General features: G+C 38.5%; 14 protein-coding genes and 1 long non-coding RNA gene across 24 annotated transcripts; 9 read left to right on the top strand and 6 right to left on the bottom strand.

Moving 5' to 3' along the window:
• Nucleotides 1–707: 707 nt before the first annotated feature.
• On the top strand, nt 708–5,043 carry LOC143468579 (receptor-interacting serine/threonine-protein kinase 1-like). The gene is made up of 9 exons (XM_076965889.1): nt 708–1,356; nt 1,635–1,738; nt 1,879–1,966; nt 2,094–2,241; nt 2,458–2,565; nt 2,664–2,714; nt 2,850–2,891; nt 3,022–3,194; nt 3,281–5,043. The coding sequence occupies exons 1-9, from the start codon at nt 1,298–1,300 to the stop codon at nt 4,161–4,163; spliced, it is 1,656 nt and encodes a 551-aa protein (XP_076822004.1). The 5' UTR covers nt 708–1,297; the 3' UTR covers nt 4,164–5,043.
• Nucleotides 5,044–6,618: 1,575 nt separating this feature from the next.
• On the bottom strand, nt 6,619–12,691 carry LOC143468583 (receptor-interacting serine/threonine-protein kinase 1-like). 2 transcript variants are annotated; one of them, XM_076965896.1, is made up of 10 exons: nt 11,646–12,691; nt 10,937–11,068; nt 9,506–9,612; nt 9,311–9,398; nt 9,044–9,191; nt 8,776–8,883; nt 8,621–8,671; nt 8,422–8,463; nt 8,119–8,291; nt 6,619–8,032 (listed from the first exon to the last, which is right to left on the bottom strand). In XM_076965896.1, exons 2-10 carry the CDS (start codon nt 10,993–10,995, stop codon nt 7,150–7,152), a joined length of 1,659 nt encoding a protein of 552 aa, XP_076822011.1. In that variant the 5' UTR covers nt 10,996–11,068; nt 11,646–12,691; the 3' UTR covers nt 6,619–7,149. The 2 variants fall into 2 exon arrangements, with proteins under 2 accessions (XP_076822011.1, XP_076822012.1); XM_076965897.1 differs by lacking the exons at nt 10,937–11,068; nt 11,646–12,691 and having other exon boundaries at nt 9,300–9,398; nt 9,506–9,554.
• A 48-nt stretch (nt 12,692–12,739) lies between these two features.
• On the bottom strand, nt 12,740–22,734 carry LOC143468582 (uncharacterized). 4 transcript variants are annotated; one of them, XR_013119006.1, is made up of 17 exons: nt 22,381–22,734; nt 20,847–20,941; nt 20,654–20,750; nt 19,932–20,085; nt 19,597–19,707; nt 19,397–19,474; nt 19,190–19,273; nt 18,748–18,834; nt 17,927–18,010; nt 17,760–17,813; nt 17,310–17,485; nt 15,330–17,174; nt 14,975–15,077; nt 14,422–14,481; nt 14,211–14,319; nt 13,157–13,836; nt 12,740–12,840 (listed from the first exon to the last, which is right to left on the bottom strand). XR_013119006.1 is itself a non-coding variant. In XM_076965895.1 (12 exons), exons 1-12 carry the CDS (start codon nt 22,434–22,436, stop codon nt 16,289–16,291), a joined length of 1,962 nt encoding a protein of 653 aa, XP_076822010.1. In that variant the 5' UTR covers nt 22,437–22,734; the 3' UTR covers nt 14,827–16,288. The 4 variants fall into 4 exon arrangements, 1 of the variants encoding a protein (XP_076822010.1); XR_013119004.1 differs by having other exon boundaries at nt 14,975–17,174; XR_013119005.1 differs by lacking the exons at nt 12,740–12,840; nt 13,157–13,836; nt 14,211–14,319; nt 14,422–14,481 and having other exon boundaries at nt 14,827–15,077.
• Nucleotides 22,735–23,469: 735 nt separating this feature from the next.
• LOC143469532 (adenylate kinase isoenzyme 1-like) lies at nt 23,470–28,168 on the bottom strand. The gene is made up of 9 exons (XM_076967267.1): nt 27,430–28,168; nt 27,021–27,201; nt 26,694–26,749; nt 25,506–25,545; nt 25,234–25,269; nt 24,951–25,114; nt 24,550–24,663; nt 24,214–24,405; nt 23,470–23,842 (listed from the first exon to the last, which is right to left on the bottom strand). The coding sequence occupies exons 1-9, from the start codon at nt 27,493–27,495 to the stop codon at nt 23,774–23,776; spliced, it is 918 nt and encodes a 305-aa protein (XP_076823382.1). The 5' UTR covers nt 27,496–28,168; the 3' UTR covers nt 23,470–23,773.
• A 3,755-nt stretch (nt 28,169–31,923) lies between these two features.
• LOC143469327 (uncharacterized) lies at nt 31,924–33,898 on the top strand. 2 transcript variants are annotated; one of them, XM_076966981.1, is made up of 4 exons: nt 31,924–32,034; nt 32,311–32,424; nt 33,615–33,733; nt 33,821–33,898. In XM_076966981.1, exons 1-4 carry the CDS (start codon nt 31,965–31,967, stop codon nt 33,875–33,877), a joined length of 360 nt encoding a protein of 119 aa, XP_076823096.1. In that variant the 5' UTR covers nt 31,924–31,964; the 3' UTR covers nt 33,878–33,898. The 2 variants fall into 2 exon arrangements, with proteins under 2 accessions (XP_076823096.1, XP_076823098.1); XM_076966983.1 differs by having other exon boundaries at nt 33,618–33,733.
• An 868-nt stretch (nt 33,899–34,766) lies between these two features.
• LOC143469081 (uncharacterized) lies at nt 34,767–38,104 on the top strand. The gene is made up of 4 exons (XM_076966641.1): nt 34,767–34,863; nt 37,148–37,230; nt 37,306–37,629; nt 37,708–38,104. The coding sequence occupies exons 1-4, from the start codon at nt 34,788–34,790 to the stop codon at nt 37,762–37,764; spliced, it is 540 nt and encodes a 179-aa protein (XP_076822756.1). The 5' UTR covers nt 34,767–34,787; the 3' UTR covers nt 37,765–38,104.
• A 1,684-nt stretch (nt 38,105–39,788) lies between these two features.
• On the top strand, nt 39,789–41,251 carry LOC143469036 (uncharacterized). Its single transcript, XM_076966570.1, has 4 exons — nt 39,789–39,927; nt 40,233–40,315; nt 40,389–40,748; nt 40,822–41,251. Exons 1-4 carry the CDS (start codon nt 39,852–39,854, stop codon nt 40,900–40,902), a joined length of 600 nt encoding a protein of 199 aa, XP_076822685.1. The 5' UTR covers nt 39,789–39,851; the 3' UTR covers nt 40,903–41,251.
• Nucleotides 41,252–44,139: 2,888 nt separating this feature from the next.
• On the top strand, nt 44,140–47,956 carry LOC143469704 (uncharacterized). The gene has a single exon (XM_076967491.1). It carries the CDS (start codon nt 44,196–44,198, stop codon nt 47,595–47,597), a length of 3,402 nt encoding a protein of 1,133 aa, XP_076823606.1. The 5' UTR covers nt 44,140–44,195; the 3' UTR covers nt 47,598–47,956.
• A 1,171-nt stretch (nt 47,957–49,127) lies between these two features.
• Nucleotides 49,128–53,863, top strand: LOC143468667 (uncharacterized). The gene is made up of 3 exons (XM_076966000.1): nt 49,128–52,142; nt 52,711–52,915; nt 53,006–53,863. Exons 1-3 carry the CDS (start codon nt 51,787–51,789, stop codon nt 53,660–53,662), a joined length of 1,218 nt encoding a protein of 405 aa, XP_076822115.1. The 5' UTR covers nt 49,128–51,786; the 3' UTR covers nt 53,663–53,863.
• Nucleotides 53,854–84,574, bottom strand: LOC143468666 (retinoic acid receptor alpha-A-like). 2 transcript variants are annotated; one of them, XM_076965998.1, is made up of 14 exons: nt 84,419–84,574; nt 84,092–84,233; nt 83,671–83,980; nt 83,291–83,494; nt 79,817–79,948; nt 70,675–70,770; nt 57,933–58,129; nt 56,303–56,444; nt 56,030–56,220; nt 55,219–55,404; nt 55,033–55,149; nt 54,879–54,966; nt 54,647–54,805; nt 53,854–54,579 (listed from the first exon to the last, which is right to left on the bottom strand). In XM_076965998.1, exons 1-14 carry the CDS (start codon nt 84,448–84,450, stop codon nt 54,485–54,487), a joined length of 2,091 nt encoding a protein of 696 aa, XP_076822113.1. In that variant the 5' UTR covers nt 84,451–84,574; the 3' UTR covers nt 53,854–54,484. The 2 variants fall into 2 exon arrangements, with proteins under 2 accessions (XP_076822113.1, XP_076822114.1); XM_076965999.1 differs by lacking the exons at nt 79,817–79,948; nt 83,291–83,494; nt 83,671–83,980; nt 84,092–84,233; nt 84,419–84,574 and adding an exon at nt 71,164–71,971.
• LOC143468669 (uncharacterized) lies at nt 69,858–84,148 on the top strand. The gene is made up of 3 exons (XR_013119014.1): nt 69,858–69,980; nt 76,948–77,300; nt 84,067–84,148. It is a non-coding gene; the product is annotated as an uncharacterized LOC143468669 (long non-coding RNA).
• A 1-nt stretch (nt 84,575) lies between the features above and the next one.
• Nucleotides 84,576–89,464, bottom strand: LOC143468668 (snurportin-1-like). Its single transcript, XM_076966001.1, has one exon. The coding sequence runs from the start codon at nt 85,905–85,907 to the stop codon at nt 84,987–84,989; it is 921 nt and encodes a 306-aa protein (XP_076822116.1). The 5' UTR covers nt 85,908–89,464; the 3' UTR covers nt 84,576–84,986.
• Nucleotides 89,465–92,920: 3,456 nt separating this feature from the next.
• LOC143469146 (H(+)/Cl(-) exchange transporter 7-like) lies at nt 92,921–101,273 on the bottom strand. Of its 2 annotated transcripts, XM_076966725.1 has the most exons (19): nt 100,951–101,273; nt 100,737–100,763; nt 100,407–100,442; nt 99,738–99,803; nt 99,452–99,584; nt 98,836–98,945; nt 98,611–98,754; nt 98,400–98,535; nt 98,185–98,291; nt 97,914–98,076; nt 97,575–97,771; nt 97,292–97,385; nt 95,234–95,310; nt 94,862–95,009; nt 94,548–94,761; nt 94,112–94,286; nt 93,780–93,947; nt 93,613–93,693; nt 92,921–93,536 (listed from the first exon to the last, which is right to left on the bottom strand). In XM_076966725.1, the coding sequence occupies exons 1-19, from the start codon at nt 101,134–101,136 to the stop codon at nt 93,477–93,479; spliced, it is 2,322 nt and encodes a 773-aa protein (XP_076822840.1). In that variant the 5' UTR covers nt 101,137–101,273; the 3' UTR covers nt 92,921–93,476. The 2 variants fall into 2 exon arrangements, with proteins under 2 accessions (XP_076822840.1, XP_076822841.1); XM_076966726.1 differs by lacking the exon at nt 100,737–100,763.
• A 1,338-nt stretch (nt 101,274–102,611) lies between these two features.
• On the top strand, nt 102,612–107,019 carry LOC143469461 (serine/threonine kinase-like domain-containing protein STKLD1). Its single transcript, XM_076967153.1, has one exon. The coding sequence runs from the start codon at nt 103,888–103,890 to the stop codon at nt 105,829–105,831; it is 1,944 nt and encodes a 647-aa protein (XP_076823268.1). The 5' UTR covers nt 102,612–103,887; the 3' UTR covers nt 105,832–107,019.
• A 2,610-nt stretch (nt 107,020–109,629) lies between these two features.
• On the top strand, nt 109,630–121,999 carry LOC143469334 (uncharacterized). 3 transcript variants are annotated; one of them, XM_076966990.1, is made up of 20 exons: nt 109,630–109,835; nt 112,754–112,840; nt 113,037–113,229; nt 113,485–113,582; nt 114,356–114,416; nt 114,538–114,633; nt 114,704–114,874; nt 115,060–115,185; nt 115,380–115,493; nt 116,107–116,213; nt 116,322–116,517; nt 117,382–117,534; nt 118,030–118,138; nt 118,204–118,298; nt 118,790–118,994; nt 119,096–119,238; nt 119,312–119,504; nt 121,197–121,258; nt 121,325–121,441; nt 121,656–121,999. In XM_076966990.1, exons 2-20 carry the CDS (start codon nt 112,764–112,766, stop codon nt 121,704–121,706), a joined length of 2,367 nt encoding a protein of 788 aa, XP_076823105.1. In that variant the 5' UTR covers nt 109,630–109,835; nt 112,754–112,763; the 3' UTR covers nt 121,707–121,999. The 3 variants fall into 3 exon arrangements, with proteins under 3 accessions (XP_076823105.1, XP_076823107.1, XP_076823106.1); XM_076966991.1 differs by lacking the exon at nt 109,630–109,835 and adding an exon at nt 112,490–112,631; XM_076966992.1 differs by lacking the exon at nt 117,382–117,534 and having other exon boundaries at nt 109,634–109,835.
• The last annotated feature ends 1,653 nt before the right edge of the window (nt 122,000–123,652 follow it).

Consider the following 123,652-nt stretch of genomic DNA (forward strand, 5'->3'; position numbering starts at 1 on the left):
AAATTTTTTCTTGAAGTTTGTTGTCTTGGCTGGAGCTTTTGAAAGTTACTCCATTGTTAGATGAACATTTAAACCTTTGAGCAATATTGTTGTATCTTTTCTCTCCCAACTCGCTTTTGTGTCCACTTTAGTTTTTTATGTCAATGAATAGTCTCCGATTTCAGTTTTAAATAATTCGGGAAGTCGAATCAGGTTATTATTATTCTGCCTACCCCAGTGTCATGACCTGCTCAGCCTTCTTTGCAGTGTTATCCATATCCCGGCTTTAACTTGATTTGGTAAGCTACAGAAAATGGTTGAGTACAAACTAATGTGAAAGAAGTGTATCATACAAACACACTCACACCAGTATTTGATAATATTTGATTAACCTTGGTTTTGTGATGTTATTCTAACCACCCAGGTTGGAAAAAGTTTTCTAAGATTTAAATTGCTTGACCTCGTTTCTGGCTGCTTTCAAATGCATTCATTGTAACAACATGTTTTTTTTCAAAACACCCCTTTTGTAAATTTGTGTACTCGTGTGGTCGATAAAGATAAAAAAACATCTTCTATTTTTGGAACAATAGTAGCTCATATCCATATTAACGAGCTAGTGCCATATCAGTTTACAGTTCTGTCTGGCTTGTGTATTGAGTGTGTTAAAGTTGCTCGTATAAAACATGCTCTCTTGGTTTGTTCGCTTTCAATCGGTTTCTTGGTTCGATTCTTGATGGTTATGTAGTTCAACAGAGTAAAGAAAGATCTATTTTTGTCAAACTACTGACAATGTTTTGCTTTTGTACTTCAACAAATTTTAACCAGTGTTGTAATGACCTAATTCGCTGACTTGAAGTAATTGTTTGAAATGAAGTTACTTGATTTAACTCGAGTCGACTTGGACAACTTCTACTATTATAGTCAAAGATTAGTGCTTTATGTTAAAATATTCGTTAAAATTATATATTTAATAACAGAAACAAATCATAAACCGAGTTGAGATGGAGCTGATGAATAAACTGGATGCAATTTCTGAAGTGATGTCAGCAAATGTTTTGAAATAAATTGCATTTGGCTTATTAAGACTACCATCAAATTTCAGGTTGACATGAGCCAAAGAATTATTTGACTCAATGATTCAAGTCTGAAATATTTGAGTTGGTTACAATTTTGCTGTAACACACGATTATGCAAAAAGCAATGAAAACAATTTGTAAAACGTCTATGCTAAAAGCTATAAAAATTTCCATTTGCAATTAGAATTAATCACAACCCCCCAGTATGTTTGTAAAACTTTTCACGTCGGAGAATAAGTGATATGGCAATGCCCAAAAGGTTCAGGAGCAATAGTATTCAAGTTGAGGGAAACCACCTCAGGTACTTCTATTGCTGTGATGTTTATTGAAATATGTCGTTTATGCAACAATTTTACACAAAATTTTGTTTAATGTTTATTAAACCGATTAAGACAGTTTTCAAATAATTTTCTCTTAGTATGTTGCAAACTCTTTAATAAAATCTGTCATGTCCTTGCACCACACTAATTATAATTGGGATTAAAAACCATTTGTTTTATGTTTGAACCATCATTTATGATAGTTTTCTGTTAAATTTAAAATTTGGTGACTATTAATTTCTTTTTATTTCTATTTCAGGTTTAATGGTGATTTATATGGTGGGTTTTGCATGACTTCATCATTGACATTTGAGAAAAATTACTTTGAAGTTAAATTTCTGGCTATTGGAATCCCTGCTTGGTGTAGGTTATATTTATTTTAAAGGAATATTTTGTAATTGTTGTAGTGTCAGTGAGTGCAGTGTATTAGCTTTATATTGTCTATGTCTTATCTATTCATATGTTTGACATTAATTGTATCATATTTGTGAAATGAAATGCAGGCACGATTGGTCTAGCACCTGAAAATTATGATCTGAACAATCAACTTGGCTGGTTTCCTGGATCGATTGGATTCAGAGATAAAGGATGGTAATTTTATGACGCAGATATGGTCAATATAGATGGTTAAATGGTCATAGTTTGAAAACAGCAGCACAATTACAATGAATCCAAGGCATTTAGCTAATTGATATCAATTAATGAGATAACATTTCAGTTTCAGAGTCTGGCGCAACAACAGGAGTGAAGAAATATCACAAGAAAATTTAAAATACCATAGAAATGACATAATAGGATGCGGGATTAAGAGGACTCCAAATGAGTCAAGATGTACAGAAGTCTATTTCACAAAAAACGGAGAGCAGGTAACACTGAATATGTGGTAAAAATATTTGATGGGTTGTCGTTAAAAGTTAACCCCTGGGGTTTTGTGTTCAATCATACTCTCTGCTTTTTATTTTCTAAGTATATGATATGATAACTGACCTGTACAAATGTAACTTTTTGAATTAAGCAAAATCAATCATTGTTAATTTATTTTCCTGGATAATGGACTGAAGCCTTAACATTTGATTTTGCAGATTTACAGAACTACCGTAAATAACTCAGAATACGAGTCTGGCTTTTATCCAGCTGTGGGATTGGGATTGCACGCTGAAGCTCAAATCTTGATTTGGCCAGATGATGATGTGAGTTCAGGAATGATGAACCATTTATAGGACCAGTCAGCCAACATATTATTATTACTTACATGTATTGAAATGCATTTGTTCTCATTATTTTCCAGTTGTTTGAAAAATATCTTGAAAGAATGAGTGAGATAAGAAATCTTGAACAGGTATTGCAGGTTTTGCTACCAGTGCTGCTGTGCACAGGTGTGGTCATGTGTTTATAACATTGTTGATTTATTAAACTAACTTGTACTCAGTGCCCACTTTATCCCAAGCATCTACCAGCTTAATTTATTTCACAGATTTGTGATCAAATTTCAGAAACCCATGCACAAAATGCTCCGGTAAGTTTCGTTTGCGTAAATGCATCAAAAAAACATATAAATCATGTCAGCTTGTCTGCCTCTCAGTAAACTTGTCGCAATAACCATTTAATGTGATCGCTGCAAGTTGCTGGATCTAGTTATTCCTTAGATCAAGTATTATCCGTCTGCTGACGTCGAAGCAGTACAAGGCAACGAAGGATTTCTAGGCAGGGGTGGTTTTGGTTGTGTCCGTATGGCTTTTACAAAGTCCCTGGGTGTTGTGGCAGTGAAATGCTTTTCAGTATTTGGTGGACGTGATGATGTTCAACAGAGGGAAGAAAGGTGAGTACGCTCAACTTTGTTGATTGGTCATGGTTAAAAAATACCAACAATAAGTTTTAATGCTTAACCTGACGGCATTTTCATAGGTTGACAATAGAGCTTGGGCTGATTGCCAGTTCCAGTCATGTCAATATCATGAGAGTTGAAGGATTTACAACCTGGCCTGGGGCGATGGGAATCCTGTTAGAATACATGCCGGGAGATTTGTGCACTTTCTTGCTTTACAAAATCGACGATAGCTTTCGTATACCAAGAATCCCAGCTTTGATTAAGCTTCGCATCTGCACTGATGTTGCCAGTGGGATAACATTTCTTCATCACGGCTTTGCTGCTGATCAACGGATAACTCACGGTGACATCAAACCAGAAAATATTCTCTTGACTGCTGATCTTCGATGCAAAATTGGTGATTTCGGAGCTGCTGAGTTGGCCACTGTTACAGGAAGCACAATGTCCACGGTTGAGCAACGATGTCGCGAGCAAACTTTGGTTTACTCCGCCCCAGAGCGCTTGCAGAATCCTCAACTTCAAACAAAAAAAGCAATGGATGTTTTCAGCTTCTCCATGACCATGAGGGCAACTCTGGTCCGGAAGAATCCAAATATGAATGCTCAAGGTGAAATGAGAGTCGAAGACTATGTTGAACTCATTCGAGAGAGACAGTACCGTCCACCTCTTGATGATGTTGAAGATCTCGAGGCAAGTTTGACTGATGATGCGGATGTTGCCATCATTGATCTTCTCAAGGATAAAATGGTGAAATGCTGGGAGCACAATCCTGATGAGAGGCCTTCCATGATGGATGTTCGTGATCGTCTCCTGCAGTGTCTTTCTACCAAGGATCAATCTGTCATTGCTCAGCATGTGGCGGATATCACCAAGCACATGGACATAAAACTACCATGTCGTCAGCAATATGCTTGTGCTCCGATTCAATGTTTTGTCGCTCCTCATTTTGATTCTTTGTAATTTTACATTTTCATGAATTTAATTTAGAAACTTAGAATTAGAAATTTAAAAACAAGTATTAAGCTTGTTGTAAGTTTTAACTGTTTTTTTGCAATCATTGTATTATACACATTTGTGATAGGTTATATTACATGGGCTTTATGAATAGCATTGAGCTATAGAACATTGTTAGAATTATTGAACCAGTAGTGACCAAGAAGGCCAGTTGTGTTTCTGTGATTTTATGTTCTCCGCTTGAAATAACTTTCACAGCAAGACAGGTTTTGTTCGATAAGTTGTTGACATGCTTGGTTGGTTGATGACATGGGTTGTGTTATTTTTCAAACTACTTTAGTGTTGGCATATCTTTTAATTTGCTTAATTTAAGATTGCTGGAATGTCAGTGAATCTATATCTTAGCATGAAGTGACACATCATTGGTGTAATCCAGTTTTGTGATAAGCCGAGATCTTGTAATGTTTATAACAAAGTGATATGAAAGTGCTTTATGCAACGTTGGTGCTGCCCAGTGTTTAGTTTGTTGCAATCTAGTCCGATTCGCCTTGCTCTAATGCAAAACTCGTGATGTGTACTTGCAATCATGGCTCTGTTTTATTTGTGCATAGGAAAGGAAATGTTATTACAATGATTTCAATTCTATGATAGTTTCATTATTTGATGTTCCTGCAGCAGCAATGATCTATTCCGTAAAGTTCTGTATTTCTAACATTTTGTAACACTTACCGCTGCGACCATGAACGGTCGCACAAACGATGAAAGCAGTTGCTTGCTTGTTAGTAAACTATATGAGATCCGTATTTAATTTGGCTGCCCAGCTACTAGTTTAGTTGTGTTTTCTGTCGATTGGGTTTTGGATTTTATAATAAAAAATTAGTGTAAATGGCTGTGTGCAATATATCCTGGAGCATCTGAAATGTCATTAAATACAGAACTTTATTTCCTATGTTTACCTTAATTTTATAATAAACAGTTGCAAGTTTTCCTCAAACAAATTTAACTTGTTTCTGGAGATCATGGGATGTTTGGCTGAGTTGTGTAATTGGATACTCAGTAATAATCGCAATTATCTCGTTTGGGTTTTTACAAAGTCATCACGAATTTGAAGAGGTAATTTTACTGCAATTAAATATTCAATTTTGAATAAACTTTTAAACGATCAATTGGATCAGCTTTACAGTGGTCGGTAAAAGACATGCGATCATAGGGACGTGCGAATTGCAGAAACCATAAGAAGTGATGGATTAAAGCCAGACATTACCAGGCCTACCTAACTTCTTGGCAAACTGTGAAAATAGCGAAACTCCTATGGGGAATTCTTGACAATCGAATTGATTTCTCGACAAGCTCTAAAATTAGGGAAAGAACCTACTTTCTTGACAAGTCTCAAAGATAGGGAAAGCACCTAATTTATGGAAAAGTCCTAAAGATAGGGAAAACACCTAATTTATAGAAAAGTTCTAAAAATAGGGAAAGCACCTATTTTCTAGACAAGTCCCAAAGATAGGGAAAGCACCTAATTTACAGAAAAATCCTTAAGATAGGGAAAGCACCTATTTTATGGAAAAGTCCTAAAGATAGGGAAAGCACCTACTTTCTTGACAAGTCCCAAAGATAGGGAAAGCACCTAATTTACAGAAAAATCCTTAAGATAAGGAAAACACCTAATTTATGAAAAAGTTCTAAAAATAGGGAAAGCACCTATTTTCTAGACAAGTCCCAAAGATAGGGAAAGCACCTAATTTACAGAAAAATCCTTAAGATAGGGAAAGCACCTATTTTATGGAAAAGTCCTAAAGATAGGGAAAGCACCTACTTTCTTGACAAGTCCCAAAGATAGGGAAAGCAACTAATTTACAGAAAAATCCTTAAGATAAGGAAAACACCTAATTTATGAAAAAGTTCTAAAAATAGGGAAAGCACCTATTTTCTAGACAAGTCCCAAAGATAGGGAAAGCACCTAATTTACAGAAAAATCCTTAAGATAGGGAAAGCACCTATTTTATGGAAAAGTCCTAAAGATAGGGAAAGCACCTACTTTCTTGACAAGTCCCAAAGATAGGGAAAGCAACTAATTTACAGAAAAATCCTGAAGATAGGGAAAGCACTTAATTTGTGGACAGGCCTAATTTGTAGAAATTGGAAAGCTTCTGTGGGGAATGATCACGTAACAGCAGTAAGAATTATGCTTGGGAAAAAGCCTACCATGATATTTATTTAAGTACAGAGCTATAAAGTCACGCTCAGGTGCAGATATATAATATAAGTAAGTCATATAAGCTAACCTTCGTGCGGGTTCACAGCGGCCCATGGCCGAGGGATAGGACTTAGAACGGCTTAAGGCCTTGTTTTGTTTTAGAGTGCCTTTTGGCCTTAGATTGGGTAAGAATGGCTTACCATCTGAGAATAATCTAAATCAGCTTATGGCCGTAAATGAAGCTAAAGCACACATTGAAAGAATGGGAGACATTTTTTACTAATCATTTAACTATATCACATATAAAACTATTTACAAAGTGCTCATTATGTCACGATATCAATATTATATTTGTTAATATCAATTTGTTATATCTTCATAGTATTGTTGATAATACAGAATTAATGCTATACAAATATAACAGAGCAATGAACCAAACGAAACGGTTGCAACAAACCAAACACGGGACAACACGTACAAAACCTACGTTGTAAAAGCACTTTCAAGACAATGAGATACAAGAGCTACTGATTGAAGCTTGCTGAAAAATAAACAGCTAAAAACTAAGACATAACTTTGAATTAACTTAAACTAAAACTAGTAATACAACTTATAGCAGAGTGTATAGCATTTACGGTCAATGAAAAACTTCAAAGCAAAAAATGCAATTCAATATCTACAAATGGCCCAAGAAAGTAATCTTAAGCCAACAATTAAAAAAAATATATAAGTAGGTTAAGTAAAAATTTACCAAAATACGCAATGTCTAAATTAATTGATGAAAATGTAAAATTAAAAAGAATCAAAATGAGGAGCGACAAAACATTGAATCGGAGCACAAGCATATTGCTGACGACATGGTAGTTTGATGTCCATGTGCTTGGTGATATCCGCCACATGCTGAGCAATGACAGATTGATCCTTGGTAGAAAGACACTGCAGGAGAAGATCACGAACATCCATCATGGAAGGCCTCTCATCAGGATTGTGCTCCCAGCATTTTACCATTTCATCCTTGAGAAGATCAATGATAGCAACATCCGCATCATCAGTCAAGCTTGCCTTGATATCGTCAACATCATCAAGAGGTGGACGGTATTGTCTCTCTCGAATGAGTCCAACATAGTCTTCGACTCTCATTTCACCTTGAGCATTCATATTTGGATGCTTCCGGACCAGAGTTGCCCTCATGGTCATGGAGAAGCTGAAAACATCCATTGCTCTTTTTGTTTGAAGTTGAGGATCCTGCAAGCGCTCTGGGGCGGAGTAAACCAACGTTTGCTCGCGAAAACGTTGCTCAACCGTGGACATTGTGCTTCCTGTAACAGTGGCCAACTCAGCTGCTCCGAAATCACCGACTTTGCATCGAAGATCAGCAGTCAAGAGAATATTTTCTGGTTTGATGTCACCATGAGTTATCCGTTGATCAGCAGCAAAGCCGTGATGAAGAAATGTTATCCCACTGGCAACATCAGTGCAGATGCGAAGCTTAATCAAAGCTGGGATTCTTGGTATGCGAAACCGATCGTCGATTTTATAAAGCAAGAATGTGCACAAATCTCCCGGCATGTATTCTAACAGGATTCCCATCGCCCCAGGCCAGGACGTGAATCCTTCAACTCTCATGACGTTGACATGACTGGAACTGACAATCAGTTCAAGCTCTTTCTTAAACCTATGAAAATGCCGTCAGGTTAAGCATTAAAACTTATTGTTGGTATTTTTTAACCATGACCAATCAACAAAGTTGAACGTACTCACCTTTCTTCCTTCTGTTGAACATCATCACGTCCACCAAATACTGAAAAGCATTTCACTGCCACAACACCCAGGGACTTTGTAAAAGCCATGCGGACGCAACCAAAACCACCCCTGCCTAGAAATCCTTCGTTGCCCGGTACTGCTTCGATGTCAGCGGATGGATAATACTTGATCTAAGCAATAACTGGATCCAGCAACTTGCAGAGATCACATTAAATGGTTATTGCAACCAGTTTACTGAGAGGCAGACAAGCTGACACGATTTAAATGTTTTTTTGGTGCATTTACGCAAATGAAACTTACCAGAACCTTTTGCGCATGATTCCCTGAAATCTGCTCACATCTCTGTGAAATAGATTATGATTAGGCGTATACGATTTCTGGTAGATGTTTCGGCAAATCTTTGCACTGAGCACAAGCTTGTTTAATAAATCAACTTCATTATACACAAACATATAACCATAGCTATTTAAGGCAGAATTAGTAGGAACATTTTTAACACCTGTTCAAGATTTCTAATCTTACTCATTCTTTCAAGATACTTTTCAAAAAACTGGAAAATAAGAACAGCAATTACGTTTCAATACATGTAAGTAACAATAATATGTTGGCCGATTTATCCTATAAATATAAACGGTTCACCATTCCTGAACTCACATCATCATCTGGCCAAATCAAAATTTTAGCTTCAGCTTTCAATCCCAATCCCACAGCTGGATAAAAGCCAGACTCGTATTCTGAGTTATTTATGGTAGTTCTGTAAATCTGCAAAATTAAATGCCCATCACCCAGCAAAATAAATTAACAATGATCTGTTACCATTCACTTAGAAAATAAAAGCAGAGAGAATGATTGAACACAAAACCCCAAGGGTTAACTTTTAACGACAACCCATCAAATATTTTTACCACATATTCAGTGTTACCTGCTTTCCGTTTTTTGTGAAATAGACTTCTGTACATCTTGGCTCATTTGGAGTCCTCTTAATCCCGCATCCTATTATGTCATTTCTATTGTATTTTAAATTTTCTTGTGATATTTCTTCACTCCTGTTGTTGCGCCAGACTCTCAGACTAAAATGTTATTATTCCCAGTTTGTTTGAAAGCCTATTTATTTATGATTTTCTAAGATTTATGCAATTTATTTATTATACCTTTATGCTTGTGATAAAATTCTATACCATAACATTACTTTCCCTTGTCTCTAAGCCCAATGGATTTAGCAAACCAGCCCAGTTCGTCATTCAGATTATAATCGTCAGGGACCAGACCAATGGTACCTGCGTTTCATTACAACAAGATATTTATATCTAACAATAAAAGGTCTTTAATATTGTAATAACAAAACTTGTACAATGTATTCTCTTGACGACTATCTATAACCTACACCAAGGATGTGGATTTCCAACGTTTAGAAATTTGACTTCAAAGTAACTTTTCTCAAGTGTCAGTGGTGACGTCATGCTAAATCCGCCATATAAATCACCAGCAAACCTGATGTGTATAAAAATCGTTTGCTATTGTTATATAAGCTTTATTGCTTGCCACGGTTTAGCTCTATTTCTATTCTTCGTTTAACTTGCTGTGAATGCTTTAAACCAGGGATGTCCAACCTGCGGCCCACCTGAGATTTTTGTGCGGCCCCCTAGTCATTTTCACTACAAAACTACACTTTCACTACACTACTTCATGTACCCATTTTTCTTGAAATTTAATAGGTTTTGCGGCCCATTCAATTATTTCAATTGACAATGCGGCCCACTATAATAAAAGGTTGGACATCCCTGCTTTAAACTGTCGTATTCCAAGATCATACAAATGGTAATTTTGTTATTGGCGCAAGACTAATAAGCCTAAAAGTATAAGGGTGCTCAACAACATTATGACATCGTATTATGTATACACAAAAGTGAAGGGATTCGCACAACGTGGTGACTTTGCTTTGCTTTGGAAATATTGTTGAACAACGACACTATACTGTTTGGGAGAAAACGACAATGGAGCGATACATAAACAGGCAAATTGATAAATTAAGGAAAAGACAGTGGCCTGGAAAAAAAGAGCTGTGCGTAGGTTGGGAGAAGTGTCACGTGAAAGAGGAAGTCAACCAACTGAAACGACTTCAAGGCTAAAACCGAAGCGTTCTTGGCGCGAAATTAAGCTGCTAAGGTATGACGCAATACTTGTTGCACATGCGCTTAGAACTGTTGGTCGTTGGCAACATGGAAGAGAGTAATATTAGAAAACATGGTGATGCAGACTACAATGAAAATCAAAAGTGTCTACTACGGCTATGTTGTTGCTTGAAACCTGATTATCTTGGAACCTCTGAAATTCACGCAAGCAAATGGTCTTAGAGAATCAAACGGGGGAGCCTTAGCAGAAAGAACGCAGAAAAAAGTTTTGTAAGCAATTTACAATTTTACAAAGCTTTAAATTTTTTACAAAAATAAAACATTAAAAGTTAAAATTAAAAATTACAAAGAATATTACAAAGTATAAAAGTTCGTGAAAGCATCCAACGAATTTGCTAAAAGTGATTGTCAGAATCCAAAAAATGTTACGTAACAGCAGGGATTCGTAACAGACGAAGTACAGGATATTAAAGAAACAAAGCCGGCCGGGAGATCCTCTTTTCTGCTTTTTATACCGTGCTTGCACCGTGAAAAAAGTTTCATATTTAAAAACTTTCAGAAAATATTTTGACCCGAAAAATTATGGTAGGCTGCTTAATTTACACATTTATCTGTCATTACAAAGAAATAGTTTAAGAAAATCTATCGTTATCTCAACGAAATACAAAAAAGCGAATCCATACCTAAGATTATTCCCGTCAACTTGAATGGAGTTACTTCTGTACGATCTCTGCATTGCCATATAGTATTTCTTTATTCTTCAAAAATAGATATAACCGTACAACAAATCATGTAATAGCCACAGCGATGTGTCTCTGCACAAAAATGAAAATGCATTGATTGTTGATGCAGTCATTTAATAGTTATAAGTTGTTGTGAAAACACGAAGTTTGCATAATTTGAAGAGCTTGCTTAAAGAAATTGAATTCCTCTGTTAAACGCCGATTTCAGAGGGTGCTAGCACATGCGGAAACAGCCAATTAAAATGAGGTACTTATATAGACTTGTATTTAACGTCGAAGGAATGCTTAGAAAAGTTATATGCAACCTTGGTATTCTAACTTCTGCTATTATAGCCTCTTTTTAACAATAGTAATAAAGTAAAACAACGACTATTCTGCTATCTAACTGGTCCAAACAGTCTTAATTTTTGGCGTTTGACTTATTAAAGCGAAGCATCCTGATAAGCTTGCGAGTGTGAGTCACTTGAAATGCTTATTTACCGAATCACCGGGAAACTTGCAATGTTTATTCGCATCTTTATAACATCTTATACCATTTATATATTTATCCCTTATTTTTGTTGTTTCGTTACAAAACGTTGTACAAATAAGTTTAACCTGCCATACATGTGACATCAGGCGTCATCATCTACGCAGCGAAAGAACTCACCTACAGCGAAGCAACCAACCACCCAACTTCCGCTTTTTTCGCTTGTAGATTGAATCCTGCTTACGTAAACGGAAGCTGATAAATCAGTTGACAGAAACGTACGGTTCGACCTTAGTTTCATTTGGTCAGATTCATAAAACAAAATTTTGTGTAATCGATCTGGCCTGAACGCGAATCGTTTTAACTAAATATTATTTGAACAGGTTCTCGTATTTGGCTTGGTGTTTGGTGAAAATGCTTGGCTGGCCTGAATGTATATAGTTTTTACGATTGTTTGCAGTTGGGGTTTGGTGTTCTCGTTCTGAGCCCTGAACGCAAATTCTTTTTTACAACATCTTTAATAGAGCTCTCGGAACAGTTTGCGATCTTTCGCCAGCCCTTATAGTTCGGCTAAATTTTTAACCAGGCCCTGTCAGTAATGTAATTGTACCACCTGGTTCTTAAACATGACTTGGTTTGCAAGTCTTTCCTGAGGTATTCTGGTGACATGATCAAACCATCGTAGTTAGGACCTTTTAATTTGAAGAAGTAAGGGCTCAAAATTTAAAGGATTACGGGTTTCGGTGCTGCGAGCTTGATCTAGTAACCTTACACTAAGATTCTAAAACTTGTCATCATATATCACCGTTTGGTGTAAACGTCCCAGCTTGAATGTAAATCGTTTTTGTCGATTTCATTGATCTGGTCGAATTTAATGAGGTCATAAAATTTGATATGAATTTTCCAATCTTAGCGCAATTTGTTTTTACGATTTGTTAAAAAACGACCTTAATATGCCAGCAACGATTGTAGGGCTGAGCATTTTTCTGAACCGAAACCGAACCTGAAAAATGAACGATAAGAAGCAAAATCCAAAACAGAAATCGAACTGTTTTAAGCAGCAACCACTTGTAAGCGTAACATTAAAAAATTCAAACTATAATATATTTGTTTATTTTGCCAGCAAGTTTTTTATTCTTGTCCCAGACAACACGCACCATGTAGGGCCGCACAAAACAAACTGATGGTCAGCAGTGTGGGCCGCAATTCACAAATTATCTCATAGTTGGCAATCAACGTGTTACACTGAATTTAAAATATAGAAAATGCTTTACCTTTCGATAATTTGTTGCTTTATTAAAACTTCGTCGACTTTTGACAGTCGAATAGCCGGATAAAAAGATACACCTCTGCCCATCGTACGTTTTGACTAGACCTAAGAAATTGAGAACATTAGGGGAAGCCTAATATCTTTCATACTTATTTGGCTTGGTTAGGCTACATCACAAGTGAAATGCTCTCGTACAATTAACAATACTTCAGTTCATTGCATTTATGTAAAATGTACCAAATCCAGGCACGAGATAATATAAAATCTAAATAAACACAATGATAAAATTAATAAGTTTTGTTTAATGATAAGACAAGTCCAACATCTAAATATAGCAAAAAGTGTAAAAACAAATATGTTTCTTAAAAGGGCATTTTCAGAAAAATATCGATAATACATGAACAAAATAAACATAACACGCCTCTATGCCATTTTTTGTGACAAAAGTATTTTGCTCTGTTGGTGAATCATAGTTTATGCCGACCACAACACAATCTCCAGAGGAAAATTTGTCTGATGATTCAACTGTATCTTCACCATCCTGTCTGATGCTATAATAGATTTTTACATGCCATGCAAACTATGCTTAGTCGATGTGCAGGTTTTGTAGAAGTTGCTAACAATTTAGATAATTGTAAATGATAAAAAGCTGGAATCTTCTGTTCGAAGAAAGAGAAGTGTTTTCAGAAAAAGCAACACGGTATCAAAATATAATAACCTCAAACTGAAGAAAGTCTTTGCACAACTTAAACTTGGCGATAATTTTGCAGCTCAGACTCCATGTGTCGAGTTCGTCTGAAATCTGAATGCATTAGTAATAATAGTAATAATAATGGTATTTGTTTATTTGATTTTTCTGGTTTTGCTTAAGATTTGAAATGTTCACCAGGTCCACTAAACAAGAGCAAGTGTCGTTACTGTCTTGCCCAAGTGCATTATAATGATAAAATTTCGTGGCATTGAGCATCAACCTGCATACATAGCTGGACATCTAGTTCTCCGGCCACTGCATAGACTACCGATAGACTTTACACTGAGTGTAAAAAAGATCCAAGTAGGCTCTTCAAATCATGACTTTGGGAACAAGACCAACTGACACATCTGCAAATACAAAAGCATCTTGGGAAAAATTAAAACAATGTTGACAGGTGTATAGTGCACCATCGGTATCTGGTATTATTGCCTTTGATGTTGTGTTGCTATGACACCAGTCAATGACTTGAGTCATATTTTTTTGAATGGCTGGACCGGAGTCAGTTTGTTGAAATGAGTCAAAACAAGTTAAAGTTGGCATGAAAACAGATTTCAAAGCTTTTATTTTTATAAATTATTATTTGATGTTTCAAAAAGAAGTGAGCTTGCTGTGAGGTGACCCCGGCAAACAGTTTAAATCCACTTCACTTGAACTAATACACTGCATTGCTGTAATAAGTATGAAGATTTCCAAAAACAATAAAAAGTAATTTGCAAACTACCTGAGTAGCACATGAGCGTTTGCCTACATGTTTCACTTCAAAACACTTGTTTTCCTCTTACGGCAAGGTTGACATGAAATAGCTCCATAGCTTAGTTGCATTGGCGTGTCTGTTAAAAATAATGTAAAGAAATATGCAACAGTTTTTCAATATTTGCTCATTTCTTTAGATGCATTAATTTAAATTCTTACTTGACTGAATTTCTACTCACTTTGATGGTTTTGTCTGTCCGACAACTTTTGTTTTCCATTATAGTTTGAATGGAATAGTTCTATTGAAGTTAAAAATAGCTTGGTCCAGAATGAAAATTTTTCTAAATATTACATCCACACTCCTTGAATCAGAAAAGTTATTCAACTTTCACTGAAAAGTCTTTGGATGATTTATTTTGTCAAACTCCTTTGCTTTTATTATGAAGAAAAGTCATTTCAGTTCACTTTATTGCTTTTGTTGGATTTACTGCTTTACATCACATGTCCATAGATTTGCGTACAACTAAAATTTATCTACCCAGTTCAAAATTTACAGGATTTCCTTTGGGCTATGTCAGTGAAAGGTAGATGTACTCAAAAAGAATGGGCAAGGTTTATATAATCAGCCAAAACAAGTCTGGGTGCAAGCGGTAACTCTGCTTTATTCCGCAACTCCATTTAAGGCAATGTTTGATTAACAACCGTGTTTGATGGTGAAACTGCAATCATTCATCATTTCAAGAAAGAAATTGTGCAATTATATAATGAACACACGGTGCAAATTGCATTTACCTTGAACAGTCCCAAATCCTGTTTGTACATTCAGAATCCTCATCGATTTTGTCCGATAAGGGTTAATTGTTACAGGGTCAGATAAGCAAACACAAAAGTGTAGCTGAGACCACAATAAAAATATAGTAAATTTTGGACCAAAAAAATTACAATTCATCAACACAGAAAAAAACTGAGTTAACAAATGTTTATCCTTACACTAACCTTGTATGAATATGACCACAGCAAGATGTTGAAATGTTAAATGAGCCAATGAAAGTTATCTTTGTAAGATTTTAAAGTCCCGATTATTTTCTCCTACTTTTGCATTAAGTGCAATTAAAAACAAGTTGAAAGAAAAATATAACATCATTACCTTTGCTTTTTTCCAATAAATTTTAGCATCCAACACAAGTGCAATTAGGTATTTTGGCCAGAAACGAAAACTGCTGGAAATTGTACAGGCAAAGCATGATCACAGGTATTTTCTATTTCAGCTCCTGATTGGTGGATTGGTGGGTAAAACGTGTTAGAGTTAAGGATTTGTACAAGGACATAATGCCATAAAGTTAGACTATACTCGCTCAGTTATCAGTCCAAGGTTTGTGTACAACACAGCATTAATGAGCTGATACAGCATTTCTTTACACGCACATATGAAACACATGGCACTTGAATCTAACAAATATCTTGCAGGACTACAATAAAAATACATTCATGTAAATTTGCACGAAAGTTGGCCCTGAAATATTCACAGCGGCATGATCAGTACGTAGCAGAAAATCTAGAGCCACAAAAAACTGTCAAACATCTGCACAATTATTACTTGCATTTGAATATCAAGAGTAAAGCCAATAACAAATCAATTTACCAACTTAAAAATACGCTTTTGAACTAGCAGCAATGAATAAGTTATGACTGATACATCAATATTTTTAAAATAATGGACAAAGCAGTCCTCTTTCTAGCTTCTAAAAAGCAGCAAAATTGTGTGAGGTTAGCTGGTGAGTTCGATTGATATAAAAAATAGCAACGATGCCGTGCAAACAGGTAAAATTACTTTGAAAGCCGAAAACTGATGTTTGTTGTAAAATGATAAAACGTGCAAAATTTTTCTTTTCACTCAAGGACTTCTTAAGATAAATGGCAAGACATAAAAACTTCACACTACATAGTCCTAATAATTGCCAACACAAGCAGGTTTTTATTTCTTTTCATGACGATGTATGTGTGCATGCAACTAAACTAAAGCAAGTTATTAAAAGCTTAATCTCAGGTGAATTAAACAAGTATTTAACGTCCAAAATTCACAACAAATGTGACGAAACAATGCAACTAATTACTTTTCCACTCAAACTTAGGTGCAGGAAATTGATCAATCTTGGCACAATCATACTGATGTTGACATGGCAATTTGATGTCCATGTGCTTGGTGATATCCGCCACATGCTGAGCAATGACAGATTGATCCTTGGTAGAAAGACACTGCAGGAGACGATCACGAACATCCATCATGGAAGGCCTCTCATCGGGATTGTGCTCCCAGCATTTCACCATTTCAACCTTGAGAAGATCAATGATGGCAACATCCACTTCATCAGTCAAACTTGCCGTGAGATCCTCAACATCATCAAGAGGAGGACGCCAAGCGTCGCAAGCAAGATCAACAAACTTTTGTGTGGGTAATGTTTCATCTCCGTAACTGTTTGGATGTTTTCGGATCAGGGTGGCACGCACAGTCATACCGAAGCTGTACACATCCATGGCCTTACTCACACGAACTTGCCTATTTTTCAAGAGTTCAGGAGCTGCGTAGATCTTGGTCATTGCATGTTTTGTGTCATTTTTCAAGTGTGATTCACTTTCAGTACAGGTTGCAAAGTCGGCTTCACCTAAATCGCTGATTTTGCATCGAAGATCTGAGGTCAATAACACATTGTGAGGTTTAAGATCTCCGTGTGTGATGCGTTGGTCGTTAAATCCATGATGTAGAAAAGTGATACCGCTTGCAACGTCAGTGCAGATTCGAAGCTTAATCACAGGGGGAATGCAGGGAACATGAAATCGGTCGAGACATTTGCCCAAAATGAGATCTCTCAAGCTCTGACCTGGCAGGTATTCCATGATTAAACCTGCAGCTCCGTGCCAGTCCGTGAAGCCTTCGAGCCGCACCACGTTGACGTGACTCGATAACTTCAGGTTTTCAATCTCCCTCATGTGCCTGCAAACAATAAACACAACATATTGATGTACCCTTGAACTTTGCGTCCCTGATTAACCAATTTGTAATTTACAACAAAATAATTAAAAAATGTTTAAACATCACGCATAGCAAAGACACTATACTATACAATACTTTTCACGAGATTCTTTAATTTCCTGCTTGGAACCAGACAAGGGCAGACACTTGATGGCGATGGCACCCAGCGCGGAGGTGAAGCCAAGTCTGACGCACCCAAACCCTCCCTTCCCTAGAAATCCTTCCTCGCTCTTCACAGCAAGGACATCCTTGGGTTGGAAGTGAGTAGCATGCTGGGATACGGAAGAAGAGAAATCATTTCATTGAAAATGCCGGCGAATGAACAAGCTTAATATTTCTTAAACAGAGTTAGAATTAGTTTTAGGAAGGTGCATGAAAGAATTCCCGCAATTGAACACAGAATTTTAATCTATGTCAAAGTAAGCAGTCTTTTGTTGAAAATCTACTTGAGCAAGTTTCGTATGTGGTCAAGCATGCTCTGACAAGCATTGTACTCAGTTGCACTCCACTGTTCCATAATTGCAACGTAAAGCTTAAAAATCTTACCATCGTTTTGGCGATTTGACCTTTTTCAAATTCATTATAGCGCTTTTTGTTGACCTAACCATACAAGATTGCTTCATTAGCAATGCACAATAATATAAGCTGACAATTTGCAAAATGATTTCCATGAAGTTTTCTGTAAAAATAAAGGTTGTAACCATTGCTCCTACCTCATCCAATGCAGTGATTTTACTCTGACACTTTTTCAACTTGTTTTCCAAATCAACCACTTTCTCCTTGTAAAGTTTTATTTCCTGAAATTCATGAGGTATGTCTAAGTTGGCTATGATGGTTGTTGCACTCAATGGTCATAATATCTGTTTGTCACAGCACAAAATACAGAATTTGTATTCATTAAAGCAGTGATGACCAGTAGAGAGCATGTGTGCCCAATGCAGCAAACCACAGGTTGTGAAATGGGACCACACAGGACGATTTGAATTGGAAATAAACTTGAAACTTCTTAGTTGTTTGTAGTCGTTTTCTCAATGTTAATTATAGCTAATTTTGTTTCACACTATTTTGCCCAAACGTTAAATCATAGACCACCCCCAGCAAGTGTGTTAATTTAATGCACAAAACAACTAAAGGTTAATATCTGAAATTTTTTATTTAGAAGTCACATAACATTTCTGCAATCAGACATGAATGGTATATTTTAAGCGAATGCAAAAAGATACATAAAGTTTTGTTTTCTTGTGATAAAAGATTTGTTATAGCGTTGTGCTTCTGCTGTAACTTGGCAGAGTCGTTGGCAAGGAGCTCCCACATTAGAAAGCCATACTAAATTTATTTATTTATGAAAGTTTGGGCAAGATATGATCATGTAAGCGCAACAATAACACGTTGTTTAAAGCATCCAAAAATATTTATACTTCATGGCAAGTAAGTAGTATTAGACGTTAGAATGCTATTGCATTTGTGCTGGACAGCTCTGCAGAAAAATCTTGTTATTAAGGCAAGTGACATCACATCACAGAATAATACCAACCTCTTCTTTTTCTCTGACGAAGCGTTGCAAGTTTTGTATTTCCTGCTTTGTCTTATTCAGTTCACTCTGAATATTGGGGATTCTCACCTTTTTAAATCATAACATGTCACCAATTTTTAGACTAAAAACACAACAGCAATTATAATTATTCACACTTGAGGTTTAAAAGCTCGCCTTCTTCATACAGCAAATTTTTACCACCTTAGCTCATTCTTAAGTTTACAGAAATTCTAGGGATGAGCTCTGGACACAACAAACTATAACTCATGATTGATAACAATTAATTAATAATTACAAGTACCGAAGATATTAAGACTTGAGATATTAAGAAATGATACCATGGAGCTATAATGATACAAAACCCTTAACAATAAATACCATTAACATATCATAAGTAACCTAAATAAAAGTAGAATTCATTAAAAGAAACTGTAGAGCTTACATTTTCCAATTTGGCTACTTTTTCTCTAAAATTCTGAGCTTCCTGTCCATTGTCATCTGCCTTGCGTTTATATTTGTTGATTTCCTTAACAAACAGAGCACGGTGCAGATTGTTACAAAATTACAGCAATTTGCACAGAAGTGTAACTAAACTTTGCAGACTTCAAAGTAATACCAAAGCCTCATACACAGTTATAACAAGTAAAACCTTTTCTTTTTCTGTGTTTTCTTGTTCAAGCAGGATAAGTTTATCATTGTTTATGTGGTTTGCAGTGAAGTTGGAATTCTATGATATAGATATATAAAAGCATTAGACGCATTTACAAGTAGCATAGCGGGATGTGGCTTGCCTAAACCATGGCAATGTCTGCAAACAAATGAGCTCAATGTCTGAATTAAAAACACAACCTCGGCTTTAGAAGTCCATTTCAAAAGTTGAACTCTGGCACCACACAAGAGTCGTATTGCTGGATACAACCCAGACGAGTTTGATGGAATATCGATAGTTGTTGAATAAAACTTCAAAAACAGTTGATGAATATCATTTAAGATTGTTGCAAACATCACATAGATTCAATGTTGCAACAGATCGCACAAAACATCAAACAAAATTACACAAAACACTTGCAACAATCAGTAGATGTGATTCTTAAAAATGCAGTAAATTGGCTAAATTGCTTTTTTTGCACGACTGCAGGTCCGTATGAAATCCTACCGACTATCACCATTTAGTTTGCTTTCACCTTTTCTCCATTTTTTGTAAAATAAACTTTGTTGGTTTTCTTTTTGAAGTGACCACACTGAGTAATCTCAATTCCACAACCGATTACATCGCCAGTCTCGCAAGTTCCAGTTGAGACTACGGCTCCATTTTTCCCACTACCATCATGGAATTTTCTACAATAAATGTTTAAATAATTAATTTATTTACCTTACACAACGTACAACTTACTATTGCATATATCCGCAAATTGTTAAAGAATTCATAAGTCTGCTAACCCCACAGGTCCCCACCCCCAACAGCTCCACCAACAGATAATAATAAACCTGATCAGGGTAATTCCCAGGGATTTTTAATTTTTATCAGGCAGGAGTCAAAGGCTCGTAAGTTAGTGAACTATGGTTGTACCAATTAACCAGAAGATAAATGCTTATCAGCCATCTTGCTGGGTGATCTGTGACTTTTTCTTGGCCCCTTATCCAGTTGTAATTATTAATTATCAGCCATAACTTATAAAATTGCCGCAGCATAAACAAATTAATGTAAATTTATAAGTTTTTACAACTGTATACAAATGTGATTTCCAGTAATTATCACATTGCCGCTTTGGAATGAAATGCATTATCTTAATATAGTTAACACAGATACCACTTGAGACACTTGCAGACTGGCCAACACATGGCTATTTTCAACATCTAAGTGATATTCAAATGAGAATTCAGCACCCACCCACCATGCACCTACCCACTGTAGCAGCAATAACCAATGGAATGAGGAACATAGCCGGGAGGTTCATCAAGTTGATAGCTATCTGACACAAGGCCAACCACAAGCACGGCACCTATAGTAGATGACAACATCAACATCAATTAAAACAAACATGAATATGACTTGAGTATCTACTGAAGTGTTCGTCAAATAGAAAAAAATTACTGACCTGTTAGCTTTAGAATTTTCACTTCAAAGTAGTTGATTCTTTCTGCCAGGGGGATCACACTCGCAAAATATCCAGCCACTTTGTAATCGCTCGCCCTAGAAAATAAACCAATTGCACTTAAAAATGGTTACTCACAGTAAACACAGGCGATCATTTTTTAAAGTGATAATTTTGCTGTTACTCAAACCACCGTCACGAACTTGTAGTTTTTAATGATAAAATGAAGTGAACAGAAGAATATCTAGCAACTATTTGAGTCAACAATTTAATTCAGCAAAAGAGTGAAGAGATACAGCGAAAAAAGCTTTTCTTTTCTTCACTTTGATATCTTTGATATGACAATAACATACTGACTAACATAATAAATAGTTACAATGGTTGTTGCATATCCGTAAGCATGAAACAAAACATTCAGTCAAACTTAAAAGAGAAACAAAGTGCTAATGACAAATATATACCAAAGAACAAACAGAAAAGACAAAATTGACTTTAATAGAGAAAGCAAGAACCACACAGAATTGAACACTACAGGGTGGCACGATTAAAACTTTGCACATTCTCTCTTCTCTGCATTGTAGAGCAAGGCTCTAAATGATACTACGCGTCACTTGAAAAATATATTTTATAAATAGGATGCCTAAATGCATGAACTCAAAACAAAATTTGTAAAGATGAATAATAAAAAGTGATCAAGTTTAATAGGAAAATCTTTTTTGCAGCTGCTAATTTTTGAGAGAAAATGCGAAAAATGTGCTGAACAAAAACAATGGAGAAAGTAGAAACAGAAGCTAAATTTATATATATAGCCAATTCCTCATTAACTAACAAGCATACAAAGCAACAGATCAACGCATGAAATTGATGTGGAAATCTCTTAATACAAAGTGGAAAGTTTGGGAGATCAAAAACTGATGAATCAAAGAAAATATGCAGATAAATAGCTATGAAATGTGCAATATTCGCACTGTTTCACAATTAAAATTATAAAGTTTGGTTGTGTTCTGAAATGTGCAACATTCTTAACTCCAGGTATCAAATATAGGTTAACAGCACATGGCGATATCGTTACACCCCATCAACGGTGACAATGTGCGTTAGTCCAATGTCAATATGCAGTATGTTTGCAATATTACCATTTTCTGTTTGATAATCTCTAGGGCAGAAAATTTTGTTAGCTTGTTTAACTCAACATAAATACAAGGCATTTACATAATACAGTGCATAAATGGGAGGTTGTGCCCCCTTCAACCTTTAAGGTGGTCATATGGGGAATGGGGATAAACAAACCCTACAGTCCTATTGCAGCAGACGTGGGTCTTAACCAGATTATACGTCTTGTAGTCTCGTCTCGTCACGTCATTACCTTCTACAACGCTAAACGTATGAAGTTGATGAGTTATAGCTAGGCCTGCTTACTAAGCGGTCATATGCTAGGCCTGCTTATGAGTATGACCTAAAACTGTCACAGTGTAGCCTAAGTGTTAGGCCTAATAGGATACTGTAGGCTACCATAGGCCTATAGGCTAATACTCACCGTAAAATGTCTCCTTCAACATCAACACCATTATGTTGCGACCATAGTCCCAGCATCTTTCCATAATCTAAAAGTTCCTACAATGTCAGCAAAATCTTTCATTCTCTCTCATTCTCTAGCTTTGGCGCAAAGTTGTTTTCCAACGAAACGTTGTTTACATGCTTGAATGGGTCTTGTTTTGCCGCCGATATCTTTCTCACACACGCTAGGGTTGTTAAGAGTTTGGAAGTAGAGCCTCTACCCCACCATTTAGAAGGCGAAAGAGAAAAGAACTCTCGGGTCAGCCAGTGATTTTGAATTGAATTAAAATAACAGCCAAGCACAGATTTTTGATTTTTCCACAATTCCGAAGAAGAGATTCTTTTTCGCTTTTTGAATGGATTGGTAAAAACGTAAAAAGTTTTACCGGGTTGGAAGGCGGCATGGTTGCCCCACAAAAATTTCGAAAGCTGTGCAACGACTCGTGAAAACGTTCCAAAGCGTAAAAAGCTCACAATCCATGTACACATTATACTTTGAATTTTAGCCGCATACAACTCGATTATCTAGTTATTATTGAATTAAACAACCGTTTTTAATAAACTCAGTAGCGAAGTTTTGGGAGTCATTGTAGCGACCATTGAGGATTTAGTAATTTGTCGCTGGTGGACGCCCTTAAGCCATTTGGCAATTTGTATAAAATTGTTGTACTTCGATCAGTGCATGTACAGAACGTTTGTTATTCAGCTTGACGACCAAATTAAAGAGCCTCGCCATATTACAACTCATACGTAGAACAAATACAACAACCAAAACAGCACATAATATTTTATTAATCATTCATTTCGGTCGACACAACAATCATTTTCTCAGTCAATTTGTTTTTCATACTGCAGATACCTCGCCTTATTATTGATTCTCTAATTAGTCTAGTACATCGAGAATGGTTGATAAATCCACCGAAACGTTTGACTAACATAACATTTTTTATTGTGTTGGCTCGTGTATGCGTTCCAAGTGTGCTTTTAATAAATTTTGTGCTTGCGCTTGCGCTTGCTAAAAATCTCTTACAGGAAAGATGTTGGACATCCAACCGAAAAGTCACATTTCAAAAAAAAACTTAAATTTTATTTCAAACTAATTACTTTAAAAATAAAGTACTGTGCGTGCAAAATGGCAACAAACGCAAACAGAGTATAAAGTGAAATCTTCTACTAAACGTCAATAACAAAGCAAGATTAAAGAAATACTGTAAATCGCACATCTAACAATGAATCATAAAGCTGCATTTTCAGACAAATTTAATAACTTTTCTACATTAGGCAATCATATATTTTACTGCATCACATCGCACTGCGTTATTGAACATATTTTAGATGAAAATGGTCGAAAGGGGCAAGCATGAGTTTATCTTCTACTGCAAATTATCGAAAATCTTTTCCACGTCTGCAAATACTGTTTCTACGTCTCGTTCGGAATCAACCTGAAACGAAAAAAAAAAAAAGAAATTAATATTACGGGATTATCACAAAACACGTGGTCGGCAGAGCAGTTTAAATCGTATTGTTTTGCCGTCGAATTATTAGATGGTAATATTCTCGTGCCGGGAAGTATTATATGAAAATATCAAATAAAATTTGCGACAAACGGAACTTACACACAGGCTAGCTGGCAAATTGGGGCTCGAACGATGAACAATCATCGCCGGGTTTAAGTCGTGCAAAGACTTTCGTCAGTACGAGGATAAACATAAATTATATTATCCTACAACTATCAAACTAAGCCACCAATAACAATCCATATTCGCATGTCAATTTGGTCAACTCTGGTCTTAATTGTATGAAGATAACTTACTCGCTTCACTTTGTTTTGTTCCTCGTAATATTTAATGACGGGTTCAGTTGAATCAACAAAAGTTTTCAAACGTTTTCTGATCGTTTCTTCGTTGTCGTCGACCCTGCCACTGGTTTCACCTCGTTTCAGGAGACGTTTCACCATCGTGTCTTGAGAAACGTCGACCCACAGAACAAATGTGCAAGTTCCAACCTAAAGGCCACATAAATAACTCAAAGCAATATGATATCTGTAGTATATACAGCTAGAATTTATGGATACGAGGTACACAGTATGTGCAGGCAAGGCACTAGTAAGTAAAGGCGCTATTTTTCAAGCGTTGCATCTTTGACTTACTACTTTCTCAAACTCAATTCCTTGTTGAACTTCACGGGGATAACCATCGATCAAGAATTCTTTGCTGTCAGGTTGCGCGGCAATGTTGTCTTTAATAAGCTTCAGGATTGTCTCCTGAATGACAGAGCTGCTTAGTAAATATTTACAAAGTTCAAGCACAAAAAGGGCTAATGCACAATACGCCATAATATGGGTGTGATAAATCAACTGCAATACATGAAATATCAATTTGACTTTAGCACAAGTAGAAAAAACAAACAGGGCTTTACACATTGCAAAAGTTTTATAAAATCTCTGTAATTGCAAACAACATCCTTCTAATAACTACTTGAAACTTTGTAAGAGGTAACACAAATTATATCATTTCTATGGAGCGAGGAAAACTCCGGACAACAACTTACAAGAGGTACAAGGTCGCCTCTTTCCATCATCGCCTTCAACTCCTCGCCTCTTGGTGACCCTGACGCGACCTCTGCCCTCAGAAGGTCACCAGACGAAAAGTGAGTGAAACCATATTTTTTAACAATCCTCTCACATTGCGTGCCCTTTCCTGAGCCGGGGCCACCTTTAAATAATGAATAATGATTCATAGAACTGAAAATAACTCGATGTTTGTATCTCGACGTGAAGAACACAAATTAAGACAGATACTCAAGATATGAATAAGTCAAATAGAAAACATACCAATGACAAAAACTATCGTTTTGCTTCCCATAGCACCTGCAACAAATACAGTAAAAATATCATCAAACTGTTAGTTGTGTATTTGTTGTTGTTGTAGAACTATCGCTAATTGTAATCAGTTCATTGCTATTGATCAAGCATGCCAAATCTTAATCAATTTAGTCTTAAACAAACATATAATTCACAATTTGTTATAAACACATTTCAGCCATATTCGTTACTGAAGACAAATAACATAGTATTTAGGGCTTATAATGTGACCACACACTTACCACTGGTCGTCTTTTCTCTGCTTCCTTCCTGCTCAATGTGCTGAAATCAGTCAATATAGCTCTAAGCTTATAAGTTATAACCTTACATATACAGCTAAGCATAAGCAATATGAGAGAATTATAAAGAGCTGATGACTAAATTATTAATGATTGATGTGGCAGCTGTGCCCCAGTACTCCCCAGCATATAGTAATGGAAAAGCACACCAAGCAAACTGGTCAAAGTCACAAACTGACATTAAATACCAGGCTATTCCACTTGAGTACACACAAATAGCAACAAGGGAAATGACGTCATGGGTTGTAAATTACTAGACATGAATAAGACCAGGCAGTGTGTTTGTTTGACTTAGCACACAGCATATGTTCTGAGATTGTGTTACAAAACTGAAGCGTTAAAAGGAACAGATAGCAATGTAAATGTAAACTTATGGTAATGCGTTTTTATTATTAACATTAGATCATTGTATTAAATATTAATAGTATTAACTGAACATTAAAGGTGCTGTCTTTTTATGTATTTGAATCATAAGATGTTAACACATATCTGCAATAAAAATTTAAGTTGTTAGAAACCAAATAAATTTAGTTTGGAAAATATGGCCATGTTATGAAAAAGTGAATATATACGTATATTGCAACATTATGAATATGAGTGCTTCCTGTATAACATGGCCAAAGCAAGCAATCTGGTAAGCCCAGTGTAAGAGTCACTTTCAAGATTGCAACGGAATAATCCTATCACAATCAAATATAAGCAGTTTGTGACACAGGAGAATACAATAGAATCCGGCAAAGAATGATTGATTAATACACAATGGATGTACATGTGGGCCACAATTATCAAACTGACTGGTTTAAAAATGTCTGTGTAACTGGCATTATTTACAACCTCAGGGTTATAAATGCAAAAACATTGAACGCATTTGATGTAGTAACATGAGTGTGATATGATTTCTATCGCATGAGGTTAAAATTTTAAAATACTTGCAAAAAAGCTCACAAACCTAAAAAGGTATTTCCATGGTAACAACCTTTAGAAAAGTTAAAAAAAATAATTGGTGTAAACCGGGGTTATACTGAACAACATCAATAATAATTGGTACGCGTTTACTAAGTAAATACTGGTGTAAACTCAAGCAGTACGTGATTCAATATTAGTTATATTATTCAATATTACAACTAATACCTCGTGATCGGTTGTGGATAATTGTCCGAATTCTTGATAGGTCATTTGTGGAATTTCTTAAACAGAACAAACGAGTGAAAGCAGTTGTTTATAAAAACACATATAGTAATGATGATATAATTAACTGACGATGGGTGTGATGTATCTACATGCAATGGTATGGCATATACTATAGAGATAATCATCTGTTAAGTCCTTTATTTTCAACCGATTAAAATTTGTGATTTACCTTTTCAATAATATATATCTATGTTTTGAAAGGATATGATAAATTGCTATCCTGATAGTAACTTAGCACAAACTACAAAGATGTAATGTCCTGCCAACCTGTCTTAAAAATATCAGGTCCCAGAATGCTGGGAAAAATCGATGAAACCGGAGATGAGGGAACGAAGGAATCCCATTTCACATGCTTGGTCCCTCCGATCCTTTTTGTGTCCTCGATGCAGGATTGCATGAAGGTGAGTGGATCTTCAGGACGTTCGTGGAGGAGTCCGATCATGATGCTCTACAGCAACATCCAATCAGGATAGAAGATTGACATGATACAATAATTACACTCGAATGTTTAACGAAACAAATTTTTGACTAGGAATAACTTTGAGACAAAAACTATGAAAAACAAATGCAATAATTGATGTGCAACTTGAGGAGAATTTTTTACCAGTATTACAAATTATTTACCACAGCAAATGATTGGTACAAACATTTGGCAGAGTTAATGTCATGAACGTACCTCAATAACCTGTGGGATGCCATGCTCTGTGAGGTAATCCTGGCCTTGCTGCGGTGTCAAAGTCATTGTCCTTATTTCTTCATATTACCAAAACTAACAAATGACCTTTTTCAAGCTGAGTTATTAAACTAATATTTACTGGAAATTTTATTTTAAAATCTAAATCATTTTAGCCAAAAAAATTTGAAATTTCAAAAATTCTTGTAGCTTCTACTTGGTAAATAAAATAAAATTTTTAAAAAGAGGTTAAGTAATAATTCATAATTTTCATTCAAGTGATTACATTGGTTCACATTTGACCAGCAAGAACCCATCGATTTTAAGTTTACATTTTAACCATCCACAGCTTACACTGGTGTATACTGTGCACCGGCTTCATAGTGTACCGGCTACTGACCGTATGCGATTGGTAGAAACTGTGTTGCTGGTCAAGGGAGCTTATGAGTGCATTTTACTCTACAGACAGTGTCACACTCTTAATTATGTCGGTGCTTTGAACGACTACTACATGTGGTGGGCAACGACCTGGGACAGCAACTGGGCAACTACGTGTACACGAAATGGTTACGATTGTTGGGTTAGTTCCAAGTGGCTGGTCATCCACACAGAGTATTCAAATAATTTGACAGGGCTTTAAATCTATAAATGAACTAAAATTTGAAAAGTTTTGATTAGAATTTTTTCTTGTTTCATTGCAGCCCGTACAAATTAAATTTTCAAAAGCTGTTCAAATACACTCTGTGGTTGGATAGAGAAGTATTCAAGGCAAATTTAGTCAGCCATTGTAGTACAGTGGTCAGATAAACTGAAATGAAGAGTGGAAACAAAGGGTAGCAGTGCCCATGTACAGTAACATATCCCACGACTGGCATTATACAATTTCCTGACACTTAAGCCACGAGTTGTCAATACAGGTGCTCAAACCAGCCGGATAGTTTCCAAACAGATCTTATATCAATCATACGTACATCTATCAAATATAGACCAGTTTTGTAAATATTTTTGATACACAAAAGCACAAGAACATTGCTGTGTAGCTTGTCTGAATAGTATAGCAGTTTTCGCAAGGTGTTGTCCCCTTAGATAGAAATTGGGGAAAAAGCCCAGACCAAGTGTTTCCCGATTTTCTTTTTCATTGTTTGAGACATCGTATTTAAGCAATAATTGTACAGTACAAATCAGATCAGAAATTGGTGTCTCTTTTTTATTTAGACACTGGTTTCTCCGGGCATGCAGCACTGTTTTGGACAAAAAATCTAGGGTGTGCTCTTGCCATTCTCTACAGTCTTGCTGTGGAATACCGGCGCAACAGAACACTGCTAGGTGCTAATCATTAAATTTTGGGCCAACTATTTTTCGACAATCAATCGTTGAAAGCATGAATAATAAAGTATGACAAATGTCAGCCTGATGCTGACAAATAGTAAGCAGAGCGATGCGAGAAAAATTATTAAAGTTTACACAAAGATGATTATTATGTAGGTCGACAAGAACAAATAATGAAGTGGTAAAGTTTTATCAAGTGTGCAAGGACTTTACTTGGGCCACACACAGCGATAGAATCGCCCTTGATTCTCTGTGCACGCCTGAATGCATCCACCATCCACATCCAGCCTAAACGTTTGCAATTAAATTTGCTCGAAGAGAAATAGAGCAGTTTGGCATTTTAATTGGCTATGCAATTTCTGCACAGGTCAACTACATCCTATGGGGGCCTAATATAACGATAAGACCTTTTGTCACCCCAAGCCAAGAAACTGTCAGACTGCTAATTTTTATTAGACTGGGTCATTTATTTATCTGAATAGCGAAAAATAAATTTTTTCCTTCTCTCTAATATTTATCGTTGTTGTTAGTTGTTACATTTGCAACAAGCGGTGTCAGCACAATTTTTCTCCCGTACAATAATGGCAAAAATAACCAGAATGAATAAATAAAAATATTAAGAAAAACAAACCTACAAATTATACAATTAAGTAAATGACCTACGGTACCAACAGAGTCCATTCAGCCTTTCACTAATTTATGAGCCGAATAAGAAGGAAACTCCTACACTACAAACCTTTGTATGGATATATCTGCAAAATATATCTGCAATGATGACTTCTTCAGAATCTGAAAGCCAAAATTAGTAGGCTTCTGACGGGGATATCCCGAAGTGCACCGTTGCCCTGACGACTGTACCCACCTCAGGTTCAAGTCATAGACAACAAAGTATTTGGCAAGTCGAATAGACAAAATAAAGAAAGATAGAAAATAATGAAACGGAATTTCCCAACCAAGACCGTAAGAGATTTGATTTTAAGCTTCTTTCTCATTACTTCTGTGATAATTATATCAATTAATGTAATATAAAATTGTGTAAAACATAGAATTCTCGTCTATCGAATCAGCGAAGCATAACACTGCGTGACGTAATCGATTGCTTCGTACTTACTGTGTGTGCATTTTGATTTATTCAGTCCCTTTGGCTATTACGTTCAACGCTGCAACATGTCTTTATGCTGTTGCTGTCACAATGTTCTATCTTGATTTATTCGTTCAAAGAAGCTTTAATATAATCAGAATATACAGTTGTCGAGGTGTGCAATTATTTCTAAGATTAAGAAAAGCGAAACAACGACCTGAAACTCATTTACTTCGAGGACATTAAACAATTCAACAGAGAAACATTGTAATTGAAGTGATCGTCCTTACAGGCTAAGGAACGATAAAAAATCATTTCATTACACTTCTATTTTGCTAAATTTTCTTTGTTATTGTCTATTTCATTAAATCTCTTTTTTGGTTATACAAGAAATCAGCAAATAAGCATTCTATCACTTAATTCGTCATAGATATTAGTGATCTCCCTTTCATGCAGTTTTTTTGCGATTTCCTTGTTGGAATTCCTAGTGTTGTGTAATTGTGTAACGCTCAACGTAATACGGTTTCGGCAGATTTAATTCCTGGCTGACTACTTACGTAAGCAACTTCTGCATATAAAGTTTAAAGCTGCGCAGATATAAAAAAACGTAGAACGCATACCATGGTAGTAAATGAAAAGTACGAAATGTTTAGAATGTAAAGTACAGTAAGTCGTGTAAGTTTACCACATGATGACGCTACAACCACAATATTCTGTACTAAATTTTCAGAGCGCCTGGCTTTTGAGTAAAAATGAGTTGAACATTTTTGCAGCACACGGATTTGCGCAACGATCGCTCTGGTGTTATTTTGAAGATATACATCAAAGGCACTGTCATCTTTACAAAAGTGGAGATAAAAAGTAGAACTGAAAATCCTTAAAATGATTTACAATCATTGCTTTGCCTTTAAGTTGTTTCCAACGAAGTATTGTGCCAGTTTACAGTCAAACTCATAAATTTTAACGTTGCATGAAATTTATCAGTAAACATCTAGAGAAAAACGTATAATATCTTACAACTTATTTAGATTTGTAAATAAACTTTGCCTTCTTGTTCGGCGTGTGATAGACAAATACTGACGTAGCAATTGCTGTTTTTTACTCTTTCTTGGCCAATGCGAAAGCGCAAGCTTGTTGTCAGCAGTGTAACACGGTTGCTAAGTTGCAGTATTCCGAGTAACGTTAAAATGCTACAACATGTCATAAGCCTACTATGCACCAGTAAACTGTCATTGAAGTCTTCAGTTTGATAAGCACAAACATATAGGATAATGAAGATTTAAGTTTCTGGCAAAACGCAAGTTACTTGAACTGCAGTGAACATGAAATAAAACACCATCAACATTTTAAGAATAAACACTTTTCAATTTTTCATATCATAAATAAAACAAAGTGGCCACCACAAACGTAATTTTCTATTCAAATAAAACTGATAAAACGAAAGTATAGCATACAAGCTAAATGTGACATAAGGTTCGTTGAGTTGTCACCTACAAAAAATCAATGCTTAATATATTGCTATACAGGTAGACAGCTGTAAACAAACAAAACGAAACGTGAGGACAAACATTTCACATTTGCTGTTGTATAGTAGTATATGTAAATAGTGTATAGTAGCCTATATAGTATATATATTGTATAGTATATATGGTTCACTGTAATTGTTTTCGTTTACATTTACCTCGCCGAAGCTAACTTTTGGTGTAGATAAAACGAAAAATATGTTTGTCGTCTTCTACATCAAAAGAGATTTATTTTCTGGCTGTATATTTGCTAAATAAGAACAAAAGCAGACGTAGGTTATCGAGAACAGCAGCCCTTGGTCTTGCTTTTGATAGAAATGTGGTAATCAGCTTAACATTTAGCAGTCAATTTGGAAACTCGCATAGTGCACATTAGCAGGATTGTTGTTGTTGTTTTAATCAAAACAAAAAATACAAAGACCACAGCATTGAGATTCAGTCCAGAGAGGGCGAGTTAATTAACGAAATAATCAAACAATTTGTTGATTTATTCTAAATCCTGTGTCTAATTGAGAAAATCCCATTTGATTAATTTAACTTATTTTATTATGTATAGACCGATAAGTTTATAGTATTAGGTTAAAACTTTTCAAAAGATCAATATAATGTGGCTGTCCGAGCTAAAAATAATCGCTTTTATCCTTGTCTGTGTCCTATCAAAAGCTCCATCAGCAGGTAATGCAAAGTGTGAGTTGCTTTATTGTGCGCTGTAACACCAACAATTAAAGTATGACGTAAAGCAAATAAAATCGATGATTTATTTTCGAAATACTACCGTAGGCTAATAACCTATAGTTAACGTAGGTGATTATGTTGTGCGTATTCAACTAGAGGTTTAAGTTTAAATCCAATAATTGCTCAATCTTAAATACTAAAGATAAATAATGTAAATTAGCAAATCTTATGTCGTTGATTACATTTTTCTTGTGCTTCTAATATTCCCTTTGTTAGATACAAGTACAACAGACAGAACTGATTCCTTCTCGGGCGATGACAGCCCGACCTCAACAATGGACTCGGTTACAAACGATACGGATGTCGAAGCGGCCATCACGACACCAACACGTATGCATGCAATGTGACATCATAATAGCAAAATATTACCTATAACGCAAAGAGCGATTGCAAAAATAATTTAATCTTAAATCGACACAAAATTGTTGGAATGCATCTCGGACATCCTAAGTTTCACCACGTGTGCAGTGCTGCCCAGTTGCTCCAAGAGCGGTGCTTCCACTGTTTAATCAAAATGAGTGGTGCTCGTTTCACCAAATCAAAACCCAATTTGCATTTTTGGTGCACTTTTTAAAATTGCTTTTGTATGTTATGGTGCAAAACTTATTTCCAACTCGAATTGTACATAGAATCGTAATATTTATCATCATTACTTATAAAAGTTATAAGATTTCATTTTAATAATTATGAAGTTCATTATGGCCGAGAGAAGTTGATTCATTAACCTTTCAATCTATAAATGCTCACTTTCATGAAGTTGTTAATCTTAAAATATGATGTACATCAGTATATTAGGTCGGCCTATCGACCAATGAAGTCATGAAAACTGCAACTTGCCTGAAGCAGTGTTCTGGTGGAAGTGAGCTGTCAAATTAACATTACGTTCATCAGCGTCTTGTCGGGGTTGCTTTTGGTTTAATAGTTTTCTGTGCAATTGACACGCAAGTCATGTTAACAATATTTTTTTTCTATATGCGTTTTTAATTTTTACTACCCGCTGGTAAATTCTTCTTCGCAGCGATATTAACACGTAGCTGAAAAACGAAGTGTTTAGTTTCCAGTTTGGTTGCTAATTCTAACAAATGCGCTCCTCTATCATAAAAAAGAGCGCATTTGTCCCCAGCTTTGCATGTAGGCTACGGCCGGTTGTTTGGTAAGGGCATAGTGTTATGTAGATGACGTGAGTGAGAAAAAAACATTAGGTTGGGTATTTATTGCGAGTCTCCATGCAGCAGCCATCGTTAATCATTAACAAAATTTGAACAACGAAAAACAAACGCATAGCACCATCAGGTAACTACAGATCAACGAAAAACTGTAGCCAGAGTGCTCACCTCCGTTTACTTGCTTGAAGCTTGAAACATGAAAAAACGTGTCGTTTACATCTGACATGCACTGAGCCTAGCTACATCCAATATCACCCAATGCTCGAATTTTCAGGCCAAAGTCGGAAGTATACGTAACTTGCTAGTCCAAAAGCAGTCTGGATAACACTTAAGGTCGTCTTCCGTTTGTTGCAGCAGCGTCACATTTGACTGAAGCTGAAATTGCTGGGATCGTCCTTGGAAGTTGCGCGGGAGTGGCGCTGATTGGTGGAGCCGGTTTCTATGGTTACAAGCACAAAAGCAAAAAGAACAAAGTACAGGTTTATTTTGATTTGATCAACCCGTCAAAGCGTGAAAAAAATTCATATATAGTGAAAATTATTGCTGACTTTGTAACTTAGGTCCTGCAAAATGAACCAATACTTAGGAACAACGCTTTTGACGAGGAGCAAGAATAATGGATTGACCCACTGTAAAAATGATAAATTTAACTGTATCGTCCGACCGTGGCAGTGACAGAAGTTACCTGCTAATGAAACCCACTCCTGCCCAATCTGTGTATAGCAACTACGCCAGTGCTACATCCTTTGTACCATGTGTTTCGGTCGGTCGGTTAAACCGGTCGTTTAATAAATCTGATAAACATGTTTTGACTAAAGAGTCATCAATGCATTTACTCTCTATACCACTATACCGGGGTTTCAACATCACGTTGGCAGTAGTCAGAAGTTCAGAACCCCATTGTCCTGATGACGTCATATCGCAATATATCTATTTCTTGAAGATATAAAGGAGAAAGCGTTTCTGCAATGCATCAAGCTAGCCAGTTTCCATCGATAAAAAACACTTAAAGTGTCGATATAACGTCAACAAAACAAAAATGTGATCTAATCGTTACAATGTCTTGTTGAAACAGGTTTTTTACCCAAGTCACAGGCATATCAACAACACAAAGATATTCCACTAACAAAAGCGCAGATCAGGTAAAAGAGTAAAACGCAAGCTCATGTTTGGTGGATGTCGGTTTGGTTAATCAAATAAAAAAAAATTTTTGGCAATTAGGAGCGAAATTATTAAAATATTACTGTAACTAAATAGCTATTTACAGAAACAAATCCGATATTTAAAGACAAGTGAAAATCCAACCGCCAACTCAATCTCTACAGGTTGTGATGACAAACAAACCGTTTACGCGTAACTTGTTGCTATGCATCTGGTTCCCTGCGCAGATTATTTGCTACTTAACTGCTTATCAGTGAATAAATTTTGTAACCAATAGCAACAAGAAAACGGCGGCTACCAGCAAAAAAACAGTCTCCACTATTTTGCACTAACTTTCCACGAGCAAGGAAGACGCAGTTCAAAAAGATGTTTAGATATTTTTTAGTGAAAGTTGCGGTTTTTCTACTCTTCCTTGAACAAAGCAAATGTTTATATATCGGAGGTAAGAACAGTAGGTTTTTGAATGAATTACATTAAGTAAGAGAAATTTATCTTCTGAAAAACATACATGAAACTATTAACGAAACTGATAGGAGTATACTGTATACTAAGGTTATAGGACAAGGCAATTATCTCACTGACTGTTATGGTGTTTTATCCGAAGATTTTCAAACTTATCCACATACTTTAGCTTCACAATGTTTATGGTTTCCTGGAAATTGTTTATTTTAACAATCTGGCTAATATAGACAATTTTATAAAATTGATCCAATCCAATCTACAAAATAGAAGCAGCGTTTCAAGACATATAATTCCGGGAAACCCAACCGGAATCAGAATCCAGTAAGTTACGTTTTTCTGAATCCAAAATAAAACTAAACAGTAAAAGGTGAAGAAGCAAACATCCGGTATCAGAGCCGAAGATTTTACGTCAGTCACCACTTGTTAAGAGCGGAAGTCTCATAGAAAAGTTATTGAAAAGCCGTTTCTCATTATTTCCAAATACATTTATATTCAAACGTAAAAAGTTCTAAACCAAGATTATAGTCACTCCAAATAAAACTCTATGAGATAAAGTATAGACAATGTTACTTTGCTGAAATACGTCATATGAACGTGTATGTGCATGTTGCTGAACCTGAAACGGAGAAGGTCATTGTGTGTCAATGCAAACCTGAACCAGAGTAAAACCGGAAAATGGGATTTTCTAAAACCAGCAACGGAGATGAACTATTTTCAAATACAGTTTGTTAAATTGACTCCTACAACCAAACAAGAATAATTCAACGCTGGTAGAAAATTTCTTTCTTGAAGGAGATAAAAAATGCCACGAGATGTTGCTTTATTACAAATATATGTGGACGCGCTTTTAAGTGTATTTACCCTTAATAAACACGACACCTATGCTGGAGACGGTGTTTGTGACGACAATGATGACAACGGCATACGTAACAACAATGATAGCTGTGCATTGCGCGGTGACCTCATAAAAGGTTGTAGAAATTTATCAAACTTTGGTATTCTTTCGCTTTTTTGGCGAGTTATTTTCCTTCTCACAAATTTGAAACAAATATCCCTAAAAGTCGAGTTGCATCACTAAGGATCCACTTCCATAGAAGAGACCCGGCTACACTTGTTCTGTACCGTGTTGTAAAACGTGTTGCCAGTTCACGTGTAATGATTAATTGCTGTGGGTTTCAGTCAGTTTTGTGCAGTCTGCCGTTTTTTTAACCTTGCAATTTTTAGATTAAATTTAGTCGCGTTTGCGTCGTTTTTGCCACTACCCTTTTTTACAAATACCCAAGTTTTAACTTTTAGTGCATGTTTTCACGTTTAAAAATCGGCGGTTAGCTCGAAATTACAAATTGTGTATCTTGGAAAAAAGTCTAACTTAGCTGCAGTAGTACTGAAAAAAATAGTGATAGCTTTATCTTTATTGCAGCCTACATCACCCCCAGCGACCAAAGTTGTTTGGTTGTTAATGCCACCAGCAGTGTGTGAACTTTGGTTTTACGTTTGCTGATCCTGTTAATAATTTAATTACTGAAGACTTTAATTTTACTACCAATTGGGTGGTTTAAATGTTGGAACTTATTTGTAGATAAGAGCTTTAATTAATAAGCGATTAGAGAACTACTATCAGCAATACTTAGCCCAGCGCAAAGGTGCGTCTTAACCAGCCGTAAATAAGCGACAAAAAGCGACCCCTCAATACATAGTATTGTAACGTTTAGTTTGTCATTTTCTACAACCCCAGTAGTCAAGCTTTGAAAGTTACGATTGGGCTCAAAACCAGTAACTATGATAGCCTGAGTCGTAACCAAGTCATAGAATTCAGTCGCAAGATCTTTTGGAAGAAGTGACTCGAGTCATTTAGCAAGTTGGACCCGTCAAGTCTTTGCAAAAAAGTGACTTGACTTGTCTCGAACTCCAGTCGAGCCCCTTAGGGCTGTTGCTATAACAACACACAAAGACAGCAATGTCTGTTTACTAAGTTGTATTCCATCTATCACAGATTAATTGAATTTAAAAGAAATTTATCGTCAGAAAGATGGCTCTAAAATATTATCGAAGGAAACCAAGAGAGTTTATAGAAGACGAAGAATGAGACATTTACTTTATAAATGGCTGACGAATTCCAATCCTTTTACAAACCGAATTAATTTTTTATCTTTTTAAAAGTTAAACTAAGAGGACGTACTCGGCACTATTAGGGCTGGGTTGCGTTAAAACAATACACTTGTTTACATGTTTACTCTTTAATGTACAACACATTCTAATTTCAGATGGTCCAGGGTTTCAAGACTATTACAATGAGGCTGGGACTTTAGTTCAAAGATCGGGGTCGCCCCAGATCGCCGCTTCGTTGGTGAGTGTCGACGTTAGACTGATTAAATTCAAGTTTGAGCGCATTAAAGCGCACTGAGTTGCTTTTTCCTTATAGCTGAACATATCCCAACCCGTTAAGGAGGTGTCCACTATGGGCTACCTTAACTCTACCACGGACAATAGAACCTTAGTATTCACCGAAGGAACCACAACTCAAAGCAATATTGAACCTACAACAAATGCGACCGACCCCAAAACGACAAACCGTCCACAAACCACCACCGATGGACCTGATGGGGGTCTAAACACGGGGGAGATTGTGGGGATAGCGGTTGGAGCGACCGTGGGGGCATTGATCATAATCGGAGCTATTGTTTACGTCGTCAAAAAGAATAAAAAGAAGAATGAAAATAAGGTGTCTTCGACCACGAGCGAAATTGTAAGAATGGCAAGACTTACTTTGGTGTTTTAAACAGAAATGTTTGGTTTTAAAAACTGCTTTTGCGAATATTTCTAGGAGTTGAAAGATGAATCAAAGGAACAAAATCCTTCTTCGAGAACGGCGTCATGGTAGGAACTCGGTTCTTGAGAATCTTCTAACAAACAGTAATTTGTGCAACAACATTTAAACTGACACGTGCATCCTTGGAATGAATGAAGATTAGATTTTCTTTTTTGTGATTTACGTTTACGCCCACATGTTCACTTCCAATGCTTTCAAAGAAAACTTTTTTGTGTTGGGTTTAAATTGTGAAGTCTCCAACTCGTCAATCCTGTTGCTCATTACATTTTCTAGTTTTGAAAAAAAATTGTTTCAAATGCTTACGTTAACTTCGCTTAGTTTCACTGTAATTTCAAGTTCTGTCTTTTATTGCGATCTCAACAATTGAAATCAACAAAAAACATCAAACCTATATATTCTACGCTTAATTTGTAAAAGCTACAAGATATTTTTAGCTTGAGAACCAAATAGCAAAAATCTATCAGCATGTCACCGTTCTTTCGTCTAACCCAAGTATCTCGGAGTAACTCTGTACAGTTCGATCTCGCACAACCGACACTTGTAGTTGCCGAACATCTCGCTGGCGATTTGAAAACTGGAAGGTTCAAGCAAAAACTGCTAAATCAGTCATGACCACTTTGGCCATAGTCGACTTTAATGCTGAATACTACGCTCCTAGTGTCGCAAAAACCTACTATAACAAACCTATGTCACAAACGGTGCCTTGCGTGCACAGAATTGACGTTGGAATCCCACACCATCAGACAATCTTTTCTTGTTTGCAGCTGGTATTCCACCTGTTTGCCGCGAGGGAGCAAATGTTTGTTCGGGCTCGTTGAAGGGATGATATAATTGCAAAACGGAGCGGCAATATTGTCTGGCTAAATTTCGCAATTTCATCGCCGAAGCCAACTTCCACCACATAGGACTTTCCCTTAATAGGGGATGGCCCGGATACGGCTTCAGTCGATTCAATTCAATTCTCCACAAACTCTGTGACCTGCGAGTGTCGCGCCGAGGAGAGAACCGCAGATCACGTGCTCTGTTACTGCTCCATCTACTGAGCTTCTCGCAGAGCGCACGGTCGACCGGGTTTTGATGAGAGCGTGACTCGACTCCTGCCTCCAGATCTAGCCCGGGTGGCCGAAGAACGAGTCCAAAGAAGGCCAACGAGCAGGTTGTATCAGTCACAACAACAGATATCTCCAGCGACGTATTCATCAAACCATATTTTGTTGATACAAGTCGAAATGCAAACCAGTTAAGAATTAACCCTGATATTTTGGGCTGCTTTGGTTTAGGTTACAGAGGATCGATCAATCATTTTTCATATCTTTATCGTGTTCGTTTTCACGCGTATATGCTTCACTTGTTTAATGTTGCACTGTCCATGTTAAACCCCTTCGCTTGGGTTTTTATTGAGAATTTTTTGATGTCAATTTGATTAAGTACATTCCGTGCTTTCTTGAGCCTTATGCTGTGACCATCATTTCCTAACAGCAACAGCAACAACAAGTCAACAACGCCACAGCGACCACTACCTTGGGCATTACACTTAAAATTAGTGTCCGCTAGTTGGGGTAGACGTTGAAGCAATGCGTTGTTTAATGACTTTGCGCATCATTGTTATCACAAGGTTGTTAACGATTAACGATTAAAGATTAACGATTTTTTAAGACTAATTGCTAAACTAATTATTTCATAGTTAATTCGTTTACGTTGACTTGCTTAGTGGTCCAAATACATCAACATCAGACAAAAATGAAGGCAAACTATCTCTTACTTAAGCAAACCCGTGCAGATGCTGAACTGGAATGTTGAAACATTCTTTCTAAAATAAAACTTCAAGACGGACAAATATAGAATAACACGGATATAACACGGACGTTCTTACAAGTAGTTACGAGAACAAATATAACATTTCGAGGCGATTGATAACGCAAACGTCAAGCATATCTAATACAAGCTGGTTTGTGTTAACGATCACATCGAATACGCACATGTCGTTTGGTCCCCTGCGCAGATTATTTGCTATAGCTACTTAAATGCTTATCTAAAACAAACCATGAAACCAATAGCAACCCGGTCTATTTGGATTCGATTCCAAACCGACGGCAGTGTTGTAACTTTTCCCAGGGAAGGAAGACGAAACACAAAAAATGTTTAGATCATTCTTAGTAAATATTGGAGCTGTTTTGATTTTTCTCGGACCAAATGAATGCTTACGTGCTGGCGGTGAGAAAATTTATCTGATTGATTAAATTAATAAATAACTTAAGGAAACTATAAAAGAGTTGACGATGAGAGGAAATTAGACATTTACTTTAACAGTGGTAGAGGAATTTCGATCGTTCTACTAAAAAAATTACTTTTTACCCTTTTACAGTTAAACAAAGTTTAGATCATAAGTTAGACAAGGTTTAGATAACAAAATAGGACGAGCTACCGCACAATTAAGGCTGGGTAGCGTTAAGACAATAGGGTTGGGTTCATAAATTAGCATAAGCTGTTGTTAAATCTACAACATATTCTAATTTCAGAGGGTCCAGGGTTTCAAGACTATTACAATGAGGCTGGGACTTTAGTTCAAAGATCGGGGTCGCCCCAGGTCGCTGCTTCGTTGGTGAGTGTCGACGTTAGACTGATTTAGTTCAAGTTTGAACGCATTAAGCGCACTGAGTTTCTTTGTTCCCCAGCTGGATAGAACTCGAAACAGCAAGAAAATGTTCACTGCAGTCGATCCTAACTCTACCACGGAAAAGAGCACCTTAGTTTCCATCAATGAGACCACCACACAAAGCAGTTTTCAACCCACAATGAACGTGACACGCCCTAAAACGATCACATATCCCACCAACATAACCGACCCTAAATCGACAAACGATCCACAAACCACCACCAGGGGTCCAGATGGGGGCCTAAGCACGGGGGAGATTGTGGGGATAGCGGTTGGAGCGACCGTGGGGGCTTTGATCATAATCGGAGCTATTGTTTACGTCGTCAAAATGAATAAAAAAAAGAAAGACAACAAAGTATCTCGCATCAAAAGCGACATTGTAAGAATGAATTTGAATTTTGTGTTTTAATCAGAACTGTTTGTTTTTAAACACTACCTCTGCTTATTTTAAGGACTTAGAAGAAAAAAAAAACGGCAATGAAGGAAAAATGGACCACGACGAAAAGCTTCCGCCAAAGCTGTCTGGCTGGTAGGATTAAACATCGTGGGACACGGTAGAAATTTAAAAACAGTTTATATAAACTGGATACAAGCAATCTCAGCACTCTTTTGAATTAAGTATTTTATCTGGACATTTTGCATTTTGTGTTCAACTCATTCACACATTTTCAACGTGTATGAGCTCACAATAGCGCAAATTATTTATGATGTTGTTTTGAATCGTTGATAGTCGGAGTCGTCATTGCTGTTGATTTAATTTTATGACTTTAAGGGATGAAATAGTTTCTGTTTCATGAAGATGTTTGTATTTTGGCGTAACACAGTTTTACTTTTGATTTCCAACTTCGCTGTAGCGATGATATAAAACGCTAATATCGCAGACAAAGCTACATTGTTGTACCCCGTGTTTACAGGCAGAAGACAAGCTTCTGAAAGCAAGAGGACATTTTAATTTCACAAAAAAGACAACGCAAAAGAAATAAAATTGGGTAATTCACAACATGCAAAAGCAGAAAATAATGATCGAAGCATATTGCGCCCGATAAGAGCCGAAATATTAGAGAGCTTGCAACAAAGTCTGGAGCAAACGGTTCAGACTTTACTCGTGACATCTCGGGTAACCAGGGATTAGATCACAGAGCGCCGGCCAATCTTTTCCTGTTTCTTCATCCTGCTCTTCGCTGTTTGGCGCGATCTCTTCTCGAATCCGTTTTCCGACGGGAAGTAGACCTTTGTGACTGTCAGAGGAAGAGGAGAAAAGCGTTTTCAACAAGAAACACTTCCTTGGTCTACATCCGGGTGGCCTCGCACAACACTTCACGTAGCTGGGATTCATTCCTCTGCTCGAATGGAGCAATGCAAAAAGCATGACACAGCAGCAGAGAATTACAATGATGAACTTCATGACTCAGCAGTATATAAGGTTAAATGAATTGATGCAAAAGTTTTATCCGTTATGTTTTATCTCAAAAAAGGAACTGTTTTAAAACTCGTTAAACATTAAATTGAATACTTTTAAAAAATTAGATATATCCCGGTTCTTTCCAGACAGGTAGAATCGAATGTTAAATCGAGTCGTTTTAGGCTTCTTCCAGCGTTGTAATGACTCGAGTCATGTTTTTAAATTACTTGACTTGACCCGAGTCTCTGAAAGTAACTCGACGCGATTGATTAAATCTTAGTTGTTAATTTTTTGACAAACTTTAAATTAAAATTTATTGATTTATTGATTTGCAGACATTTGATTTAGTTACAAACGATCGGTTAAAGGTAGAGCCAATGACATGACTTGATTTGACTAGCATGATACTTTTGCTTGACTTGATCCAATTAGTAATTTGACTCAAATTGACTTAAGTCAACTTCCCAAATGACTTCACTTGACTCGAGTCATAAAAATGACTTGGCTACAGCACTAACTTCGTCGTCATGCGAGTTGTTCAGAACTTTGAAGAAATGTGACGATCTGTGCCGGATTTACCAATAGGCTAGGCAGGCTGAAGCCTAGGGCCTCAAACTCCAGAGGCCTCGAAATTCAATTTCGAAATCATCGAATTTCGAAGATGCCGCTTTAATTGGTTTAGAGAACCTTACGTCTTATGTTTAGGGCAGGGGTTCGTCTTTTGAGAATTTTGACACCTTTCGCATAACCATTTTGTACCAAAGACTTCCCAAAATTAAGAACACGCAAATAGTGTCTTGTTTTTTTTTTAGGAACATTGGTTGCTTTGCACGCACAGTCGAATCTGACTTCAGAAATAAAATAAGGGGCCTCACAAATGGAATAGCCTAGGGCCTCTAATGGTCTAAATCCGATGACGATGAAGGCGACTTTGCCTCATACACTTAGCACGTGTTTGAAATTTGGTGGCAATTTTTCATGATCTCGGGTAACCTCAAACATTATACTGCAAACTGGCTAGCTGAATAATCTTGGACTTTTAATGCCTAATCGGTCCTTTAATCATCTATCGCTATCCGACCCCTACTCCTTCTCTACCAGTTACTTAGTTTGCATTGCTCTGACTGAAAGCGCTGTTAGAAGCTCACTTGTGCTTATATAGGCAAAGTTGCGAAAGACATTGGAAGAAGTTGGGCTTTTCAGCACTCTCGTCATGAATAATGAATCAAGTTTAATAAAGACATGAATATATTTCATGACATAAAAATTATGAACGCGCTATTGCACAAAAACTTAGACAATAAATAATAAATGACAGTTTAGTCTCAACAGTCTAAATTTTGACGCATTTCCGCTGATTTAACAACCACGACTTAATATTTCATATAATCCCAAACAACTTTGGTTGACAAATCAAGAAAACGACGATGGGGCTGTTGTAAAAATTCTGACATTTTGTGTTTCGGATAGAGAAAATACAACCACAAAACCAAGCAAGATAAACCAGATGTCAAGGCGTCTTATTTTTGCGAAACAAACAAAGAAGTTGGGTAATCGCTGTTGGCTTTTAATGTATTTGTAGCATAACTGCAATGCAGGCTAAAACATAGTACCTATAACTCATATACGATTCATAAATTCATGAAATGTTTAAATGGAAGCAATACATGAATAGGAATGACGTGTCATGACGTCACTCTTTCTTGTTTGACAACTGGTAAGTTTGTGGTAAAGGTTTTAAACAAAATTGAGTCAAACCATGAAAAAGTGAGTTTCGTCACAGACAAAATGTAACGCAACTGCACGCCAGTTTCCAGCAACTGGTCAGATCAGGCAGCTGATGACCAAATATGGAAGTCAATGTGATGACAATCAAACCATCATAAAGGCGATTTAAGTCCACGTTACTCTCAATGAAAGTTACCAAGATCTTTCGGTCTTGATGGCAAATGTCTTATGTCTCGTGACTAGTGGTTTCGTTTTAACCAGTTGTCATGACAGCAGTGGGTAGGACTAAGAGCGAGATAGAGGCGGTGAAAGCTGGTTGTCAAGACAAATAGAACGATAGCAAAGCAATCTTGAAGTTTATAATTCCTTCACGTTTCGGTAGAATCAATCGATCGATTTATTTTTTGTCTTTAGCACATTAGAGATGGAAGAATCAACGCCAGATGTTATTAAAATGCCCTAATCCGGAGGAGAAAGTGATGAAGAAGCAAACATTTTGTATGAAAATGACAATCGAAATAATTTTCTGGCAAAAACTAGCGCAACCAACGAGCTCAAAATATAAAAGAACAAAAGTTAAAAGTTTATACATAACTTAAATGTTGTAAATTAACGAGGATTGTAATTGAAAATGAATTTATTGGCCTGTGGTTTAATAGCAAACCAATATTTTACTTCAGGTTCTCTACAGATGAAATGGCAGCGATAAGGTTGATTTTATTTGTGTTTTTGCTTATGTTGATAAGGGACGGGAGGACCATCTCCATCGTCGATCCTTGCGACGATATGACTCATAACATAACCATTGCCGAGCTCGACACAGGTTTAAGCGACATTTATGACGACATCGGCTACCCCCAGTGGATGCTGAAGCCGTTAAAGTTCATCCTCTGTTCATCGAGAGGCTTATCGAGCGTCCCAGAGACACTTTCGGACGAGGTTGAAATCCTCAACCTACAAATAAACGTCATCCGAGTTTACCGGAAGAACAACTTCCGAAAATACGCCAACTTGGTTGCCCTCATGCTCGACTTCAACTGCGCGGCCAGAGCCACGGAACAGGGATTCCCCGTATGTCATGACGACGTCACAATCGAAGCGGGTACTTTCGTGTCACTGCGTAAGTTGAAGTATTTGAATCTGCAGGGAAATAACATGGCGTCACTTCCGGAATTACCATGCTCCTTAAAGTATCTGGGAATCAGCCAAGTTTACTTGAACGCGGTGACAACAAAAGAAATGTGCTTTCGCGACCTTGACGTTCTAGACGCGTTCGACAATTACAACGACGTCCAAGGTGATTTGCCAAAGGGTAGAAAATTTTCACTCATAAATAACGAGGGTAAGTCCTCTAAATCGAAACTTAGAAGCTTGAAAGTGAGATACAATAACTGGAAGCATGTGCCAGTGCACTTGTTCAGCAGAAACATCTTGATTCTTGATCTGTCCAGCAATCCCATCGGTAAATTACGTCAAAACGACTTTCGAAATATCCCCAAAGTAAAGTACCTGTACCTGAGAGAAATCCTTGCCAATGACAGACCTGCAGAATTTAACGGTAAAATGTTTCAATATCTCCTAGAGCTCGAGTTTCTCGATTTATCCCAAAACAGCATCCATCATTTTTCTGACGATTTGTTTGTCAACAACATCAAATTAAAACACCTCGATTTGCGAGAAAACTGCCTCTGGCGTTATGTGGCAAACCCTACCTTCATACCCTGGCAGAATCTAGAGTATTTGGACATCTCGTTAAACGGAAACTGTCTACCAGGATTAATACGGCCCACCACTGCCACAACGTCATCACGGAATTCAAGCAGAGAAAAAGAAAGCGCAGTTTTCAACAACGAAACAGCTGCAACGTCACCAACATCAAGCTCATCGCTGCTTGTTCTAAGAACAGGTGTCTTGCTGACAAACGCTACAGGATGGTCGACAAGTCAAGACTCAACGACTGCAGACATTACTACAGTTGAACCAAGTGTCGATGAGACAGCCCACGAGCGCAACACTGACACTGTAAAACGAAAAAACGAACACTTGGTACTTGGCAAATCTTACAGTCGCTTTTGGAAGTTGCGGTATCTTTACCTCGGACCTCCTCCGAAAGTTGCCGAAGAGATGAACGAATGCTACCGCCATGTTATCTTTCACCGTATCAATTCTAGAAGTTTTCGGAATGTCGAAAATCTTATTAACTTGACTGACGTTAGTCTTACCTGTCTTAGCGTGCTTCATTTAGCGCCAGATTCATTCGTCAACCTTTCCGCGTTGAAGAACGTGTATGTTTCTAAAAACCGGCTTCGATATGCGGAAGACATCAAGAAATCGAGGAGACATACCGGCGGCAAAGTTGAGATGAAAAAACAGCATAATTGTGAACGCAAAAAGTCTATTTTTGATGCTTCACATAACAGTTTTGAAAAAATACCAGAAGATATGTTTCAGTCAATTCCGTTTGTGACTCATATTGACATATCCTCAAACAGACTAAGTTCAATCCAGAAGAATAACTTCGAAATCACCCCGTGCCTAAAACATTTGGACTTACGGGGCAACCTTATCGACTATGTAGACCCGTTGGCGTTTGCCACCTTAGCCAGGCTTTCTCATCTTTACATGGGTGGTGAAACTGCCGGGCTCACGGGGCGTTCCAATTTCGACTTCTTGGCCAACATAAGGCGTTCAGGTCTCAATCTAATCTTCCATTACAGCAACATTTTCGACCCTGGCTATCACTCGGAAGAATTTCTGGCAGACAAAGTTACTCAGGTCGACCTCTCACACAGCGACATAAGTATCATGACACAGAACGACAATCAAGAGTTCTGCAGACATTTTCCTTACCTCCAGCGCATCACAATGGACTTCTGTGCCATCGACTATGCAACATTTCTCGATGATTGTAGGTTGGTCGAGTACCTCAGTTTGCAATCAAATCACCTTACAATCTTTCCAATGGATACATTTGTCAAGATGAAGCAACTGACCATTTTAAAGATGTCATCAAACAGATTGACTGAGCTGGATATGGTTCTGGTGAAAAAGCTCCCGATACTGGAAGCATTATTCGTTTCAAAGAACAGAATCAAAACGATAAGAAACGGACATTATTTAAAGAAATCAAACTCTTTAAGATACTTAGATGTGAGTAATAACTACATAAAGCATGTGGGCGACCAAGTCTTTCCATACTCGTTTCTTTTAACGGTCGAAATATTGGATTTAAGATGGAACCCAGTAATCTGCGAATGTAGCATGCATAGAACATTTGGGAAATGGTTTAAAAACGACGGTGTGGATTTGGACAAAACACCGGGATTTTTCCTGCAATGTACTCCGAGCACCGATGTGTATCTTACGTACGCAAGCTCCGGAGGTTGTGTACAATGCACCTCGGATGAAAACGGTCGATCCCTGGTTGACTACACCATCCTGGAGGAGTGCAAAGGTTATTTTCAGCAGTGCCTGGCCACCATATTTTCCACCTTCATCTTAGTATTCATGATAAGTGGGATGGCGGTGAAGAGCAAAACCTTGCGGAGGAAAGTTTACGAATATATCGCAGAAGACATCCGCAAGATGTCGCTGATCGCAAAACCGAAGGCACGAAGGCGACGTCAGAATTACATTTATCACGCGTTCGTCGTTTATGACGCAGACCATATACCGGCGGGGGATTGGATAGAATATGAGCTTGTACCACGATTAAGTGACGGGAAGCCATCGTTTCATGTCGCTGTCCTCGGGAAAGATGACCAATGCGGCATGACGCCCGTGAAACAACTCCTCTTCAATCTCCAGGCGAGCCGGAAGGTGATCCTTGTGATCACGGACAATTACTTCCGAAGTGCCAAGGGTCAGTACATCATCGCAGTCCTTGAAACTCTCGCCTATGAGCACCAGCACGACAAGATGATCTTGATACAGTACGAAAGTGACAGGAAGGCCGGAGGTTTGATTAGGAATCGTCTCCGTAAGAGGCCGGAGACAGTTTTGACTAAACCGGAGCTAAAAGAAGACCAACCGCTCTTCTATAGCGCTTTAAGGATCGCTTTAAAATCTGAGGTTTTAATTTCTGAGGATGAATGTTGAAGGGGTCACTAATATTCATAAATGTTGTGTAATGTACATAGGCGTGTAAAACCGTGGTAATCTTCCTTTCCATATGCTTTGAATACTTTGATTTCTTTTGCAGTTCTTTGTAGCAATGAAATACATGAAAAGGTTAAGTACAAACGTTTCATCTGTTTATTATAATTTCGACCAGCGTTCACAGCTTTCTTTGGCTCATTAAAACTTACAGGAATTATCGGTATAAAAAAATCCTTTCCTTGTGCTATGAATATGTGTTCCGGGTTATGAATCAGAACAAATAAATCAGGATTGTGTGTAAACCACTCACAGAAATAGCGACGTATTCTCACGATCTTTCCTGCACAGTACTTTAATTTATTAAAAAAGGATGCCATTTACTTTTGCGTCATCAACCACTTGCGTTGTTCACATCATTCTGACTATTAGCAACCAAGGCCCGGTAGAGAGGTCAGCTATCAGGAATTTCATGACTTATTTCATCACTTGATAATAGTCAAAATATCTGCACCAAGTCACAAGTCAGAAAATTTTAAAGAGAAACATCACACTGAGGTCACACGCCAAGGTCATGCGTCACGGAGCCACACAACGTTGGCATCAGCGACGTTTCCACAAACTTTGTGGCATCACAATCGTTAAATTCACAGCAACGCGATATCATGTCGTTGCTAGGAGCGAATTGACAAACTTAACTGACTATAATCATAATCTTTTAGGAAGAGTAACACCTTTCAATCACAGCCGGTTGCTTTGTATGAGCAAAATGTACAAAATGAGTTACAAATAGCAACGTGGAGCCTTTGACGTTAATTGAAAAGAAATCAGTTAATTCTGTAATAATAAGAAAAGAAGACATTTCATATCTCACACACATATCCATCAAAGTCGACAAACAATGTCAAAAGTATTTATGGCGACACAAGCGAACTATTATGGCAGCAGACAAATATTTAACAACTTATGCTCCATGTGCTGATAGACAACGTCTACTGTACGGGCCAGGAAAGTGGGAATTTTTGTTTTGACACGTCTCAAATACCAGTAACATGCTATAGCTCTTAACGATCCAAACTGGCGGTATGTTTCGCCACATTGTTTATGCTTAATGTCATATTTAAGGTGTGCTCTATCAGTCACCGTGATAACGTAGACCGGGAAAGAAACAAAAATTCTGGAGATTATGATTCATTCAAGTTATGGTTAACGCCGCCTCCTTCCAAACTTGGTTTAAAGCACTGACTGACAAAAAGAGATGGTTCTTTAAACGTAAATTACAACCTACTGGTAAGAACATGAAGAGATCCATATAAATTTAATTACAATGAAGCTGTGTTATTTAGAAATTCTTGTTCAAGAAATGTAACCTGTACAATGATAAATAGAAGACGTATATTATTGGTGCCAGCCGATTCAAGACACAGCCTGAGGCCAGATTAGCGTGGCAATAAAGCAAGCTATGACCAGACATATTTGCTATTTAACGTAGAGAATTTTAACAGATTAGTCGGTTAACTCTTGTCATGAGTGAAGTTCATTATCGCGTCGTTGAAACTTCAACGCACTGTCGAAGACTTCAAATTCTAAACAAACGCTGGCAAGTGATAACGATAGATTTTAAACAAGTCAAAAATAATGAGCATCCTACATAAACATAAACAGACTGTGGGGAAAACTGGTTGGAAAGTATGAAGTGCAAGCAGCAAAACGTCTGTAAAGTGAAAAGAGCAACCAGTCGGCTGAAAACTAAGTCAATAGAAACGAAAGAGATATAGATGATTAAATTCAACACTCAAGCCGTCGCTTAAAGTACAGTAACCACACAAAGCTTGAGTGATTGAGAAAACATATTACGCAAGTAACAGACAAAGCGAACAGACAAGAAAAAACGATCAGTTTTCTCAAAATGACACCGCCTTTAGTTTATTCTTTTTAGAAAGGCAGAAAGAATGACATAACGGTGCTCAGGTATAGCAAAGTGGCCTATACTCAAGCCTGATAATCCATTCCGCAGTCAAAATAGAAAATTATAAGGCAAATAGTGTCGAGCTCACATAGCAGACGGTCACCTGTCAGGAGTAAATATTGTTTACGGTTATTTATGAGCGAACAAAGAAGACATAATCGGCTGTACCGTTGCACTGAACATCAGTTACTAGGCCCATGCTGAGTCATGATGGGTGCGGTTTATCTTTGTCAAAAGATAGTCAGAATATCAAACGCCACAAGATTACGATAAAAGATATAAAGATTCGGCCAAAGTTAAGTTCAAAATGCTTCAGGTAAATGATCTTACACGGCCTGAGGGCAATCAAACAAGATGACCACGCGTAAACAATTTGTTCTGTTCACTCTTACATTAGCTTGCAACGACCAACTAAGGAATTTTTCAAACTGTGCAAAGTATGTCGAAGAATACCAAAAATGCCCTACACTGTTAATTAGGAGATTGAAAAGATAAAGGCGCTAATAAATGACCCATAACACTCAGAGTCTGCAAAATCGCTTTATGTCGCTTGGGGATTTCCCTATTTGAGCCTGAAACCATCAGAATTAATAAAACGCGTCTCGGTGCGACTGATACTGGGTTTAAGTTATATTTGTCAGCAAATAAGCATGAACGTTGTTAAGTGAGAAATGCGATACACGATGAAACGGTACAGCCGGAGAGCTACGATATCTTTTTCAGTACCTACAGCAAGTTGACAAAAGACTCCGAGGTAAAAAGCAGAAAATAACCAACATATTTGGTGGCGTGGGCAGACTGTCGCAATTGCTACCTGTTTATAAAACCCACAACTATAATATGTACGTAAAATTGGGCAGATGAAGAGCTCTGTTTATTCTTATAGGTATCGACAAAAACAAGGGAAACATCGTATAGGAAAAAAGAAATGACTAAATAGTTCAACCTTACTTACGATTGGCAGCACGTCATGTTCCTTATAACCAGACCATTAAAGCCGCATCAAGGCGATTGTATGCGGACAAACAGTAAACAATGCTTACTTCTGATTTATGAAACGAACTTCACCAACCAGGATTTTGCGTATTAAGTGCAGACAGTTTATTGACAGAGCACTCCATAAACATACAGTGTTTTCGCAACAGGTTTGTTTAGTTACCTTTTAAGGTACAGTCAGTCAGCAAACGATGAAATGTGCGGTATGGGTTTACAATTTGCAATTGTGCAGAACCTAAATTAATAAGCTGGTTCAGTAGGCCTAATGAGCCGCATATTACAAAGAGTTTAACACACCGCTTTACCGAACGTGTGAGCTTCCAAAAAGCATAGCGTCAGATACAAGTTCGTGACAAGTGAAAAAGTATTTGAGGCAACACATGCCTCGATCATTTCCGGCCGCACAAAGTTTTAAACATTTATCTGGTATCGTAGTTTCAGCTAGAAAGCATACGGACTGGTTTGAGCAGAAGAGTGTAAGGCAATTACCGGTAAATTAGTGTACAACAAAATTACGGATAGAAATAAAATAACAATTTTACCTGAGAAACCATTCCTCTTTCCTGGTAATTTAGCAGTGGTGTTGAAGATAATAATCATTATTTCAAAGCAAATGTTCAGTTTACAAAACCTCAGAGATGAAGTAGTTCCGCTCAGGGGTATTCAAACTTCAAGCTAGCAGTTTTCATAATGGCCAGGTCAAAATGATCGTCCAATAATGATTTAATATCAAATGCTAAATGCATGGAATTGCTTATGCATTAAGTCTGTTAGAGCAACTGTACTTACAACATTTTTGGTTTTTTGATCAAGAAATGCATGTATACGTGAAGGCCTAAATGGCCTAGGAGTTATACCGTAATACAGAAGAAATGATTGCGTGCTAATTGCTAGAGCAAAATTTAATGAATCCAGATACTTTAAGGAACAATAGAACGGCTTACCAGTATGCAAAATAAAGCAAAAAGTAGAATAATAAATAAATATCGCAATAATTTTTGATTGGCGTGAAAGTGGGTACAACCGACCATAATGAGCACTCCTGGTCTAACGAGTCAGCAATCTAGCCGACTGCTGTCATCTAATTTGCCGCTTGCTCTTAATTCATTGTGACGTAATAGAAATGTTTTTAGCAATCAACACAATAATTTTTTTGGTTTCCGCCATTTTGTCTTTCTCCAGGCTATTTTGGCGTGCTCTTGGATTGCCGTTAGCTACTGACGAAAGATGCGTATTTACCACCTTGTAATTAGTGTCTGCATGTCCTTAAATGTACTTTGTTACGGCAAGCAACGGAACGAATCCAGTAAAGATGAAGTTTGCCCAAGCAATCACAGTGATGCGTGCCAAGAAGGCATTCAAGAGAAGGAATATTTTACACCTTTCAAATACGAAACCAGCCAAAACTGGGTCGCGCTGGAAAAAGTTTTCCCACTTTACACAGCATGGCACAACAGGACTTTGGAAAACAGTGGAATACCTTGCAACGAGAAAAAGTCGTTGGTATTTACTCCAAACGCTGGACTGGGTGATTCTATAGGGGCTTTGACGTCCGCATTTACGTATGCTGTGAAAACCGGCCGGTAAGAACACTGGTAACAACTTGTTTAACCTTGTATAGTTATGTAATAACCGATGTTGACTTAATACGGTGCTTTAGGTTAGATTTATGTGATAAGAAAACTTTCACGCCTTTTTTGGTATTTTAACGCGGTGAAGTATGCTCGTGCTTTGTCAGGTGATCAATTTCAATTTAAACAGATGTTCAAGAGCTTTGTCGTTTACGCGCCGTTTCACGCTCAGCAGATGGAGAGAAAAACGTCAGAATTAGTGGCACAAAATTGCACTTTTAAAACCGCAAATATGCAAAAATGCTCAAAAAATTACCTTTAACGAAATTATCTATCACGCTTCATATGCTGTAGCCCTGTTAAGACCTTACAACTTCACTTTTGACTTAAAAAGGTTTTCAAAGGATGCATTATGATGCTAGCGTTTAAGTTTAAAAATCAGCATTCTTCTCACCTTTTGGCCATCATTATTTTTGCATAAGTCTCAGAATGCAAATCCATTTCTGGTATCAGGTTTGATGACTTGCGTGAAGGACATTAAAGCCATGGTTTTGTATTGAAGTTGATGCTTATTTTTCAGGCTGTTTTTTATCGACTGGCAGCCTTATGAATGGACAGTTGGTTTGAAAACGTTACCTTTCAATTTCGATTATGGAAAAGTTACATCGCTCAAAGATCCTTTCAACGACGAGCCACTGATCTGTGATCATGACAAGGCCTCCTTTCTAACCGGTCACGCGACTCAGCAGCACGCGGTTGTAAACGAGCCTGTCGTTAATGACATTGTGAGTACGAATATCCCTGACGCAAAGGCTCCGATAAACAAGTGATGATAACAAATGTGTTGCATTAATGGTCGTTGTTTCACTCTGCAGTACTTCTCCTATGAGCACCTGGCAGCAAAGCTACTGCAACCTTCGCCGAAAGTTAAGCGCATCGTGGATGAAGTTGTTAACTCCCGACTGCAACCTAGCGGCAAAATTGAAGGAGGGTATTTAAACCGCTCGGTGGCAATCGTGATGCGAACGGGAAATTCCGATTATGTCCAATTCCTGTCCGAAGACGACGAAATGAACTTCGTGAAATGTTTTCGGAATTACGCAAACATTTACGTCAAAAAACAACCGTCACAAGTACGATTTCGAGTATTCGTGACGTCAGACAGTGAAACTGTTAAAGAAAGAGTCGTCGATGAACTTGAGAACGGCGATAACGGTGACGTCACACTAGAAGTTGTGACGTTGGACGATTCCATCATCCACGTGATGCATGTGGAGGAGAAGAGCAAAAGGAAAAAGTCGGTACGCGACAAAATCCGGAAGACCTATGCAGAGTTCTTCTTGATCGGAAGATGCGAAGTGCTCTTCCTCACGCATGGAAGCTTGTTCGGGCGAGCGGCGAGTGACAGAGGAGTCGCGAAGGAGTCGGACGTCCACTTCATCAGCGACAGCAAGTGCGACGGGAAGCGCGAAAAGTATTCCTACCTGCAGTGCCATGAACCTAAATACCCCAAAGTTTGTGGCTTTGACTAGAAGTCCCGGATGTATCAATCGAAGACATTCCGCGCACGTCCTTAGTCAGGGATTTTAGCCCACGACACGATCAACACTGTGCTGTGACTATGTTGTGCTCGTGTAAGGTCAAACTGCATGGTTCATGAGCTTGTGTTTCTTATTCTATTTACATGTTTGCTCATTGTACTAAATAGCAATTACAACAAGTGTTTCCGTTGATTACACTTTATTCAAGTTCTGCACGTGACGTAATGCAAACAACACTAACATGATAATGCACAGTTAACTCGACCTTCTGTCGATCACGTGACTCCGTCACGCTGCAGTAAACACGATGCGTCACAACTTAACTCTAAAACAACCAATGAGCGGAGGTAATTATGACATCACTATCAACAGGATGATACGCAAGCAGCAAGAAGCGGTTATGAGAAAATAGTGGGGCGGGGACCAACCAACTGAAATTGCCGAAAAAAGGCACTCCGCGAAGAAAAGAACTCAAACAACCACGTGACGTGGACAAGGTTTGATTGGTTGAAAATAAATGCGAATACTGAAAGATAACACAAACTTAGGCTGCTGACGACACAATGGCAAGAAAATACGCAACCTCAAAAACAAAAAATTCTATCTTTCAACGTATTCTTTCGTTATCGGCTATGATGTCATCAGAAAATGAAGTCATCATAGCACACGAAGCTAAATACAACGTAATGGGCGGCTGCATTGTAAACGTCCATCCACGTAATAGTGGCGTCATCTTTATACGTAAATTCCAAGAAAGAAACATTTCGCACAAAAATGAAAACACGTCATCCACCCAGTTACGTCATTGTTGCATCACTCAGCTTCGTCATTCTCCAACATCTCTGACATGAGAGGCGGCATCGCGTCAGAAGGAATCTCGGTCTTCACGGAGACGACCCGGTCCGCTCCTTGAGTAACACAGATGACGTCACTTAAAAACTACAAGGAGGTTACGCAAGGAAAAGCGTTCCTCACCTCGCAAACTTATGCTCCTGAGGTCCGAGATCTTCATGATGAGCTTTGGGAAGACCTGGGGTGTGTCCGGCCTCCTCTTCCTCGCATAGAACTTTAATCCTTCCACGAGTGACTCCTGCAAGTTCTCTACCTTATCCGGCTCCTCGAGATCAGGACGATCTGCAAAAATAAATTCATCTACGAGAAACTGAGCTGGACTAAAGTGATGAGGAGGATGCAAATGAGCACTAACCTGCGCACACGAGGCAGATGGCGCTGAGCAGACCGATCTCCGTCGGATCAGCATCCAATGGATGCAGAGATTGGGCGAACGTGAAAACCTTAGCAAAACAAGGAGTTAATACTCACAATTATAATTGTTACTTCACAATCAAAAATGGTTGTACCTGATCTGTGATTGGTCCAAACCCGCAGATCTTCATTTGCTGCCGATTGAGTGTGAGTCCGTCCGAGAAGGTCATTGTGTCTTCTTCCGGGTTGTATCGCGAGCAGATCCGAAGAAACTGGAAGGAATCAAAATTACACCAAATGCCACTTGCAAGAGGACTGCAACCGCATCTACGAGTCCTCACCAGCACTTCGAGACAGGCGCATTTGAGCAGAGTGATTTGATCAGCGATTGTGAAGTCTTGAAAGCCGGGAATCCCCTTTGCAAACTCGACGATCTTGACAATGCTTTTGGTCGAAAGTTCGGCGAACTTCTCCCACAAGCGATGATCTGTTGCTACCCCCTGCGGCTTTGTCGGACGCGTTCCTGGCTGTTGTGACATCATAATGGGTGGTAGACGGCATGTCATAGAAGAGCATGGAAAATATCGAGGTGAGAACAATTAAAGTTTGCACTAAAGTAGATAAAACGTTTTAGCTAGTACAGGAAAACCCAACCGCCAGCGTAGTCGGCCGCTTTGTCGATACATTGACGACCCAAACGTGGGTGAAGAAATCATGGCAAAGGCAAACAATGACCATGGAAACAAAAACAAGCGTATCGGGATAATTTATGATTGTAATCGGCCAAAAACATGTCAAAACCCGGTCGAATGACCTACTGGAAAGGTTGTCGGGCAATTTTCAATCAAAATTGATACGAGGCGGCATTTGGAATAGGAAGTTATGTGGGAAACATGGGCCGAGCTGCAGCCTAATTGAGAAAAACATGAACCGGCGCGTCGGTGGACTTTGGAGCTATTATTTCCGTTTCAAATTGCAAACGCGTTCAAATAGCTAAAACACGGAACGCTGCAATGCCAAAGTACAGGCTTATTGTCATGTAGTGGTTCTTGTAATTAGCTTATCGCAAAAACTGATTGGCATTCTGGAACAGTGCCAACGGCGTCAACAACAATGGTGAGAAAAGCTAAATTCATAGAACAGGAAACTCACCATCTTGTAAGTACTGAGTGTGTTGGCATTAGGGAAAGTATCCACGTGGAACTTGGCAACAGCACTGACGAGGTTCTCTATTTCCGGCGAACAGGTTAATTCTTCGGACGAATTGGGGCTATTTCCGTTCTGCTCTCCATTTTTGGGGTCTTTTTCTTTCCCGCGACGCTTGTTGCGATCATTACGAACCGCTAGATAGCGCAAGAAGCATGTTACAATGACACACTATGGCATCAAAAAGAACGATTTGTTAATAAGTTATGATTCACTCACATTCTCTCAACATTCCAGCCTGGATACATTTCTGCAGGCGGCAGAACTGGCACCTGCTTCGCGTCGATTTGTTGATGACGCACTGTTTGTTGCGGTGACATGTGTATTGCATATTCTTCTGCACGCTGCGACGGAAGAATCCCTAAAAAGAAAATTTCTTTAACTGCTAGTGATGCATATTTTCGTTCAATGATTTATGCTCAGGATGATTTCCATCAAAGCCGCGCGTTTTTTCGTCACTACAAGTAAAAAAGTGATATTATGTTACGTCATTTCACGAACGTGTTTATGACGCTTCCCTCTCTTCGGAAATAATAGTTGCGCGTAAATACAAATGCTTTTTGGAAGTTTTTAACATTTCACGGTGCTAGCGCTACGCAGAAGAAACCCACTCGACCCGTTCAATAATGACGTAGATAAAGGGCGCGCGAGACGTGAATAATATATGGGGGCGTGGGGCAACGTGCAGAGAAATTGGTAAAAGTCCTTGAAAGCGCAAATTTTGAGATTTTGAGCGCAAAATTTGGCGGGAAAACCGAGAAGGTGAGAACGTCACGGTTGACCGAACATGCCAATCGCATCAATCATTCAATCAGAAAATGAGCCTGGAGAGGCAGAGCTCTCACAACAAAAGCTCAGATTACAGTCAATCAGCGAAACAGGTGAAGCGAAACGTTTTTGGGTATCGACTAAGGCGATGACGTCAGAGTCCACTGGAGCGGAACAACTGGAAAGCTAGAATAAGGGCTGGTGCAAGGCAAGCAAAATCCTTTGAAAAACAGTCAATGCCGCAAGTAACCAGATAACAGTTGTGTGCGATAGGCGCCGACGGGAACAATAACAACGGAACTGCTTGGAAGCATTGTTCCAGAAAGTTCTGTTCGTAACTTGTGTTCCTAATTGGCTAAATCGTTGCATTTGTAAAGGTAAAAAGCCCCAGAAAAGCTGCGTGACAAGCACAATACGTTTGCATGAATTGCAGATGGACGATTGCAGCTGGTCATGCGACACGTAAGCTGTTGTGCAAAGTGACCGAGGAAATATGCTGAAAAGTGTAAACAGCTGAGCGGATCAACACCTCCACTACCCGGCCTGTGAACACGAGACAGGATGCGATTCAAGGCAACGTCAAGCAAACCTGAGAAATTAATATCAATAAAACCGTCGGCGGCGGCGCATACCAATCAACGATTTTCGACACTGCTTGAGCAGTTCTAAGATGATTAAGTGGCTTAAAAGATCTTCAATTGTTGCTGCTTCTCTGCGGGCGAGCAAAGCGCTTTTAAGAAGTTCGTCGCCGACTTCATAAAGTGTGTGAATTATTCAAGATAGTAAACAGAGAAACAAATCGTATAATTAAAGCGAGAATAATGTTTTGGAACTACATAAATATTTCACACGAACTAATTTGTTCCTAGATTGTTGTGGACGTTGAAGAGAAGTATCAAACAAAGGTGTTTATTAATAGACAAATAGAAATCGTGTGATTTAGATATGATTCACGTAAGGGGCGGTCTTTGCGTAAATATCTTCAATTATTATACATTACTGTAAGTCATCCATTGCATATATCACAACCCTCTCTGGCGTATTATAATGTGTCTTATGCTTCACGCTTGGATGCACCTACCTTGCAACCCTCGCAAGACGCGACCCCGTAATGGTATCCCGATGATTTGTCCCCGCACACGAAACAGGGCTTGTATGTTCTCGGAGGGGGTGGTGGAGACGGGGGACACTGCTGCTGCCCTCCTGGGAGCACACCATCCGACTCCGAACCGGAGTAGCTACTTCCCGTTGATGAAAGACCAACGCTATCAGGTGATGCTGAAAAAATTTTAAAAAAAATGTCGTTAACTAGATACCAATTAATCGCACAGGCATGGGACCAGACAGTTACAGAAACCGAGTCTTAATTAATGGGCGATGAACGTGATAGGAAACCGCGAAATCATTCACACCATGACATAATATTCAAGCTAACTATCAACCAATTTGACGTGCAGTCCACCAAAGCGCTTTTGGTTGAAGCCTATTAATTATCGATCTCGATTTGACGCTCTTTGACCAACTCGTACAAGTGCTGTTTAGGTTTAGGCTGGCGTTTCAAGTGCTAACTACGCTTTAAAACCCTATGTGACCATGTGAAGTGGCACTGATTATCAAAAAAAATAGAGAAAACACGCTTCACCCTGTGACGACATAAGCGGCATACAAGCGATGTAACAAGGCACCTCGACACGCCCCAACGCGCAAAGCCACAAAACCTTCGTTTTGGGGGAAATTACTAAGTTTCAAGTTGTGCGAAGATGAAGTTGAAAGGCAACCGACTGAAACCAGTAACTCGCAAGTCTCATCGTAAACATCGTCTCGTTTGTATTGTTCACACTCTTTGGAAACCGAAATATTCTTGTTAATAGCTGGTGACAATACTTTGCAGACTTGCATGCGCTGATGCAGCATTCGATGAAGCAGTAAACAATGCCACCATGAAGAATGAATCTAACGCGGCCTGAAAGATGATGCAGTACTCTGGCAATGAAGCACAGACGATTTGTCAAAAACAGTCAAAAAAGGTAAGAAGCGCTCCTCGATTTTTCATAAAACAGATGCGACGCACATTAAATTAAGCGCTTTCCAGTAATTATACACGTTTCCATAAAACGTTTCCACAAAACGTTGTGCTAAATTTGATTCTACATTAAAAATTTAACTTAAGTGTTACGCTGTTGGCAGCAACTAGCGCCAGTTGGTTAAGCATGAGCTGCGATTGTGACGACATAAATACGCACGACCGGTTTTCAATAAGAATAAATAAAGAGCCTTCGTCAAGCTTGATAAGAAGTAGGCCGGAAAATTGCAGCAAATGTCGCGGCCTTAATTGCATGGTTTGAGTGAAATATGACATCGTTCACCCCATGTTGGATTGGTGTCATCAGCAGATTTTTAAAACAAGTGACGTCACGATAACGACGTACAATCACGAATACAATGGAGTGTGCGGCGCGTTATAAATCATAAGATCTTTATTTGTATCAAAGATCTTTCAAGCGAACAACGTTACTCAACTGGTGCTGGAACATACGCTCAGCAAAGCAGGAGAGAGAAGGTGGAGACAAGCCCAAACAAGCAATAAACGCGACAGTCTGGTCTACCTTTAAGTGGATTTTCTTCGAGTTCTGCTTAAATCCAAGTAAAAATGCAGGATTAATCGAAGTGCCCGGGAAAAAGTCGTTTCAAACAAACACTTTAGCGAATTAACAATGCTAAATAAAACCGATGAAAGCTGAAAATGTCAAAGCGATCGGTCGGAACAATCGGTTAAAACTTTCATCTTCAAGCCATGGTGCAGAACTAATTTATTAATTCATGATGATGAACAAATGTGTTATTAGCAGTGACGCCACAATTCCAATTTAAGTTACTTATTCAATCTCGGACAATCATAATTCATTAATAATAAAAGACGACGTCATCCAGTAAGTACCGGAAGCGCATGTGATTTCTATGTAGTCTTACAACACTTTGAGTCATCAGACGTGCCATGAATAACCATAGCAATAATAAGCAGATAAATTCGCTGCAATCACATATCTGTCCATCTTGCTGTCATATAACTACCGACAAGCAATTGTGTCACAAGAAAAATACAGTATTTGCATTTATCCAACTTACATAATAAGAATTCTAAAGATTTTTGCCAAATTCTTTAACTTTATTCAACACTAATGCTCAACTTTTAAAATTATCTGAAAACTTCGAAAATATAAACAGGTTTCTATATTTAGCCTGGTATCTCCCGTGGGGTGTGATCATTTCGGTAAATGCATATCGCTGGGAACTTAAAATAGAATGTGACATCACACAACTTAAACCAAAAAATCAAAAAGCTAATTGCCAGTCAAGCTATATTTATTGCAAAATCTGGTTTTCGCATTGAATTATGACGCAAGAATGAAAGACGATGGGCTGGTGTCGAAGCCGTGGCGACCAGGAGCGGAGATTTGCAGGCGTGGTTATTTGCCAGCAAATTTGGTTGAATAAAATCGTCGAAAAACATACACTGGAGAAGTACGTGCTATGGCAAGCGCATGCCTCATTGCTACGTAACAACTGACACTTTGCTGCGTGTTGGAATTAACGCGCGAAATTGGACGTTCAGCTTTATGCAAACTCCATCAATATTTGATAGATACATATTAATGCCTTTGTAAGATAAAACCATCGCAAAAAAATTGCAATTTATTCAATGGGAAACTCTTGTCAAGCTCCAACGTGAATTAAGAGACAGGCTGGTGGTACGAATACGTCACGGCTGTCTGACTTCAAAAAAAGTGGTTAATTTGCGAGAAGGAAAAGTCAAGTCACTCAGCAAGTTGCTCAAGTGAAAAGAATGGTTAAAAAACTGACATCGAGAACTGACAGCGGCTAAAACAACCCGAACTTCAGCTCTTTTCAAAGCCCTGACGCTGCTTTCAGTGTGACGTAATACTAGCTAAAATCCATCAACAACTCGTAAAGAAACGGGAAGTAAAGACAGCCACGGTCAGCGCCTGTGTTCGCCAAAAATAATTCCGCTTTGGTTGCTAAAAAAAGAAAATATCTGCGCCAGCATCCATGCAAAAGCACTGCTTGATGGAAAACTGTTAACACCGACTAATAACAGTTTAAAAATGTGCTTTAGATTCAGATTTGTAATCATCACCAAAAGACTCTGAGAAACTAAATCTACAAAGAAAATGCTAGTGCCAAAGCTACTGCGGATGCGCTCACCAAAAACTCGGTCACTGTTGTAGTCTTCCACAGACATATTTGCACCAAAAAGTTATGCTAGTTTTGGTGGCGCGCTTAGCAAAACAATGACATGCATGAGACGACAAAACTTGCCACTAAGTGGTTCTGTCACCTTGCAGATGGATACACAGATAAGATTCAAGTGCAGCCATGCGTGAAGAACTTAAGCTATCAAGCGCTTTTCAGCAATCTATTTAAACAGCAGGTAATATTAGCAATTAGTGCCACGTGCTGGAAAATCTAAGATTGTGTTCGGAATGCTGGTAGTCATCGAAGCATGACGTGCCAGTAAACACCTTTTTAGGCAAAAATCAAAACTGCAGACGTACAACGTTGGTTAAGGATAACGCAAGGCATAAATAAGGGTAAAAAAGGAAAAGTGTCATAGCTTTCTCCAGTTAAAAGCAACAAGAAGCTCCCTTGTCGATTGAGAATGCTCTCATGGGAAGGTAATATCGCTTAAGCCGTACAACGATAAAACAACCACTTATTACATAGCGTAGGATGAACACTAAGACGAAGACGTATGTATGATGTAAGCCGTCACACTCATAAAACAGTCCATCATACTTGCAACGGAATATCATGCATTTCTTCGTATCGTACTTATTAGCAGCGAGTCACCTATCACGTATATGCTTAAAACTTGCAGAGTGTCTTGTAAGATCGTTAGAATGGAATCAACATGGCGGTAACACCAGTCGATGCCCACAGAGCGCCTCAAGCAATGTTTGACGCATGCTTGTCATCGAAAATAGAATTTCATCATCACGTCGTTAACTTAGTCGCTAAGAAAGTAATCTCCATTACGTCAGATTAACATCGCCTACAGTGTCACATCTAACTATTTTTTCACAACTAATTAGACGATAACAACCCGAGCTGGGAAATACATCAAACTGAAACTAGCAAGGTCGCCAACGTCGCCGTGTCAGCAAGAGCCGCCCCGCTTGTTTATGCGCCCAACAACTGCAGCGCATGCATGTCTGAAGATAATACTTAAGAGAAGCCTTGCTTGAATACGGTAACTTACAGGATATGTTACTTGCTTTACTAACGCGCACTAATTTCATAAAATACCTACATCTTTGGCTGTAATCCCATTGGCAGTATGGGTTTGGGTGATAAGCATTTTGGGGGTTCAAGCTCAGATTTTGAAGGGGAGGCGGCGAATCCATCATAGCGGACATACCCCCGTAAATAGCCCCCATTCCATTACCTAGACCCCCATTCATGCTTGGTGGAGGATGAAATAAATCAGTAAGGATCCCGTTCATCCGGTTCCTCCATTGTTCTTGAAACTCCATGACATTCATCATGATAACGGCTCACGGAATCACGTGAAACGAAGTTTGTTTGGCGTGGGAAAATTCCCAATCAAATTGCCTCAAATCAACGTCTCTGATGCGTATTGTAAGTTAACAAGGTCAACACAGCCGGTTGCTTCAGGATAACTCGGCAAAGACCTACTTATCTATCTGCTGAATAAACAGACAACGCGTTAAGTGCAAATTGGCCAAGTACAACAGACAAGCGATCACTCCTAATCGTTCAGTAAGCTTGGAATTATGGACACTGTGTGAAAACACACGCAATAAAACGACACGAACAGCTTAAAATAGAGTTTGAAAGTAAAGTACATCCGGTACTCGGCAAACTGCGGCTGCAAGAACAGTGAGCCGCTGATTATGACGTCGTCATACAACCATTGTACAACGTTTTCTGAACGTCGAAGTTCACTGGTACCAGAAGTACGGTTGCAGACCAACGGATTAAACGATTAAAATAGTTGCTACAAAGCATCAAGTTGCACTGACAGCTAATACTTCAGGCTTTTTCTTTAACCCATATTACCTACGGCTTGTCTCACGCATAATCAAAACTAGAACTTGAACCAAAACTAAGCACTTTCACACTTAAGGGCTAATATTTCGATCACAACATTACACCTCAATGAAATGCGACAGTCAATCAGCAATGAAATTACCGATGCCGTTATGACAATCTGTGCTAATAACGCGGATGGTCATGTACAGTTTGTGCAGCCATACGCAGCGTTTTGTGAGCCTAGCTTCCGCTAAAATTTGATAAACTGAACTTGCTGTAGTTCGTTCCCGAAATGCAACCCGGCCTTAAACGTGGGAACGCATTCACAACGCCGGCACCAACCCTTATCTTTACACAAAGTTATATTGTAACCTGGCGAAACATGCGTCACAATTGCCTACTTCCTACAACTACTGAACACTCGACGCGAAGTCGACTTCATTTCCACCACCCTCCGCTCTCCCTTTTTCTCTTTTTCTCTTTTTCTCGCTCCCTTACCAGCTTTTTCTCTTTTTTCTCTCGCGTAATCTTCTCGCTTTCTCTTGTATCTAATCTAGTAAACAAGCATGTTGGAGCTATTCGACCGACACGTTAATCGACCTCATAAAACTCGTTAAGGCCAGCGCCAAGGCTGAAAAAGTCCCACTGGATTAAAAGGCAATCTGGTAAGAAAACTCATTTTAATAACGCGGCAGCAATGATAGATTTGAATTTCTTCAAAACAACCCGATCAATGGTGGCCGGCAACGCGTAAACAAGATAGTTTTGTTTGAAAATAATGCGATTAAAATAGTTGCAACATAGTTGGACGGTTTACTGCTGTATCCAGTTAATTATACCCATCGACTCGCTTTTAAACGGAATCTATTGTTTGTGTTGTGAAACCATTATAGGCCGCTAAAACCTCTTCTAACAATTCAAAGCAGTGATGCCTTCTAAATTGTTCCAGAAAATGACAATGGCTTGGACCGAACGACTCGCAATTTAAAACAATGGAGACGTTGCAACTATCTGCTTCGAATGAAGAAGATATGCGGAAAATGTCTCGATGTGGATGATTAAATACGAAATCTAGATCTTTAACAAAGAAAATAAAAAGATAATGTATCTCTATTTCAACACTTCTATCATTACGGTTTGTTATCTAACGTCGCTTGTATGTCTTCAACACAGCTCATATAACTCACTTAACGGGCTGTCTCACATTATTACATTTCTAGAGAAATATCGAATATTTAGAAGAGAATGTAACAAGACTCTGCTTTGAAGCTGGAAAACTATCTCCACAACTGAACGTTCGCCTCAGCACAAGCTAAAAATCTCGAAACGATCCTTGATTGTTGAACTCATTTGCCAACGTTACAACTTTACATAACAATTTTATATAATGTAACAGTTGCTGATAAATGGCGCAGTGAGTAGCTCAACTTGCCTATCTTCACCAAGCAACCTTATAAAGTTTTATTATTCAACCGGCATCTCGTCTTCAACTGCTTGTAAACCGCCACTGAGAGCTAGTATCAGTGAAGCTATCATTAGTCATATTTCCGCGTCAAACGCATCTCGTTTGTACAAAAAGGGCTAAAACAAAATTACTAGCGGCATGGGCTCCACCAAAACGGACAGAGTTCAGTTTTCGATGAAACGTTCCGCTTCGTTTCACACGTTCGCTGAGAAAACTTTGCTAAACGAACATGATAAGACATCACTGCTGCTAAGCTAACATAATAACTTTGTTACCAGTATAAAGCACCAAGGGAGATGTTCTCGGCTTTGGCAAATGCGTTGAGACAGTGAAAAGCTCACTAGACATTGGAGCATTTCAACTATTCACGATTATCTAATAACTACATCTCTGATCATGGTGAGGGAGGACTTTTGAAAGCAAAAACAAAAGTTTTCGAAATCCATCTGAACAAACAGACTTCTCCCTGAGTGATGTCAATTGTCAACCACTGGGCTCATTCTTAGAAGGAAAAAGCGACTTGTTTAAAAGCGGTTATGTGCTATTAATACCGCGTTATAGCGACTTGTCAGTTAAATGTCGTCAAATATTAACCGGCGTGACGACTTACCCGGACAATTTCTCATTGAAATAAAGCAAGACCACAACGATTGGAAAGAATTCTGTGACATTTATCTCCTCTGAATTGGGGTCAGTTGCCAGAAGAACAAAGTTTATGACGAAATAAAGGGGTTTAAGAAGTGAATTATGACGTTGATTTCCTGACGGCTGCGTTTCGACGAATATGACAAACCGTGGAGAAGGTGGAGTATATTAGGCAAGCGAGCGCGCACAGCAGAAAGAATCAGATCACGAACTATTACTCAGGCACTTAACAGAGATAAGTTTCAGATCAATATTTGACGCATTAAACTGTTTCTTGCAACTTTAAAATCAATGAAATTAATCAGAGACAAGTTTTCAACTCCAACGAATTCTGTCCAAAAAGCACGAGAAAAATATTTACGAAGAACGACCCGGTGCATACGAGTCCAAACCATTCAAGCAACATCACCATTAGCCTGGCAGGTCATTCATACAGAGCGGGCTTGCTGGTGTGAACAAGACCGGAAATTTGCGAAGCATGAGACTTAATACGAACTTCTATCACGTTTTTTGACATTCGCATCATAATTTAAAGATTTATGATGATGTCACAAAGTGTTTTGTTGCATCGAAATTCTAATTTGACGCTTGTGATGGCGCAATCTCGCTAAACGTAAACAAAGCTGGTGCGCACGGTTTCGAAAACAAGCGGCCATCGAAGACGAAGGACAAATAAATGATCATTCAACTCTGCTATGGACTGAGAGATAAGAACGTCGAAAATGGCGTCGATTTGTGCGGAAAAAACAGACCAAGTGTTTCAGATGGATGTCAAGAGTGGATTACCACGCATGGCGTCTCGCATAATACAAAGGACTTCCAGGTTTTCTTTGGGAAAATTAAAGAACACAAAGTACATGGTGTGGCCTGGACTTCATCAAAATGTAGCAAACTAGGTCTTTTCGGTCGGAAAAAAAGACGAGACACGTCGGGTTCTAAGAAATAAATTAAATTATGCAAAAATCGAAGCGCTAATTGAGAAAAAATCCCAGATTTAGAATATCATTTTCACAGACCACGTATTCTGGCAGTAATGGTATGATGCAATAAACATGCCAAAAACACACACATACTTGTCTCATAATACGACAACATAACCCTTTCTGTGTAAGTAGTAATTAAATATCATCTCAACGTGTAATATCAGTAGCAGTGAGACGATCAAGTGGCTTAAAGTATTTCTGCCCTCGCATCGGTTTAACGATTATCCTGAATCTACCAAACCACATCTGTTTTAACAAGATGGGATTAAGAGGTAATTAACTAGATAAGCAGGGCCACCATAAAGTTATACAATTTCCCTGGAGAAATCAAGGTAATAGCGCATGCGATCGGCATGACTGTTTAATATACACACATGTCGCAACCAGGGCTTGTATAGGTGGGTTTGAGCTTTGATTTGTCGTTTTAATCAGCTCATGGTGGTCACGATTATCGCGGGATTATCGAAGGCCCGTTGCAAATTGCAAAATAAGACAAGTTTGTGACGGCACAGAGAACGTGATAGGAATCGGTGATGTTTTTCACGGCATCACGGAGTTGGGAAAATTGGTGCTGAGTTAATTGAGGCATATCATCAATATGTGATGGTAGAATAACATGCAGCCCACCAGGAGAGAATGTAACATCTTATAGCAAATAGACTCAAGTTCGCTGAGAATTTGTGCGCCAGCCTTACGTAACCTGCCTCATTAGAACACACGCGCACATCAATCAAGGTTTTGTCTTGCCCAGGGAAGCTACATCAGAAGCAGACCACTTGAAGCGAAAGACGGAGAATGAAAAAAGAGAAGGCGTCGTTCTAAATCTGGAGCCAGCAGCAATTAAGAACGAAAAATGGAAAAACATAAAAGCGTCATGTTCTTCGCGACAATTCAAACAATGTTTTATCGATAAAAATACGTTCGACTATCCTTTCTTTCATCAATCTTTCCACTTATTATGACGTACGATTAAGTTTCTAATGTGGTTTCATCTATTTATCATCAAACAATTGCCATTGTTGCATAGAATGTGCCCGCTCTTACGTAAACATTGTATATTAAGTCAAACCGAATCTCTTCCATTGTTTGAATACGACAGTTATTTCTTTGGGTAACAGTGGAACAGGAATCACAATGCAATGGAAATATATCTCGGGGGATCGGTGTATATCAGCTCCGGCAATCTCCTTCGAATTTATATATTGAACACTGTGTTATGCCAGCCTATGTGTATTTGTTCTGTGCGATGTAATACACTGATCGAATTTAATTAAAATTATGTTAGAAACACGTTCTGAATGTCGCCGATACAATCGTTGATTTATATCGCAGCTTCTAATTGCGAACAGTTTAAACTAATGCTAAGAAACATGATGATTTTAAGTGTCAAATACAACATGTCAGCTTGAATTATTTCAAGTTCTCCTTCAACACACAGATCACTAATCACCGCTAAAAGCACAAGGTTGGTTCTGGTGAACGAAGTAACTTTCGCTAAAAAAGATTAAATTTACTCCTTAGTCTTAATTATTCTGATCCGGATGAAGATAAGATAAATAATAACAAAGTCAGATAAGAGGCTCCCCCATGTACTGACACTAGCTGTGAAGTTTAGACTTTATCTTGGAGAAGTCAAAGAAGCCGAAAGCAACTTCCATGTTGATTTTTCAAAAACTGTGAATTTGAACTGAACAAAATTGTTCCAGGCTATAATTTGCAATTAATTTGTCAAAAATTTACCTGAAAAATGAAAAACGGAGTCACAAAAAAACTTAAACGCCTAACAATTGACACTGACTGCCATATATGGAAGTGAAAGCAAGGTTGCGGCTGGTGTTAGGTTACTGATTAACTGGAAACAATGTCGCTAGAATTTTAACGACGGTTGTTGCTAGATTTTATTACTTCAACAAGCTAAATGATGCACCTGACAAAATTTTCCTAAAAAAGTGGAAGGTAATCTACTGTACAGATGTACGTCTGGTCATATTTTTGGGAACTGATCCATGAAAGGAAAAATCATCAACGACTGTCAATCAAACCAAAGAGATGATTAAACATAAACAAAAATAAATCACCGTTGATTTCGTCGAAGTTGCCCATAGCAAAAAAGTTGTGCGGTAATCGCGCGATTCACGCATCTATTTCAAAGCGGCCAAATAAAGGCAGAGCGGAAAGTTTGCTCAAGCGTGTCCAACTTTGCAAGATCGCGCGTGTGTGAACTTTGTATGACCTCATCGGAATATGTTGAACTTTAGGTGAACCCAATTTTTACGAGGTATTTAAGAACGAACCGTGTTTGTTTTATGGCCACAAGCGGTGCTATGGGCACATCTGAAATCCACAAACAAGAGCCGAGAAGGAACAACCTGCCATGAACGATTTTGTCGCAGCAGGAAACATGACAAACCAACTGATTCGGATTACTCGAATAAAGATTAGAAGCTTCACACACGCATAACAGATTAATAGACCGCTCTCTACACATCCAGGTGTACACACGCAAATAAAGTGGGAACGTCACAGTTCTGCGCGGCTTGTCCGCAAACACAACTGGAATTTTGGAAAAATTGACAAACAAGTTTTATTGGACCAAGTAAAACCGCCCTTCCGTTCTAGATTTTTACAACCATATAAAAATGGCGAAGTAGACACCAACTTCGTCTGGAAGGTAAGCTTAACAAACGGAATCGAAAACTGTCTTTTTGTGATTATCGAATTGCCTGAAAGCAAATGGTTGGCAGATTTAGAACAACGTTTCGCTCTAACTTTATCACTGGAAGTCGTAAATACCAAATGTTTATACGCACGGTGGCGCTCCTGTGTCAAACGAACAAGCACAACTCGGCAAAAACTTTTCAATTATTGAACGATTCGGTAGAGATTAGTGTCATCTGATGCAATTACGTCTCGCTTCCGAAATTAAGAATCCATCAGCGTTAGTAAGTTTGTCGATGTGCTTAATGGATTATATTTGTAGCCGGTACTTTCTCTTCAATTTCCAGTTTCAATAAGAAAAGTTTTTAAGATTGTCAATCGTCCAAGTGTTGCAAAAAAATTAAAAGCAAAACAAGGAGTGGCTTTTAACCAGTTTATTTAAGATTGTCCGTAGAAGTATTACATTAGCTATGACGTGGCAATCTTTCGACGATTTCGTAATCTGGCTATCTCTTTGTTGTTTATTTTTATTGACATCTTTTCTGGGCATCCCGGATAGACGGATGCGAAAGGAAATCTCAATTCGACGGAAGTGTTTTATCCTCATAAAAACAGAGAAAATAAAAACCGAAAAATTTGATAAACAAACAAACTATATTTAGCAGTTACCGTCTCTTGAACTCTTTTGCTGGCAAATAATCGCCGCCATTATTGCGGAGCAATTTGCAGCGAGAGAAGCGCTCGCTTGATGAGAACCTCAGTATAAATAACAGACAACATACAGCAAAATAATCGGACAATAGAAAGACTGGTCTACCAAACACAGGTGCTGACACTAAATATACAAATACAGACCATCCTGTTAGCGGAAACGCTTTTGATTCGGAAAATAAACAAATTCATTGTTATTTTGAGATAAAGCAATGAATATCGCACCTTGCCTTGGCAAATATAGCAACAATTTCCACCAAAGTCTTGTTCACTGTATGAAGATTTAATGATCATTATAAATTACCGAGCTGACTAGTACGGTTGGCCAATCAAATAAGAGCAGAAATTATTTTCAAATACTTGATGGACATTTCCTGCATTCATTTCACATTGATCCAGCGTGTAATTTGGTTTAGATTGAAGAGAACGAGACGTAAGTGAGTCAATTGAAAAAAAACTAAGAATTTCTTTTAGATGTTTCTTTGATGAAAATGCATATTTCTTGAAAGGATTAAAAGCGAACGACCAGGCTGGAAAAACATGAAAGACATCTCCGGGCCGACTACTTCAGCCTCTAATGATGGATGTAAACGAGGTAAGACATGACTCCGCGGTCGTGTAAATTCACCTGATGACTTGTTGTGTAAGTGCCTCTAAGCTACAGAATGTCTCCGATATATGTCAATGTAATTGTTGGTTTAATTTAAATATCAAAGACTATTCACGCAGTTTGATTACAAGATCGCATTTTTATGAATTAGACCGCATCGCTTTTTATGAATTAGACCGACATTGCGAACGTCGAACTTGTGATTGAAATCCTTATAAGGCAAAATGATCGAAGCAATCTTGCAAGTAGTAATTAGCCTAAAATGACATCAAGCGAAGTCGCTTAAGATAATTCGTAATTGAGACCCAGTGACAGCTTAATGTCGGAGTGAAATTCCAGAAAAAATGTCTCGAACGACGTGTTATCGCCGTTACCGCGAAATTATGTACTCTGAATTTGAATTCGAAAATTAATACGTGTCACCAGTTGATGCTGTACAATTAAGCCAATGTATAAAGTCGTTTCTCAATTAACTTGTTGAAACGTCGAGCTGCCAGGAGCTAACACGTGGCACAGGCTGGCGATTTACACTGGCCATGAATAGCCTCAAATTCGAAAGCATGATAATGAACGCCCCAGTAGAGTGGGTGCGATCTTGGCGGCATGAGATAAACACACAGATAACGTTCTTATCTCTACACGTGTGTGGCAGATTATAATTTGTGACGTAATAATGTACCTCGGCATCTCTCTGAACCCTGATAAGCGTTGTTGTGGCCGCTTGGTGGCACAAAACCTTCATCCAGATGAGGAGGATTTCGCTCTCCGGACGAATCTGAAAAACAAAGACGGAAGTCGTTTAAACTCCGAGGCTGCCCACATCAAACTATGCAGAGACGGCGGGTAACTAAAACGCACGAAAACAAGATAGTTGGCAACCACCACGCCATGTAGTTGGGCGTCGTCGCAATTCGTGACAAGCATCAGCCTTAATAATTAGACCTCATCACTGATATTGGTCGATAATTGCTCCACTTCGTCATTGTCTGGCTACGTGCCAGAATGTTGCGCAAACCTTAATTTCTTCGATTAAGCAATTAACACGAAGACCGTTAATATATGGGCAGAGTGTTGCAATACGAGGCACAACAACAAGTTATGCGCGCGGCTGAACCCCCAGCAAGGCGATGCTGCTCTTTCTGCGGCTTAGACACATAATTTGAAATACCTTGACCATAGTACGGTGTGTTGACGTCATTGCCATAAGCATTCCACTCCATTTTAACCGACGGCATGCGATAGCCATCCACAGACGTGATAGTCGCGTGACTACCTTGCTGCATGCAAGTCCCACTTTGCTGAAAGTACTGAGATTCATCCGGTACCTGAGGGCCCCTAGCTGGGTTTATTCGTACCCCTGCTTGATGTGGGGCTCTTCCCGCGTTTGGCTCGTACTGCGCCCCACTGTTGACACAATGTGGGGTTTGATTCGCGGAATGGGGAAAAAACCCAGTGGGTGAAATGGGTTCATGTTTGCTTGTGACGAAAAACTGCTCAATTGTTTTCTCAGTCAACATGCCGAGAGCTTTCATGGTCGAGGCCGAGTTGGGATTCATGTCTTGAGCAATTGGGTAAAAATTTGGGGCATCAAAACACCTCGTACCAGGGGTTTCATTCGGCACAACGTCTGCGGGTAGAATAGCTGTTGTACGGTTCTGCATGAAACGCGCAGCTGGCTGGTTTTGAAAATTTCGCGTCTGCAAGTTGAGATCTCTGGCTTGAAACCCGGCGGAGTAGAGAGGCATTTGCTCCTGGTGGTTCGCGTAGGCACCGTGCCGGTTCATCTTGTTGGCCACACCAATGGCGAGCGAACCTATATCGATGTTATCAGGGTGGGTGTAATCACAAGACATGATCGAAATAAACGATTCTCGGATATCAGCAAATAGGAATACTTTGATGGTAAATTTTCCAATGTCAGACTCTTGGTACAGATATCGAATCTTACTGAAGCCTGTACAAGGAAAATCTAAAGAAAGTAAAATGTAGGTTTATCTTAGAAAAAGCGAAATATTCTCAAGCCAGCAACATATATCTCCTTCACGCCTTCGCCTTAAAACTGTCAGGAATCGACGTAACGCTTCTCATGTGAAGGGACTACAACTAGTTTGTTGACTAGTTGCGATTTGCTAATTCTGCAAATTTCTGGAATTCATTCAACTCACGTGAAAAATACGTGGAAATAACGCAATCTCAAAAGGATGTTTGTTCACTCTGCTACGAAAGATGCCACTATGCTGCGTTTCTCTGAGAAACGGAGCCAAAACCGTTCCTGGCATCCTGCTTCACATGATGATTCAAATTTCGGCCAACTTTCAACTTTAAGAAATCATTACTGCGCCAAAGTCGAATTAAAACTTGAATTTATTTAGAAGTGGTTTAGAGAGATGAGATCCCCTCAAGCAAATATCTGGCCTCAGCTCGTCAACACCTCGCTCGACCAAAGCCACGTCAGGTCAGTGAAAGGGCACGACTCACCGCAAAAATCTGATACAAGACCGCCATGTCACAATCGCTCAAACTTTAACCAGAAAACATGCATTTTCCCAGACTTTTATCTCCTCAAACTTACAATTTAATCGCCTTTAATTGCGTCACAGGCGGACAATTGTAGACCGCATGAACCTTGTCATGCATTACGTTAACTCACCGCCACCAAGCAGAAATTTTAAAGATCGGCAATTAGACACAAATTGCAGAATTTAGTGAACTCTGAAAGCGCTGGGACATAATTACCACCGTGCAGTTTCGACATTTGAACTTCAAAGGAAATTAACTGGACCACACAAATTTTATAGCACCCTGTCTACCTTTTCCACTTTCAAGGCATCATTTTCATACAAGGAATGTATGTTAAGTATCACAAGCTAGCCAGCAGATAAGGCTGCAAGCATTTAACTGAGTTTGACAGCGGCGGAAGCGTATGTTAACACGCACCCGAGTACTTGATGCACCGTGCAAAGATGCCCGTTCTCCTATGGCAAATTATTTTCAGATATTCAGCATTTTAAGGATGAGATGCGCCTCTGATATGCTTAAGCCTTACAGAAGAAAAACAAACACCAGACTGATTTGAAATCGATGTGGTGAAGGCGAATCTCTCTCAACGACGGAATTAGTAACTAGCAACTGAAGCATTGTGGTTATTTACTCAATTTCACTTTCCTCCCTCGGCAATCTCCAAATAGTTCTGTCAATAAATCGACTCTTTTATACCCTCCCTTTTCCGTAAAAATTTCCGTCCAAAATTACCGTGAAGTAATAATTACTAAAATAGTTTCAAAATATTCCCGAGCAAAGACGGATTTCCGCATATGCAAAGACAAACCAAGCTCGTATAACTATTCTTTATTGTCACGATAAGACTAAAATAGTTTTGAGAAAACATGGAACTTCCTATTGTATAATATCAACACTTTTGATGGGGTTTTCCAATGGCTGACTGGTGGGCTCACATTAAACGGAATCTCACCTTAAACGCTGACACCTTGCCTCAATTCCTGGCGCTGGCAGGGACACTTGAGCTAATCAACTACATTGTGGGTTTTGATAAACCTTTTGCACCACAAAACTTTGCAGTAATTAAAACGCAATTTCGCCCCGGGCAGTGACAATGCGCATAACAGAAGAACCTACCCTTCTTATTGTTGGTCATATGATGCTGAACACGATGTCACGCCAGTCATTCAGAAGCACAGCGATACAGAACTGCAGGCTGCTATGTGTGGGCTATAAATGTCTCAAATGGTTGCTGATGAGACAAACAATGCAAAGACTCTCATAATGCATTTATTTGCAGGCAATTATTTTCGGAATAATACGGTCCATCTTCAAAGTATTTTTTATTATTTACTCTTCAGAGTAAATGTAAATGAATGTGAATGTAACGCGAGACTTCCCGCAACTTATTAGCAACACCTTGTTATTTGAAGTCGATTTCTGTTCCACCGAAACAAATGCGTCATTGGCGGCAGAAAATTTTCACATGCGAGAGAGAGAGCATGGGAGGAAATCCTTACTTTGATGATGATTCGACCACCGAGTAATCCGGTTGAGCGGAAAATATAAGCTTTGACCAGCGGCCTGGTGGGTGGGTTGGCGCATGGTGTGGGGATAGGCAGAAAGAGCGAAGAGTGACCGTAAAAACAAAAACGTTTATGAAAGATTTCCAAGTCACAGCAGAATTTCGATACAACAAGTCAGAATCCATAACTTCTTCATCAGGAACAAAAAGTGAAAAAAAAACAATCTTAAACGATATTTCAATCAACTTTTACCTTACAGCGTGACATGAATAACAAGCCATACACCAACCAGAGAAATCATGTTGTCTTATCGCTGGTAGTACTGATACTACTATTGCTTTGAAAAAGCGAAAAAATGCCCAAGTTTAACCATTTCAGTTCTTGTGTTATTTTAGGTCATTGTCTCCACAATGATGTCGAACCTTTATTAAAGTATGTCGTCGATAAGACAAGGTCTGGCATAGAATACAGATGGGCGGAATTGTCGGAGATTTGTATAACGCCATGCGACAATTAACATTAAATTGCAATAGAAATGAAACTGCTTACGACCAAGCATCAGCACATAAGCATAATCATTTCACTGAATGCCGTGGTTTGGAATCATATTAAAAATTTTCAGAACTTCACGAGAAAACGCACCAAGTGCTATAACGCCATCTCGTGACAGTAAAATAAAATTTATCGGCGCCTTGGTGGCGATGGAAAGCTGCTGGTTGCTTTAAAAATTGTTGCTACGGGTAAACACCGACAAAGCAAAGCTGTAAAAAAGTAGACAGAGGAATATGACCAAATGCCACGAAAATACAACAAAATCCGTTGATATTTCTGTCAAAACGGTATAGATTTGAACTTAATCCAGGAAAACAGGCTTCAATCTTGCTAAGGCTGAGTTCCTTGTTGTTGGTCGTCGAAATAAGCTTCGTTGTCAGATAGAAGCAGACAATTAAGTTGAGGTAATTGCATTAAAACACTTTCACAGACGAACAAAATTGCCGAAACTTTCCCCATCAGCGAAGGAATTTTCAAATTACGACACCTGAGCTTGCTCGCAAATTCTCCAGCACGTCTGTGTCTAATGTTCTTTCAATATATCGATGCTTTACATACGATTTACATTCTTACCAATTCAATTTAATTATTGATCGTTTCCGCATCCAACCAAAAACAATGTTTAAATTGATTGTATTTGAAAACTGCACATTGTCGAAAGCTGTAAACGTTGTCCGCTATAAATCATATAAGGCCGACAGCAGCTCATTAGCTAGAACGTGGTTTACATGTTGAAACGTAATAAGCGTTTCATTCAATATTTATCGAACAGTGACAGGAATAGACGCGTTGTTGGCTTTTTAATTATGCATGGTCGCGACACCATGATCAAAATGTCAGAGCAGACTAAACAAAACATATTTGACGTATCAAGAGACTTAACGTCGCGGGTTGGATGTCGATGGTGAAGTTGCCTGAGCAAGCAACAATGCCCATTGTAATTTATCTCTGCAAAAAAAACGTTGATATCTTCGTTGAAGTTGCATCGCGCAAAAGTTGATTCTTTTGTCCTCTGCGGGTCGAAGGTGAAGCCGAGCATGATTATAAATGGGAGATAAATAAGAGATAACTAGTTAGCACATCCGCCCTTCAATAACCTTTTGTTTGATCTATACCAATACAACATTGTCGTCATATGGGCCCCTGCAAATGCCAGGGCAGCAGGAGTCAAGCTGCCCCTAAATCGTGATGTCATCTAGATGGCGCGAGGAGTTCAGTGGTGGGTGCAGCAAGGCAAGGCGTGGTCAGCGCTTGGCCTTTGTGCCACATAGAAAGTGAACCACCCCCTCTATATCGAAAGTGGGCGAAAATGCAAAATTGACCGACGTCGGTTGCCAGGCGACATCCCGACGACATGAAGCAAAAGAAAACAACGATGCCGACCCCGCTTCCGTGCATGAAAACTGGAAAAGCGCGTACTCAACGATCGCTGCGTACATCTGCAACCAACTTCGGGCACTGGTGTACTCTGTTTTACTTGGTGGGCTTTAGACTTTTATTAAGCGCCGTACAGATGGATTAATCAGAGCAAGAGCACGTACACAACAATAACAACGAGATGACCGAAACAAAGGTTGACGTCTTAAGTTAAAAGGTAACTTATAGTCCCACCTAGTCAACCCATGCCTGCAATTATGACGCAATAAAACTATACGGAAGTAAAAAGGGATACGGGAAGTGCCGAATCCTGTTTTTTGTTGACCTAACTTGGAAAATCGTGCCGCGTTAAGCGACACGACCACGACGCCATGCACCGACATAACCTAAGACGATGATTTCATAAGAAATCGCGATCAAGACGCTGCGCAAATCTTTGGTCATTCTGATCGCTTCCGCCAAGATACTGTTGTATTTCTGGATTTAGTTGCATTTTTGTAACGTCGTATCAATCTTGCTCGTGAAACTTTACACCAAAGATTTTGAGTTGACTTTTTGTCTTGCTATCTGCAGTGATGGCCACAAATCCAGAAAAGAAACATCTTTATGCGAACCGTACATATTTTTTAAACGTAAACTTAATGTATAGAATGTAACAAGATATATGTCGGAGAAATGTGAGCGAATTCACAACATCACCAAATCTCGCATTATTCAAGCCCCAAGGCATCAATATATAACAACAAACAAAAAATTTAGGATAATCCAAGAATTCTATGTAAGCCTAATTAATTCAAGTTTTACAAGAAAAAGCTTATCTCTACAGGAATTTTTTAATTTTATTTGTACATTTGATGTTAAAATAACGGCAAGATTCATAAGGTTTGTATATAATTGTAAACTTCCCAATAAAATTTCGACATTACGTTTCAATCAATTTCCAATTTAACAAACTGCAATTTGTCAACCAATGCCAACTGCACGCTTCCATTTTGCAGCGGTGCTCAAACCTAAACGCTGAATAATCCGAATGCAAACAAGAAAATAAACATCAAATGGGCGACAACTTCACAGGCATTCCCACATACCGGCGAGACAAAAGGATCGATGCCAGAGCAGCTGAATTCTCAACAAAATATGCCAAATATACCAGGTGCATAAACAAGATCTTTATATTGCAAAACATCAGGAAATGTTCCAATGTATACAAACCACCCAGAAAGTTGTAAATTCCCTGAAGGTGGAAAACAGCGCTGTACATTCCTAAGTCCATCAAGAAATAATCAAATTATCCCGATGTATCCAATATTAGGATTTGATATTCCCGAGCGGCGGACTGCTAGAATTTAAGGTGGGGATGAAATATTTTAGTGGAGTGTATGTAGGAAACAGGTTTGCTTTATATCTAATGTGATAAGATTGTTCAGATCCTTCGCTGGTAGCACAATGTGCGTTGTACACAACCACTACAAACTCACTACTAACAAAACCAAACTAAATTACAAGCGATGGAATCTAGTGTTTGCTCTACAAATGTCAAGATTATTCTCAATCCCATATAAAGACAGACCAGGTCAAAATTCAAAGGACATTCTAAAGCAATCAAAGTATTGCACCTGCCAGTTAAACATTCAAATTTAAAAAGGTCTCTTGAAATCCGGTTTTGCAAAATTGCTGCGCGTTGGAATTTTCCGGAAAAATCCATAAAAGACTTAATACAAAATAAGACACATATAATTATATGCTGTTGGGTTATTAGAAAAGTAAAGGCGGCGTTAATCTTATGGCAAACATTTGCCTTTACTCGTCATGCCAATATTAATATCTGAAACACTTAAATCTTGTTTAAAATCATGTAAACTGATGTTAAACACTGGTATTTGCGTTTGTAAGAATGGAAATCTACTACAATATGCTGAACTACTTTGTAAAATAAGACTCTTTCAAAAACGTTCAGTGCCATTGTAAATCTTTATCTACCTTAAACGGCTAATTTGTAATCAGAAAGCATTAACATGTGCGTGCAGGCCAACATGAATTAAGAACCACCATGTTTTGACCGACCTTTAATCCTTTCTCCAAACTTCTTTAAAGTTAGTTGTCACATGAGCAGATGTCGTTGGAAAATGTAAACAAGTAAATCACATCCAATTTTGCGACAATTTCTGTGCGACCAAGTAATCTCTCGACGTAGCCAGGAGGGTTAAATTGAAGAGTAGAAGGCGGTTAATTTCTGATCCGATCAACTTTACGTTGTTTGAAATCGTGACCAAGTTTAACGAACAATGTCGGAGACACTTTGGATCTGAATTGGCAATACGAGCATATTCTATTATATCGATAAGCAAAGCAACGGGCGTCAAGTGCACTTGTTAAAAAACAATCACACAGCTAATCTAAACCGCTTGATCAATGTTTGCAAAGATAAGTTTTCAAAGACAGAACAAATTTAAACTGTTTAATATAGACGCACAACGCCATCGAGCAAATTGTCGTTTTATTATGGAATCTTACACGGGGAGTGGGTAATGGCAGACAAGGAGCCACTTGGCTCATGATCGATGAAATATAAACAACACTCGGGCACGAGTTCAATTGCGGGGTTCGTTCAACGAGGGCTGAGTTCTAGAGAATGAGACCAAAAATACTTTGAAGAATCCTGAATGGGAACCGGTGAAGTATTATGGTTGGTCGCAGTGAACAAGGCAAAGGATCAGTGGATTTGAGTACCTATAGTATAAACGGTTGGCAAATATACCACACGCGCTCTGTACCACGTTGATGAAACTTCAAGTTACAAAGCAGAACATGGAGAGCGGACAAGCGGGAAACCTACATATAAATGTAGTCAATGTGCAAAGTAAACTATAACAATTTTTCTTATTGTGACGCAGAGGTACACCGGTACAACATCACCAGCTGGTTAAAAAACAAGTTAATCATACTCGTACTATCGTATCGTCATACATGGAATTGCGACATTAGCCAGGCGACGCAAAGGCATTCCAACAAACCAGTCAAACACAAAAGTTTAGCAGAATCGAATGACTCATTCTAGTCATAAGCACTTGCTGTTCTGACCCGACGATATAACAAGTACTAATCAAATACTAAGTACCAGCAACAGCTTGTTTTAAAATCCAGTACAAGGCCGATTCAACGATGTTTGGGTGCTTCTATTGCAAGCAGACTAAACATGAAAGCTGTGAACCTAACATTAGTGACGTCAGGAAAGGTAAAAGATAAAGTTAATGAAGTGACGCGGGCTTTTCAATAAACATGTTAGGAATTATCTGACGTTGATTCTCAACATAGTGACAACAATCCACAAACAGTAAAAACAAAAAAGTTTTCACTTTAATATTAATCAACATATTTTCAGTAATGTATCAAACATTACACAATCAATTGCCTAAAACTGAATTACATTCTCAAAATTATCCCAACTATCGGAATGATTGACAAACTTTAAACATCTCTTGTGTGCTGGGATTCACCCGGTCTATGCATATTCTTGCGTTCCCAATTGGAACAATATGACCACTGACCAGCACAGCGTTCGAGATGGGACCGCAAAAGATGACGACATACGTAGCGATGATCGAAACACAAGTCACGAGCATGATGCAGTTAAAATCATGGCAGTCTCACTCACACGTGTTCACGCTGTGAACATCTCGCAAAATGAAAAAGAGTCGATTTGCTGCCATATAATGCGATCCTGCAATATCGGGTGTTTTCACCGCATCAATAACTGCAGCTCTCCCTCGCGCCGTACGTGAAGCAGCAAGACAATTTGCCGAGGACTGCCCGTGTTAATAAACAAATGTTTAATCTTGATTTACTCATAACTTCACAGACACTCACCGATCCCGCCGCAATCCGACGTATTCCTCCTCTTTCGTCTGTTTTCTGATTGGATGCGAGCTGGGTACGTCATAATAGAATTACCCGAGCGTGGAACGCTTCTTCGAGCACGTGATGAGTTTGATAGATCGTCTAAACGAAATTAAGGTAATAGATGAGACGTGGTTGGAACGAAATGTTTGACACGTTTTTAAATGACCAAGCCTAGTGTGTACAAATGGATCCAAGCTATCGGAAAGCAGTCAATGGCATGAAATGCAAGTTGCAGCCTGGTGCAAGGAAATATCATTCTGTGCTCAGTCTATCGCATCGTGACCGGCAGGGTGGCCGCTGTTTATAAATCATTTCCTATAATATGATGCGTCACAATGTTTGACGTGACTTTTTACACGGCCTCGTATTTGCGAAACATTCTAAGCAAATGAAGGCGACGGTAGCCAGCATTTTGCAATTGCTGCAGCAAAATCGACTTCACGCGTGCTGTGCTCATTATTTGAGAACGGAAAAAGTGGAGAAGCTTTATCACGACGAACAAGAAAATGTTATCCGTGTCGCTGTACTCAGCAAGTGTGAAGGTCAATTGTCTGCATTGGGCAAAGGTTACCACGGTCCTATACCTATCCGGTCCTTGCGCAAGACAACGCTTGGTTGCAATAAATTAATCGAAGCTGTTCGCTACTTGTGGCGCGACCGAATTAAAGAAGAACCACGTCGCCTTGTCAAATCTCCAAGGTATAGAACCGGGTTTATTGGAATGGCGAAGATCAAGGAAATGTTTATCCCTTACACGCTGATTCACGCCACATTATGGCCAACACTTAACCAATTACAAATAAAAAGGTTTCAGTAAGATCTGGGCTCAATTATATCAGAAAGATATCAGATAAACCACCAACAAAGGTCACGGGTGATAGTTCGACCAATCGGTCAGTAACACGAACTCCAGTTAACATTTTAACTACGTCACAATGTTCTAATTTGAAAAAAGTTTTAGCTGGGCGAGCAAAATCTTTACATGCAAAAGATAAACCAGTAAAAAACATTACAACCCGTCGGCGAACCAAGACCCAAACATAATGATAGCTAAAAGCCCGGTTTGAATAAAGGTCAAGCAATTCTAACCCCGGCAAAGAAACGCATGATCTTTTAAACGAACAGATGTCTTGTCTGGGGACATATGACGAAGCTTTCAAATGAAGACGCCGTCATCACGTTTTCACGTGGAAAACATAACTCAACTGCCCCACTGACATTAGAATATTAGATGAAAGTATAATAGACCAAAATTAGGTACCGGATGATTGTGCAGTATTACACACGCTACTGGGAGCTACAAAAAAAATGTTGTGCAGACGAGCACGCGGCTCAAAACGTGGGAACTGTTTCAATTATTCGTTTACTGAAACTAATAAAAAGGTCGCCGACAAACGGCCTATTCCGCCGGTGAAAACAAGCCCGACCAAAACCCTGATGAAACTCACCAAGCAGAAGTTAATTGGAAATAAAAGGAATGGTCTTCAAACGTGGACAAGGCTTCCAAGTAATAATAATCATCGCTCTTCGCTTTGACGTTGCTGTAATGCGGGCAAGAAAATAGGAATTTGTAAGAATGCGACAGAAGCAACAATTATCAAGTCGATTACGCTCAGCGGCGCTAATAACCAGCTTGGCACGAGCCAGTTGTCACGCCTTATTCATAGTACGCCAATGATTAAGATACTTTTCACATAATAGCTGCCAGGACAACCTAAGTCTTGGCTCAAATATCAACATAAATTACATTTCTAACAAAGCAACGGACGTCAGTGATTGTCGTTAATTTGTCCCAATTAGAAGAAGACAGTAATTGGTGGTATGTTCAACATGGTCCGTGCATAGTACGAAGAAGACCTAACGTCGGCGAAAATTGTGACGAACGAAAAAAAAATTGTGACGAACTTTGGCACACTTATTTCTTTTACATTCCAGGGAAATGAAGGGTAACACGGCGAATCAAAACAGTGTTAAATGCGTCGTTTGCTTCCATTTGTCGCTCTGCTAGAAAGTTTCCATAAATAACATCTAATAACGCAAAGGGCAGGCCAAGTGGGTAGAATGTGATCTATTATCTGGATGAGTAGTTCAATGTATTGTAAATAAAGAGAAATAGCAGAGCGGAATGGTCCAATTGCTCCTCCAAGATATAGTGACCTAATACCTACCTGTCATTCATGGCAATCATAGACAATAACAACCAAATGTACCAGTCCACTTTTCAGCGCATAATATTTACCAAACAACGTAATTTGAAAGGTCGACTGCATATTTGTGAGAGCGTAAAACCAAAACAATATTTTTATGAAAAGTCGAAAACTTTTAACAACTTACTCCCAAAACTTCAGAAAATAAAAAGTAATAAACATAATTAGGCGGCCTCAGATCACAAAATAGTTTCCACATTTTGAGAAATACTTCTCTGGCTTGTTGTTGGTGCGGCATGGTAAGGTTTCAGGGATTGTTTGCGATTAACACAAAGCGGAACACCACGCATAGGATCTCATATAACCTGCAGGGTGATGTTTGACTTGTAAAGAGCAGCAAAACAAGCCGGTGTGCACCACAACTGCGCGCAGCCGATATTTTAGCGCGTGAAACTGGATTGAAATGGAGCCCAAATAAGATAAAAGTAATGAGCATTGCGTTGTGCGGAAGTAACTGGTAGGTTGGTTTTGTTCAAACTGCGGAAGATGACAACATTTGGTTGATTCATTTTAACAATCACTTGCCCGATGATGAGACATATTAATAATTCGCATGTACCGGCCTCATCAAAGGTTATGGTCAAGCCAAGACCACACAAAGCAAGCTAATTTAAGTTATTAATTCCATGTAATCGAATAAACCTGAGCACAACGTTAATGTGCCGAACCCACATTTAATGTCTTTCTATCGCAAGGCTAAGTGGGTACAAGGTTGACAAACCATAGCTGGTTCGTGTGACAATGGTTTTAACTAAATTAAACCACAATCTACGAGCTTGTTCAATGTCCACAGTAGGTGTTCGGACAAAGAACAACTCGCTATTTACACGAAGGCACGTTTCATTTGAACGAATTAGAATAAACAGAAGGCCGGTGAGTCATTTGGGCTAGCAGGTAGTCAACGTTTTATAACGTCATGTTGTCGACCTGCCTTCACCTTAGTCACATGAATACACGATTTTATTGGCGGGCTGCGACGGCTTGTTGGGGAGAATGCAAACATGCGCGTGATGGAAGTACAATACACGCGGAAAATCCACGAACATTCTTCAGACAATGCAAAATACAGTGGGCAGTAACCACGTCGGCCTTGAAAGGCATAAGTACTAAGCAAATAATATTTATCTATATTATCACTGGGCCCCTGAATCACCGATCTGAACATCTACAACAAATAATTCACAGCAAAATGAAATAAAATTACACTTAATCTAACCATCAATATGATACTTACTGTTTATTGCCTGTTCCAATGTTCTCTTGTTGCTGTTCACCACAGAAGAGAGAAGGTCTGAGTTGGGGGATAACTTGTATCTCGGGTCGCACAGTGACTGAGCTTGTGCAGTACCGTGTGGCAAGTGACTACTTGATGGAGGTATTGGCTTCAACGCAGCACTGATGGCTTGAGCTGCCGCACTTATGAACAAGCCTTGTATATCTACAACAATGCAAATTTTGTGACATTATAAGAGGCTTTTTGAAGAGCACAATCACTTAAATGATAAACAGAATACAATGAAAGCATTCACTGTCATAGGCTATGGTTCATTCTGATCGCAGTGATATCCAATAAATAGACAGGTAGTGGCTAACTAAACCAGAAAACAATTATACCTTGTGGATATCCACCAACTCCATATGATGGCGAATGTATTCCAGGTGGCATCATCGCCATCGACAAAGCACGAGACATTAAATGGCTGTGGTAGCCATTCGCACCAAGGGATGCCTCCGATTTAAAAGCGGGAGTTGACCCAATGCCAAGAGTTGGGGGAGTGGGGGGTTTGAAAGATGAGTCGGCGTTATCAGGTGAGATTGGGTAAAAGGAGGGATAACCCCCAATTATTCCTTTGTCACTCTTAAATGAGCCGAGGAGGGCTGGGTTAAAAGGGGAGGCAACCCCGCCAAACATTTGACGAGACATCTAGCAACAAATAAAATAAATCACACAACTCTTAATTAAAACTCCGATATAGCAAGGATCAACGCTGAGTTTTGTGTTTTAAACAGGGGTTGGAAAAGAGATCTCCGGTACCTGTGGGTTTGGAGACTGAAAAAATGGAACTGAATGTGGGGATGGTGAGAGCATTAGACCGGGTGAAGGTGAGTCGCTTTCAACTGTGTTTGCTTGGCTCTCTATCGATGACTTTCTTTGTAAAGTTTGTCCTCGTGGAAGCCTGGATTGCGAATTTACATAAATATCGTAAGTTTGTCTGTGTGACCAAAATTAAATGAATGTGCATGTAAACCAAATTTAAACAAGCTGTAGTTGAGCCACAGATGCTTTAACTACACATTTTGGACAAATTAAAACCAAAATACAAAGTGTTGATGGAATGGAAGTACAGAAATAAAGTGTTACCCATTTTCAATTTGCTGGTTTGGTAAATCCATGTCCAATTTGAATGATGAAGTTTAATGTGATGAAAAGCAAGAAAGTTTGCTTCAGTTTTATCCTTCAGTCAATGGACATGTTAAAGAACACCAATAAGACCAACAATAAGACTACCTAGTTTTACTAGAGTTAAAACAAAAATTGACGAGTTTGTGATTTGTAAACAAGAAATAGGAATAGTTTTAATATTAAAATAGTATGTATTAACTAAACTTCTTATTTTCAGAACACCACACCTTTGCAGCAATGTAAAATGGCAAAAAAATGTCTAAAAAACTTTTGGGGATATTTCAACCTTCCGAGATTGATCAAAGTTTTGCCGAAAAGTATCTGCAACCATGCCAAGTTTAAGATATTCTAAAACAGGTTTTATGTTTGAAACAATATTTGAAAAAATTTGACAAATTAGATACGATACTAGTTTGCTGTTGGTGAGCTTTCATTACATGCCAAACAGCAGGCCACAAATACAGGTAAGGTCAAGTGTTGGGCTGTTGGCTTACACTCAGAACAGAACATTATCAAATGTCAACGATCAGCTTTCATTCATTTTAGGTTCAGTCGTATTCTCCACAAAAGCTCCAGGTGGTGGTATGTTCAGAATATCACCGATCATTGGAACTTTTAACCACGTAACCAAAGGTGTTGCGCCGAATGTGTAGTGAGTATTCTTATTATAAAACAATAAACCATCCACTGCTTTAGCGTCCCAGTTTTCTAACGCTGAAAGTATTCCCTCTTTCTTACACGAATGGTTCTGCAGCCGTAAAATCTTGTAGAAGTTATTTTCTGTCTTTTCAGATAGTTCTGGAGTTTCCATCAATTTACTTTGCAGCCAAAAGAAACGGAATTCTGTGTCGCTTTCATACACTGAGTGACTGTTCCAACACATAATGTCAAGTACAAAGAAAGTTTTATCCAGCTCTCTATAAATGCAGTCCAACACAGTGTATCCGGAGTTGTTATTATAACTACCTCCAGGCAGTGCAGATGCGAATGTGTCAATGCAATATCCACTTTTTGAATAACATCTAGTTCTTCCTTTTGCGGCAACAACAAGGTTTCTTTTGCCCACTGGACATACAACCATCAACCATTTATCTTCAAAATCATCTGGGACTTCAACCAACCATTCCGAGAGCATTAATTGATTTTTGTATCTCTTTGGAGGCCGAACTTTAACCTCCACAACATCCATCTGCTCTTCAATCTCGTCCACATCTTGCGCATCGTCATCTTCTTTCCACTCACCCACAACCAGACAACGAACGTGATCGAGAAAATCACATCTACGCTTTTTCTGCAGTTTTAAAAAATTTTCTCTGCGAACAGTCTGATCACCTTCGCGTAATGTGCGATGCTTGTACAAGTCAAAGCGAGGATGTTTTGCATAAATACTGTTTGGTTCTTTGGTAACTTGGAATGAACTTGACAAGTTTTCAACTAATTCATCCATACTCAAGTGATTATATGCTGCATTACGATCAAAATAAAACAAATTGAAAGTCTGCTGGTTACATTAAACTTGCACGAAACTTGAAAGTAAATGATAATTCACTGATAAGAAACAAATTCTAACCTTCTCAAGAAAGACTTTACCCTTCAGAAAGATAATTAGATGTCAACTACCAATTTTAGCACAAAAACAACTGAAACCTTATCCCATATCTTGCAGTTGAGTTATGATGCAGTTAAGTTCAAGATTAAATAAATGTTCAGTTCAAGAAATCTATCAATTTATTGCTTTATAAATATGATCACTGACGGACTGATGTGGCTGGTAAAGCACATAGCCCAGTATTAACCTTACCACTTATGTTTTGCAACAAACCTTGTCGGGTTGACATGAACAAACTTTTCGCAATTAAAAGCCACCAAGCTAAACACTTTAAATTATGTTAATATTTACCAACAGAGTATTTTGTTCTTTGCTGTTAAGGTCATGACACCTTTCTACAAATTGACAGGAGCTTTGTAATGAAAACGTTTTAATAATGTCACTAAAAGGGCAACGGAAACTGCAAAGGATGGTCAATTTTAAAACAATTGTCCTCAATAGGCAACTAAGTTACACGTTTTATTTCACCGATTTGAACTTCACTTTAGCAGCCTAACAACTGGATAAAGTTACTCTAATAGCGCAGGAGTGCACAAAAATATCAAAATGTTTGTAACATGACATGACAATTGGGTACCAGGTATATATCTAATATACAGGTGTTTGAACACCCAAGCTTTTTAACCTTAGCATAAATTCTAACATTGTACTAGGCTATTCCATTACATACAATGTTATCCTTTGCATGGCATCATTTGCAATATCAGCTTACTTGCATCTATAGGCCTAGTGTGATAGTTTAGTTTTTGCTCAGACCTACTGGTACTGAAACACTATCGCCTAGGTACCGGTAATCACTTTCTTCTCAAAATCGTCTGCAGTCTTGCCTGTCTAGTAAGAGCTCTCAGACCCAATTACCTAAAAACAACAAGTTCCGGCTTTCTAATTAAGGCATCATTTTTTCCCACACTTTTTTCGCACAAACCTTGCTTTCGGTCGCTCATCATTTCATTTTACAGAAAGTTCGATTAAGGTCAAAGTCAGGCCCTGTGGTCAATGAACCGTAACGAATAACCCCCTACCGGCCACAAAGCTTTGACTAGAAATTAGTGATTTCTTTGTCAACTTCCGATGATTCTGATTTATTTGCGTTTCACTAATAATCTTCGGTGAAAATAAATATCCCAAATTACTCGTAAAGTAACGAGAACCAGTTGGCAAAAGGTTCTCGTCGCGGGTGGTAAAAAATGCGATGATAATATCATCATATTCATACCTGGCGCTGACAGGACACGAGGTCGCCTTTGTTGTTGCCAGCTTGAACTCATAAACCGATGCTTCTTTGTTCTTCAAGTAGTGAAGTCACTGACCACAAGTGCGAAATATTGCCCACACAAATATACTTTGTTACCACCGTTGTACGTTCATACCGTGTAATCATATCACTCCTTATCCTAAGCGCCATTTTAATGGCCATGGTCTACTTCACTGAAATTTATTTGTCTGCTGATACACGCTGCTTCTACACACATTAGGAAAACGTCGCTATAAAACACAGAAAGACCTACAAACACGAACAGCTGCTTTGCAAAATTAGCACCTACGGTTTTGTGAAGAATTTATCAGTTTCTGGAAACTCCTATACTAATTCAGTAACCAACGGCACTCTTGCTCATTTTTGAAACCATTCTCAGATAGATAGGCCTCTGTGAGGACATAAATCATTTACAGTTGAGAAGCATTAATCAGGTTCACCCTTTGCTAAAGGACATTAAGTTAATAACCAGATATGCAACCCCTGATCAAAATACTTCTCAAGACGTTGCTCTCAAAAACAAGCCTAAACGAACGAGCGGATTGACATGTCTGGTGGCGTGGCTAAGCTGTATCCAGCACGTAGCAAACTGACCAAGTCGACCGCACGTTGTGTGTGACCACAGATCTCTCTCAGCTGTAACTATAAAGAAAAAGTGAAATAAGATCTTCGTCAGGGGTGGCAAAAAGCGCAAGTGGTAAACATGAATTTCGGGGTTAAATAATATCCATCTTCGACCTTCCTAGTAACATAATACTTCCTGTCGCCATAAACACACAAAAAACTCTCCGAGGTCAAATGTTAGCAACCACGTCACGCCCCTTCAGACTTGAAAACTTACTTTGGCCGCATACGACCGTCTGCGCTGCCTAAAACGTGAGTGTGATGTAGCTACCGTAACATTGACTAATTTTTGGTTATCAGTCACAGCGACAACTACAAACAGGCGTCTTTTTAGTGTCGGTATGATACGTAATGCACTGTCGACTAAAACAAACACAAACTTATTATAACATAGCCTTGTTATGTTACGGCTTCAAATCCCGGTGTTTATCGCATACCAAGGAACCCAAAAAATTTTAAGCCAACACACGAGTAGTCAGTGTTATAATTGGTCAAAGCCGGTACGAGTAGAAGCGGTGGGAATATGTTGAATACCCTGCAACAAGATAAGTTCCTCCATAGGAGGAAATATTTATGTTGTTTTACACTTTCCAAATCCAAACTCCCAAAAGGATTACGGTGTTGCTGGGACTTAACAAAATGCAATTTAACAAAATTTAATCATCACTGATATAATGGAATCCATCCCCCAACTTTGAAAAGAAGGAGAGTCACAATAAAGCGGCAAGCTTATTTACGTCTTTGTGACTTGCAGTTGGTAATCCTAATATTTGAATAAGGCACCTAATAGGTATATTACATGAAAAAGGCGAACAAACAAAATGCTTACAGACATTTTTGGCAACAAGTTTACACATTCAACTTTACCCAAGGTCATGAACACAAGTCGGTGGGACATATCTGTTTACATTGTAGCTTCGTACCTAGTTATCTGGGAACTAAGCTATTTATGAGAAATGGAATTTGTAGCTTAAACTTTCATCGCTTCTCGTGTTTATTTTACGCAAGTCTCAGACACACGGCAAAGCAGCGTTGTGTCTCAAGCAAAACCTTGGGCAGTTTAAACATAGAACTTTTCTTTTCAACGTTACCATAAATAAGGAAAGACAAAAGATTGGGGACGAAAGTAACGCAGACGACTGTTCTACCTTGTCGCTATCACAGATGAATTTACAATTTTAAAAAGTACCGTAGTTTTATGGTCTGAAGTAAACAATGATCAAACTTTGCTTTGTAGACTATTACAGTAACACAAGACACTATGAGAACTCAAAACTTCCTCGGTTTTGGATTACTTTAATTTTTTTCAGGAGCTAGATCAACAGACCTTTGATAGCTAATATCCCTACTTTCACGAAATCTAGAGTACGAAGTAGGCCTATTATATATTCCAAACATCCCTCGCGCTTAAAACAATTGAAAACACATAAGGAAATGGTTAAGAAATGTTTATTTTAGGCATCTTGCCTGACTGTAGCCAGCTTATTCGTCCGCCTAAGCAAACCTCAACCTGAATCCAGCGACAAACAATCGGGTTCGTGATGACAAGAGCGATTCATCACACTTACTAGTTCATTGCGAATTGAGCTCGAAAGCCCCAGCCGAGATGCACGCACATACACGCGTTCAAGCACACATTAACACTCTCTCATTCGCGCACACACGGGCTATCTTTCCCCAAATCTAAGTGTAATAGTTCTACACACTGGCCTGGGGCAGCCTATGAGGCTTCTTCGACTTGCAGTTTCAAGACCGCAATACAATATTCAATATTTTAATGAGCAACAAATTTAGCATCTACTTTGGATATGTCATAGCACAGAAACACATCTAACACATAAAGTCTCCGGCTGATAAATAAACTGAACAAGCCCGAAGCACCAAGCATAACTTTCAGATCTGTTCGTCAACTTGACGATAGCTAGGTTATTTATGTGTTTGACCTAAATAAGAGCAAACGAAATAATGAAATCAAATAGGCCGTTGCCTACATTCGTCGATGTTGGTCTTGCTGTTTAATTCTGTGATCTGTTTTCCTAATTCAGCTTTGTCCAATAACCAAATACGGTTTCAATCGCTTCATATTGAACAGTCAGTTTTCTTAACGCGTCTGTTTCAGTTAAGTTTTAGGCTTTCGGGCTTTACCGTTTTTTATGTTCGCTGGTTGCTTATGAGCACATTTCTTGTCATGTTTTGCTGTAACAAGATTAGCGCCGTTCTTTCCGCTCGCCACAGTCAATGGCGAGAAATAAAAAATGTGATCCCATTCAAGAACGAATCAATTTGACCAATTATAGGCCTACACCGGCCCTACTCAGTGCTTCATGCGTTTGCAGAAGAATTGAATTTAGGAGACTAGCCAGTAAAACCCTTCTGCATACTCCCAGGCAACTCAAATTAAACAGGAAAGGTCTATTTCACTGGTAAAAGTGCACGCACTGAAAGCGTTTCCCGCTGAAACGTTAACGAAACGTGAAGGTTATCACGTTCTAACCTGAACCTAATCCATCACCTACACAAAATTTAACCTAATTTATCATCAACAAAATGTAACCACTGGTTCCATGTCCTTATTCCAAGCACAGAAATCTGCAGGTTAAATGGTTATTTCGGCTAAAAAAATCGAGTCTGGTTCACTTACGCTGGCCAATTTGAAGGCCTTAGTACTTATGACGTCATACTACTCGATCATGATATTGGGCGCCAAACTAGATTGCAAATATTCTGATCTCGTTGAAAAAAATTTTGTTTATAACCAAATTTTCCTGATACAGTTTAGAAACGGAAATAACAAAAAATGAGGTTGACCGCATTTTTCCGCATCACACATGTCACGTGTGCGAGCATTTAGGAAAACTGAATGTACAAGTAAGAACTAAAATAAATTCTCAGCTTTTATTTTGATGGCGCCTTTTGTTTTTTTGCAAGATGCTCTCTACAGTTTCTTGCCAAAACTCTGCTACGGAACTAATAAGCTGGATCTGCCTTGGATACCAAAGGTTATGACCATCTTTATATATAATATGAATATTTTATAAGCCTTATCCATAGAGAGATAAACGTGTTCTTGGCTTGATTTATTTTAAAGAGAATTTATTATTCCGAACATAGGCCATGTTCAGGTTAGGTATGACGTCAGTTTCGCAAAGACAAAAAGCAGTAAAATTTGCGCGGTACACAATGTACCTCATGACGGTTATAAGTAGCTTCAAAGAACCAAATATATTTCTATAACTTAAATAACTCGTGAGTAAAATATCAGTAAGATAATGAAGCTTGAGATTACACCAACGCTAATACTAATTGTAATCAGGTTTTTCTCTTCACGATTGGAGTTTCGTTAATCCGGGTGTCCCAATAAAATTTGTTTAGATTTTGGAATGAAAACAAAATTTTAATTTAGAATTTCTGGGAACAATCCCAAGCCAATCCCATCAAAATCAGATAATGTTTTCCCAGCAATGAAAACCTAAGGGTTGTGTTGCCTGGTCAATACTAATTTGGTCAAAATTTCGGTTTTACACCGATTGAAATTCTATTATTTATATTTGAAGCACAGACAGACGCCATTTTAATCTCAAAGCAGGAAACATGGTCGAAATGGCTTGAAACTTGTGTTGTTGGAATGAGTTCAAATCCATAACGGCTTGAACGAAACGTCAATATATTTGGGTTTTATTTGTACCATTAACTCCCACCTTAAGTTTATTGCGATCTGGCTTAACCAGTACTCGGTCAAACCAAGGCATAATGAAACTCAGACGCCAAGAACTACACTTTGCATCAACCCGTGTAAATTCAAGCGTGACGTGTAGGTCGCTGATAGGCTGCTGCAGTTTATTCACATTTGTTCAATTTTCACGCGACCGTTCTTTAAAAAAAATCAGGGCAATGAATTTGAACTTTTAATTAGGGCTCACGGCGTGTCTGATAAATTCGCAAACATGTTCCACATGACGTTTGCACAAACAGACAAAAAGGAACACACCCCCAGTGAAAGTGGGGGCGGGGATGGATTTTAACATTCTCGCGTCAAAACACTTTCCGGCGTGAGCTCATTACAAACCACAGGGTAACAAGGTCCCAGTCTTCCGCGTAATTCTATTGACATTATTCGCTCATAATGGGTCTGGTTTTCATAAATCTTCATAGGCTTTAAGTTATTTGAATGTTATTCGAACGATTGTTTACAAAGCTGGTGTTTTCCCACCATATGTGCCGCTGTTTGTTTGATAATAAACACATGAACCTGTCTACACGAAGTGTCAAACAATTTCACTTAATTAATAATTAATTTATCACATAACACAAGTCTTTCAAACGTTTTCGAATATGTCATTGCCTTTCTAACAAACTAAGCCGATACCATCTTTGTGACGTCATAATGATCTTTTCGCGATTTCTGTTAAAAATATGAAATTATTTTTCAAAAACAAGTATTCAAGTAGCCGAACAAGTTGTAACAAACAAGTCCGGGAGACTCCTGCGGCGTGGTCTTGATGCTGACGACTTTGTTTTGATTATGACATCATAAAGCCTTATAATGACCAGACATATCAAAATGTGATCGTTGCTTTGATGTGACCATAGCAAAATTGACCAACTTTATTAGTCGATTATAGCGCCGACAGATATCAAAATGATTCAAATCAAATTGTTATTTTTGGCACAATGAAAAATGGAATTGGTCATAAAAATAAATGCCTTCTTGGAATGTGTTGATTTCAAGTTTTCCACAAATTGTTTAAAACCGCTACTTTTGTCTTAAAAGGTTTCTCTTATAAAAATCTCAATTATATGCATCTTTGTGATGTCATCATAATTGTTGCGTTGCAAACTTTCGTACATGTCGGCTCCGGTGCGAAACCTAGCGGCAGTTCTATTCACTACAGAGTCAGGACGTCGCCTTTCTAATACTGTATTTACTTACACGTTACAAGAAGTAATTAGACGTCACAATACAAAACACGGGTGTGCTTGTGTAATTTTTAATACAGTACCGATGAACAGACACATAAAATAGAGGCAAAATACAAAAAAAGTGTTTCCAGTGATTTAAAATGGTCAAGATCAGATTCCACTGCAGGATGACGTCAGCATAATGGTAATGGTGGCACAACGAATCATTCAACTGCTTTAAAAATCAACAAAACACCCAGTGTCTTCTTGCCATTAAACTGATAAAAAAATACAAAAGTTGTGAAATAAAACAACGCAGTTTGATGTCGTACACCTACGATCGGAAACACTTGAAACAATAAAAACAATCAGATAGTTTGTGCCGAGACACTGCATGCATAGTGCCCCAGTGCTGGTACAACTGGCAGTCGATTCGAAAATTTCAACTCTCAAACCAACGTTAACAGTCAGTTTGAAAACGACTCTGCCAAGTGGTGACGTCACATGAGAGTGACCGTTGCCATGGCTACGACCAATAGTTGCCTACGACAGAAGATACAAGTGATGCAAAATGGCAAAAGATGGAAAATGTCTTCGCGTTTCACTTGCTCTGTGACGTATGTATGACGTCACGATTTTCCATGGTGACCCCATTTCCAGATGTCTTTTCTCGTCACGATCCCGACAACCTGTAATGGCGAGAAAAACATGAACTACGCGGCCACAGTATAAATGCCCAATTTATGATTTCTATGCGAGACTCACCTCAAAGTTGTCATTTACTACCACAAGATGGCGCAGTCCGAGTGCGCGAAAGAGACGAAATATTCTCGGAAGTGAAGCACGCTGGGAAAATAAACCAGAAGTGAGACAAATAAAAAATCTACGCCACGATACCTGTTATGGTGACGTATGACATGGTCGCCTTTTACCTCAGAAATGGTGTAGGGAGCAGGGTTCAAGTAGGGTCGAATGTCAATGTGGCATCTTTGTTCGTCTTCGCTGACGTTGACAATGGAAAGGGGGAAGTACCGGGGGTATGAATCCCGAAACACTGCGAGCTCTAATCTGTCGTCTGGGCCACTCCGTTCCATGAAAACCTGAGATGAAAATTGTTCTCAATTTTTATTTTACTCAAACAGTCGCTATTTCTTCTCATGACACCAATGCCCGGCCAAAAACCCAATCGAAGTTTAACAAAACTGAATAAACAAATCACCACGGATCATCAAAAGATAATTAACGCAAATCATTCAATCCTCACCTTGTGCTTGAGCAAAATGAGAAGCTGCGAGCGTAAGATGAAACCACGAAACTTTCCTTCCTCATTGGTCACTGGATACCCGCTGTGGCAGTTATGCGGGTCGGACAACACCCGACATATGTCCTTCACCAAACACACTTCACGCACCGTGACAGCTGGCGTACCCATGACCTCCCTGTGACGTCACAAACACAACTATTTTAGATAATAAAGTAAAATAAAAAATGCGCGACCACCAGGACTTGCACAAGATCAGCTCGGTTGCTGGGGCCCGAGTGACGAGGAGTCATCACCGGGTTCAAGTCGTGCTAAGACTTTCCTCGGTCTGAGGATAAAGACCGTCAAGCCAAATTTTCATTTCTAAGCTAAGGTTTCCAATCATGCGGGAATTATCAAGTAATGGCAAGTTTACTTGAGGCAAATTTCGGCCACTGACCTAGCGTGTATGTTTATCGACAGCGGGGGAGGTTCCCACTCCAGGATAGGAACCTTGGCCAGGTGGACGTGCTTGTCGTAGATGCCTTGGTTGAAGAAATCGCCCACCCACTTGGCTATCATGAGGACGGTCATTAGAGGAAGACTGTAGCTGATGTTCCCCGTCGCTTCGATGAGGATGACAGTCAGGCTGATCGTCATTCGAACCGTGCCACCTGTATAAATATGGCGGTAACACAAGTCTGACGACCCGGTATAGTTGAACGGTGATAACAACCGTGCTTCACAAGGTAAAAACAGCTCTTTTTAACAAACCTAACTGAGCTGCTGCCCCTATAAGGGCATATTTGGCGACATCTTGCGACCATAGACAATCTGGGCAAATTGCATTCATACAAATGCCGATTAAGCGCCCCCAGGCGGCGCCGATGAGCAAGGCAGGGATGAAGAGACCGCTTGGCACCTACGAATAAACAGCTTCAGTTGTGAAGCTTTTAAAAATAGTTTGACAGCTGCCAAGTGATATCAATGCGAAACGTAGTATTTTTGAAGGTGTTTTTGGGAACTTAAGGTCTCTTAGAATCTATGCTTCTGCCACTGCAGCAGAGAATTAGCAGTTAATCTTCAAAAGTGGCGGGTCTCTTAAATCCTCTCAGTTTCTGGCGTTTAAAAACCTAATTTACGAACCTGAAGACCGTAAGTCCAGCAAGCAACGAAGAAGTAGGGGAAAACGAAAATGATGATGGTTAGCGGCTGAAAGGAACCTATTGAAAAATGTCAAGTCATCAGAAACCATTATGTCCGAACAATGGAATCTGCTTGTAGGTTAATTCCTGTTATCTGAAAGTCTACATACTAAAGCAACGAGCACTGTAAGGTTTCTTTATTCTGAAATAGTTCAATAAAACGCAACAGGCATGGGCGAGAACGATTGTGCTGAACGAGACCATGAACTTCTCCAGCGCCGAAATGGTGGAAGCCCAAACTTTTGCGTTTTTACGGAATACGACAATACAATCAATGAAACATGTTTTTCCATGTAACTTTTCAGTAGATTTAACAAAATAAAAGTTGTCACAATTTTCTCACTAGTCTATAATAAGAGCGACAGAGTAGAACGGTAATTGTGCAAACTTTCCACATAGTTTTCAGGTCAATATAGCTAAAAACGTTGAAGTCGAACACGCTTTGCTGCGTCAGTACTTATGGTAGTGACGTCAGTAGTGATTTGCAACATCGAACTTTCTTTTAAGTCAAACGTTTCTCATATTAGCGGGATGCTGCTGTTGCACCATCAACATATCGATGTGAAACCACGGAACACATAGAATATTCTTGTCAACGTAACTCCCATTTTCAATCTCTCGTAGAATAGCGCTACATTTTTGAATGGAAAAGTTTAGTGGAAGGCGCCGTCGGTTCTATGCGAGATAATAGTTCGCGTGGGTGTAGGGCAAGTTTCGAAACTGGCGCAAAGCATTTAGGTCCAATCTGGACGAATCCCGTGGAATGAATGAACCAACGCAAACACTCACCAGGGCGAGCTCGACAAGACTATATTTTACAAAAACTGACACAGATATAAACTTTTTGAATGCGGATTCACACTTTGTTCTATTTCCGCTTGATTGACAGATCGCCTTCGCCTTTATAGTCGCCAACCCGCCACACTGACATCATATGTGAACCCGCCACACAGACATCATAATGACTTAACATTTTAAATATTTTGTAAAACTAAGATCGTTGCAAAATTTACTAAGTCAACTACTTGTTTTGGCAGGGACGAGGTGGACTTTACACACCAAGTGTTTGCAATCAGGGCCACAAAAGCAGGCATTTTATAGCAAACATTTCATTGAAAAAGCGTTAACATTTTTCGAACAACATTTGTTCTTTATCAAAATTGGAATGATAATAATTATTGATTTAACCCTACAATGTCACATCAGAGGAAGAAGGGGATAAAATAAACAACGAAGAAGTATGAGCCATCAGTGAGCAGAAGACAAAGGTAACGGCAGGAAAACAACGAGGCTGTAACGATTCGTGGAACACGGCAGCTAACCAAAGAGCAAACGCCAAGTGGTAAACTGCATGGTGCTGGCCATCATGGGATATTTTGTTTGGGCTCTAGTAGTAGCTCTAGTGATTTGTTTTTTTTTCGAGTAAATTTTTGAAAGGAAGTATGTGCCATTCTGGAATGCCTGTTTGTTTAATTTCATTATTTGATAACAATCAGCAACTGTAAATCATTCGAGGTTGATAAAGAACAAATGATTTTCCAAACATGTTTGCGCTTTTTCAATAAAATGCTTATGCCTGCTTTTCTGGCTCTAACTGCAACCACTTAACATGTGAACTACTTATTGTCGGCAAGTATCACGCATTGCGTGCTTGGACGAAAGTGGGCCATCAGAATTTTAAAACGTCCTGATGCACTGAAAGATAAGCAACGTGTTGTAGCCGACCATTGGTTTGTCACACACTGGTCATTATTCTTTAACAATGACGTCTGACGATTCTGCAGCAGTTGATGACGTAATGGGCGTGTCCAACAGCAAGACAATGAGGTTGAAAATAAAGAAATACAAAATGAACCAGATTGAAAAACGTTTAAGGCTCCAAAAAGTTGTGGGCTTGTGTGTGCGTGCGTGCGCGTGTGTATGTGTACGTGTGTGTGAGGGGTGAAAGGCCTCCCACAAACACACACTGCTGGAAGATAACAACCCTCCCTAAGCTTACCCAGTGGATCATGAAAGAGACTTTTCACGCTGTCCTCAGGAGGAGTGAAGAACAACGATGCCATTGTGTTGTACTGACCATCTTCACACAGGAACTGCAACACACTGGTGTCATTAAGACGAAGAAATAACCACACTACAAAGTCATTTCCGTGCCATCTTGGTCAACTTTAAACAACATAAGGTTAAAAAATGAAAAATATTAGATTTAGTTACATACGCAAAGGACATAAATGAAAGATAAGTTGGGTTTTGCAGTTAATCATCAAAATAAGTTCAATCACCTGCAAATCAACGTTAATATCCTGCCCAAGCGGGTTGCATTGAGCGCTGAGAAACATCATCATAAATGCAATTGTGGCAGAAACCACGGATACAATTATGACCTCAACCACTTTTAAGAACCTTATCGTTACGTATTTGTTTCGAAAAATGGTGATTTTGTGATTGATTGCATTGAATAAAGCCCCTAATAAGCCGCCTGGTGTAAAGATAATACAACCAATTAATGTATAACAATAGCAAAAATCCGTTTTACTTGTAAAATGATAAAGGTAACTAAGCAATCCTACTTGAGTAAATACACAAGACTACAAAAACAAAGTTTCCTCCAATGTACTTACCAATAACTCCCATGAAAAAGAAGATGGGAAGCTCAAAGCCTTCGTAAGTTCCTTCAAATTTACCAAAGTTGATGAGACCAGGGTACGCTAGGTCCCCACCATGATGATGATAAAGGCTCATGAAAAAGTTCAAGGAATAACTTGATAGAATCGAGCAAAGAAACTGAAGAAAGCATGGGTAATATTACAGTAACAATATCTACCACTATATTCTACAACATCTACGTCGCAAAAGTGAGCAACTGGAATATGCCAAGAAATGCAAACTCACAATTCTCCACGTTAAAGCTTGATTCCAAAAACTTGATGCTTCCTCTAAACTAAACAGAACGCCACCTACTGGGGCTCCAAACGCCGCAGCCACACCAGCAGCGGCACCTGCGAAGAGGTTACGTTCAAAAATAACCTGCCAAACAGGATTTTGCAAAATTGTATGATATAGCTTACATGGTAAAATATACAGTTTACACCTAGTTTGAGCCTAACCTGCACAAACAAAGTCTCGCTTTTCGCGATCATTTCTGAAATATTCAAAGAGCGGAAAAGTAAGTTTAAATGTGATGGATCTTCCTTGAGATATACCGGCTGCAAGGACAGCTCCAGCGTGGATCATCGGACCTTCCTGGAGAAATATTTCAAAGTTCAAAATTAGCTTTTTGAAAACCTAGACTTCAAATATCGAGAAAAGCTGACCCACCTTTCCAACTGCAAGTCCCCCAGACACAGAGGCGATAATCCCAACAACTTTCGTGAAAAATGTTTTCAACCGAACAACGTTTGGAACTTTCACTCCGTTGAGAAAACATTTTATCTGAGGAATTCCACTGCCGGCAGCAACGGGCTGTAGAATCATGACATCAGTTTTAAACAAAAAAACTAAAAAACGAATGAAGTTTAGGATGAAAACTTGAGAATAACTTACAGCAACAAAAACTGTGAGGAGAGCGGCTATCATGACCAAACCAGCATTGATGGTAATCCAGATCAATAGCGGTTGATAAAGACATGCGCTTTTGACACATTTTTCGATGGCTATGATCAGCACAATTGGTAAATATTGAGGTCATGAAATATAGGGACATAATTTTTTTATTTACAGTATGCAGTAGTGCCATGTGTGACTGCTTGTTCCAAACAGTATTTTTATCTAGTTAAGAAACCCACCAAAAAATTTTTAAATAAGTATTACATTAACAAGAAGATTTGCAATTTTTACACAAAATCATATCACAAATTGACAACTATCTTATTTATTTATGCTTAAGTTGAGTATTTGTACCAATTATTTACCAAAAATTATGTATACTATTACATCAGGTAATTACTATGCGAGATGTTATCAGATGTTGAATGTGGTGCTTTTGTAAAACCGTCGGTGGAACAAATTTTGAACGAAGTTTTGAGCGACAGTTTAAAGATGTGATTTATACGGAAAAAAATAAGGCAGTTAAGCAAACACAAGCACTACTGCACTATAATGGGTTTGACGAATATCAGTGAACAACAAAGTCAAAACAGTTCCAAAAAATTTTTCTTACCTTGTGTAACAATTTTCATTTTAAGCTCAGTTAGCTGGATAATGGAAATATTGATGATCACGGCAACAAGTCCCGTCGTTATTCCGATGAGAACGCAAATCAACCATCGCTGTATTTGGATACACTTCCATTGCTGCAAAAATATGACTTAGGTAAAATATCATAAAATATGTATGTATGTAATATGTCATAAAATATGACATTCCAACAAGCAAAACTCTTATCTTGCACAAACCAATAACACAAACCAATAACAGAATAAAAATTAAGCTCCGAATAAATTTACCCGATGCGACATTTTGGTTTCTTCCGCATAGTACAACTCATTTTCTATGGTGTCATAATCAAGAGCCTAGAAACAAAGAAATACAGAAAAAATGGAAAGTACAGCTGTTTTCAACAAGAAGGTTGTGTACAGAGACAAAAAATTTGGTGTGACAGTGAGCAATAAAGCCTCTACTCTATATATAATGTATATGTACTTTTTATAAATTTACATTTAAAAAACCTAATTTGGCTTGCTTGTTTATTACAAATCATGAAGGCAAAAACGTTTAGCTGGCACACTGACAAGTCTTATAGACATGCCACGGTTGAAAGTACGGTAAATTTCGACAAAAAATTATGCAGGCAAAGACATAAATTTGGACAAGATGGTGTGCACTTAAGGTTCAATTCTTCGTTTTGTTTATTATAAGTTGGTGTTCAAACAAACAAATTTTCTTTTTTTGTTCATTATAAATTGGCGTACACTTTGATAAACCTCATGCGTGCAGCTGCCACACTTTCCACCATAGTACATATATGTATATGTGCCACGTAATCCATTATGCAAATTTGGTACAACAATACGTAAAAAATATATAGTGCTACATGAAAATAAAATTTGTATTGTGCACATTCATTAAATTTAAACGTTTAATTTCTGCATGCTTCTCTATGACTTCAACTTTACCTCATAGTCAGCTGTTTTCTTTGGTCTGACTGACTCCTAAAAAACAATAAAAGCTAATTGTAAACATCATTAATGACATGAAACCCTTAGTGATGGTTTTATATATCTAGAAGCAATAGGCTAGCTCATTTCACCGAAAGCATGCCAACTAGTGAAGAGATATATGCATTTAGGTTAGGAGAATGGACATGCAAAAAATTGATTTTACTTATTTAGAGTTTCATTATAAGTTACAGCTTGAAGTTAGTTGAAGTTACAGCTTAAGAGGAAGATTTAGGTTACGACAATGTTATAACAATCAAGTTGGGTTAAAAATATGTCCAAACGTACAATTTTTTCCAGTGAATTAGCGACAACCTGTAGAAATATCGCAACAAATAATTATAATGATTAAGTATGAAACGTTTGCAACAATAAAAATTTAACAATTTATTGACAGATTGGTTTTAATTTTTACTGAATCAATAAAATTTAATGACATTTTAGATGAGTGAGTAAATAAAGGTAAAAAACTAGGCCACGTTTTAAGCTACATATAACTTACATCAGTGTCAGACACAAGTGCTTCAATGCCGCTGTCTCCGTTTTCAAAGAAGCCATCTGACGTTCTTCTATTTGGTGTAGACAAAAACCTGCAGGATGCTTCACTGTGGTTTCCAATTGATGAAATCATGACCTCGTCGTCTTCATCATTCGAAAGCAAGGGAGATAAATCCCCTCTAGTGTCCATGATAACTTCTACACCCCCCTCCTGTCTGTATGTTTGACTACACCTGGATAAACGCAAGATCGATTCGTACCTATCCTAGACCGACTGGTACTGTAATTAGTAGGCCAATAGAAAGCTACTTCTGCACTCACTTCTAAAAGATGGTCATATGACGTTGATTGCGAGATTCCCCTGAATTACGAAACAGTATTGTGGTCATAGACATCAGAAATATAAACAATAAATGCCTAACTAGGTTGCTTTGCTAAGGGAAAAAATGAAGCACGCAAACGATTGACAAAAAAAACAAAAATAGACTCGAAGATGCATGGACATAAATGGGCGTAAAGGAACGTTACAAAAAATTGTTTGTTGTAGAGTAATTTTCGTGGGGTAAAAACAATTTTATTTTGTAAAGCAAAGTAGCCCTAACCTCAACCGTAACTTAACTGACGTAGGCTGAGCTTACTGATATATGTTGCTAAAAAGTTTCTATATCGACCAATGCTATGCAACGTACTTACCAAAAGTTTAATCAAAAGTTTTAACTCACTGTTTCATTTAATTTCCTTACAGCTTGTACCTCAGACTAAATAAAATAAAATAAATAAATAAATCAATTTTATTTTAATTTATTTATTCTGAAAGGAAGAAAGTTGATGCAGTTAAAACTGGAAAAAATAAAAGGCATCTAAAAAACTACGAATTTAAAATTTTTGGTTCTATTTAACAATTTACATTTAAACTTATCATACTTATACATACTATATTTGTCACCAGGCATAATTTCAATAACAAAATTTTTATTCTCTTATTGTAATCTGCCCAGACGAAGCTTACCTGCATAGGTTTGCCAAACGTTGGTTTGTAAATACATTAACTCACCAGCTGAACATCTTTTGTTAATATTATTATTATCAAATTTTGGCCAGTAAACTTTCATAAAACATTTTCAAAAATGAGTTCAAAACTTTAGAAATGTAATAAACTAAGTTTTATTGTTTAGCAGCTTTAATCAATTTCGCAATTTTTAAGTTTCCGCTCCCAAATTAAATGAGATTACAATTTCCTGAACCAATATTGATTTTCGGAGATACGATTTATTTGCTTTGTCTGGTCTGTGACTCAAACCCATAACAACGAACAAAGTACAAAACGAATGAAGATGTTTTTACATTTTTATTAAAACTAAAATGTAGTTAAAGTTAAAAAAAAAATTTAAATTTAAAAAAAAAGAAATTTATTCATTCAGACTGTTTCCTAATCAATTTAGTTTAAAAATTTTTTTGTCACATTGGTTGATTGATATCTCTCCAAAAATTTAATATTTGTCATTTCAACTGAAAACCCTTACCCTCATTTAATTTACCGCATGCTACATCAGCCGCCTAGCAACGACGCGCAATAGTCTTTATAGATGAGAAAATAATGTGTGCATTGTGACAAATCAGATAGCCGAATATTTACCGAGGAAGAATGACAAAGGAGAAAAGATTTATTTCTTAAGGGCCTCCATCAGTATTGAAGTTTGCCGTAATCGGTAAACGTCTCTGACTGCTTTGGGGAAACCCTGAAGTCTGATTTAACGATTTATATCAAATTGTGGTTGACACTTGACAAGGCATACTGCTGTACTACCGGTTGCTCGTCTGGGCAAGCCTTCTGTTATTTAGTTAAGGCAGTTTCTAGGCCTAGTTAAATTAAAATGCTTGTGCACATTCAAGTTCAGACGAGGCAAGACCATGTGAGATTTATCGTGCCGGTACGAGGCCGTAAATTTCCCAGATTGCAGAGTTTGGTGCACTCAAAAATGTTCTCAATGAACTAGGCCTACTGTGGCGCACTTTAGGTGTGTTATTTTGAACTGAATGACTTGGACAGAAGTTTTTCGCTTTCAATTTTTAATTGATTGAGACATAAAATTAGTCAAACTGTTGCTTTACTACGTAACTGTGCATCTATAAAGGCCGGACTGCAGAGTATGGCAGTTTTCGCCGAAAACACGAGATTGCAGAAGCAAAATTCCGGTGTGCAAGGAAGCAGCCGTCGTGAACTGAGACTTGTGGCCCAAGCCTGTCTGGCATTTGTGGTAAGCAAGGTACGGCCTTTTGCAGAAAAGAAATGGAGAAAAAATTAGTGTCTTTTTTAGAAACATCGCATCTCTCCTTATGTGCAATACCGATTCAGCTAAAAAAATCTCGGATGTACTCATGCCATACTCTGCAGTCTGGCATAAGAGCTCACTTTAAATGCACCCAATTATTTTATGCAACCGCACTTGTCATTTTTGGTTGGTCAGCCCACGCAAGATCTTGCTAAAAACGGCCGACCTCTGCAGTTTCTTCTTCAATTGTCAGGTTTCTTCAAAGCATTGACTGCCTGTTTTAAAGACGTTTGCCAAATTTATGATTTTAAATTTAAGATTTATGAATGATCCCCGTTTATCGTTATTTTTGCAGACGTTTATTTTATATGTGTTAGCCTTTGTTATCCTGGAGTGCATTTTCCGTTGTTCTTTTCAGTAAGGGCGAGGTGTTCCAGTTTCTTTTTACTAAGCTCGTGTCCTGTGAATAGTGTCTAAGTACCATTAATATGGGGTCTAGCGCAGAAGTGCGAAACCATGCGTTACATTTATACTCAGTATCAAAAACTTCTTTTAGGCAAGAACAACTTTGTTTTAATTGCCAACCTGACATGTTTAATTGATCTGACAAAAATTTAATTAAACAAAATCTGTGCATTGCTGTCTAACCCCACCTACTAAGTGACGCAATGGAGAACTACAAGCTCTTGCAACGGCTTGGCAAAGGAGCACAGGGCTCAGTGTACTTAGTTGAGAATAGACACGATGGTCTGAACTATGTCCTCAAAAAAGTGGAATGTAACGACGAAAGTGAGGCCAACAAGGCATTTAAGGAGGCGATGGCTCTGCAGGAATTGCGCCATCAATTTGTTTGTGGCTACAAAGAATTCTTTGTCACCTGGGACAAAGATGAATGTGCCATGTTTGTCTGCATTGTTATGGATTTCTATGAGATGGGAGATTTGGCCAAAGTCCTTAAAACTAAACGAGTGAAACAGGAGAACATTGATGAGGTCATTCTGAAGAAGTGGCTTGGACAGATGGTTGAAGCGCTGGTTTTCGTTCACAAAAAGGAAGTCATCCATAGAGATCTCAAGCCCAGCAACATATTTATGACAAAAAATTTAAGCATCAGTATTGGAGATTTTGGTGTTGCCACGGTGATGGGTGATGCTAGGACGAGAACGCGTACAACTGTCGGATCAATGAACTGGATGGCGCCAGAAGTGATGGAGCGCCCTTATGATGAACGAAGTGACGTGTGGTCCTTGGGCTGCATTGTTCTGGAACTAGCCACATGTGCTTTCCTCGACCCAGTCCAGATCTCCAGCACTTTGTTTGAAATCAAGCAGAACCCGCAGTGTCTTGAAGATATTCTCACCGATCTTCCCAAGTACAAATACTCACCAAATCTCTGTCAAGTCATAAGGACGATGCTGCGCAGAAATTTTCAACAGAGACCAACTGCTATCGATCTTCTAACGCTGCCTTATATCAAGGAGTGCATGCTGTTAAACCCAGAATCGGAGCTGGTCGAAAAAAGAAAAACTTTCACTGCTGCTGTAGAGGCCCTGCCTGAATTCAAAAGTGCAAAAGAAATGTTCGAATATATGGCAAAGCACTTGCAGAATGAAGAAGCACAGAAGCAGTGCTTGAAACTTCTCATTGCAAGAGCAAAGAACAAAGCTTATTGTAAAAGCATTGACACAAGGATGAAAAAGCAACTCATGAACATCATGGAAACCCACATTGAAAGCAGTCACATCCAGCTACAGGCCTGCAAGATCCTTCTCAACCTGATCGAAAACAACGAAGCCACTGAACGTATATTTTACACCAAAGAGTGCATCAAACCCGTATTGTTTGCGATGAGGTCACACCCCACAAGTGCTGAGCTTCAAGCATCTGCCTGTTCGCTCATCATTGTCTTGTCTGGCGATGAAGAGGCAGCTGACATAATTGGTCAACTGGGAGGTTTGCAAGATGTGTTGTCAGCAATGCGACAATTCCCAAATGATGCCAGCATTTGCTCAAACTGTTGCGGTGCTCTATGGAGTCTTTCTATAAATGAGTCCAATGCTAAAATTGTCACAGAAGAGAAAGGAATCCATGATGTATGCAATGCTCTACAAACTCACATCAATACACCATCAGTGATCGAGACAGCTTGCTCCGCCATTTGGTCTCTTTCCCTAGAAGATGATAACATTGATGTTCTCTCTGATGTTGCGATCGCACTGATCCTCGAATCCATCCAGCTTCACATCAAAGATGTTAAAGTGGTGAAGAACGCATTCATGGCACTCGCAAGCATAGTCACGTGCGGCGAGGAGTGTTCCTACCGTGTCATCACACCAAGCAAGGACATCGCCGGCCTGCAGGTGATCATAAAAGCTTACAAACAGCACAAGGATGTGATTGACATCGCAGAAAGTTTGAGCACTCTTCTTTTGGAATTGACCGAATACGATGACGTTCTCGATGAACTGAAGGCTCCGAGCCTTAAGATCAAAGAAACCTTGCTTGGTTCCCTGGAAAAGTTTAAAAGAAACGATGACATTGTCTCAAACTCAAAGGCCATCCTTGCAAAGCTCGGTATAAAGACAACAGGAAAACCAACAACCAAGCGCTAACTTTAAAAGGATCTGACATTGTAAAACTGAGTTCAGTTTGGAAATGAATGTAAGACGAGATTGAAATGAATTACGTCGTTGTCATTTAACTTTATGATGCAGTTTGATCCATTTACGTTTATGTCAGAATAATCTCCCAGAGTGACCGATAAGTTGCAGTAAATTTATTTTTGGTAAAAATTTGCATAAAACTAAGAGTTTTCACACAAACGGAATATATGCACTTTAGAAAGTAGTATTTCAATTTTTACGAGGGTAACCAAGCTCTGCTGTAGTATGTTGCCTCCTTGCACAGTTTAAAACGTTTGCCTTTCATGTGTTTCTATGCAGTGACTCCTCATGATAATGAAGCAAGTTTAGACATGGCCCCTAACACTGGTGCTGTAAATTTACGAAAGCCTGAATGGGTTCACTTTTGTATGTTAATTATATTTACCTTTAATTCTAGCACAAATGAACGATAATCATGGGATAATATATCCGTGAATGATTAATTATTTTCGTTTAGAAACAAGGTAACAATAGGCTGGTATGGTGGCCACTCAAAATTCAATAAATTGATTAAACGAAATTGCTTTTCTCATAATTTTTTTGTGATAAATCTCATTATATATTGATCTTTTCACCTACAATGTTTTACGAGGTTAACATTGCCCCCAACAGAGATTTTATTATGAGGTCATAAATAATCAATATTTTATGTAAATATTCCAAGATTTATTGTGATATAACATTTCTTTGTACATCAAATATTTGTTGCCTCACAGACAGTATTTGCATGCTCTTTGTCATCACAAAACACTTTACATTCAAACACAATTTCACTACAATTGCACACTTTCTGTATCTTTTTTTGCAATATGTACATACTTTAATTACATGGCCTTTTGCACCGCATTTTGTAGCTTTGCTACCACGTAGCCATTTTGTGACTGTTAGTAGCCGCATGAGTGTGAAATTAATATGACATTATCTTCAGATTATGGAATGTTAATTTTCATTGTTCTGTTTTTACTCATCCTTACACATCCCACTGTACTCTAGCTTCATGTTCGAGAGTATCAGTATCAGTCATCACCGTGTGTCCTGTGTTTGAGATATTTAGAAGTGACCAAATGGCTTACTATGTATTTGTACACATTAATTTATATTCCAAAAATGATGTCAATAAAGAAAAACACTTCTTGAGCGAATGTTTGGCACAGATAGCTCACCACAAGCTTAATGCATTCATCGGTCACAAGCAAACAATTGCTAAAACGGAAATAGCACTACTGAGTCCTGCCACAATATGACATCATCGACCTGTACGCCGGCTAATCTGGGTTGACCCTGAACTGGAAAAACTGCAAGACGAACGCAAGATAACCCAAGTCCCGCAAGATATCGCAAGTGTACTTCAATCCGTTCTTTTTTTGGAATTGCCCCGATATGAAATTTACTTACATACGCCAACTCACCCGATAAACTTACAATTTTGATAATAAATCATTATTAGCTTTACAGGATATAATTTTTACAGCTGAACCAGTCGCGACATCTCCTCATATCCCGACCGTAATTTATTAATTTGACGTTTCTGATGGAGTTATCAGTATCAATGAGGGTTGGAAAATTTCTTGAATGTGCTCGGTCCAAGCAACTTCTTTATCCATGAGGCGCTAATATATAAACAACTTATAACAATAAACACGCTGACAGTTTCCGAATTTAGTTCAATTACCTCACAATGAAACTTGTTTGTTTGATTTTGCTATTCTAAGCCAAACTTTATCGCAATCGCTGTCAATCAAAAACTCACACTAGCGTTAACGTTTGAAACGCTGGTGTGGATGAAATTTGATGGGTGAAAGTTTTGGTTCCACGACATATGACCGCGGGAAAATGACCGCGAACAAACTCACCGGGGACAACTGAACGTGACGTAAATTGACCGCGAACAAACTGACTGTGATGTAAATTGACCGCGAACAAACTAACCGGGAACAGACTTACCGGAATGAAAATTGACCGGGAGGTAAATTGACCGTGCAAGTGCTGAATTATTGTGTTTAAGTTGATGGTAGTATATGATATGTAAAGTAAATATTTGTTTGTAACCTTTGTTCGGTAGTAAACAGTACAACGCTGGGACAAGGTCGCCATGTCGTGAAGCATGGATAGAGTAAACCTGTGAAAATATTGGCGGGGTAACCTTGAACGTCCCATCAGCTTGCCAGTTTTCTGATAATTCTAGTACTCTTTTGCTCTCTTCGGTGCCAAAAATTAATATCCTATTTTCTTCAGCTCCTGAGTCATACTGCAAAAAAAGTTCAGACCCCATAGCATCATCTAAAAGAATATGTTTGTACGAGTCAGGTATTTCTAAATCTGTGCAGTTCCGTGGATTTGCAGGTGCTGCAACAGTCCTAAGTCGTGTTCGTTGTATTGATCTTTTCATATTTTTTTCCACAATATGCGCTCTGACGGCACCTGGCAATCCCACTGTCGCGTCAGATATGATATTTGCTGGTGTGGACGTATTAGTATAACCATAACCAAGACTTAAAACTAGGGGAGTCCTGACGTACAGCTTCAATCTGACAATTTACTTAACTAAAGTGTCCATTGTTATTGCAATGAGTCCATTGTTACAACATGAGATAGGCTACAACGCATTGTTTTATAATCTCATCAAACAACTCGTCTAGACCGGGAAAATGCATGTAACAATAGGAAATCTATGAATAAAGGTGAAAAACTCGTAGGGTCACCCTACACCCTACAAGGGGCCAAAAAACTCTACGAGTGGCAACCTTGACTGCAATACACATACTAAATTGGATAGTGACTAGATAGCGACTAGATAGTGAATTAGAATTTTGACCTTTTGACGGCCAATTTGTCGCCGGTTAATTTGATCGCCGGCCAATTTATCGACGGTTAATTTCATCGCCGGCCAATTTACGTCACGGTTAATTTGATCGCCGGCCAATTTGTTGCCGGTCAGTTGTCCACTACCAGTTGTCGCCGGTGAGTTTGTTCACGGTCACTTCTCGTGATCCCGAAAGTTTTTGCTTAAACAACGCTCTTGTGACGTGGTTATTTGCAATTCAAATTAAATTCGTTAAGCGGCGCGTAAACCTTGAATGACTGTCCAAGTTTACGTCAAGGTCACGCCAAGTGTCAACTTTGGAATACAATTTTCCGGCTATTTAGTCACGTATATAGTTATTATTATACGCCAGATGGCGTAAGAGAGCAATAACGAAAATTGAGTTTTGTTTTGTCGACGCTTTATACTTGCGTTTGTGACGATAAAGAAAAAATAAGGCAACGTCGCATTTCAAAGAAAGTTGTTATGATGTCATAAATCTACCGTAATTTTGAAGGTAGACAAGGAACGAGCAAACACATCAAATTCCACGGCTCGATGAACAGCGAGATTCCGTGAATAAACAAAAAGATTAAAGCGAAATAGATTCGACCTCCAACCAAAACAACCGAGCACGCCTTGTTTGTGGATTCATTTCCATGCGAAAGCTTCAGTGGACTAGGAATTGAAGATGTCTGTGCTTATGCGGGTCGTAATCGGCAATACTTTAGAAGGCTTCACATGGAGCTTCACAAAAGGTGTCTAAAAGGTTCACGCCGTAATAAAAGGCATTTACAAAAGGGTTAGGTACATTGCACTGTATATTCATACAAGGAATGCCACAGAACATGTAACATCGCAATTCGGAGAGAATTTAAAAAGAAAGAATTTAAGGGGGCGGCTGGCGGTGTAGCGAACCGTACTCTGCTATTTTACGGATCGTTCCACATCATAAAGAGACGTTGATTGCCAAGCACCGGTTTGCGACAAAATACACAGAGGTTTTATGAGAAAGGAGAAAGAAACACTGGGTCTGTTATATATCGGCATCGATCGAACCACGCCCGTCGCACTCTGACTGCAATCATCGGGAGGACGTGAAAGCAGAGTTTGGAAGTTTCCTCAGTTTCAGTTTGAACCGATAGCAAAGGTATGTTTTTGATTTCTTATCATTTTTATTCTTTGTTAACGGGATTGTTACGTAATATGAAGATCTTTACCTGATATTGTCGCCATATTCACTTCCAGTTTGCAAAATACTGTCAATTTCATTTGTATAAACAGCTGTACATAGGCTTTATACAAAGTTAAATGGAAAGACATTGGCCGGTCTAAGTTTTAAAAATATTAACGCGTACGGACATACTTTGAATATTGATAAACCAGCGTTTTTCTGTTGGAGAGAAAATTTTCAACTCTTAGTCTTAGACTACAATAAACGATAAATAGATACTAAAATACTGTATTCTAATTTTATTCATGCGCTTACTTGCATCGCTAAAACAGAAATATTATATAATATACAATAGCTATAATATAATGCTTCCAACCATAACCATAATAAGAATCCAAATAATAGCGTTTATGGAATTATAAGTTAATGTTTTTACCAAAGCTATCTCATCGCACAAAACTATCCCGAAGTATTAGAATTGACCTCAAATTCCAACTTATTTCTGCGCGGGTTCTTTTGAAACTTGCCAAGACTAACTCATGTTTCTAAACCATATTTGTGACGTATGTGTGACGCAGAGGCGCTACAACGTTGTTTGCTGATGACGTATCGGCCGAACATAGTTGCTTGTGCCAAAGCGAATAAGTTGTCTGTTTGACGCAGCTTTGCGTCAACAAACTATGACGCACAGGTATGTTAGATGAGGACATAAAAGGCGTAAATTTACTTAATGACTGCGTTAGGCTACTCTGCCGGTGATATCAGTTTAACCCATGGCAGTGGAGTTAAGCTTTAACCAAACCCCGTTTGCGAAGTACAACCAACAAGTCCGCTTTTATGCTCGGTTGATTTGATATTTCTGGGAAAATATCTGCTCAGAGTGGCGTAACCACCAACCCATTCTTACGTCACAATAGCACGTTTCGCGTTACAACATATAATTGTGAGGGTTCAAAATCTTGCACGTAAATGTCAGGGTTGCCAACTGCCTTAGCACATTTTTAACCCTACTTGCATAGAAAGCGGCGGCAATTTACCATCCATAACCTCCTTTTGCGTCAACGTTCGGCTTCACCGCCTTGGAGTCACGTCGATGTTTGCCTCGAACTTGTCCAGGTTCTCGGGAAGCTTTGAAAGTAATGTGCGTAGGTGGAGAAAATATTTTACAAGAACTGCAAATTTCACTGTGACGTAAAAGTGTTTTTTCTGATGCGCTTCCTGTAGGTTTCTTTGAATACCTCTACCATAGATATCTTAAAGGACGGTTTGAGTAATTTAATACCAAGAGGAAATTGACTATTAAATTTTACTATTGATGGATGTCTTTTAGCCAGATATTCCTTTCGAAGCACTTACCATATAAGGTATTGAAAGGCCGTGACCAAGAGCAAATATTTTTCACTTAAACACCGTTAGTTTGCTTTCTGGCTCTTGTTGTTTCAACTCTTGTGTTTGAAATTTCGATCTAGATCTTCGTCTCCCAGGTAATTAAAACCTGCTGTTACTGCAATTTTTCCAGCTGGAACAAAAAAATAAAAAATAAAAGAAATTGATTAGATCCACAAAGCTTTAAATCTCGAACTCTGTTTGCAAATCACGTTTTCATTTTTAACTTTGCACCGCATCGCAGTTAACGTTTATTTGTTCATGGCGTTGCCGCGGACTTTAAGTTATGGAGACGCTTTGTTTGCTTCTGTCAGCGCGAGTGAAACTCAGGTCAACGCTCTCCTGCTTTAAGCGTCGAACCCCAACGCGAATGACATGAATGGAATTGAAAGATGATTCCAAAACTTGTCAACTTGTTTCTTGGCTGAAATGACCACCAGCTTCATCAGTTGTCTGGTGTTCATATTACGTGACACTTGTCATTGTTCAAAGCATCGTCACATAATAACAGCAACGTTGCAAAACATTATGGTCGCAACAATGGATACATTTTTCCGCATGATTAAAACCTTATACCGGAAATCATGATTCATATCACGCAGGTGTCAATGAATTGCATCACGAATTTTCACAAACGTGATGACCGAAAACTTTGTTTCAAATAGGGTTAAATTCGGGCTTCGTCCATTTTACTTATGGCTTTATAATGAACGATTTACAGTGGGTGGGTGAATAGCTTCAGCTTCTTGAAGGGTTCTAGCGAAAGGCTGCTTTTAAATACGGCTGAGTGCTTGTGCTTGTTGTACATATTTGAACATTATGAGTTAAAGTCGCTGTGATTTTAGGCCAGGTGCAATGGTCATAAAGCTTATTTTTGCCCGGGCGACTTTGTTTGAAAAACTCGATTGAAAAAAGTAGTTTTCTGGGCGTGACCAGTTTGTCTGCATTTCATAAAGAGCTCCCAGGTGAATGCAAACACGTACTTGGTTTGACCCAATAAGAGAGCGATGATTATTCGCTTGAACTAACCTTTTAGTGAATGGAAAACTTCAAGCGTAGTTTACCGCAAAGACATTGAGAATGAAAGCGGGGAACTGGTAAAAACCGGTTAAAACCAATTTCCCAGCAACGAAGCGTGCAAAGAATCAACTTGTCATTATCATTGCTCGCTGTAGCGTGTCCCTATGACTCGCTGAATCGCAAAACTAAACAGCTCCTTTTATAAAAGGTGAAACCAGGATTAAAGGCCTCAGCGCCATAATTTGCCCCCGACTGCAGCTTCAACCTGACTCCATAAACGATTGTTTCAGCAAATTCAAGCGAAGGAACGAATTTTCGACAACGACCACCACAAAATAACAAGCTGCTGTCTATGTCCAGTTAAAAGTACAACAATCAAAGCTTAATGATGTTCGTCGATATCTTTTTCAAAACCGAGGAACAGTTTAAAATGTGTATGTGTCAAATTATATGAAATATATTTCTCATTTAAATGCCTATACTTGCAGATAAATCATAATGCCGAAAGCACGCCCATCAGCTTACAGGAGAAGCGTCGGAAAGTCCAAGGAAACGAGCTTGGTCGTAGTCGATGCGTAAGTTCCATATCCAGCTATAAAGCATCTTCATTGAACATGTTGAAGACATATGTTTAGCTGCATCCTAACCGCGATGCTTTAATCACAACCAATCGATACTCGAATACTAATGCAACACTTTGCAATACTATTACATCATACTATATCAGCACGCAATACCAATTCATACTTTTATCACATAATCTTCCTCCAGGAACGTCAAAGTGATGAAGGAGGGTGAGAAAGATCAAATGAAAAGACTTAACAACAGGCTGGTCAACTACATCGACAAAGTTCACGACCTCGAATCAGCCAATAGGCTTTTGGCAGCAGAAAACGCCAAATTGCGAAAGCAACAAGCCACGCCAGAAACGGATATCGCCGCTATCTATGACGACGAACTCCAGGTAGGAAGTGTCATAGGTCGGCCCTTTACAACTAAACCCTAACATCCGAATTTGTTGGTTAAAAGAACTTGTGCTGGGAAATTATGTTGTAGGTTACCGGGACCTTTGCATCTAATTCGTTTTATAGCAACCGTTGTGTCTGTTTGATCACGTTCACATAGTCATTGTGTTCAGTTCATCCCATTGCTTTGTCACTAAACATGACCAAACAATTGACCTTCTGACCTCACAAGTGACATTGATCGTTTTATTTAGCGTTTGCGTGAGAAGGTTGAGAACTTGCAGGTGGACAATGCTAAACTGGAAATCGAAAGAGACAACCTCGTCTATGACTTGGAGGACACTGCAACAAAGTAAGATATGCCCAAATATGGATTCGAACGCAATCACACAGTCTCACGATCACGTATGAAAATGCGTGATAACGACAATAACAAAACCGACTTGGACTTGTATAGTGCAAGTGGAAAAACAGTTGCCATAAATAACCAACAACCAACTTTTCTCAGTCGCAATAAACGCAAACATCATTGGCATTTAACAATGCCTCGTAACGATCGTAAACTAAAACGATTGGAATTCTATAATGTGTGCGATTAAATAGGAAATTGATATCTCCAAATTATTGGATTTCAAAGCGGCAGAAGGCGCGTTTTCAAGGCGACTGGTTAAAATTTAACAAAAATCAAACAAAATCCCTACTTCACTTAAACAAAGGCACTATCTCGTGGTAAAGCTTCCTGATTACTACGTAAAGCCGAGTTTGCTTTATGACGTTCATCCTTATGTCACAATCGGGAGAGAGGCAGGTTAATGAGATATAATGAAAGGCCAAACCCGGTCGAAATAGCCGGCAAAAAGCCACAGTGGGTTGTAAAGTGAAGTGGCATTTACACACTAAACACTAAACCCTCTTCGCTCTTCTATGTGAAGAGTTTGCAACTTGGTCTGTGCGTTCGTCTCAACGTCGTTTGTTTGCGCATGCGTCGAACTCTAAAGGTCAACAAACATACCAAGCATTTTGTTCTAACTTCAAATAACATGTCGCTATTTTAGGATTGGAAACAAGCCCAGGGCAAGCTGCTTTTACGATTTTAACATTTTAACAACTTTTCGTTTTATCCAGACTCGAAACAGAGAAGGAAGAGAACAAAGAACTAGAAGAAGAAGTGAAAAGTCTGAGAAAGGTAAAACTGTCGATCAATCTTTCATTGGTCACTCCGACTCAGCTCCAGCTCTTTGTTGACATCTAGCGGGTAAAATATTTTCTTTTAACATATTTCCATCTTTAACCGGAAACTCTTACAGGACGTTGATGACGCAACAATTGAAAGAGTGAACCTGGAGAGCAAGATCGAGAATCAACAGGAGGCAATGGATCTTCTGAAACAAGTCCACGAAGCTGTAAGTACCGCTTCTTTTAATAAGTTAACAAGAAACGTTTGTGGCATCATAATCCAATTGATTACGTCAGGAAATGGAGAACTTACGGCGACAGATACAACCGGTGGAGGCGCCACTGCTGAGCGCAGAGCAACCGTCGATACTTCCAGATTTGAACGACGCCATCCAGAACGTGAGGAAGCAGTACGAAGCGTTCAACGCCAAGTCCCTTGAAGATCTGGACTCGTTCTACAAGGAGAAGGTAAATTTCGAGATCGTTGTCAAATTTTAAGTCAGTTCGATTTCAACCAAGTTGTTTAAAGATTAAGCGTCAACAAAGTCTACTTCCAAAAAGTCAAAGTCAATTAAGTTGCAAATACTGTTGTCAAGTTCAAAGTCAACTTTCAGGCTCACCTAACAGTTTCCGTTAACCTTAAACTTTTGTAGGTTGAATCACTGAACAAACAACTGAAGGCAGCCCAAGAGGAGATTCGGGATCTGAGAGCAGATAACAATGACAAGAGGAAGAAGATTCATCAACTCGAGATGGAACTGGAATCGTTGCGCGCCAAGGTATTATTGCATGACAACTAACCATTATGACGTGGAAAGCATTTGTTTTGGATCATTTAGTCCAGAAAACTTTAATATGACCTGGTGTTTGGCAAGCTGTTCGGAGCATGCGCATTCATACGTTTAGTCATTCGTAGAGGTTTTGTTTAGTTTGTGAAGTAGTGTTCTAGAATTAAGTAACAATTCTATTCTAGAACGACACCATGGAACGAAGTGTTGAGCATTTGGAGGATCGCTTGGAAAGAGAGACGGCCGAGAATCAAGATTTGCTTAAACAGCTACACACCGAGCTTGACAGTACCAAAGAGGTCAGAGCCTGCGCATGTAAACTAGATTAGAAGGTTGTTTCATTTCACCACCTAACCAAATAACCAAATGTCAAAATATAGAGATTAAACCAGAAATAATTTGTTGATCTCTGTGACTTGTTTGCTTGTTTTGTGTCATGCTATAACAGTGAGTATAGCTGTGGGCTTAAGACTGTATTTTGCGTTGCGCGGAGTTAATAAATAGCGAAAAATAAACGACATGATACCCTTGGAAACGATTTAAGGATTTATCCCAAAACCACGATTAATATCGTTTAGGTAGCGTCAATGTTACCAACGAAAGAGGTGCATTTAAACGCTTTAACGTTATTTGGTAAACGTTGGCGTTAACATAAATACTTCGACATACTAACATTAAGTCTACATCGTTAAAGCGCAAAGTTATTTCTCACTCTAACCGTCGTAAATAAACTTTAACATTTCACTTTCCCTTTCTCCTAACCTTATATCCCGTAAGTTCCAGTCTTCAACAACGAAGTCTGTCTGTCCGTCTGAAACGAAATTTGCCGACGTGTGTTCGACGTATGCTGTGTTTGTTTTGTGCCTGGTACGAATTTATTAAAGAAATTTGAATGCATCAGTTGTGCTTTAGGACTTGGGCAAGTATCTCCGGGATTACCAGGATTTGAATTCACTGAAACTCAGCTTGGAACAGGAGATTGCGATCTACCACAAACTGCTCAGCGGAGAAGAAACGAGGTTTGATTCCTGATTGGTTTGTGGCTCAACTTTGTCTACATTATTACATCATAGTCGTTTACACATGCTGGTATGTTGTATAATCTTACAAATGACGTCATTTAACAGGATTGGAGAAATCGATACAAAGGTGGAAGTGACGAAGACCATCCGATCCAGAAGCTCATCTCGATCAAGCTCGTCTTCTTCTTCAAGGTCGTCATCACGCCACTCTTCTCCGGAACGGAACACCAGTGAAATTGTGGAGGAAATGCTGGAAAAGAGCGAACCGCTAGCTAGCGCTCCAGCCAAAGAAGCCTCCACGGTATGAAGAGGCCGTGAGACTGGAATGTTACTTTTTGGACAGGATAATCAATAGCATAATGTGCCTCTATATATAATCATATAACGACCTACTAATCAAGTATTATTGAAGTGAGAATGTTTCAAGAAAGTCCGTCAGTTTTTTATCAGTCTATATCTATCATTTTGTACTTGCAAAATTAGACACCCTCATATGTTACGCAGCCTGTGGTGTGCTTATGACAATACTTCAGTTCGCTAACGCGCTAATCAAGTCATAGCCGCCAATCTGTCCTGTCTTGTTGTCGGAACAAATTCATATAATTCAATTGTTTAAATTACCTGCTTGCGTCCAATCAAAGAATTGTTTTGAAATACACTAATTATGCTGGACATAATTTTGCCACGTTGCATGCTTACCAACAGAAAACTTGCTTGTGTGTCTTGACTAAGATTGTATGGAAATGTAAATAAACAAGTTTAACATATAGCACATTTGGTCTTGCATTTTTGTCAGATTCCGAATGAAAACGATTGTTATTGCAAAATCACACGTTGTTAGGATTTGTAATGACGCGGACTTAATAAAGTCAACTTTGTTATATTAATCTTACTACCTCCTCCGACAACAAGACACAAAATCGTTCTAACTTAATTTTATTGAAACGAAGCCACACTCAAAACACAAACTGCTTGTGACTTTGAATACAGGCTTTGGCTTGGTAAGTAAATGGTTTTTCAGCCACACATGCCCGGATAGTTACGTAACAATGAATGACACGGTATTGATGTATTACACTTGTTACCTGAGCTCATTCAATCGTGACGGCAAGCTCTCCTAATAGCGCTACCTTTGGGCCACGTCTACAATATCGATTTAATTTAGCCGGCGGACCCACCTAAGGCTGCTGAGAGCTCCACACAAGAAGAAACGCTCGATGAAATCAAAACAGAATCCAGTGATGACAGTTCGGATTCAGATGACCAAAAAGAAGAATCACCTCAGGCAAAAGGGTCGGATGCAGAAAAGCCTGAGCAGGTTACAGTAGAGCGTGACCTGACACCTGGGGTCAATCTCTGACGTAATTTGCTGAAAAACCAATCATTTGCATTTCAAGCAGTATTTCTTTGCTTGAAGTTGTATCTTATTTATACATACTGCTGAAACATAAATTCATTGAAGATTGCACGGGATGAATTTATGTTGAACATTTTTAAAATGAACAAAAAAGGGCTAAACCTCCCGGGATTCGGCCTCATTTAATTTGTTTATTGAATTGTTCAAACTAGTTTTGTTGCACTCCTCGTAACAAGCAACACTTTCTTCAAGCATTTCATTATTCTTCATTCAAACGTAATTAAGTTCGGCATTTACTGAGTAAATCCATTGCTTTGTTGAAACGTTAGAGCGCGCATGGAATCTTACGTTTAAATCGCAGTAGAAAGATATTTCACTTAACTATTTATAGTCTGTTAGATGAAAACAAAACTACTCCATGTCTTAAATCGTTTTATTTTTAAATTTCTCTTGCAGGGCGTGATCTCAGTCAGCTGGAAGGTCAAGGGCGGCACCGTGCGGCCATTTAATCCTTTCCGACCGGCAGAAGACGCCGAAGCTCTTCACAAAGCAATGAAAGGATTTGGTGGGTGTAAGGACACAATGTTGTTATTTTTAAAAGCTGTCTGATAATGATCGTCTAACTAATAGGAACTGATGAAAAGACAATCATAGAAATCTTAAGTAACAGGACAAAGATCCAGCGGCAAGTTATTGCAAGGGCATACAAGGACAAATATGACGATGTAAGAACATTTTTTTGTTAAACTTTGATACCTTGCTTATAATCACTTAAAATGTGTACTATTTGATCACGTTCATGTTGATAACTTATTTTTGTTTACATATTTTTTTATTAGCATAACATTTCAAAGCATATCCAGAGTGTTTTTTTTGTGAAAATGTATAAGTCACTCATAACTAAGCATAATAGTCACTCATGATTATTTACACATTTCTATTTATGCGAATGCATATATCTTAGTTGTTTTCACATCTTTTTCGTTGGAGATTTCTATATTGTTGACTTGTCTTCTTTATTTTTATACGTATCCATACTTTCTTTATACATTGATATAATTTCATCATTTTACGCTAAGAATACCACAAGCATTGCTTGAGTATCACAACTGCAGACTGCTTAGCATAACCCAGCCTCTTTTTCCAAAATTCCTTATAATAAGAAGCAAGTAACCTATTCGGCAAATTCAAAATTGTAACAAGAGCGTTTCCCCAGGATCTTCTGAAGGAGCTGGAGTCTGAATTGGACGGAGACCTGAAATCAGTTGTCCAGCATTTGATGTGGAGACGAAGTGAACTCGACGCTCGAGCAATCAGGAAAGCAGTCAAAGGATTAGGCACGGACGAAGCGGTCCTAATCGAGATTCTTTGCACCCAAAGCAGTCAGGAAATTGAAGAAATCAAGAAAGATTACGCTGAAAGTATGTTACTTTTAAAACTCCCGAGAGTCAAGCTAGTTTTAAAATTTTTAGCTTTTCGTTTAAGCATAAATTCTGTTAAATTTCACTGGTTGCTTTTTTAGTCTTTCCTGGGCGGAATCTGCAACAAGATATTGAAAAAGAAACCAGCGGAGAATTCAAAAAATTCTTGGCCGCCATTTTGGAATGCGCAAGACCTGTTGACAGTGGAACTGTGGTATCGAACCTTGCAGAGCAAGATGCCAAGGTATCTCGCGCTATTAGAGATCTTTTATCAGAATATAAGCGCCAACTCCATGTGGTTACGCATCTTGTTGCAGGCACTCTACGATCTCGGAGTGGAAAACTGGTCACCATCTAACCAGACTTTCCTTCAAATTTTTACTGAAAGAAGTTATCAGCATCTATGGTATGTATTCAAGCAATGTTGGATCAAACTCACGAAAGATGATCTCTTAAAAACTATTGAAAGAGACTGCAAGGGCGACATTAAAAGAGGATTGAAAACATTAGGTAATATAATAGACATCATACAAACCCGTTAGCCATAATAGCAAAATACAGTATGACATATTACAATAGGGTAATTACTAGGGCCATTTTTATTTTGACCTAAAAAAATTTTTTTTTGACTTTATTTTTATCAAATTTTGACTTTATTTTGACCTAACGAAATTGCTTATTTGTAGCGGCCACAGTTCTTCCTCCAGTTACCCAAACATAATATTTTGTCGATTTCAGACCCAAACGTAATATTTTGTCGAAAAGTCAAGGTGTTTTATGGATTATAAAAAGTGCGTCGTGTTTTTTTGGCGATAGATTTAGGTAGCTTGTGTTATTTTGTCCTTGTGAAAAGGGCACTTTGCCTCGATTTTCTCCGCATGGTAAATTCTAATAAACAGCAAATTAAACAGGGAATGCTTGTTGTTGCTCCAATCCAGCTTGATGGCGTTTACTTTTCCTGTGGCTTTCAACAAAATACTTTTTATCGCACTTCACTATAACCTCGCAAAAATTGCACCTTAAATCACCCCCGGGAGGGGATCACGACATATGGCCGTGAACAAACTCACCGGCGACAACTGGTAGTGGACAACTGACAGGCAACAAATTGGCCGGCGATCAAATTAACCGTGACGTAAACTGGCCGGCGATGAAATTAACCGTCGATAAATTGGCCGGCGATCAAATTAACCGGCGACAAATTGGCCGTCAAAAGGTCAAAATTCTAATTCACTATCTAGTCGCTATCTAGTCACTATCCAGTATGTGTATTGCAGTCAAGGTTGCCACTCGTAGAGTTTTTTGGCCCCTTGTAGGGTAAAAACAAAGGAAATAGTTACAAACAAATATTTACATATCATATACTACCATCAACTTAAACACAATAATTCAGCACTTGCACGGTCAATTTACCTCCCGGTCAATTTTCATTCCGGTAAGTCTGTTCCCGGTTAGTTTGTTCGCGGTCAATTTACATCACAGTCAGTTTGATCGCGGTCAATTTACGTCACGTTCAGTTGTCCCCGGTGAGTTTGTTCGCGGTCATTTTCCCGCGGCCATATGTCGTGGAACCCCCCGGGAGTTGCATTAAATTCATCAGAAAAATCTCGACAAATCTGTCTAACTTTTGCTGAAGACGATTTAGCTTGCTTAGGCATTTTTGTATTACAGAATGTCAGTAGGCTATTCCTAAAATCCAAACTGTTGATCTTCGAAAATACCACGTTTATGAAGAGGAAGTGTTTTATAAGAATTATTTAAATACGTAACAATGAATAAACAATGGACAATTTGCGATAAAAGTTACTGCTGATCCAAGTGGGCATTGTGACTTATTTCCTGCTTTTATGGGTTAATATGGTTTAATTGTGTCGCAGTTCCTGATTTACAATGCTTCCACGAGGATTTTTACAAGAATTACTCTCAAGAAACACAAAAACTTTGTAAAAAGCCATATTTTGACAAATTTTGAGTTTATTGAAAATTTTGACTTTATTGTAAATTTTGACTTTATTTTGACCTATAAACTTCTTAGAAACAATCCCCTAGGTGCTGAAAACAACTTTATTCTTTGATTCATGGTCAGACGAGGTCCTTAAAAATTTTTGACTTTATTGACTTTTGCGGGCCCTAGTAATTACTAATTACCGGTATGAAAATTTTTATTTATTACGATTTTACAATAACAAATTAACTTTTTAGTTCGATTTTCAACGTTGCTTCCTCCAACTTACTATGCTGTGCAAATTGATGACACATTCCAGGTTAGTGAAGGTGTTGATTGTAAATAACCGGTAACAGTCTGTTTTAAAAACTTTGTTTTACTGCAGGGCAGGGAGGACAAACAGCTCATCTACATGATCACCACCAGGAGCGAGATCGACCTGATTGACATTGGAGAGGAGTATGTCAAGATCTTTAACAAATCACTGTCTGAGAGAATTGAGGTCAGTTTATGGAATACCAAGATTTGGTCACTTGAGATTCTTCATCAAACTTAGATTTGTCAGTGTTAGCCTAGGCCCTAGAGTGTAAAAGGCTGTAATAATTGGATTGTACACAGTCTCGAAAGTAGAATTACATTGCAACTAATCTGTTGCATTAGCCAATAATTTTGATCATAAATTGTTGATTGGTTATCATGGAAGTTTTGTCTTTCAGAGCGAGACATCAGGTGATTACAAGAAAATGCTCTTGGCCATAATCAATTAAGTTTTGAAGGCTTTTGTACATATTGCTCAAAAACAAGATTGATGTATTGTCTCACGATTGCTGCTGGATTGCCATCCGTTGGTTCCCTTCATATTACACCATAGTAATAGTTTAAAGTAACTGCAATATACTCTGCATATGTGCTATGTATTCACTTGTATACTATACCTTGGCTTTCACACTATATTGCTGCACTTGTCTTTTTGTAACTGCCAAGTATTACAAATGTAACCAACTATATTATTTCATGAGCATTTCTATCCGCAAGTAGCCCATAAAAATCCAAACATGCATTTGGGATGTGACACATTCTCGTTCAGCCCGCGGCGGTAACTTAATTCGAAAATGGTAACTTAATTCGAAATGGGAACGATTAGTGGACTAGGTTCGATATCCAAGGTCGCTGTCGTAGTAAGTGTTCTTTTGCAAGGTATAAAGAGCACTTGGTTCAGTGATCCCGTTGAAAAGTTCCAAATTGTGGCAATACAATACAAAAGACAGTGCCCTTGTCTTTCGTGAATAGACAAGCTTGCTAACCCGGGCTCTCATCGAAAAGTTTAACTTTGTTCAAGTTGAGGAAAGAACAACTCAGTCTAAGGATTAAGATTCTGATACTGAACCATAACAAATCAATTAAAATTTCCATAGATTTCTTTCAAAAAAGAATGAAATACATTAATGAGTGAGTATCACTCTCTACAGATGACACAGTCATGCCTACCTCATTATGCAACAAACAACTGTAAATAAACACTGTCGAAGTAAATACTGTTAAATTTATTTAATTAAATATTATCAGTATATTTTCCTTAATTGATAACGAATTGTTGAAAAAGATAACAATGATCTGAACTAGAAGTTTTAGCATTAGACTGCTAGTGGTTAATTATTTATGAAACAACAGAGACAATTGCAAGCATTAAATGGAACTTCCAGGATACTTTATCGGCCTATACCAAACTATCATAAATAAGTTTATAACAGCTACACACATGGTATCATACTTTATGACATTTTTAAACAACTTCATATAAACACGATTCTTAACATCCATAAATTTACAGTATAGCTTTTAATGTTCGAAAATACAACATATTTATAATTCAATAAATTAAGTCACAGTAGTTATATTTTTAAACTATATACAAATATGAAAAACCAATGGTACATTTTTACAAACATTTTTTCTTAGTGGCATAAGATGCTCCGTTCCATTGAAGTCCTCAATGGCAAAAATGGAGGAAAAATATAAAGCTGTATCCATTTCGCTACGACTGCAGTAATGAATGAATTTTTTCTAAATGATTCTTCAAAGTTACAGTTGAACTGTACATTTTCGTGCATTGGGTGCATCGGTATATCTTTGGCTTGCGCTTATTAAAGTGGGTTTTTCTGTGACTTGTCAATGCTGAGGGCTGTTTGAAGGACTTTGAACAAATATGACATTTATACGATCTTTCTTCAAAATGAGTTCTCATATGATTTTTGCACTGGCCTTGAAAAATGAAAGTCTTGAAGCACATACGGCACTCATATGGTTTCATCCCAGTGTGTATTAATACATGGGCTTCCAAATACTTTTTCTTGTTAAACTTTTTTGAACAATGTGTGCACTGAAAGTTCTTTTCTCCGTGACTTTTCCGGTGTGCTGTCAGTAGCGATAGCAGATAAAAACCTTTTGAACAAATATCACACCTGTAACTGTAACGCCTTTTACGGTAACGCCTTTTCCGAACATGTGCAGCTTGTGTGTGGTTTTTTAAAGAAGTGGGCATCATGAATTTCTTATTACAAATTTCGCACTTAAATCGCTTCTCACCAGCGTGAGTTCTCTTAGGGTCACACAATTTTGATGAAGCTGGAGGCATTTTGCAGCAAAACTTGTGTTCAAGTACGATCTTTCCATCCATAAGCTTCTTTGGCACCACCTCATTATATGTATTTGT

Source organism: Clavelina lepadiformis, chromosome 8 (assembly GCF_947623445.1).
Source record: "Clavelina lepadiformis chromosome 8, kaClaLepa1.1, whole genome shotgun sequence".
Lineage (NCBI taxonomy): Eukaryota > Metazoa > Chordata > Ascidiacea > Aplousobranchia > Clavelinidae > Clavelina > Clavelina lepadiformis.

Bases quoted from the DNA above. Each gene is read 5' to 3' on its own strand.
- LOC143469036 (XM_076966570.1), top strand. From the start codon at position 39,852: ATGTTTAGATCATTCTTAGTAAATATTGGAGCTGTTTTGATTTTTCTC. The intron at 39,928-40,232 runs GTGAGAAAATTT...TTCTAATTTCAG, and splicing joins TGAATGCTTACGTGCTGGCG to AGGGTCCAGGGTTTCAAGAC. The intron at 40,316-40,388 runs GTGAGTGTCGAC...TTTGTTCCCCAG, and splicing joins CCCAGGTCGCTGCTTCGTTG to CTGGATAGAACTCGAAACAG.
- LOC143469146 (XM_076966725.1), bottom strand. From the start codon at position 101,136: ATGGACACTAGAGGGGATTTATCTCCCTTGCTTTCGAATGATGAAGAC. The intron at 98,536-98,610 runs GTGGGTCAGCTT...ATATTTCTCCAG, and splicing joins GGGGACTTGCAGTTGGAAAG to GAAGGTCCGATGATCCACGC. The intron at 94,762-94,861 runs GTTTGTTAAAAA...ATATTTATACAG, and splicing joins AGGGGCAGCAGCTCAGTTAG to GTGGCACGGTTCGAATGACG.
- LOC143469081 (XM_076966641.1), top strand. From the start codon at position 34,788: ATGTTTAGATATTTTTTAGTGAAAGTTGCGGTTTTTCTACTCTTCCTT. The intron at 37,231-37,305 runs GTGAGTGTCGAC...TTTTCCTTATAG, and splicing joins CCCAGATCGCCGCTTCGTTG to CTGAACATATCCCAACCCGT. The intron at 37,630-37,707 runs GTAAGAATGGCA...GAATATTTCTAG, and splicing joins CTTCGACCACGAGCGAAATT to GAGTTGAAAGATGAATCAAA.
- LOC143469704 (XM_076967491.1), top strand. From the start codon at position 44,196: ATGGCAGCGATAAGGTTGATTTTATTTGTGTTTTTGCTTATGTTGATA.
- LOC143469532 (XM_076967267.1), bottom strand. From the start codon at position 27,495: ATGACTTTGACACCGCAGCAAGGCCAGGATTACCTCACAGAGCATGGC. The intron at 27,202-27,429 runs GTACGTTCATGA...ATGTTGCTGTAG, and splicing joins GCATCCCACAGGTTATTGAG to AGCATCATGATCGGACTCCT. The intron at 25,546-26,693 runs GTATTAGTTGTA...GACTGATTTCAG, and splicing joins TATCCACAACCGATCACGAG to CACATTGAGCAGGAAGGAAG.
- LOC143468666 (XM_076965998.1), bottom strand. From the start codon at position 84,450: ATGGATTTACCAAACCAGCAAATTGAAAATGG. The intron at 56,445-57,932 runs GTAGGTGCATCC...TTTTCTTTTTAG, and splicing joins CGTCTTGCGAGGGTTGCAAG to GGATTCTTCCGTCGCAGCGT. The intron at 55,405-56,029 runs GTGAGTTTCCTG...ATGTCACAACAG, and splicing joins CACTCAGTACTTACAAGATG to CCAGGAACGCGTCCGACAAA.
- LOC143469334 (XM_076966990.1), top strand. From the start codon at position 112,764: ATGCCGAAAGCACGCCCATCAGCTTACAGGAGAAGCGTCGGAAAGTCC. The intron at 118,995-119,095 runs GTATGTTACTTT...TTGCTTTTTTAG, and splicing joins CAAGAAAGATTACGCTGAAA to TCTTTCCTGGGCGGAATCTG. The intron at 119,239-119,311 runs GTATCTCGCGCT...ATCTTGTTGCAG, and splicing joins TTGCAGAGCAAGATGCCAAG to GCACTCTACGATCTCGGAGT.
- LOC143468668 (XM_076966001.1), bottom strand. From the start codon at position 85,907: ATGGATGAATTAGTTGAAAACTTGTCAAGTTCATTCCAAGTTACCAAA.
- LOC143469461 (XM_076967153.1), top strand. From the start codon at position 103,888: ATGGAGAACTACAAGCTCTTGCAACGGCTTGGCAAAGGAGCACAGGGC.
- LOC143468583 (XM_076965896.1), bottom strand. From the start codon at position 10,995: ATGGCAATGCAGAGATCGTACAGAAGTAACTCCATTCAAGTTGACGGG. The intron at 9,192-9,310 runs GTAATGTTATGG...ATAACATTTTAG, and splicing joins GGGCTTAGAGACAAGGGAAA to TCTGAGAGTCTGGCGCAACA. The intron at 8,672-8,775 runs GTGAGTTCAGGA...CTTATTTTCCAG, and splicing joins TGATTTGGCCAGATGATGAT to TTTTTTGAAAAGTATCTTGA.
- LOC143468667 (XM_076966000.1), top strand. From the start codon at position 51,787: ATGCGTATTTACCACCTTGTAATTAGTGTCTGCATGTCCTTAAATGTA. The intron at 52,143-52,710 runs GTAAGAACACTG...CTTATTTTTCAG, and splicing joins TATGCTGTGAAAACCGGCCG to GCTGTTTTTTATCGACTGGC. The intron at 52,916-53,005 runs GTGAGTACGAAT...TTCACTCTGCAG, and splicing joins AGCCTGTCGTTAATGACATT to TACTTCTCCTATGAGCACCT.
- LOC143469327 (XM_076966981.1), top strand. From the start codon at position 31,965: ATGTGGCTGTCCGAGCTAAAAATAATCGCTTTTATCCTTGTCTGTGTC. The intron at 32,035-32,310 runs GTAATGCAAAGT...TCCCTTTGTTAG, and splicing joins ATCAAAAGCTCCATCAGCAG to ATACAAGTACAACAGACAGA. The intron at 33,734-33,820 runs GTACAGGTTTAT...TTTGTAACTTAG, and splicing joins ACAAAAGCAAAAAGAACAAA to GTCCTGCAAAATGAACCAAT.
- LOC143468579 (XM_076965889.1), top strand. From the start codon at position 1,298: ATGGCAATGCCCAAAAGGTTCAGGAGCAATAGTATTCAAGTTGAGGGA. The intron at 1,357-1,634 runs GTACTTCTATTG...TTTCTATTTCAG, and splicing joins GTTGAGGGAAACCACCTCAG to GTTTAATGGTGATTTATATG. The intron at 2,566-2,663 runs GTGAGTTCAGGA...ATTATTTTCCAG, and splicing joins TGATTTGGCCAGATGATGAT to TTGTTTGAAAAATATCTTGA.
- LOC143468582 (XM_076965895.1), bottom strand. From the start codon at position 22,436: ATGCTGGGACTATGGTCGCAACATAATGGTGTTGATGTTGAAGGAGAC. The intron at 20,086-20,653 runs GTAGGTGCATGG...CATTTATTGTAG, and splicing joins GGTTATTGCTGCTACAGTGG to AAAATTCCATGATGGTAGTG. The intron at 17,814-17,926 runs GTAGGAGCAATG...TTGTATGGTTAG, and splicing joins AAATCACTGCATTGGATGAG to GTCAACAAAAAGCGCTATAA.